We start from the raw sequence: 113329 nt of genomic DNA, 5'->3' as shown, positions 1-113329 counted from the left end.
TTCTTATCGTGTTGTGATGGTGGGATAGTTCCATTTAAGGTTTTTTAACAATGAGGAAGAAAAGGATGAGGTTTTACTATGAGAAATATTCAAATGAGAGCCCTTAGTTGGATCTAAAGGAGTGGTTAGTAAGAGTCCATGGAGTTGTTAGAATACTAAGCTTTAATGTGGTGTTAAAGAGTCATAGTCTTGGGATAAGATTCCCTATAGAGAGGTATAGAATCCGAACCTAAGGATTTGGGTTAAGCTTGAATATGGTAAGAGCAGACCATTAGACGCAGACCTTAGTAAGAGTAGACCTTTCCATACCAAGACTAGCCGTCATTCGAGGACGAATGATTCCAAGGGGGAGATATTGTAACACCCCAGAGAATTTTTTCGAACTAAGACTCGAGCCGTCCTTCATGTGGAGTGAGATTTTACCGAGGAATAAAATTTCTTGAGTGTTGAGTTAAGGTCCCTAGGTATAGCACATTGAGTTCCAAGAAGAGTTGAATTGGAAATAGTCATTTTGGAAAGAATCTGGAAAATTTGGCTATGGAAAAAAAGGAGTTTTTGGTCAACTTTGAGCAGTTGTAACTCCTAGCTCAAAATGATTTAGGTGAATTTCCAGTTATGTCTGGAAAGACCTTGGAATGATCTTTCCAACGCCACCGAGTTTTCTTGATTCCGAGTTCGTATGAGTGACTTATGCCCTTTGGAAGTTGGGCTGTTGGCACATCGCACAGTCGCACAGTGCAGTTTGTTTAGTCCGAAAATTTTAAGGGTATTTTGGTCTTTTCCCTAATCATTTCTTTGGGTTATATTAAGGTGTTAGACTGATGTTTGGATCATTTTTGTCCCTTTTTAAAAGAGTGAGAGTGAGGGTTTTAGAGAGAAAGAAGAGGAAAAGAAGAGGAGAAGAGAAGAAGAAGCTAAGGATCGTCGTGGATTTTCGTCGGGGGTGATCCCTAATCAGGTATGTGAGTTCTTTAGTGTGGGTTGATCCTTTCCCCCACACACCAAGCTCATTTTATGATTTGAGAAAAGATTGGATTTGTTGTTGAAGTTGTTGAAGTTGTTAGTTGTTGTTGATGTTGTTAGTTGTGTTGTGGAAGTTATTGTTGGTTGTGGGACATGATTTGGTTGTGTTCTTAAGCTGAAATCTATTGTATATTGAGGGATTTTATGATCCTTAGTGTTGGTTGGTTCATACCCCCACACACCAACTCGTTTTAATTCCAAGAAAAGATGTATTTTGGTTGTTGAAGTTGTTGGTTGTGTTGTTGAAGTTCTTGCTGATTTGGGATAGGATCTGGTTGCATTTTTTGAGTGGAATCCACTGTATGTTGAGGGGTTTATGACCCCAAGTTTTTGGGAAAAGAACCTTTGAGGTTGAGAGGGTTTAGAGTTGGCAACATGAAGGAGAAAAGTTGGGCAGCTTGCCTGAAGCAAGTCTGCGTTGCAGCTGTGTTTACCTCTGTGAACAGAATCTGTTCTGTTTTTAGAATTAAATTTCGAATTTTTTTCTTAAGTCTAGCTGTCCTAAATTATTCCTAATCATCATGGGGTCTTTCCAAACACAAATCATTACCCTTGAATTCATAATTCCAATTCAAGTGAAGTTAGTTTCCAAGTCAAGTGAAGTTAGTTTCAAAATCAAGTGAAGTTAGTTTCCAAGTCAAGTGAAGTCAAGCTTAGAAGTAGTAAGTCAAAACAAGTCTTTAAGGTTTTCCAAGAGTCTTCATTGATCGTTTTAACTTCATTTTAAGGCTCAAGTTAAGTAAAGAATGAAGAGTTCTGAGTCAAGAGTTTCAAGTCAAGTCAAAGTTAAGAATTTCATGTTAAGTTAAGAGTTTCACATCAAGCCAAGAGTTCAAGTAAAGTAAAGAGTTTCAAGTCAAGTAAAGAGTAAAGAGTCAAGAGTTTAAAGTTGAGTTCATTTCTCAAAGTTATTAGGGAACTATGTATTCCCAAAGGAGTTTTAAAGAAATGTCTTTACATCTAAACAAGGTTGGAAATTGAGATTTCCAAAGAGCCTTCGGGCTAGTTTTTGAGTAATTATCTCATATCAGCAGGAATAAATATGTTTTAAAAACATAAGAGCCAGTACATTTTTGGGAGTAGTATCGAGCACCGAATTGGGGGAGCGTTCAAAGAACCCACAGCCCCCATAGAACCATGTTAGCCACCATGGGTAGAAAAGGATCATACTTTTTAGATGAATCCTTTTCAGATTAGACACTAGTGGATCCATTAGGCAGTTCAGGTCTTATACCTTTGGCCGGGTATAAGATGCTCTGGCAGCGTGAGGTCGATCGTTGTATCATCACTATAGCTCTTATGTGATGGTTGTCGGTTAGAGAAACTCCCACAGCAGTTATTGTATTTTTATACACAGAAATTATTGTATTTTATATACATCAGTTCATTTGTATTTCTATATACATCTCAGGCTTATTGTATCCTTGTATACACACAGAGTTTATAAGCATGTTTTAAACAGTCTTTCTTTATATCGCACTTGTTTTAAATTACCTTATATTGAAAGAAGTCAGTCAGGTTGAGTTCAGTTATTCAAGAGTCGAGTATCCTTGAGTTAAGTATCTTTGAGTTAAGTATATATCTTGAGTTGAGTATATATCTTTGAGTTGAGTATATGTCTTTGAGTCCAGTATCTATCTTTTGAGTTGAGTAAGTTTGAGTAGTTTTGAGTATTCCTTGAGTTGAGAAAGTTTGAAAAAGAGGTAAGTTATTCAGTTTATTCCAGTGTTTCTTCTAGCCTATGTTGTTTAGATTTCCAGCTTACATACTCGTACATTCCACGTACTGAGCCATTTGGCCTGCATCTTTTTATGATGCAGACACAGGTATTCAAGATCATCAACAGGAGATTCGTTGATACATCCGGGAGTTCCAGTTAGCTATGACAAGCCTCTTTGCTTCCGGAGGATTTCATTTACCTTTCAGTTGTATCAGTTGTTAGGAGGTCGTGGGTCTTGTCCCGGCTTCCATCTTTATCAGTTAGAGGCTTCATAGATAGACAATAGAGTTTCAAAAGTCTCTTCATTTATTTTGTTAAATGTTTTGAAGACTAAAGTTTCCTTTTATGGCGAGTTGTATATATATTCTATTATCAGAGTTTTCTTTTGAGTTAAAGATTTGTAAAGTTGAGTTTATAAACTTTTTTTTCAGTTTTAAGCTCTTGTATGCTTAAGTTAGTATTCGCTTGGAGTCAGCCAGGATGAGGGTTCGCTTGGGGACCAGCAATGGTCTTCGAGTGCCGGCCACGTCTAGGGTGTAGTCTCGGGGCGTGACAAACTTGGTATCAGAGCACAGAGTTCAAGTGTCCTAGGGTGTCTATGAAGCCGTGTCAGTAAGATCTTGTTTATGGTTGTGAGGGACCCACTTCTATAAATGAGGGACTACATGACATTTATCAAAAAGTCTCCCATCTTTCACACTCTTAATCGTGCAATAGAGCTAAGTCATAGAGATCTATTCTAACTCGTGCGTTCCCAGAATCTTTCGACTACCCATCATACTAGAGGTGGTTGAAAAGCAGAGTCAGTTCTTTGTCGATGAGTTGTTCTTAGCAAGTGTCTTGAGAAAGTCATGAGAATTCTGAGGGGCTTAAGAGAAGCCCAAGAGTAAGTTAAGTGTTCAGTTTCGGAGTAATGCCTTCATGTGAATCGTGCATTTGAGATAAAAGTGAGTTGTACTTTCTTCTCTAAGTATTGTTTCAGCTGAGATCCTTACGAGGAGGTACGTTTAGAGCTTGGGTATGATTTTCACCTGAAAGAGTAGCATGAGTTACGAGATCATGAGCAGTAGTAGAGAAAGAGCCAGAGTTAGAGAGAAAAATATACAGAAGTTTAGTAATTTAAGTAAGGGAGATAGTGATGAGGCAAGTTATGTTATTGTAGTCATGCACCCAGTAAGTTATGAATGAGGAGTTGTCCCTTATGGGTAGACTAAGAAGTGATGAGTTGTGAAGATTACATCATAAGAGGAAGAGTGTGTTGTAGCTAGAAAGAGTTAGTGATGAAGTGTTATTGTGTAGAAAATGACCAAGTGAGAGTGTTGAAAAAGAAAGTAGAGTATTCATGAGGTGTTAGATCTAAGCTAGGCTTATGATTTTGAGAGAGGTCCCATAACATTCAAAGTGGTATAGAATTATTGGGCATTGATGTATAGTGAATGAGTGAATGGTACTCAAGTTGTGAAGGGAAATATGATAGTAAATTGTGAGTATGAATACTAAGAGGTGAGGTTTGACTATTGGCCATAAGGTCCTAGTGGACGAGAGTTTCTGAATTTGTACCTAGTATTTGTAAGTTAGTATAGTAAGCGAGCAATCATATTAATATTCGGGTTTAGTCATAAACCTTAAGCTTGAATTTGAGATGAGTGTCATGACAAAGAAATGACAACATGAGAGTGATGATGCTAGTCTTGAGATTTGATCCAGTAGACTTGACATAGAGTAGGTGAGGAATTAAGGTGATTAGTTGCAATAAATATGAGTGGTACAGTGAGAGACCCTAACCTTTAGATAAGGGCAATGAAGTGTGATTAAGTCACCAGAGTAACAAAAGCGTTAAGAGGTGTACCGAGAGTGTATGTAACCAGAAGAAGTTAAAGGAAACACCTTTGAAAGAGGTCTTAGCACCGCTTATAGAGAGTTTGGTAGGCATGAGATAAATTTCTCCCAAGTGTTAGATTAAAAGAAGAGGTAAACAAGTTAAAGATGTGGAATAGGTCCATAGCTTTCAAGTGTTAGCTTTAGACCTAAGGGGGAGATGTCAAGATGAGAAATGGAGTCAAGTGTTTAGATTAAGATGGTAATGAATTCAAAGAGTTTGCGAGATATCTTTTCAGAGGTCATTTTAGAAATGGAGTGGTGTTAAAAAGAGGAAGTTGATGTTCTTATCGTGTTGTGATGGTGGATAGTTCCATTTAAGGTTTTTTAACAATGAGGAAGAAAAGGATGAGGTTTTACTATGAGAAATATTCAAATGAGAGCCCTTAGTTGGATCTAAAGGAGTGGTTAGTAAGAGTCCATGGAGTTGTTAGAATACTAAGCTTTAATGTGGTGTTAAAGAGTCATAGTCTTGGGATAAGATTCCCTATAGAGAGTATAGAATCCGAACCTAAGGATTTGGGTTAAGCTTGAATATGGTAAGAGCAGACCATTAGACGCAGACCTTAGTAAGAGTAGACCTTTCCATACCAAGACTAGCCGTCATTCGAGGACGAATGATTCCAAGGGGGAGATATTGTAACACCCCAGAGAATTTTTTCGAACTAAGACTCGAGCCGTCCTTCATGTGGAGTGAGATTTTACCGAGGAATAAAATTTCTTGAGTGTTGAGTTAAGGTCCCTAGGTATAGCACATTGAGTTCCAAGAAGAGTTGAATTGGAAATAGTCATTTTGGAAAGAATCTGGAAAATTTGGCTATGGAAAAAAAGGAGTTTTTGGTCAACTTTGAGCAGTTGTAACTCCTAGCTCAAAATGATTTAGGTGAATTTCCAGTTATGTCTGGAAAGACCTTGGAATGATCTTTCCAACGCCACCGAGTTTTCTTGATTCCGAGTTCGTATGAGTGACTTATGCCCTTTGGAAGTTGGGCTGTTGGCACAATCGCACAGTCGCACAGTGCAGTTTGTTTAGTCCGAAAATTTAAGGGTATTTTGGTCTTTTCCCTAATCATTTCTTTGGGTTATATTAAGGTGTTAGACTGATGTTTGGATCATTTTTGTCCCTTTTTAAAAGAGTGAGAGTGAGGGTTTTAGAGAGAAAGAAGAGGAAAAGAAGAGGAGAAAGAGAAGAAGAAGCTAAGGATCGTCGTGGATTTTCGTCGGGGGTGATCCCTAATCAGGTATGTGAGTTCTTTAGTGTGGGTTGATCCTTTCCCCCCACACACCAAGCTCATTTTATGATTTGAGAAAAGATTGGATTTGTTGTTGAAGTTGTTGAAGTTGTTAGTTGTTGTTGATGTTGTTAGTTGTGTTGTGGAAGTTATTGTTGGTTGTGGGACATGATTTGGTTGTGTTCTTAAGCTGAAATCTATTGTATATTGAGGGATTTTATGATCCTTAGTGTTGGTTGGTTCATACCCCCACACACCAACTCGTTTTTAATTCCAAGAAAAGATGTATTTTGGTTGTTGAAGTTGTTGGTTGTGTTGTTGAAGTTCTTGCTGATTTGGGATAGGATCTGGTTGCATTTTTGAGTGGAATCCACTGTATGTTGAGGGGTTTATGACCCCAAGTTTTTGGGAAAAGAACCTTTGAGGTTGAGAGGGTTTAGAGTTGGCAACATGAAGGAGAAAAGTTGGGCAGCTTGCCTGAAGCAAGTCTGCGTTGCAGCTGTGTTTACCTCTGTGAACAGAATCTGTTCTGTTTTTAGAATTAAATTTCGAATTTTTTTCTTAAGTCTAGCTGTCCTAAATTATTCCTAATCATCATGGGGTCTTTCCAAACACAAATCATTACCCTTGAATTCATAATTCCAATTCAAGTGAAGTTAGTTTCCAAGTCAAGTGAAGTTAGTTTCAAAATCAAGTGAAGTTAGTTTCCAAGTCAAGTGAAGTCAAGCTTAGAAGTAGGTAAGTCAAAACAAGTCTTTAAGGTTTTCCAAGAGTCTTCATTGATCGTTTTAACTTCATTTTAAGGCTCAAGTTAAGTAAAGAATGAAGAGTTCTGAGTCAAGAGTTTCAAGTCAAGTCAAAGTTAAGAATTTCATGTTAAGTTAAGAGTTTCACATCAAGCCAAGAGTTCAAGTAAAGTAAAGAGTTTCAAGTCAAGTAAAGAGTAAAGAGTCAAGAGTTTAAAGTTGAGTTCATTTCTCAAAGTTATTAGGGAACTATGTATTCCCAAAGGAGTTTTAAAGAAATGTCTTTACATCTAAACAAGGTTGGAAATTGAGATTTCCAAAGAGCCTTCGGGCTAGTTTTTGAGTAATTATCTCATATCAGCAGGAATAAATATGTTTTAAAAACATAAGAGCCAGTACATTTTTGGGAGTAGTATCGAGCACCGAATTGGGGGAGCGTTCAAAGAACCCACAGCCCCCATAGAACCATGTTAGCCACCATGGGTAGAAAAGGATCATACTTTTTAGATGAATCCTTTTCAGATTAGACACTAGTGGATCCATTAGGCAGTTCAGGTCTTATACCTTTGGCCGGGTATAAGATGCTCTGGCAGCGTGAGGTCGATCGTTGTATCATCACTATAGCTCTTATGTGATGGTTGTCGGTTAGAGAAACTCCCACAGCAGTTATTGTATTTTTATACACAGAAATTATTGTATTTTATATACATCAGTTCATTTGTATTTCTATATACATCTCAGGCTTATTGTATCCTTGTATACACACAGAGTTTATAGCATGTTTTAAACAGTCTTTCTTTATATCGCACTTGTTTTAAATTACCTTATATTGAAAGAAGTCAGTCAGGTTGAGTTCAGTTATTCAAGAGTCGAGTATCCTTGAGTTAAGTATCTTTGAGTTAAGTATATATCTTGAGTTGAGTATATATCTTTGAGTTGAGTATATGTCTTTGAGTCCAGTATCTATCTTTTGAGTTGAGTAAGTTTGAGTAGTTTTGAGTATTCCTTGAGTTGAGAAAGTTTGAAAAAGAGGTAAGTTATTCAGTTTATTCCAGTGTTTCTTCTAGCCTATGTTGTTTAGATTTCCAGCTTACATACTCGTACATTCCACGTACTGAGCCATTTGGCCTGCATCTTTTTATGATGCAGACACAGGTATTCAAGATCATCAACAGGAGATTCGTTGATACATCCGGGAGTTCCAGTTAGCTATGACAAGCCTCTTTGCTTCCGGAGGATTTCATTTACCTTTCAGTTGTATCAGTTGTTAGGAGGTCGTGGGTCTTGTCCCGGCTTCCATCTTTATCAGTTAGAGGCTTCATAGATAGACAATAGAGTTTCAAAAGTCTCTTCATTTATTTTGTTAAATGTTTTGAAGACTAAAGTTTCCTTTTATGGCGAGTTGTATATATATTCTATTATCAGAGTTTTCTTTTGAGTTAAAGATTTGTAAAGTTGAGTTTATAAACTTTTTTTTCAGTTTTAAGCTCTTGTATGCTTAAGTTAGTATTCCGCTTGGAGTCAGCCAGGATGAGGGTTCGCTTGGGGACCAGCAATGGTCTTCGAGTGCCGGCCACGTCTAGGGTGTAGTCTCGGGGCGTGACAGTAATATTGAACACCAATATGGGGACGCGAGTTCATAATAACTCAAGTCTCCATAAACCATATAGCCATCATGGGTAGTAAATGATCATACTTTTTAGATGATCCCTTAAGTGCTTTTAAGCATAGACTAGTGGATCCACTTAGTTAAGGCGTCCTATATGACAGCAAAGTATAGGACAATTCTGGCAGCATTGGCAAGACGCCGTGTCACCACCTAGGCTTATAGTGGTGGTTGTCGGTTAGAAAAACTCCCACAGAAACTATATTACTTTATTAAATGAGTAAAGTTGAGTTTGTTATTGCATTTTCTTTAACGAACTAAGTTATTTTCTACTGTTTTAAAGGTTTTCTATATATTGCATGTGTTTTATTGCTTTATATTGAGTTAAGTTGTTCATGAGTTCAATAAAGCCAAGGTAAGTGTTTATTCAAATTCCTTTCAAGCTTATGTTATGTTTAGTATTCCCCTTGCATACTCGTACATTCAATGTACTGATGTCATTTGGCCTGCATCGTTTTATGATGCAGACACATGTAATTAGGATCAGCATCCAAGGCCCCGTTGATCCGGTTGAGCACTCATAGTCAATTGGTGAGCCTCCTTGCATTTCGGAGGACTTCTTTTACTTTGCTTTTTGTATTTCAGTTGTTTGAATGATCGGGGGTCTTGTCCCGACATCCCTCTTTGTTTTAGAGGCTTCATAGATGTAACATCTGGCAATTTGAAATAACTATGAAGAGGCTTAGTGTCACGCCTCGAGCCTACACCCTGGGCGGGACCGGCACTCGGAGACCATTGTTGGCCCCAAGCGAACCCTTGGCCTGGCTTTCTTAACTCAGCGGAAACCTAACTCAACAGAATAACTTCATGCAAAGCAAAGTCATAAGACAACTTAACTGATACAAATCTGGCCCACAAGGCACCTTGAGTCTCAAAATAGAATATTTACATATATACATAGAAGAGAGACTCAAAACTAACTGACTGACTGTCTATGAAGCCTCTACACATACTGAGATGGATGTTGGGATAGACCCCGCAACATCCTAACAAAACAAAACTAAGAACACAAAATAATTGAGTCCTCCGAAAAGTAAGGAGGCTCACCACTGACTCTGGAGTGCTCAGCTGGATCAACGACATGTAGGATGCTGATCTGGGGTACCTGTGTCTGCATCGTCATAAGATGCAGGCCAACTGGCATCAGTACATTGAATGTACGAGTATGCGAGCTGGAAAGCTAAACCACAACTTAAGCTTGAAACGAGTACAAAAGAACACTTACCTTGGCTCTGTTCACTCATGAATAACTAAACTCAATATATAAAGCAATAAGACACATGCAATATATAAAGCTTGTAAAACTCTTAAAACATGACATAAAAATCATATTATAATATCATGAAAATACCATGCTTCCTCTCAAGGTCTACTTGTTCAATGTAAGAATGAAGTCACATACCCCCATCCATACTAAGCAGAACCCTCGAGGAACCATGCTCTTTCTACTATGGGAGCTTCTCTAACTGACAAACCACCACTATGAATATGAGTGGTGATACAACGTTTTACCTCACGTTGCCCGAGGACCATCATATACCTTGCCATGATATAGGAAGCTAATGATACAACGTTTTACCTCACGTTGCCTGAGGACCATCCTATACCTGGTCTTGGTATAGGAAGCTAACTTTACTAAGTGGATCCACTAGCTTAATCTTACGGGTTCATCTAAAAAGTATGACCCGTTAACTCCCATGTTGGCTACATGGTTCTTATGGAGAGTTGAGTTTAATACAAACTCGCGTCCCCAAATCGGTGCTCGATACTACTCCCAAAATGCTTTTAGTTCATAAGTGTTTTAAACACATCTTTCTTTAAATGAGATAATTACTCAAAATCTAGCCCAAAGGCTCACTTGGAAACGATGTTCCTTTTCTTGAAAACTAGCCCTAAGGCTCTTTTGGAATCATAGTTCCTTTCTTACTCAAATGTAAAAACATTTAGAAACTTCTTTAGGAATACATAGTTCCCTAATAGCTTTTGAAAAATGAACTCAACTTACACTATTGACTTAACTTGAGTCTTGAGACTCCTTACTTAGCTTGAAACTCTAAGCTCTTTACTTGACTTGAAACTTGAGTCTAAAAATGAAGTTAAAACGTTCAATGAAGACTCTTGAAAAGCTTGGAGGACTTGCTTGAACTTACTTCTTAACATGGCTTGACTTGACTCTAACTTCTCTTTAACTTGATACTAACTTGCCTTGAATTGAACTATGGATTCAAGGTATATGATCACACGTATTTGGATGAGTTCGGGATGTTTAGAAACACTTTGGGGTGTTGGAAACAACTAGGGAACATAGGTATGACACCTACGAACATACATGAGAAAGCATGGAAAGAAAGAGGGAACATGGCGACCTTGGCGCTCTGCAAGGCGCGGAGCGCCAGCCCTCGAAGGTCAGAGGTCACCTGCTGGCGCTCTGAGAGGCGCGGCGCCCCAAGGGAAAAACCTCAGAGCCCCTTTTGGGGCGCGCTGGCAGGCGCGACACGCCGACCCCTTTGCTCAGAAACTCGACTTTTCTCCCCTTTTTCTTCAACTCTAAACCATCCTTACTTCAAAGGATCTAACCCCAAACACTAAGGATCATCATATCCCTCAACATACCATGGATTACAACTCAAAACACAACCCAATCATGTCTCACAACCAACAACAACTTCAACAACACAAGTAACAACATCAACATCAACAACAACTAACAACTTCAACAACAATTCCAATCCTTTTCTCAAATCATAAAATGAGCTTGGTGTGTGGGGGAAAGGATCAACCCACACTAAGGACTCACATACCTTGATAGGGATCACCCCCGACGAAAATCCACAATGATCTTGACGAATCTTGTTGATCTCCTCTTTCTTCTCTTCTTCTTCTCCTTCTTCTCTTCTTCTTCTCTTCTTCACTCTCAATGTCACGCCCCGAGCCTACACCCTGGGCGGAACCGACACCCAGAGACCATTTCTGGCCCCAAGCGAACCCTTGGCCTGGCTTTCTTAACTCAGCGGAAACCTCAACAGAATAACTCGATCCAATGCAATATTACAAAACAACTTAACTTATAAAATATGGCCATAAAGGCAACTCGAATCTCAAAATAGAATATTTACATATATATATAGATGAGAGACTCAAAACTAACTGACTGACTGTCTGTCTATGAAGCCTCTAAAATACTGAGATGGATGTTGGGACAGACCCCGCAACATCCTAATAAAACAAAAACTAACACAAAATAATTGAGTCCTCCGGAATGCAAGGAGGCTCACCACTGACTCTAGAGTGCTCAGCTGGATCAACGACGTGCATGATGCTGATCCGGGGTACCTGAATCTGCATCATCAAACGATGCAGGCCAACTGGCATTAGTACATGGAATGTACGAGTATGCAAGCTGGAAAACTAAACAACAAAGGCTAGAAGGAAATCTGGAAGAAACTGAATAGCTTACCTGGCTCAACTTAACTCAACCTGACTGACTTCTTTCAATATAAGGCAATTTAAAACAAGTGCTATATAAAGAAAGACTGTTTAAAACATGCTATAAACTCTGTGTGTATACAAATATACAATAAGCCTGAAATGTATATAGAAATACAATGAACTGATGTATATAAAAATACAATAATCTCTGTGTATGAAAATACAATAACTGCTGTGGGAGTTTCTCTAACCGACAACCATCACATAAGAGCTACAGTGATGATACATCGATCGACCTCACGCTGCCAGAGCATCTTATACCCGGCCAAAGGTATAAGACCTGAACTGCCTAATGGATCCACTAGTCTAATCTGAAAAGGATTCATCTAAAAAGTATGATCCTTTTCTACCCATGGTGGCTAACATGGTTCTATGGGGGCTGTGGGTTCTTTGAACGCTCCCCCAATTCGGTGCTCGATACTACTCCCAAAAATGTACTGGCTCTTATGTTTTTAAAACACATTTCTTCCTGCTGATATGAGATAATTACTCAAAAACTAGCCCGAAGGCTCTTTTGGAAATCTCAGTTTCCAACCTTGTTTAAATGTAAAAACATTTCCTTAAAACTTCTTTGGGAATACATAGTTCCCTAATAACTTTGAGAAAAGAACTCAACTTTAAACTCTTTACTTTACTTGAACTCTTGGCTTGATGTGAAACTCTTAACTTAACATGAAACTCTTAACTTAACATGAAACTCTTAACTTTTGACTTGACTTGAAACTCAATACTTAACTTGGAACTTGAGCCTTAGAATGAAGTTAAAACGTTCAATGAAGACTCTTGGAAAACCTTAAAGACTTGTTTTGACTTACTTACTTCTAAGCTTGACTTCACTTGACTTGGAAACTAACTTCACTTGAATTGGAAACTAACTTCACTTGACTTGGAAACTAACTTCACTTGAATTGGAAACTAACTTCACTTGACTTTTAGAAGTACCTTGGAGTGTTGGAAACAACTAGGAAACATAGGTATAATACCTAGGAACATGTATGGAAAAAAAATGGTGAATGAAAGGGAAGGATTGGTGTCCTTGGCACTAGGAGAGGTGCGACAGCCCAGCCCCTTTTTCCTGAAGAATCCGACTTTTTCCCCTTGTTTCTTTCCAATTCTAAACCCTCTCAACCTCAAGGTTTCAGCAGCAACACTTAGAATCATAAAGACCCTTATTATACAATAGATTCAACTCAAAAATCACAGCCGGAAATCTGTACTAAACCAGCAAGAACTTCAACACAACACCACTACAACTTCAACAACCAATAAATCTTCTCTTGGGATTAAAAACGAGTTGGTGTGTGGGGGTATGAACCAACCAACACTAAGGATCATCAATCTCTCAACATACAATAGATCACAACTCAAATACACAGCCCAATCCTGTCCCACAACCAACAATAACTTCAACAACACAACTAACAACATCAACAACAACTAACTTCAACAACTTCAACAACAAATCCAATCTTTTCTCAAATCATAAAATGATCTTGGTGAGTGGGGGAAAGGATCAACCCACACTAAAGAACTCACATACCTTGATAGGGATCACCCCCGACGAAAATCCACAATGATCTTGACGAATCTTGTTGATCTCCTCTTTCTTCTCTTCTTCTTCTCCTTCTTCTCTTCTTCTTCTCTTCTTCACTCTCAAGAACCCTAACTCTTTCTCTTTCAAAATGGGACAAAATGATCCAAAGATCAGCCTAATACAACAATATAACCTCAAAAGAAATTATTTGTGAAAAGACTAAAATGCCCTTAAATTTCCGGACGGACTCCTTGCCAACTGCCCCAACTTTCAAAGGGCATAACTCGCTCATACGAACTCGGAATTGAGCAAACTCAGTGGCGTTGGAAAGATCATTCCACAAGCTTCGAAACCATAACTGGAACTACTCCTAAATCATCCTGAGCTAGGAGTTACGACTGCTCAAAGTTGGCCAAAAATCACTGATTTCCACACTTGGCCAAATTTCCAGATTCTGGATTGCCAAATTTCCAGATTTTAAATTTTTCAAAAAAATGACTATTTCCAAATTCAAGCTTCTTCATATTCATTTTAAATTGTCGGATGTTACACTCAAGAACCCTAACTTCCTCTCTTTAAAATGGAATAAAAATGATCCAAAACCAGCCTAACACACCATATAATCCCAAAAGAAATGGCTAGGGAAAAAGACCAAAATGCCCTTAATTTCCCGGACAGATTTCCCTGCCAACTGCCCAACTTCTAAATGGCATAACTCGCTCATACGAACTCGGAATTGAGCGAACTCAGTGGCGTTGGAAAGGTCATTCCACAAGAGTCACAACCATAACTGGAACTACTCCTGACTCATCCTGAGCTGGAAGTTATGACTGCTCAAAGTTGGCCAAAAACTCACTGATTTCCACACTTAGCCAAATTCCAGATTTTCAAATCCTTTCCAAAAATGAAAATTTTCAAATTCCAAGCCTCTTCTTAGCTATTTCAAATTGTCGGATGTTACACTTAGAATTGGAAATAGTCATTTTTTGAAAGAATTTAAAAATCTGGAAACTTGGTTAAGCATGGGAAAAAGTGAGTTTTTGGCCAACTTTGAACAGTCATAACTCCTAGCTCAGGATGAGTTAAGTGTAGTTCTAGTTACTTTTGCGAAGCTCGTGGAATGATCTTTCCAATGCCACTGATTTTGCTCGATTTCGAGTTCGTATGAGTGAGTTATGCCCTTCGAAAGTTGGGTTGTTGGTGCAGGGAAGTCAGCCCGAATTTGTAAAGGTATTTTGGTCTTTTCCCTAACCAATTCTTTTGGTTATATTAGGGGTTTAGACAGATTTTTTTAGATCAGTTTTTCCCTTTTAAAAAAAAGTTATAGTAAGGGTTTGTGAGTGAAGAGGAGAAGAAGAGGAGAAAGAGAAGATCAAGCAAGGTTTCGTCAAAGATCATCGTGGATATCGTCGAGGGTGATCCCTACTAGGTATGTGAGTTCATAGTGTTGGGTTGGTTCTTTCCCCCACACGCTAAACTCGTTTTAATTCCGAGAAAAGATTGGTTGTGTTTGTTGAAGTTGTTGGTTGTGTTGTTGAAGTTCCTTGTTGTCGTGGTACATGTTTCCGGTTGTGATTTCGAGTTGAATCCACTGTATATTAAGGGGAGTTATGATTTTAAGTGTTTGGGGCTGGAAACTTGGAAGTTTAGAAGGTTTAGAGTTGGAGAAACTAAGGAGAAAAGTCGAACTTTTTGGGGAAAAAGGGCTGGGGCGTCGCTCCAGCCAGCGCGCCCCAAAAGGGACACTGAAGTCCAGCCCTTGGGGCGGCGCGCCTGGCAGAGCGCCCAGCAGGCCCCTCTGAGGTTTGAAGGCTGGCGCCCCGCGCCTCTCAGAGCACCAAGGACGCCAATCCTTCCCATTCATTTCCCACTTTTTCATGCATGTTCCTTGGTAATGTACCTATGTTTCATAGTTGTTTCCAACACTCCAAGGTACGTCTAAACGTCAAGAACTCATCCATAAACATGTGATCATATACCTTGAATCCATAATCCAATTCAAAGCGAGTTAGGATCAAGTCAAAGTGAAGTTAAGAGTCAAGTCTAGAGGTTAAGAAGCAAGTCAAAGCAAGTCTTTAAAGTTTTCCAAAGAGTCTTTATTGAACGTTTTAACTTCATTTTAAGGCTCAAGTTTCAAGTCAAGTAAAGAGTATAGAGTTTCAAGCTAAGTAAAGAGTCTCAAGTTTCAAGTTAAGTCAAGAGTATAAAGTTGAGTTCATTTCTCAAAAGCTATTAGGGAACTAAGTATTCCCAAAGAAGTTTATAAATGTTTTTACATTTAAGTAAGCAGGGAACCATGTTTTCCAAAAGAGCCTTTGGGCTAAGTTTTGAGTAGTTATCTCAACTAAAGAAAGATGTGTTTAAAGACACTTATGAGCCAAAGTATTTTTGGAGTAGTATTGAGCACCGAATTGGGGACACGAGTTCATATTAACTCAACTCTCCATAAGAATCATGAAGCCAACATGGGACTTGACGGGTCATTCTTTTTAGATGATCATGTAAGATTAAGCTAGTGGATCCACTAAGTAAAGTAAGGTCCTATATCACGGCAAGGTATAGGATGGTCCTTGGGCAACGTGAGGTAAAATGTTGTATCATCACTAGGGCTCATAGTGGTGGTTGTCGGTTAAAGAATCTCCCACAAAAGTTATATTACTTTTATATAAGTAAAGTTGAGTTTGTTATTGTTTTATCATTAACGAGCTAAGTTGTTTACACTGTTTTACAAGCTATTATATATTGCATGTGTCTTATTGCTTTATATTGAGTTCGGTTATTCATGAGTCGAATAGAGCCAAGGTAAGTGTTCTCATGTACTCCTTTCAAGCTTGAGTTGTGGTTTAGCTTTCCAGCTCGCATACTCGTACATTCCATGTACTGAAGCCAGTTGGCCTGCATCTTATTATGATGCAGACGTAGGTACCCAGGATCAGCATCCAGCACGCCGTTGATCCAGTTGAGCACTCCAGAGTCAGTGGTGAGCCTCCTTACTTTCCGGAGGACTTAATTATTTTGTTCTCTTAATTTTGTTTTATTAGGATGTTGCGGGGTCTGTCCCAACATCCATCTCAGTATTATAGAGGCTTCATAGACAGTCAATCAATTAGTGTTGAGTCTCTCATCTGTGTATATATATAAATATTCTATTTTGAGACTCGAGTTGCTTTTTGGCCAGATTTTATCAGTTGAGTTGTTTTATGACCTTTCCTTGCATTGAGTTATTCTGTTGAATTAGGTTCCGCTGAGTTAAGAAAGCTAGGCCAAGGGTTCGCTTGGGGACTATCAATGGTCTTCGAGTGCCGGCCAAGTCTAGGGTGTAGGCTCGGGGAGTGACAATAGATGGATAGTATATTTCTTTAGTCTTATTCATTTCAGTAGTATACGTTTAAGACTTGAGTTGTCATTTTGGCTAAGTTATTATCTCTTAAGTTATTGCATGAGATATGTTTCCTATGTTTAAGTCTTCCGCTGAGTAAGTAAGCTAGGTCAAGGGTTCACTTGGGGCCAGCAATAGTTCTCGAGTGCCAGTCCCTCCCAGGGTGTAGCTCGAGGCGTGACACTACTGTATAAAGATGAGTGTCGAAAAAAGACCCACGACTCCTCAAAAGAATTACTAGTAACAACTCATAAAAACTGGAGTCCTCGATCTAAATACAAGGAGGTCTCACTCATAAGCAGACGAGCGGATGAAATAATCTCAACAGATTTTTGTTAAGGATCCTAAGAACCTGTATCTACATCATTAAAAGATGCAGGTCAAATGGCATTAGTACATTAAATTTACGAGTATGTAATATAGCTGAATAATAAATAACTGAAAGAAGTGACTGCAATAGATAATAATGAACTCAAGCTGGATGTAAAGAAATAAAAGAGTAAATCATTTAATGTTTTACAAAATACTTTCTCATCTCCGAACTCAACATAATAAGTGATATATAAAACTACACTTTAACTTTATTGGGAGATTCTCTAACCGACAACTATCATTATGAGCTACATGATGATACATCGTCTCGCCCATGCTGCTAGAACTGTCCTATACCTTGCCGGGATATAGGACATCCTCAACTAAGTGGATCCACTAAGCTATGCTTAAAAAGTAATAGGGAATCATCTAAAAAGTATGACCCTTTACCCATATTGGCATATATGGTTTATAATGACTTTGAGTTGTCTGAACTCATCCCAATAGCGGTGCTCAATACTACTCTCAATAATATATACCCATGCTCATATGTTTAAAAACATACTCTTCCTCTGGTTTGAGATAATTGCTCAAACTACCCTCTTAAAAGAGGTAACTGCTCTTGAAATATCTTTTGAACTAATAACTCATTTAGAAATCTCAGTTTCACTTTTATCAATGTAAAAATTGATACCTCTGGGAATACATAGTTCCCTTACACTCTTACTCAATTCATACTTGAAAAGTCTTTCTCAGAAACATATCAAAATCATATTTTAATATGATCATTGATGACTCGAGAAGTCATACCGCATAAACATTGATGGTATATCTAGATACCATACTGCTCATACATTGATGACATGCTCGATTGTTATACTAATCATGTTTTAGAAACTCTTTTCTCAAAACTCAGTTTAAGAACTCAAGTGTTGGCTTTAAAAAACTTTTCAAAATTTATAACTCAAATCTTAGGGTTCATGTGGAATTATGGACATGAACGACTCAACTCAGGGATCTTAATAGCAATGTGGAAACTTAATACTTGGAACTCAAGAACACAAAACTCAGAACTCAATGATACTACTCATCAAAAAATTACTCAATTCATAGGGTTCATGTTAAATATAGACATAACGAATCAACTCAAGAATCTTAATGCATAACATATAGCAATTTAATAATTAGGAATAATTTGGAAGATATGAACTCCGGTAAGAGGATATAATTTGGAAGAATTGATCAATCTGTTATTATTGCGGAAATATTGTGGATTAACTAGGTTTGGCTAGGCTAATCATTCAAGCAAAAGCAAAGAGAATTTTCTCATATAAAAGAAAAGAAGAAAGTGTACAATACTTTCAAGCTCTTAAGACTATATTGTAAATCCAGCACAATACTTTAGTATCTCCAACTATATAGAACCCAAACAGTCCCAAACCTATAAGGAAAAAGTCTTCCCTATCCTAAAAGGATGATATATTCCTTTCCCAGATCTACTAGGACAAAAAATCTCAAGTCTGATGATAACAAGAAGTTCACTCAAATCATTGAAGACACAATACAAAGCTTGGGACAGGGAGGCAAACCAAGTAGCAGATGGTTTAGCCAAGATTGCGTACAATTAAAAGTATATAATCAGTTACAACAAGCTAGCAAAATGGGAAAACAGGCCCATCAACACTACAATTGAGACATATACTAATTACTTAACGGAACCTGTGAAAGCTAGAATAGTCTGTATAGTTGTGAGTATGAGGAGTATGATGGCTGCCACAGTTGAAGCTCCTACCCAAGGACTACTAAAATAATTGTGCTTCAAATTTGCCTTCATTCTGTTCCATGGTTTTTCACTATATTCAATTGCTTGTTCGAATTCCTCATTGTAATAGAAGTTGGGATACATTGTGACCCCATTTCCGATTTTGTTGAAGAGGTTAGCCACATTTTTGTCGTCTCCCGTCAAGTTCACTATGATTCCTTTTTGGCGAAGCAAATTAATATATTTTTCTAAGTCGATAAGATGATCCATGAAAGTAGCATAATCACTGAAATATTTAGGTCGTACATCAGATAATTGTTGCTCATAAGCAATGAGATTTCACAAGATGGTTTCTGTATCATCATCGACTTGAAAACAAGGGATTGTCATAAATCCATTGTTGAAATTTATATCAAATAAACTTATGTCATCCCCAAGGTTGTCTTCGCCCAATAATCTATTAAAATATCCAACTTCAACGAAGCTAACTCCAACTTCAGAAAGCTTTGTTGCTTTTGGCATGACCTTATGCGTCATTATGTCATTTTTTGACTTTTTCATGAGATTTTGGCCATGACATGAAAATATGTGTATTGCATGAAGTAAATGTTTGATATTTTCTTCATACATTTTGTCTTTCTAAAGGATTCAGGGGTCATTTTTGGATAGTCAAGAAAAAAGGTAAACAAATTATTCGTCAGTATTGCCAATGGTAATTCATCATCTTGCTTTGTCATGTCATGAAGTTGATTGAGAACAAAGAAAGGAAGTTGGTTTTCTAGTAACATCAAGTCTCGAAGTATTTGATTATATATGCAATCAACAAAATTGATGATGTTGTCTTCTTCTTCTGGATACTTTTTAGTACACTCCCGAATAAACTCAACCACAAAACAACCATCAAGCAACAACATTTGCAAAAATTGACTAGTGCCCCAACTATCATCACATTGATCTTCTATATCATCATAACACTTGATTGTTTCCTTCTTTAGTATCTCCAATTCATTGATGCAACTTTCCACACCAAGTCCCTCTTTTCGTTGAAGAAATCGTTGTAGGTACAATTGTTTGTACTTTTCCATTGGACGAAGTTGAGGATTTTTCTTATGGTAAGGACCGATAGAGATCATCTTTGGTGTATAAGCATCTGGATTTGATTCACGTAGCCCCACATTTACTTTGAATATCGTACACGATTTAATAGACAAATTGTTCAAATCCTCAAGCATTTCATCAAAGATTTGATTTACAGAATTCATTGTTTGTGACCCAATGGATCTTGACCATTTGTTTCCTTTATCTCGATTATATGATCCACTTTCCTCCTTTCTTCTATCTGTAATGGAAAAGAGTGATGGTTAAAATTTTGCATAACAAGTTACCTTTCAAAGTTTTTCTTCATATGCTTAAAATTCTTAACTTTCAAAGTCTTTTGTCCCCCTCTATATATTCCGTTTGGCTTATGATATATATTGCCCCAAAATTTGGACAAAAGGAAAAAAAAAGATAAAAAAACTCTTGAAATGCACCGATTTGTAGGTGTAAAACTATGGTTAGTGAACATGTTAGGACAATGAGGTAGACCTAAAATTACGAAGAAGGTGATTTAGTAATCTCTTGAATTCATGATAGCTAAAAATTAAGGTACAATTTTATTATTATTTTTTTGTATAGATGATATCAATTAACTGTTTATGTATTTTAATCAAATCGAAAACTAATTTGTAAAGTTGAGAGATACCTCATTTTTTTCAGTTTGAAGAAGTAGTGGAATTTGATTATCTATTGAGGTAATCTCAATGGAGTATGCCATCCCTCTTTCTTCAACTCTAATTCCTACAAAAGAATGTCAAATTCATATTATTATTAATTCAAAGCAATCTATTCATTGCACAAATTGATATGAAAATAAAAGACAGCAATTAAAAGGGAAATTATATAACATCAACTCTAATGTTACTATATGAAAATAACTTTACTATGTGTTGCCAAAACTTCTAGAAAAAAAAAATAATTTGATCTAAGTAAAAATAAAAGATTCGGATGTCTCTTTCATTTTCTGGTAACTTGCTAATTTTAACGTTTCACAAGACATGTTTACGATCAAAAGATTAAAGAACACTTTGGTACATATTATATATTTCAGTTTAAAATTATAAGATTCAAAACTCTTTTTACTTTTTGTATCAAATCAAAAACGGACAAACAAAACAGAAACACTACTAAAAAGTCACTATTTTCCCATTGGAATTTTTTACTGCAAAATATTCAGTGGTTATTCTCACAAATATTTTGATTGAATCAATGTGAAAAGAAAAAATAGTATTAGTTTTTTTAACGCATAAAATTTAGGAATTTTGTCAAGATTTTAGTGAGAATTTGTTTCCTACCATATGTGTTTTTACAGTAAGCTGGTTCATTGGAAAATAAGTGGAAAAAGTTTATGTTTTATAAAGCAAAATTCCCATTGATGTGCGGCAGAAAAAAGCTCTATTTTTAGCAAAATTAATAAAATGTTTTTCTTCCAAAAAAAAATATATTCTCATTCAATTTTCCCTTTACACTAGAAAATATTATGTAAATCATGTTATTTAACTTGAGGTAGCAAAATAATAAGAATAATCGTTTAGCATAGAACAAGAAAAATTAGAAAAAGAAATACCTCTTTGGTTTGGCTGTTTCTTTTTCTTTATTTTTCTTCTTTTATTGATCTGTTGTTTCTAATCTACGAGACAGGTCACATGTATATTTTTTTTTTTTATAAGAGAATATTAGATCAAATATTATTCATATATAATATAAAATAATATTTTATTATGTGGTCTTGTTTTGGTCTTTCATCATACAAAATATAGCTGGCCAATGATGGAAAGATAAGGAGAAGCCTGCTGACTCAACAAGTCAATCATTATTTAGTTTTCAAAAAAAAATAAAATCGAAGTCTATAGTGTGAGAAATTGACATGTTTGTTGTACACAGGGATAATAGAGAAGTAGCTAGACTATGACCAAAATCTCAGAGACACAACATAACTAAATTAAGGTCTATCACCTCTGAAGCCTTTTTGTTTTTGTAATTTTGTACACTTTTTTGGTTTACGTGATATTCAGACATTTCCCATACGCCTCAACTACATGGAGTCATAAAGTGTGTCACGTAAGTCAAAAGATATATATAAAATTATCAAAAAAATGAGTTCAGGAGGCAACACGACCTTAGTTTAATTGAGGTGTGTCTCTGAGATTTCGATTATAGATCTAGGGTACTTTAATTTATCCCTTGTACTATAATATAAACATACATTTTTTAAATTTCTAGCCTTTATAGTAGAGTTTTGGAAATCATTTCCTTGATATATTCCACATGCATTTTTTCTACATATATACAGTGGACATGTCTCTTTTTAGGAAAAAATATGTGACACGGAAAATTAGGTATTATATTTATTTGAAATACCAATAGTTTAAAAGAATTACATAATTTAATGAGAGTTTGGAGTTCTATAGGAGATGCATGTGAATATAGTTAGGCAAGATGTATATACGTGTTGATATATATTTTTTAAGCACATGAATACAATGAATTTCATTATTGTTACATACAATTATAAGATATAATGTATTTACTATAAAGATATTATATTTATCGTAATACACTTAAAGAACGCTTAATATAATATATTTTACTATTAATATGTACAAATACACTTATTATGTGCGCTAATAATCATTATATTTTGTAATTACATAAAATCTCACTATGATTGATATCCCAAATTTTCCCTTTTTTTTCATGGGTATGAATTTGGTATAAGAGGAAGACATATATTAGCAACTCATGTATTATGTGTATTAGTTTATGAATATTTGGAATATATGTGATCAAATTTGTTTGATCTCAAATTTTGTAGATTTATTGGTAAATACCTATTAAATGATACTCATATTTTATTAAATGAAACACATTATTATTTTTAAAAAGCGAATGACAGCTTTCTTTGAAAGTTATGTGTCATGGAACAATAATTTAGGTTTATCTCTATTTAATTTGTCGGGTGTATAAGTTCATAAATTTTTGAATTAAGTGTGATCGTTTATGTTTGAGTTCAAATTTTGTGGGTTCACTGATAACGATATCTATTAAATAATACTTATTATTATTGAAAGGAACCTATGGCTTTTTTTTGAATTTGTATGTCACGAAACAATAATTTAGGTTTCTCTCATATTTTCTTATGTATCAGTCCATTAATTTTTTAGAATGTGTAACATACTTTGATTGAGCTCAAATTTTGTAAGTCCATTGGTAACTACCTATTGAATGATATCATTGTTTTTGAAAAGGGGAAGCCTCTTTTTTGGAGTTTATTTGTATGAAGAAACATAATTTCAAAATTATTCAATTTTCGTTTGTATTAGTTTATGATTTTTTAATGAATATGTGTTCAACTTTGTTTGAGCTCAAAATTTATGGGTCCATTGGTGTCGATCTATATATTGTATGATACTCATTGATTTTGTAAGGTGCACGCCACCTTTTGATGAGAGTTTATATGTCACGAAATAAGAATTTAGCATCATCTATTTATTTTTTTGTATTAGTTCATTACTTTTCTGAAATATGCATGTGTGACCGACTTAGATTAATCTCAAGTTTTAAGGGTCGATCTATTGACTATTATTGACGACCTATTAAATGATATCCATTATTTTTTATAACTGTATGCCGCCTTTTAGATTTCATGTATGTGTTACTAAACAAGAATTAGGATCATTTTGGTGTTTTGTGTGTATTAGTTCATAAATTTCTAAAATATGTATGACTGACTCAAATTTTATGAGCCTATTGATGGCAACTTATTGAATGATACTTATTATTCCCTTTTTTAAAGTATGACACTTTTATGGAGTTTATTTGTGTCACTAGATATGAAGTCAAAAAATTTATATTTTTTTTATGTATAATTAGTTTATACATTTTTTGAATTATGTGTGACTAACATAGTTTGTACACAAATTTTGTGATTTAATTTGTGACGACCAATTAAAGGATAGTTATTGTTTTCGAAAGGCCAAAGTCCTTTTTCTGGAGTTGATGTGTCAATTTTACTATATGGTTCAAAAACTTGACAAAATGACATCAAAATGGTTAGCTTTTTCTCTTACTTTTTTCTCAACTTGTAAAAGTAGGTTTACTATTGATGAGACAGCAAATCTGCCAACTCAAAAGTTGAAAACACTACATGTGCACACAAATCTTGATGATAAAACAAGTCAGCATGAGATTAGCTTACTGTAATTGACCAAACAGCCAAAAGAAGAAATTTCAAAACCTTTACAGCAAATTAAGAAAGATCCAATCTTTTACTATTACAAGTAAATGGGCCCGCGATTCGCGCGGTTAAAACATTCTTCTTAAAAATTTATTAGAATAGAATTTTTCTTGTATTTTGATGTTATAGTATTTTTATATTAATTTATTTTAAGTGTACAGTGGTTATTCAATTGTAGTTTACCGTTTGTTTTATTAAAAAAAAAGTCAAAAGTACAAAACATAACATTATTTTCTCCTAGTTTACATAATTTCATTTTATAGATTCATTAATTTGTTTTTGAAATTTTATAATGGTTAGTTTATTTTTATCATCTATATGAATGGTTACATAGTGTCTTTTATTAGAGAGTCAAATAAATATTTTTCTCAATTTTCTTGTTTGCAAATTTCGCTAGTATATAACACTGTCAATTACTTTCAAAATATTAAATATTTTTTTAATATATATATAACTAATGTGTTTATCAAGAGCAAAGGTTCCATAATCATATGATATACCAATAAGTAATATGTAGTCATTATGTGTTTTAAAATTAAAATGCAATCTTCCAAAATCCAAATTTCATATGTAATATATTTATGATAGTTTTTTGGAATTGAAGTTGTGCACAAACAAAACATTAAGGATCCTTGAAAAGGATGAAAGAGAAGTAAGAGATAATGGGAAAAAAGTTCAAAGAAGTACTTTGGTGTGAGAGAATAGTCATCATTGTGTATCATATAATTGTAATTAATTGCTAGTTTTAATTCTATCATTTGACTTTCTAATTTTTTTACTCCTATTAATATTAACATTATTATGACAACAACAAAAAAACATATAAATTTTTAGGCTTGATTTCTTGGAGAAGAAAAGATTTCTTTGGAGAATGTTATAAACAAATGTATTCTGTAAAAAGTTATTTATGAATCTGCAGTAGTTAAATTTACATAGAGTCTGTACTAACAAATACTTACCACAATAACTTTACAGAAACATAAACAACAAAGTTTAAAACATGTACTCAAAAACAACAATTAATATCATAAGCATAAATTAATGACTGTAAAAAACATATCAGTATATGTAACAATAGAATGAAACAGAAAGGAAAAATCGAGCCTGCTAAATGCACAATATCTCCTTAAGAAAATCATTTCCTCTAGTACCCGAGGTTTAAAGAAATAAATCCTCTCAGGATGAAACGATTTTATTCACCAGTGTAATGATACAAAAACAATAGTGTCAGTGAGCCACTCAACAGGAGCAAAGTACACAAATATTTAATTGTGCAGAGAAAGAAGAAGAAGTTCAGAATCAAATATTTAATTGTGCAAAAGAAGAAGAAGAAAAAGTTCAGAATTTTCGTAGTTTTAAAATTTAAAATGAGAGGAAATCCCTCTATTTATAGACAACAAAGGGTAGTGTGAACAAATGTTTATTGTGCCTTACCGGAAATGTCACAACTCTTTGGAAATGTCACAATTCTTCGAAAAGGTCACAACCTTTCATAAATATTAAAACCTTTCATAAAAGTCGCAATTATTCATAAAAGTCACAACTTTTCAGAAAAATCACAACTTTTAATAAAAGTCACAACTTTTCAATAAAAATCATAATTTTTCATAAAAGTCATAACTTTTAATAAAAGTCACAACTTTTTAATAAAAGTCACAACTTTTCATGAAAGGAAAAGGTTAATTTTAGAAATAAATAAATTAAAAGGGAATCCTTGTTTGTGGTGGCGCCACGTAAGCGGGCATTGGATTCTCTTTTATATATATATACTAGGCAAATTATCCGTGCTTCGCACGGGATTGAACTATTTTACTAAGCTTACATATGGTCATTCGGCAATATTCGTATTTTCGATACATACACTACATTGTCAAGAACATTTTATCTTAAGGTAAAGCATTCTTCTGAAATCTTAAAGTGCAATATTTTATTTAATTTTTGTTTTTGTTATACAAAAATTATGAGTCATAGAGAGATTTTAAGTATAAGAAAAAAGTCTAAGAAAATCTCCATGGAAATAGTTGGTCAAAAATAATGAAATTTTATAAATTCTAAGAAGTTATAAAGAACAACATCAGACATTAAAGAAGAGACCAAAAAGCCTCGAACAACAATACTCTCAAGTATAGTGGAACATCACGTGCATACAAGAACATAATTAACTAAATTCAAATGGAGACCTTCGACTCCTTTCATATGAACCTCCATCAATCTCTTTTTTATTATAGTACGTTGTATTATGTATATGTTAAAAATGACCATAAAATTATGAGTATCATAAATGTTTTTCCTCATTGTCTCAGAATAGTCATTACTATTGCTAGGATTGAGAAGTGAAGAAATAGGAGAAAAACCTTTTACTTGGAGAGTCTTGGAAGGAACTGATAATAAACCAAGTTTTTTTTATGAGTTTTTTTTTTTGAGCTTTTGTTTTTTTTTTTTTTTTTTTTTCATTATCTGCTGGAAAAAATTCAGTAATTTTCTTCAATAGAGACGATAATATGTATACCTCAATCCATACAAAATGTTTGTACCTAAGAAAAAACAATCAAAATAATATACTAACTGTGACAAGCAAGAGATCAATCTGTTTGGTTCTTTTAACAAACATCATCATTGGTTCCATATTAGTAATCACATATTTATTGTTGTATGCTATCAAATATAACACAATCCACAAGCAATTTACCCGAAAAGTGTATGAAGAAACCTGTAAAAAGGGACAAAAGAGAAGATAAATCTTCAATCATTCTCATTGGAATTTTTAACAGAGTTCAAAAAAAAAGTTACAAAAATAGCAAAAAGAAATTGCAAGGGATACATGAATCACTATGACTTACGGTAAAAGATTAAGCTTCATAAAATAGGAGGAAGAAAGCTTTGAGAAATGGAACACACTTCATAAGAAACTTAATAAATGTATATGTATTTGACTGCCTTATTGAAAAAAAATCTACAAATAATAGTGGCAGAAATAAAAGATTTGTTTACTAAAGAACCAAATGCAATGAATTCAACCATTTCAAAAGCGTTATGAGTTGTGGGCGGAGAGGTCCAAGAGTAGTAATGTCGCATTACAATGAAAATCAATTTTCATTGTTTATATGAAGAAACTTGTAGAAAGGGACAAAAGAGAAGATCAATTTTCAATCATCCTTGCTGAAATTTTTTAACAGAGGTAAAAGAAAGTCACCAAGATAGAAAAAAGGAATTACCAATGTTACATGAATCACTATGACTTATAGTAAAGATTAAACTCCATGAAATTGGAGGAAGAAAACTTTGAAGAATGAAACAAACTTCATAAGAAGCTTAATTAATGAATTTGAATTTGACTACCCTATAACGGAAAAAAAACCCTACAAATAATAGTGACAGGATCCCTCTAATTATAGACAACAAATGGTAGTGTGAACAAATTCTTATTGTGCCTTGTCGAAAGGGTCACAACTCATTGGAAAAGTTACAACTCTTCAGAAAGGTCACAACGTTTCATAAAAGTCATATCTTTTTCATAAAAGTCACTACTCCAGAATTCATCGTAAGCCTAAAGAATACAGAGAAGTTAGTCATGAAGTCCCACAATTCATGCAAGAATCACAATTTACATGTATATATGATAGAAAGAATCAATTCTAAAGTCATTAATGTCTCAACTTCCATGGTGCAGTGAGCCTTAGCCCGAAGCTAACGGAAACTGTGAAGGGAAAATTGAGCCTCGGAGCGAAAATTCTTCAAGTTGGAGAAGATATTCAAGCAGAAGTTTAGTGTTAGAAATGATGAAAAGTTATTAAAGGTTTCTCAATCCTATTTTATCAACTACAGCTGGTCTAATAGCAGGCCTTCTCTTCATCCCTACCGATAAGATTGCTTTCTGCAGTGAGATCAATAAAGCTCATATCTCCAACAAGAAAGTTGCTTAGAATCTACTACAAGGTACCACTCTGTTCCATTTTTCCTTCAACTCTTAATTTTCTAGCCACGTAAAGCATAATCTAATAGGCCGGTTCACAATTGCAGGTATCGATCCCAATAAGTAAGATAATGAAAGCAAAAGAAAGTGAAAATAGGGAAAAGCCACCACAGAAGATGATTTTGAGTTCTGGTTTATGGGATTCCTTAAGTATATACCAGTACTTACAGAAGAAGATAATTTTTTCTTTTTTTATTTCATTTTGTTTCCTAATAAGCCCATTCATCAATGTAATATGTTGATTCAAAAATGAATGTACAGATCTTTTCGAACTTGTCATTAGCTCCATTAAAGGAGGCTTTAGGCTTTGAGCTGTAGCTGTCAACACAAATGTATAAACTTATTGTAAAACTAATGCAGTCAGAAGGCTAATTCACCTTCCGGGACTTGACATAGTCATCACTTCCTAAGTGAACATTTGAGTAGCAGATCGCAATGCTCCTCGAGAGACACATTTAAAATATTATGCTAAAGTTCAAACAAAGGGAGCTCCCCTTCATTTTCCTTTTCACCTGGAGAAACATTTAGGCAAAATTTGCATAATTAATACCAAGTCTAGCCCAAGTTCTGCTTGAGAATCTCTCTGTAAAATATAATACCTTTGTCAATTCAAAATATTTATTGGAAACAGTCACCCTACCTCACACAAGGTAGGAGTAAGGTCTACGTACACCCCAACCTCCCCAGACCCCACAGGTGGGATCACACCGGGTATGTTAACGTTGTTGTTGTAATTCATCAGAATATATAAGAGGGCGTTGATCAATTCAATTACGCCATTGGAAAAGCACTTAGCATCTAACCCTTAGCACCAATTGAAACTCAAGGAGATTTCCATCTTCAGCTAAAGTATTCGGCTGAACATTGGAACAGTAACGAGAAAAATACTCCACTACTCTACATGCATGAACTTAACATGCTTAAGCCTCTTTCATCCATCCCCTTCATATCATCTCCATAGCATATTCACACTGCTCATAAGTTATAAAGAGCGTCTTAACCGTTTGGTACTGTCAAATATCTCCAATTGCCTCAATAGTTCAAATCTCAAGTCGGGAATGAAGTTTTGGCTGAATAGGAAATCCAACCGAAAATCTAAGATTTGAGAGTTAGATCATGTGTTATTATATTAGGTGTAGCTTCAATCAAGTTAAAATGACTTACCTTGACGACGGGAAGAAATGAGGGAGATACATCTTCTTGCACAGAGAATCTAGAGAAGTGAAAAAAAATTATAGTTGTGTATCTGAGATACCTGTGTTGCGACCGCAGGCCTTGTGCAGCAATCGCAACACTAAAGATTTGATAGCCAAGGAAGAAAGTTGTGATTACGGTCCTTGTACCCGTGTAAAGAAGATCAAGTTGTCCCTTGTGAAAAGCTTGATGCACTATCTCCCTTCAACCCTTTGAGCGAATGCAGCAAAAGAAAAGGAAGGAATATCCATAGACCGACCCCATCATCTCCACAGTGTAGGAACTATGAGATCACCCCAAGGACGCCTTCGGCATCCAGGGATCATGGACCGACCATTGAACCCATTTAAATAAGTGGAACGCATTAGCTGTCAACTCTCAGGTTGGGCAGTCAGGGTTGGAGAAGGGTAATGACTCATTCATAAAACCAGTGTTCTTAAGACAAAAGAGTTGGGAGGAAAGGCAGAAGAAGATGGCATTCGTTATCGGAAACTCTCAATGTCAATGTCAACCCAGCAGCCCTCGCCGTTGGTTAGCACTATAAGCACAATGAGATGACAAAAAAGGTAAGATAAGGTAACTGCCTTATAAGAGAAGCTAATATAATCTAGAACTGTTGGCCCTATGTAACAGATTGAAATATTTGAATGGATCCTCTTTTTCCTTTGCCTGATTTAGTAAGCAACAAATCAAAGTTCATGGATGACTCATTCATGATCCACAACCACTACTTAACTTTAATGTCATATATAAATCCGTGTCATCATCTTGTTAACCTTTGTCATACAAGACTAATAATTTTACTATGCACCAAAAGCCTTGTCTTACTTTTACTCAACTTTGTAAAAGCAGCTTACATCATAAAGCAAATCTTCCAACTCAAAAGTTGACAACACCACATGTGCAACACAAATCTTGATAATAAAATAAGACAACATGAGATAGTTTACTGTAATTAAAAAGACAGGTAAAAGAAGACATTTTAAATATTCTATTTTGATGACCCATAGCTGACTCATGCAACAGTTAGTAGTTAAAAGATTCATCAACTTTGCCCAAACTGCTGTCTATATATATAGTGCTGCAAGGAATGTTATCAAACCATTAACCAAAACATAATAATATCTCAGTTACCTTCATAATATATCAATTCTCTTCAAAATCAGAAGTCACAATGAAGAACTTACTCGGTAGAAATGAGGTGGGTGTTCCCATGAGTTCAGCAGTATACTCATTTGAACGGCAGCAAAAAAGACTACTGTCTCTATCTGCTTGCCAAGACCATCTTCCATCTGCAACTTCAAAACACTTGCCTAAAATAAAGCAAAGTGAGTATTTTCCCTCGAAGAATAATCGACTTGTTCTTGTATTAGTTATAAAGAGTATTAATGACCCTCGAAGAAGAGATCATTAAAATCAAATATTCTTGAATATGCAGGAAAATCTGTAATTAGTAAGGTGAACAAACTTGGAGAAAGGATGGACTGTCTTGCACAAGGCATCCGCGAGCATGGTGAGCACTTATATTCATGATGAAAACTTAAAATGAACAATCGAAAATTTACAATATTTTATTTAAGTTAAAAACTAGTATTTCGAAGTTGAAATTGTGTGCGGACATGAGTTTACTTAGAAAAGACAAAGTTGAAGTATTGTGAATGAAAACCATCACCTCACAAGAAAAATTCCTAAAACAAGTTCTTAAATAGTTTAATGACTATTTCAAATACTGAAGTTCAATATTTATAAATATGGCGCCAAACATCAACTTGCAAATAATGACATCAGTTTTTGCAAGACAAATCATGGCAATACACTAGTGTAAATCTAATGAATAACAGATAAAGGGAGTCAAGATATACAAAATTTTGTGCAATAAGCACTAATACATGTATGAAAGAAAGTTCTGATGTGAAGCCCTTAATGTTTCAACTTTAATTGTGCAGTGAGCCTTAGTCCGAAGCTAACGGACACTGTGAAGGGAAAATTGAGCCTTGGAGCAAAAATTCTTCAAGTAGGAGGGTTGGAGAAAATATTCAAGCAGAAGTTTACAGTTAAAGATGATGAAGAGCTATTGAATGTTTCTCAATGCTATTTATCAACGACAGCTGGTCCAATAGCAGGCCTTCTCTTCATCTCTACCGATAAGATTGCTTTCTGCAGTGAGAGATCAATAAAGCTCTTATCTCCAACTGGAAAGTTGCTTAGAATCTACTATAAGGTACCACTCTGCTCCGTTTTTCTTCTAACTCTTAATTTTGTATCCACGTAAAGCATAATCTAATAAGCCGGTTCACAATTGCAGGTATCGATCCCAATAAGTAAGACAATGAAAGCAAAAGAGAGTGAAAATAGGGAAAAGCCATCACAGAAGTATATAGAAATAATTACAGAGGATGATTTTGAGTTCTGGTTTATGGGATTCCTTAATCATCAAAGGACTCTGAGATATCTGCACCAGGCAATTTCAAGTACTTCAAGCAGCTAAGAAGACAACATATTTTCCATTCTCTTTTCTTTTTTTTTTCTTTTTTTTTCTTCTTACTTGCATTCATCAATATAAAATGTTGATGCAAAACGAATGTACAGATCTGTTCAAACTTGTAGTTAGCTCCTTCGCTCAAAGGAGATTTTCGGTGTTTTAGGCTTTGAGCTGTTAACACAAATGTATAGACTTATTGTGAAAGTAATGCAGTCAGAAGGCTAATTCATCTTTTGGGACTTCGCATCATGATCACTTCCTAGCAAATCGCACTGTTTCTCGAAAGACATATTAAGATATTATGGAAAGTTTCCAACAAGGGGAGCCCCCTTGATATTTTTCACCTCAAGAATTTCTTAGGTCTAATTCGCATAATTAATACTGTGAGGATTGAGCTGTCAAAAGAGATTATCCAAATGCTCTTGGATGGGTAGTCGAATTGGGGGATAAATATGTTTTTCTCCTTTATATAGAATCTAATCAATCTCTTAAAGTCTAATCAATCTCTTAGAGATCATGAGAACCTTGTGATTTGATATAATTTATTTATTTATTTTTATCTGGTAAAAATTTTCATTATTAACAAGGCCAAAAAGGCCATATACAAGAGGTATACCTACCAGTGAAGGACCTACACAAAGATATGGTTCTATACAAAAGACACCCAATGCTCTATACAGCCCGTAACTACATGGGTGCAAAAAAAAAACAAATAAGGGATCGGAGACTACTCCTCAACAGCCAAAAACTCGATTAATGCCGTAGGAACAACATTCTATGCCCTGCACTTTCTCCTGCTTCTTCCAGATTTCCAGTAAAACAACAAATCTTTCACAATTCTTGGAATTGCCCATGACATTACAAACCAGCTGAACATGTCCCACCACAGTCTCGTGGCGTAGCTACAATGTAGCAGAAGATGATTTACGTCTTCGCCCGCCTCCTTGCATAAGTAATACCAGCTGATGCAAATAACTTTTGTTTTCCTAAGGCTCTTCGACGTCAAGATCACCCCTCTAGCAGCTAACAAAGTGAAAAAGCACACCTTCCTCGGAACCTTGGGAATCCGAATAGACTTAACAGGAAAACCCTCCTCAACTCTCAATAAAAGCTTCTAATAGAAGGCTTGACAGAAAAAACACCATCGTTTCCCAACTTTCATCTCGTCGGATGGGGCCTGTCAACTGCCTCGCAATGCTGATGCAGTAACAGTAACATCCTTTCAAACTCATTCACCTCCCAATACTGGAAAGCTCTCCTGAACCTCAAATCCTAAAACGCTACTTCCCCTTGTGTCCCCGGGGACATCTGTTGGACTACCACTCCCCGCTAAAAACTTTCCCGACAGTCACTCAAGCACTTTCACACAACAAGAAAGCAAAGTGTATCATATCTCGTACCATCCGAATAGGTTTCAAAGCAATCAGTACAGCGCAACAGAGGTGCCCTTTCAGTATTGTCTTTGTTTGTGAATATTAATGTGTCCTATCTTCATGTTATATTATTCCCATTGATTGTGATCAAACTGCGTTCCGAGTGTCTTTATAGAGAAGAGAAAAATCTTCCCTTCAGATAGTCAGGGATAAACCGCTCTACAGAACAGGGGAGAGGAAGGGAAGTAAAAAACCCCGATAAGATTAAGCAATCAGCCGCTGTCACTGACAGGGACACAGATCGGATGGTGGAGTACTATTCTACCACAATGAGACAGGCATCATCGAATCAAAGGCCGAATAGAAAGCATTCCCCCCAGTTGAGAGGCTCCATTTGACAAGATATCCCATAAAAGCTCGGAAACTCATCTTTAAGCCACATGTCTCCCACTTTTCTTACCCGAGTCAGGGCTCTATTATACATGTCCTCCATTGTCTTAATGTAAGCCCCCAAGACACCTTTAGCCTCCCGACATCTACATAGGACTTCCCTTGGGACGATATGTAAGTCCCTCTTCCATTCCTAAACTTCTCCTCCCTGTAGTTATCTCACAAGATGAATGGCTTCTGAGTAAGTTGGTAATATGTGAAGGGATTAAATTGAACACACATCTGTTTGTAACAGAGAAAGACTTCCCTGAAAAGTAAGCGTAAGATAGCTTGCAATATACTAGGCACTCTTTCTTTTTCAATGTTTTTCCCTATTTTCCTAACAGAAAATACAATCACTTTTTGTTCTTAAATTACCTTCTAAAAATACTTGGCATTTCTCTCATGATTTTTCAAAAGCAAAAGTTGGTCAAGAAGATTACTCAAAAACTATAATATCATTTGTCATGCATGTATGGTATGTTCCACATAAAGTCAGAAATGGCCTACAAATCCTGCCTTTACACATCAAGATGAGATGATAAAAAGGGCAAGATAAGGTAACTGCCTTTTAAGAGAAGCTAATATAATCTAGAACTGTTGGCCCTATGTAACAGATTGAAATATTTGAATGGATCCTCTTTTTCCTTTGCCTGATTTATTAAGCAACAAATCAACGTTCATGGATGACTCATTCATGACCCACAACCACCACTTAACTGTAATGTCATATATAAATCCGTGTCATTATCTTGTCAACCTTAGTCATACAAGACTAATAATTTTACTATGCACCAACAGCCTTCTCTTACTTTTACTCAACTTGTAAAAGCAGCTTACATCATAAAGAAAATCTTCCAACTCAAAAGTTGACAATACCACATGTGCACACAAATCTTGATAATAAACTAAGACAGCATGAGATAGTTTACTGTAATTAAAAAGACAGATAAAAGAAGACATTTTAAATTGAGAAATATTCTACTTTGATGACCCTAGCTGACTCATGCACCACTAGTAGTTAAAAGATTCATCAACTTGTCCCAAACTGCTGTGTATATATATAGTGCTGCAAGGAATGTTCTTAAACCATCAACAAAAACATAATAATATCTCAGTTACCTTCACAATATAGCAAATCTCTTCAAAATCAGAAGTCACAATGAAGAACTTTCTCAGTGGAAATGAGGTTGGTGTTCCCATGAGTTCAGCAGTATGCTCATTTGAACGGCAGCAAAAAAGATTACTGTCTCTCTCTGCCTGCCAAGACCATCTTTCATCTGCAACTTCAAAACACTTTCCTAAAATAAAGAAAAGTGAGTATTTTCCCTCGAAGAATAATCAACTTGTTCTTTTATAAGTTATAAAGAGTATTAATGAACCTCTAAGAATAGATCATTAAAATTAAATATTCTTGAATATGCAGGAAAATCTGTAATTAGTAAGATGAACAAACTTGGAGAAAGGATGGACTGTCTTGCACAAGGCATCCGCGAGTATGGTGAGCACTTATATTTATTTAAGTTAAAAACTAGTATTTCGAAGTTGAAATTGTGTGCAGACATGAGTTTACTTAGAAACGACAAAGTTGAAGTATTGTGATTGAAAACAATCATCTCACTAGAAAAATTCCTAAAATAAGTTTTAAAATAATTTTATGACTATTTCAAACACTGATATTCAATATTTATAAATATGGCGCCAAACATCAACTTGCAAATAATGACAACAGTTTTTGCAAGTCAATAATGGCAATACATAAGTGTAAGTCTCATGACAACAGATAAAGGGAGTCAAGATGTACAAAATTTTGTGCAATAAGCACTATTTACATGCATGACAGAAAGTACTGGTGTGAAGTCCTTAATATTTCAACTTTAAATGTGCAGTGAGCCTTAGCCCGAAGCTAACGGAAACTGTGAAGGGAAAATTGAGCCTTGGAGCAAAAATTCTTCAAGTAGGAGGGTTGGAGAAAATATTCAAGCAGAAGTTTAGAGTTAAAGATGATGAAGAGCTATTGAATGTTTCTCAATGCTATTTATCAACGACAGATGGTCCAATAGCAGGCCTCCTCTTCATCTCTACCGATAAGATTGCTTTCTGCAGTGAGAGATTAATAAAGTTCTTATCTCCAACTGGAAAGTTGCTTAGAATCTACTATAAGGTACCACTTTTCTCGTTTTTTCTTCCGACTCTTAAATTTGTATCCACGTAAAGCATAATCTAATAAGCCGGTTCACAATTGCAGGTATCGATCCCAATAAGTAAGACAATGAAAGCAAAAGAGAGTGAAAATAGGGAAAAACCATCACAGAAGTATATACAAGTAATTACAGAGGATGATTTTGAGTTCTGGTTTATGGGATTCCTTAATCATCAAAAGACTCTGAGATATCTGCACCAGGCAATTTCAAGTACTTCAAGCAGCTAAGAAGACAAAATATTTTCCTTTCTTTTTTCATTTTTTTTCTTATTACACCCATTCATCAATGTAAAATGTTGATGCAAAATGAATGTACAGATCTCTTCAAACTTGTAATTAGCTCCATTGTTCAATGGAGATTTTAGGTTTCTTAGTCTTTGAGCCGTAGCTGTTAACACGAATGTATAGACTTATTGTAAAAGTAATGCAGTCAGAAGGTTAATTTATCTTTTGGTACTTGGCATAGTCATCACTTCCTAGCAGATCATAATGCTCCTCGAAAGAAATATTTAAAATATTATGGCAAGTTCCCAACAATGGGAGAGCCCCTTGATAATAGAAACACAATAAATAACAGATGGTAATTGGTAACTGATAACAAAAGCAACAATCTACATGAATAAGACTAATACGACGGACATGGTGCTTCAGACTACCACCAGCCTAATCCTATCGAGAAGCAAGATAATGCTCTACAACCTACTAACATTCTACCCTAATTTGCGACCTTCATACCCTCCTATCTAAGGTCATGTCTTCAGTAAGTTGGAGTTGCACTATGTCCTATCTGATCAGCTCTCCCCAATACTTCTTTGGTCTACCTATACCTCTCCTCGAACCCACTATATCCAACTTCTCACACCTCTTCACTGGGGCATATACACATCTCCTTTTCACATGTCCAAACTATCTTAGTCTTGTTTCCCTCATCTTCTTCACCATTGAGGTCACTCCCACCTTGTCCCTGATATCCTCATTCCTAATTTATCGCTCATAGTATGCCCACACATCCATCTCAACATTCTCATTTTCGCAACTTGCATCTTCTTAGCATGAGAGTTCTTGACTAACCAAAACGCTACTCATACAACAAAGTCAGTCTAACCACCCCTCTATAGAACTTACCTTTAAGTTTTGATAGTACCTTTTCATCACACAAGACTCTGGAGGCAAGCCTCGATATCTTCCCCATCGCACCAATATGATGTGTGACATCATTGTTGATCTCCCCATTTCCTTAGATAAAAGACCCAAAATACTTAAAATTTCTCTCTTGGGGATAGTCTGTATATCAAGCCTTAGTTCCGTGCTTACCTCATGCACTGCATCACTGAATTTGCACCCCAAATATTCTATTTTGTTCCAATTTAACATGGACCCCTTAGACTCTAGAGTTTGTCTCTACACCTCCAACCAAATGTTTACTCGGCCATGAGTCTCATCAATCAGTACTATGTCATATACCAATAATATACATCATCACACCTCACCATGAATATGCTGCATCAATTCATCAATCACCAAGGAAAATAGAAACGAGTTAAGTGTTGATCCCTGGTGCAACACCATCTCGACTAGAAAGTGCTCTGAGTCTGCTCCCACTATTCTTACCCGAGTCTTGGCTCTATTATTTATGTCTTTCATCACCTAATATAAGCCACTTACACTTTTGGCCTCCCAACATCTACATAGGACTTCCCTCGAGACTATATCTTACGTCTTTTCTAAGTCAGCAGACACCATATGTAAGTCCCTTTACCATTCTTTGTACTTATCCACCAGTAAACTCACAAGAAGAATGGTTTCTGAGTAAGTTTGTAATATTTGGAGGGCTTAAATTGAACAAACATCTGTCTGAGAAGAATATTGACTTCTCCGAAAAGTTAGCATAAGATAGCTTGCAATATACTAGGCACTCTTTCTTTTTCCATGTTGTTTCCTATTTTTCTAACAGAAAATACAATCACTTTTTGTTCTTAAATTACCTTCTAAAAATACTTGACATTTCTCTCATGATTTTTCGAAGGAAAAAGTTGGTCAAGAAGAAAATAAGTTAAATCACTCAAAAAAATAATTATATCATTTTTTTTTGTCAAAAGGATCATATATATATATATAAAAGAGAACCCTAATCCCGCCTACGTGGCGCCATCACAAACCAAGATTCCTTTTTAATTTATTTTATTCCCAAAACTAGCCTTCCCCTTTCTTGAAAAGTTGTGACTTTTATGAAGAGTTGCCACTTTTATGAAAAGTTGTGCCTTTTATGAAAGGTTGTGACTTTTCCGAAGGGTTGTAACTTTTCCAAAGAATTGTAACCTTTCCGAAAAGATGTGACTTTTATGAAGATTTGTCACTTTTATGAAAGGTTGTGACCTTTCCGAAGGGTTGTAACTTTTTCAAAGAGTTGTAACCTTTCCGATAAGAGACAATAATCATTTGTTTACACTACTCTTTGTTGTCTATAAACAGAGGACTTACCTCTCATTTTAAAACAACGAAAATTTTGAACTTCTTCTTCTTCTGGACAATTAAATATTTGTGTAGTTTGCTCCTGTTGAATGGCTCACTGACACCATTGTTTTTGTATCAATACACTGTGAATAGAATCGTTCTATCTTGAGAGGTTCTATTCCTTTAAACATCGGGTACTAGAAGGGAATAATTTACTTAAAGGGACAATGTGCATTCAATGGGCTCGATTTTTACCATTTTGTTTCATTCTATTTTGGCATAATACATAAAGAGGACCTTTAACTTGGCATCAATTCACAACTATGACCTTAAAGTTTGCTAGTGCACAAGTAGGCACTTCAACTATCCAAAAATTTAACAATTAAACACTCTAATCCTACATGGCAAAGTGCATGAAACACACTTCAATTAGGCGCGTCAGTGATAAAAATAGAGGCCCCCAATAGTAAAAAGAAGGCTAAATGACTCTTCTACCCTTAATGAATCTCTTTCATATATATATATATATCTCACTTTACTCTCTTCTTTCTAATTTCTTCAACAGCTTTTTGCCATTTTCCTCCCTTTCTTCACAATTTCTTGAACAATTTTACCTTTGATTCGAAGGATGAAATGTAGGAACTTAGGTTAGGATTTTGTAGAGAAGAAAGAGGAAAACGTTGTTCTCCATTAAAGCATAGGGTCAGAGTTGTTAATTGATATTTATTTTGTTTTTATTTTCAGTTTTTTAATTGAAAAATTCACGTGTATTTATTTTAATTAGTTGGTAGCCATGTAGAAGCATTTGTATATCACGCACTTTGCCTGGGATATACGAGTGTTTAATTGTTTAAATTTGTGATAGTTAAAGTGCCTATTTGTGCATTGGCAAAGTTTAGGGTCATAGTTGTGAATTGATGCCAAGTTAAAGGTCCTTTTTATGTATTATGCCTATTTATTTTGTTTTTATTTTCAGTTTTTTAATTGAAAAATCCACGTGTATTTATTTTAATTAGTTGGCAGCCACGTAGAAGCATTTGTATATCACGCACTTTGCCTGGGATATACGAGTGTTTAATTGTTTAAATTTGTGATAGTTAAAGTGCCTACTTGTGCACTGGCAAAGTTTAGGGTCATAGTTGTGAATTGATGCCAAGTTAAAGGTCCTCTTTATGTATTATGCCTTCTATTTTTGAAGATCCTAGTATGTTTTTTACATTCATTAATTTATGCTTATATTATTAATTGTTGTTTTTGAGTACATGCTTTAAACTTTGTTGCTTATGTTTATGCAAAGTTATTCTTACAAGTATTTGTTACTATAGATTAAATAACAAACGTTATTTGGGTATTCAAGCAAGTTTTCTCTACTGAAATTGTAGAAGGTAAAATAAAAAGAGCCCTTACAAATCTATAATTTCTTCATCAACAACATCATTCCTTCACATACAAGGATGCAATTTTGTGTTCTTTAAAAAATCCTCTGAGAGTTAATAACTTTGCATGCCCATATCTTTTGGTTTTTATGTTGTTATTTATTTTTTTAAAATTTTATCAGTGGATATTATGAGTACTTTAAGGATTGAAAGTTGATTGAACTGTTAGTCAATTTTTTTGTGGTATGTTATTCCAAAACATAGGAACTTTTCTGGTTAGAATAATTTGTTATCATCATTGGATATCTCATAGTTTACTCCCTTTAATGTTTATTTTTTCTCGCTATTTTGTTGTTTCCTTAAACTTATATTGATTATTTTTTGTTTGGTATGTATATTATGTAACATCGTGTAAGTTGATATAACTATGAAGAAGCTGGAAATTGAAAGTCATTTTTGGAATGAATTCAAAATCTAGAAATTTGATTTAAGTATGGGCAAAAGTGAGTTTTTGGTCAACTTTGAACAGTCATAACTCCTAGCTCAGGATGATTTAGGTGTAGTTCCAGTTATGTTTGTGAAGCTAGTGGAATGATCTTTCCAACTCCGCTGAGTTTGCTCAATTCCGAGTTCGTATGAGTGAGTTATTCCCTTTCGAAGTTGGCCTGTTGGTAAGGAAAGTTCACCCGAAATTTTAAGGGTATTTTGGTCTTTTCCCTAACCAATTCTTTTGGTTATATTAATGTGTTAGACTGGTTTTTAGATCAGTTTTTCCCTTTTTAAAAGAGTGAGAGTGAGGGTTTGTGAGTGAAGAGGAGAAGAAGAGGAGAAAGAGAAGAACAAGCAAGGATTTCGTCGTGGTTTTCGTCGGGGGTGATCCCTATTCAGGTATGTGAGTTCATAGTGTTGGGTTGGTTCAATCCCCCTCACGCCAAACTCGTTTTAATTCCGAGAAAAGATTGATTGTGTTGTTGAAGTTTGTGGTTGTGTTTGTTGAAGCCTCTTGTTGGTTTGGTGTATGTTTCCGGTTGTGATTTCGAGTTGAATCTAGTGTATGTTGAGGGGTTTTATGATATTAAGTGTTTGGGGCAGGAAACTTAGAAGTTGGGAAGGTTTAGAGTTGGAAAAACAAAGGAGAAAAGTCGAGTTTTCAGGGGAAAGGGGTGGCGCGTCACGCCTGCCAGCGTACCCCACCAGGCCTTCTGAGCTTCGAGGGTTGGCGCCCCGCGCCTCTCAGAGTGCCAAGGACGCCAGTTCTCCCCATTCTCTCCCCTCTTTTTCGTATGTGTTCCGTAATAATGTACCTATGTTTTCTAGTTGTTTTCAACACTCCAAGGTACATCTAAACGTCAAGAACTCATCCATAAACATGAGATCATTACCCTTGAATCCATAATCCAATTCGAGGGAAGTTAGGATCAAAGTCAAGTGAAGTTAAGAGTCAAGTTTAGAAGTTAAGAAGCAAGTCAAAGCAAGTCTTTAAAGTGTTTCAAGAGTCTTTATTGAACGTTTTAACTTCATTTTAAAGCTCAAGTTTCAAGTTAAGTAAAGAGTCTCAAGTTTCAAGTTAAGTCAAAAGTATAAAGTTGAGTTCATTTCTCAAAAGTTATTAGGGAACTAAGTATTCCCAAAGAAGTTTATAAATGTTTTCACATTTGAGTAAGAAGGAACAATGGTTTCCAAAAGAGCCTTTGGGCTAGATTTTGAGTAATTATCTCAACTAAAGAAAGATGTGTTTAAAACACATATGAGCCAAAGTATTTTTGGGAGTAGTATTGAGCACCGAATTGGGGAAGCGAGTTCATATTAACTCAACTCTCCATAAGAACCATGTAGCCAACATGGGACTTGACGGGTCATTCTTTTTAGATGATCACGTAAGATTAAGCTAGTGGATCCACTAAGTAAAGTAAGGTCCTATATCACGGCAAGGTATAGGATGGTCCTTGGGCAACATGAGGTAAAACGTTGTATCATCACTAGGGCTCATAGTGGTAGTTGTCAGTTAAAGAATCTCCCACAAAAGTTATATTACTTTTATATAAACAAAGTTGAGTTGTTATTGTTTTATCATTAACGAGCTAAGTTGTTTACACTATTTTACAAGCTATTTATATATTGCATGTGTCTTATTGCTTTATATTGAGTTCGGTTATTCATGAGTCGAACAAAGCCAAGGTAAGTGTTCTCTTGTACTCCTTTCAAGTTTAACTTGTGGTTTAGCTTTTCAGCTCGCATACTCGTACATTCCATATACTGATGCCAGTTGGCCTGCATCTTATTATGATGCAGACGCAGGTACCCATAATCAACATCCAGCACGCCGTTGATCCAGTTGAGTACTCCAGAGTCAGTGGTGTGCCTCTTTGCTCTCCGGAGGACTCGGTTATTTTGTTCTCTTAGTTTTAGTTTTATTAGGATGTTGCGGGGTGTCACGACCCGAGCCTACACCCTGGACGTGGCCGGCACTCGAAGACCATTGCTGGTCCCCAAGCGAACCCTCATCCTGGCTGACTACAAGCGGAAAACTGATTCAAGCATACAAAGCTTAAAAACTGAAATAAAAGTTCATAAAACTTATATATAAACTTTAAGTCCAGAGAAAACTCTGTATAATAAAATATATACAACTCGCCATAAAAAGGCAACTTTAGTCTTTAAAACATTTAATAAAATAAATGATACAGACTTCTCAACTGTACTGACTATCTATGAAGCCTCTAACTGATAAAGATGGAAGTCGGGACAAGACCCACGACATCCTAACAACTGATATAACTGAAAGGTAAATGAAATCCTCCGAAAGCAAGGAGGCTAACCATAGCTAACTCGAACTCTTGGATGTATCAACGAAGCTCCTGTTGATGATCCTGAATACCTGTGTCTGCATCATGAAAAGATGCAGGCCAAATGGCTCAGTACGTGGAATGTACGAGCATGTAAGGGGAATTCTAAAACATAAACATAAGCTTGAAACTTGATAAAAAGGAAACATACTTGCCTGTTTTCAATCTTACTCAACTCAGAAGTACTCAAGGATAAGATACTCAACTCAGAGATTAGATACTCAACTCAAGGATATGATATTCGACTCAAATATATGATATTCGACTCTGGATACTCAACTCTGGATATTCAAATTTGAATAATCAACTAAATATGACTGAACTCATTTCAATATAAGCAATTTAAAACAAGTGCAATATAAAGAAACAAACTGTTTAAAAACATGTTGTCAAATCTGTGTGTATGCAAGGATACAACATAACTCTGAAATGTATATAAAAATACAATAAACTGATGTATATAAAAATACAATAACTTTTGTGGGAGTTTCTCTAACCGACAACCATCACATAAGAGCTATAGTGATGATACAGCGATCTACCTCACGCTGCCAGCGCATCCTATACCCGGCCAAAGGTATAGGACCTGAACTACTAATGGATCCACTAGTCTATGTGAAAAGGATTCATCTAAAAAGTATGACCCTTTTCTACCCATGATGGCTACATGGTTTATGGGGGCTGTGAGTTGTCTGAACTCTCCCCCATATCGGTGCTCAATACTACTCCCAAAATATACTAGCTCTTATGTTTTAAAAACATACTTTTTTCTGCTGATTTGAGATAATTGCTCAAAAACTTAGCTCAAAGGCTATCTTGGAAATCTCAGTTTCCCTGCTTGCTTCATTTAGAAAGCTATTACTCTTTTCTGAAAACTAGCCTGAAGGCCCTTTGGAAATCTCAGTTTCCGCTCTTATTTAAATGTGAAAACATTTATAAACTCTTTGGGAATACTTAGTCCCCATATACTTTTGAAGAAAAGGACTTCAAACTTTACTCTTCACTCTTTACTGAACTCAAAACTTAAGTCTTAAAACAAAGGTAAAACATTTGTAAAAGACTTCTTAAAATGTGGTTCATGTCGAATGATGGACATGAATGACTCAATGCAAGGTTTTCAATAACCACAGATAAAACTTAAATACTTGGAACTCAAGAACTTCAATAATACTACTCATTTCAAGAATGTTCAACTCAGAGGGTTCATGCGGAATTATGACCATGAACGACTCAACTCAAGGACTCGATACTTCTCTTCTCAAGACTGCTTGACTTATAGGATTCATGCGGAATTATGGGCATGAACAATTCAACTCAAAGACTTTATGGGTAACATGTAATAGTCCCATGCTTAGAAATATAATCTCAAAGGGGATTAGGAACTCAATACTCAAGACTTAGGACTTGAAGATACTACTCCTCTCAAAGACACTCAGCTTACGAAGTTCATGCGGAAATTATGGGCATGAAACAACTCCACTCGATGGTCTAAATAACATTATGAAACTCATGTATGTGACTCTTCTCATTCTATGACTTACTTCCTCAAAACTTAGTTCAAATCGATAGTTGATCTCAAAGGGTTCACAATTGAACTCAAAGGCTTTCTTGAACTCTACTCTTAACTCTCTCTTGAATTTGAATTATGAATTCAAGAGTTATGATTCATGATATGAAGGATCTCAGTAATAATATAGCTATTCGATAATTAGGAATAGAACTTTTAAAAGAAATATGAATTCAAGAACTCAAAATCAACTTATCTCAAGAATACTCAAATCTAGAGAAAGTATCCTATATTACTCTTTTTCTGATTTGAAAGTAGATGTAGGGCGTGAGGATGAACTAGTACAACACTATGATAGCCTTACATACCTAGAAGAACAAGATTCTTGAAGAATCTTGAAGAAGAACTTGATTAGAAGCCTTGAAACCCTAGCTTGAAGGTAAACAATCATGAAGACCTTTCTTGAGATTCTCGAGTTAGTTTCTTAAAATCTCTATAGCCAAAAATTATGATTTTCATGAGGGAAGATGAAAATCTGATTGTTTTGAGCTTTTTAATTAGTCAAGAAACTCGTTGATGGCTTTCTTGGAGGTAAAAAGACAAAAACCGATTATTTTCAATATTTTCCCGTCGGCTAATTCGTAACAGCACTGTATAGGTTACTAAAATAGTCATAACTTTTTACTCAGATATTGGATTGACGTGAAATTGGTGGGGTTGGAAAGTAGATTCAATTACCTTTAATTGGATAGGTTACGGCTCACGTAACTCTTAATATTCTAAGAGATATGGTCGTTTAAAGTTGACCTAAGCAGAATCTTACTTCAAAACTTAATAAACTTCAAGAACTCATCAAGAACTCTAATCTTTAAATTTCAAGAACGAAATTACGCTGAATAAATCATGATTGGCGTGTGGGTGAAAGAACCCAACACTATGGAAGCTTACATACCTCTTAGGGATCAAACTCATGGCGAAAATCTGCTACAACACGCAAGAATCTCGACGAACGCTTGATCCTCTCCTCTTTTCTCCTCTTCTCTCTTCTTTTCTCTTCTTGAACTCTCAACTAAAACCCTAGGCCAATTTTAGGATTATAAAACTGAACCTAATAGTATTAGACCCTTAAAATATTACTAAAAATGAATTAAATCTGGTTGGGTAAGGAAAAGACCAAAATACCCCTCTTTATTTTCGGCTAACTTTCCTTAACTGGACAGCCGATCTTCAAAAGGTCATATCTCCCTCATCTGACCTCGAAACTTAGCAAACTCGGCGGCGTTGGAAAGATAATTCAAATATATTTCCTACGGTATATGGTAGTACACCTAAATCATCCTGAGCTATGAGTTATGGTCGTTTGAAGTCGACCCAAAACTCATACTTAGCTTAACTTACAAAATTTCAGATTTTGTTATTTCCAATTTAATTCTTTTTGGAACTCAAGGTGCTACATCTAATGACCTTAACACTTAATAAATATTTAATTCCTTGCAAAAATCTCACCCACTACGAATAAAGGTTCGGGTCTTAGTTCGAAAATTTTCTGGGGTGTTACACGGGGTCTGTCCCAACATCCATCTCAGTATTTTTAGAGGCTTCATAGACAGTCAGTCAGTTAGTATTGAGTCTCTCATTTGTGTATATATGTATAAATATTCTATTTTGAGACTCAAGTTGCCTTTTTGGCCAAATTTTATCAGTTGGGTTGTTTTAAGACCTTTCATTGCATTGAGTTATTCTGTGGAGTTAGGTTTTCGCTGAGTTAAGAAAGCCAGGCCAAGGGTTCGCTTGGGGGCCAGCAATGGTCTTCGAGTGCCGGCCACGTCCAGGGTGTAGGCTCGGGGCGTGACATATTACCTCACTTGGACAAAAAATTTCATCCTTTTAATGTTTTTTTCTTTTTTTTCCTTCTCATTCAACTCTTCTAAATATTATTGGTGTGAGTTATGACTATTTTCGACAAACTTCATTGAAGAATATGTAACAAAATCTACTCTAAATAAAAGTACTATCTTAAACTACAAAAGATAAGTCTATAAACATAGATTTGTTGTCCTTCATGTCCCAAGTCATTGCTGAGCGTTTGAGTTATCTAGGTTAGACTCATTTTTAATTTTTTACTGTTCGAGAATATCTCTTTAAAATGAGTCTACAAACCAAAATTTTTATCTACTTGTACTTTCATAATGCAACAATTATACATACATATTTCTGAACAAGTCGTAAAGTTGCATTGATGAAGCATCTAGAAGGGCCTTCAGAGCATCAGTTTATTGAAGAATGAATTTCTAAAAGGGTCAACAATATTATTTTGTTGTTGTTTCAAATTTATTTTTCTCCTTCTATAAATTTTGTTAGAGTAACAAAGTAACAATAACGAAAAATGGTGAACATTTGACCTCAAACAAGTAGATTGTTTCTAAAAAAAATTATTTATGTTGTTGTGTACACTTTTTAACAGTCTTAACTTATTTATAACTAATATTGATTGTCGAAAACTTTCACATAAATTTTTTGTCACATGGAGTTATTCTATCCATAAAGTTATCAGATTCTATATTTTCCATGTTCCAAAAAAATAGAAAAAGTGATATTTAATCGCTACATTCGAACATCACTCAATTTTAACAAGACAATTATATCATCATACATATATTATGATAAAATATGTAAAAGATAAAAATGATTAGATATCAAGATATTTTTAATCATTAATTATATATTTATAATTCTTGAGATATGTGATAATGTCAAATCATTTATTTCTATTGAAATGTTCTAAAAACCTACTAAAATTTACTTCTTTTTTTCTTATATAAATCGATTATTGGAAAGGTTGTTCAAAAGCTTAGAAATATTATATATGTCCGTGCGAAGCGCGGGTAAATTACCTAGTAGTTAATATATATATATATATATATATATATATATATAATCAAGTTACAGAAGGCCCGTTGCAAGCAACGTGATTAGTAGCAGTTTGGGTTAGTAGTTGCCCAAAATTAACAAAATTACAAACACTAGTTCCCCCCTTACAAAAGTAGTTCCTAGGATGTCATTCCAAACAGCATTATTCGCATACATAGGAGGAACTATCAAAAACTTGGGTTTTCCAAAAGCAGTGCACTTCAGGCCTTCTTTGCTTAGCATATCAGCAACTTTGTTTTGCTCCCTGAATATGTGGGCTGGTGGAGCTGCTTCCAGTTTTCCCATCAGAGACCTGCATTCAAAAATTAGGTTGTTATAGAGGGAGCTTCCTGCATGGAGCATGTTTATCGCTTCGAGAGAGTCTAGATTAATGTCTAGGGGAACAAGATTGTTGGAGATGGCCATAATGAGGCCTTGTCTAAGGGCTATGAGTTCAGCTTGCAAGGGGGTAGTATGGGCTTCCTTAGCACAGAAGCCCACTACCCAATCCCCTTTGTGGTTCCTTATGACACCACCTAAGCCTCCCTCGCCAGTACTGTAAAAAAGAATTATATCATTTGTCAGGCATGTATGGTATGCTCCACATAAAGTCAGAAATTGCCTACAAATCCTGCCTTTACACCTCAAGATGAGATGACACAAAAGGTAAGATAAGGTAACAAGTTGAAATATTTGAATGGTTACTTTTTCCCTCTTGCCTGATTTATTGGGCAATAAATCAAAGTTCATGGATGACTCATTCATGAATCATGATCAACAACCACTACTTAACTTTAATGTCCTATATAAATCCGTGTCATTATCATGTCAACCTTGATCATACAAGACTAATAAAGCTAACTTGAGATAATTTTACTATGCACCAAAAGCTTCTCTTACTTTTACTCAACTTGTAAAAGCAGCTTACATCAGAAAGCAAATCTGCCAACTCAAAACTTGACAACACCACATGTGCACACAAATCTTGATAATAAAATAAGACAGCATGAGATAGCTTACTGTAATTAGAAAGACAGATAAAAGAAGACATTTTCAAAACCTTTGCAGCAAATTGAAAAATATTCTATTTTGATGACCCATGCTGACTCATGCAACAGTTAGTAGTTAAAAGATTCATCAACTTCTCCCAAACTGCTGCGTATATATATAGTACTGCAAGGAATGTTCTTAAACCATCAACCAAAACATAATAATATCTCAGTTACCTTCACAATATAGCCATTCTCTCCAAAATCAGAAGTCACAATGAAGAACTTACTCGGTAGAAATGAAGTGAGTGTTCCCATGAGTTCAGCAGTATACTCATTTGAACGGCAACCAAAAAGACTACTGTCTCTATCTGCTTGCCAAGACCATCTTCCATCTGCAACTTCAAAACACTTGCCTAAAATAAAGCAAAGTGAGTATTTTCCTCTAAGAATAATCGACCTGTTCTTGTATTAGTTATAAAGAATATTAATGACCCTCGAAGAAGAGATCATTAAAATCAAATATTCTTGAATATGCAGGAAAATCTGTAATTAGAAAGATGAACAAACTTGGAGAAAGGATGGACTGTCTTGCACAAGGTATCCGCGAGCATGGTGAGCACTTATATTCATGATGAAAACTTAAAAAGAAAAATCAAAAATTTACCAAGACAATATTTTATTTAAGTTTAAAACTAGTATTTCGAAGTTGAAATTGTGTGCGGACATGAATTTACTTCGAAAAGTAAAGGTTGAAGCATTCTGAATGAAAACCATCATCCCACTAGAAAAATTCCTACAACAAGTTTTTAAATAATTTTACCACTATTTCATATACTGAAGTTCAATATTTATAAATATGGCGCCAAACATCAACTTGCAAATAGTGACATCAGTATTTGCAAGTGAAATCATGGCCAAACACAGGTGGTAATCTAAACATCAACAGATAAAGAGAGCCAAGATGTACAAAATTTTGTGCAATAAGCACTATAAAGATGTATGACAGAAAGTACTGATTATAAAGTCCTTAATTTTCAACTTTAATTTTGCAGTGAGCCTTAGTCCGAAGCTAACGGAAACTTTGAAGGGAAAATTGAGCCTTGGAGCAAAAATTCTTCAAGTAGGAGGGTTGGAGAAAATATTCAAGCAGAAGTTTAGTGTTAAAGATGATGAAGAGCTATTGAATGTTTCTCAATGCTATTTATCAACTACAGCTGGTCCAATAGCAGGCCTTCTCTTCATCTCTACCGATAAGATTGCTTTCTGCAGTGATAGATCAATAAAGTTCTTATCTCCAACTGGAAAGTTGCTTAGAATCTACTATAAGGTACCAATTTTCTCTGTTTTTCTTCTAACTCTTAATTTGTATCCACGTAAAGCATAATCTAATAAGCCAGATCACAATTGCAGGTATCGATCCCAATAAGTAAGACAATGAAAGCAAAAGAGAGTGAAAATAGGGAAAAACCATCACAGAAGTATGTACAAGTAATTACAGAAGATGATTTTGAGTTCTGGTTTATGGGATTCCTTAATCATCAAAAGACTCTGAGATATCTGCACCACGCAATTTCAAGTACTTCAAGCAGCTAAGAAGATAAAACATTTTTTTCATTTTTTTTTCCTAATACGCCCATTCATCAATGAATGTACAGATTTCTTCAAACATGTAACTAGCTCCATTCCTCAATTGAGGCTTTAGAGTTTTTTAGGCTTTGAGCCGTAGCTGTCAACACAAATGTATAAATTTATTGTAAAATTAATGCAGTCAGATTCATCTTTTGGGACTTGGCATAGTCATCACTTCCTATTTGACCGTTTGAGTAGCAGATCGTTACGGGAACCCAAATTTGAGGTAGTGTACATTCTAACATAACAAGTTCAATGCGTAATAACAAGGTACTTTGAGTTGTTAAAGCACTTATCCCTCTTATAGAAAATGACTGTAATGGATATTACTCCCTGAGGAGCTAAGGTATTGTTAAATATCTGATATAACAGGAAACAGTGACAAACTCTATAATGCAAACTGTTACCAGAAAAAGTTGGATAAATTCTTAAAGGGATTAGTAAATGTCTAGAGTAGCAGCGGACATAGTAACTAATTCCACTTATATAAAGATTGAAGTAATGCCGCTTCAAATAAGATCTAAAAGGTTGGTCTTGTAAATATTAACGGGATCAAGATTGAGTAGATGGTCTTAAAAGTGCCAAGAGCAAATACTGGTTAGTTCGCTACTAAATATTATTACGTGTGTGGTACTCCCAGCTTGACATAATAAAACATTCAAATCTTAGGATACCATCTACTTTGTCAAACTTTAAAAGTTTTACACTAATGGAAAGTTCAAATCTATATAAGATACTTTCTGGTATGTATGATTTTATAAGATATATTACAAATTATTGGGGGATTGTGTTTTTTTTTCTTGAGAAAGGTAACATTTACTTCTATATATCCACAGGTATACTATATCAAAGTGTAGTCCCCCTCCAAAAAGTTTTACTTACATCGTTCCTAAGATCTTCTAGTTACAGCCAATCAATAACATTCAACACATCTTCAGTATCTCCTATCACTACTTGTTTACACCAATAGTGAAGCCCTAGGCAGTTTGTCTTTATCTTATGAATATTGTTCTGTTTCCTTCAAAACATCTTTGATTCCTTTCCTTCCAAATTGTCCACCAAATGCAAGCTGGGACAATCCTCCATCTCTTCTCCTTTTTTCCTGCATTTCCATCCTTGTTCAGCATTGTGGGACTTCTATAATTCTCCCAGGCTTTATCCATTTGATCTTCCTCTTATGAATGAACATCTATTGCAGTGTAAAAAGAGATGGAGTCGTCTCCACCCATTCTTCACATAGATAGCATCTAGAACATAGATTGAATTTCCTCTTGTTCAAGTTCTCACGTGTCAAGATTGCCTCCTTTGCCAAAAGCCATGTGATGTAATTCATCTTGTAGGAACTTCTGTTCCCCAAATCATCCTCCAGGGCTTTCCTGCTTGCTGTACCTCAGACGAACTGAGTTCTCTGTATGCAGATTTTACAGTGAATTCTCCCCTTCTCTCCCCCTTCCATTTTAGTCTATCTTCCTCTCCTATCAGAATGGTAGTCATATTCATTGTGTCAAGAAATTTTGCTATGGTTGTCATTTCCCAATCATTTAGTTTCCTTATCAGAGACAGGTTCCACCCTTGTCCTGTCCATAATTCTGCCATTGTTGCTTCTTGTGCTTGGCTCAGACTATGTAGTACAGGGAAAACATGTTTGAGTGTCTCTTGTCCACACAAAATGTCATTCGAGTTAGTTTCTAACATGTGGATGGCTTAAATTGAATAGACACATTTGTTCGTGAGAGAAAACGACAATTTTTAAAAGTAATCTCTCAAGTCCTATAAATATAAGGCCTCTCTTGAAGTAGTGTAAGTTAGCTTGCAATATCCTTGGATTCCCCTAAAGAATACATGGCAAGTATCTCTACAAGCACAGTAAATTTGACATGTCAAACTCTTCCTTCTTCAGTGTTGTTTCCTATTATTCTAATAGTAAATACAATTACTTTCTGTGCTTAAATTACCTTTTAAATATACTGGACATTTCTCTCAAGATTTTTCAAAGGCAAAAGATGGTCAACAAGAAAATATGTTAGTTTACTCAAAAAAAATTAAATCATTTGTCATCCATGTATGGTGTGTTCCACATAAAATCAGCATAGATGGCCTACAAATCCTGCCTTTACACCTCAAGATGAGATAACAAAAAAAGTAAGATAAGGTAACTACCTTAAAAGAGAAGTTAATATAATCTAGAACTGTTGGCCCTATGTAACAGATTGAAATATTTGAATGGCTACTTTTTTCCCTTTGCTTGTTTTATTGAGCAGCAAATCAAAGATCATGGATGACTCATTCATGTTCCAAAGGGGACAATCCAGTGGTGGTGGTTGATCACCACTTAACTTTAATGTCATAATTCTTATCGTTATCTTGTCAACCTTAACTCATACAAACCTAAGAAACCTAACTTAGGATAATTTTAATATGCATTAAAAGCCTGTGAAAAGAATTTAGGGGTAATTAGAACTACGAAAAGTTTAGGAGTGCACTGAATAAACCATGCCAAGTTTAGGGGGTAATGAGGTATCTATATCGATTATCAACTTGAAACCATAAAATTTATAGAAGCATATGATAATATACCAATTGAAACTTGAAGTTTAGAAGAAACCAAATAAGATTATGGAAAAAAAATAAACCATATGTGACTGTAGAGAAGCATGGCCAGGAATGGAATTTACGAGTCGATTTGCATAGAAAAGGAAAAAAGGTCATTGAGGGTGAATTAAACTACCTTACTAGTTATGACAAGATGACTTCAAAATGGAAAGCTTTCCCTTACTTTTACTCAACTAGTAAAAGTAGGTTACATCACAAAGCAGATCTGCCAACACAAAAGTTGAAAACACCACATATGCACACAAATCTTCATAATAAAATAAGGCAATATGAGATTTAGTTTACTGTAATTGAAAATAAAGCTAAAAGGATCATGTTTCAAGACCTTTGCAGCAAATTGAGGAATATACTATTTTTTATGAAGGTATTGTCCAGCTCAGCTTGTGCTAATCCACCAAGTATATATTCAAGATTAAATATATGTATAAAAATTATTTTTTTACCTATATATGAAGTAATGTTTTTTAACAAGATTTAAAAAACGGAAAGGGTCAAAAATACCCTTAAACTGTCCGAAATAGCTCATATTTACCTTAAACTATATTTCGGCTCAAATCTACCCTTCCCGTCAAACAATTGGGTCAAAAGTACCCTTCTTATTAACGAAAGTTATTAAATGTCATGCCACATAAGCGCCAATAGGGTTCCACTGCCACATAGACTACTAATTTTCTCCTAATATCTAATTTTCCCCTCAATACGATTTCACCCATTTCCCCTAATTTTCCCCTCATTTCTCCATTTCCCTTAGAAACGATTTCACCTCACCCCTTTCCCCTCATTTCGCGGCTAGGGTAAGAAACGATTTCACAGATTTCTTCATTTCACGGCTGGGTTTTGAAGTTGACAAAGATTTTGAAACAATGTCAGAATCTTCACTTGAAAAATCGTATGCAAGAAGATGTCATTGTGATAATGATAAGTCTAGTGATGATGAATCTTGTCGGAGTCTTCACTTACAAAAATCAAAACAATGTTGGAATCTTCACTTGAAAAATCTTGCATACGATTTTTCAAGTGAAGATTCCGACATTGTTTCGAAATCTATGTCAACTTCGAAACCCAGCCGCGAAATGAAGAAACCTGTGAAATCGTTTCTTACCCTAGCCGCGAAATGAGGGGAAAGGGGTGAGGTGAAATCGTTTCTAAGAGAAATGGATAAATGAGGGGAAAATATGGGGCAATGGGTGAAATCGTATTGAGGGGAAAATTAAATATTAGGGGAAAATTATTAGTCTACGTGGCAGTGGAACCTATTGGCGCTTATGTGGTATGCAATGTGGCATCCACACGGTATTTAACAACTTCCGTTAATAAGAAGGGTACTTTTGACCGAATAGTTTGACGGGAAGGGTAGATTTGAGCCGAAATATAGTTTAAGGGTAAATATGAGTTATTTCCGATAGTTTAAGGGTATTTTTGATCCGTTTAAAATATATGTATAATAAGTAACTTTTTGACTATACATGCAGTTATATTTTCTATATACACAAAAAAAAAAAAAAATCTATATACACAGTATAATTTTTTGACGAAGGGTGTTCAACTATCACTTTTCAGTCTTCGTGAATCTATCACTGCTACTACCTTCTACCAGCACAAGTATTGGGTAATTATGTCCATCATAGCTTATTCTTATATGATTTCATAGATAGAATCTATATACACAGTATATATGATTTCATAGATAGAATATATTCTTTAATTTTTATTTTTAGTTTTTCGGTAAAAAAAAAAAAAGGAAACCTTTCTCAATTAACTATAGACAGTATACAAAAATAGTTCTAAAAAAAATAAAATATAGTTGTTCTCCACATGTTAATATGACATCTAAACATATTAAGTGGAATACATATGCAAAGCACATCTGGTTAGATGACAAGAAAAATACTCAACAAATATTGTCTATAACGTAATATTAGAGAGATACGACTAATTATATGATTGAACATCATCAAATTGAAATAAATATTTACATTATTGCAATTAACTAAAAAAAAATTATTGGCCATCTTCATAGGTTCCTATGAATTAGAGATTTATATGACGATCCACATTGAATATTCACAAAAAAAATTGCAATATTATTTTGTGCAAAACTTATTATTCAAATATTCGTTTAAATTTTCTAAATTGATAATCACGTGCAACGCACGTGTCGAAAAACTAGTATTCAATTAAGATCACAAACGTCATGTGGTGATATATTTGCCTTTTCAATTAATAAATGTTAAACAACTCACATTTTAAATATTGTATTGATATGTATTGACATTTATTTATTAACAAACAACTCTCTCTAAATAATAAAATTTGTAAGCTAATTTATTAAAATAAATTTACTATTACAAATATAAAACATAAAATCAAGAAAATAAATAAAATGATTTGAGGGATATTTTTGTCTTTACATAGATAATCCCATGGTATTAAATCCAATGTATTACTAATACCCTCCACATGAAAGGTATTAGTAATACCTCCTATAGTACCATGTAGGGTGTATAACTAATCCATGGATTAGTTATACTTAGGCCCAAAAATTCTACCAAACATAGTACTAAATAATACCATACATAATACATGGATTATTTCTCTTAATACCTCCTACCAAACAACCCCTAAGAACTATATAGATCATGTGAAATATATTAAGGACCAAAATAAAGTTCTCCTTATATATTAAGGACTATTTTGGTCATTTTCTCTAATTTTGTCCATCATAGCTTAGGCAGATAGGAAGAAATCCCTAACTTTGTACTCTGCTTTCCCATGATTTATACCCACCAACATAAATTAATAAATTAATAGACTGAAAGCAAAAGGAAAAAACAAAGAAGAGAAAGCAGTGGTTGAACATGCACTGCACTTTGATAAAGAAAATTCTAAAAAAAAAAAGCAAGATCTTTTTTGCTTATTTCTGATGACCAATAGCTGACTCATGAAACAGTTATCATCAACTTATATATATAGTGCTACAAGCAATGTTCTTAAAACCATCAACCAAAACATAATAATATCTCAGTTATCTTAACAATATAGCAATCCTCTTCAAGATCAGAAGTCACAATGAAGGACTTAATCAGTGGAAACGTGGTGGGTGTTCCCATGAGTTCAGCAGTATGTTCATTTGAAAGGCAGCCTAAAAGACTACTATCCCTATCTTCTTGCCAAGACCATATTCCATCTCCAACATCAAAGATCTTATCTAAATTAAAGCAACGTGAGTATTTTTTTCCCGTCTTTTGATGAATAATCAACTTGATACTGTAGTAGTTCTAAAGAGTATTACTTAATGACCCTTCAAAAGAAAAGATCATTAAGATTGAAAATTAATTTTTGAATATGCATGAAAATATGTGATTGAACAAACTGGGAGAAAGGATAGACTGTCTTGCATAAGGCATCTGTGAGCATAGTAAGCACACACATTTGAAGTTAGAAATCGAAAAAGAGTTTTTTTTTTTTTCCTTTGGTAATAAACAGTTGAGATTTTGTGATTGAAAACCAAATAATCCTCAAACTTCAACTTGCAAATAATGAATTTAGTATTTGAAAGTGAAGTCACGGCCAAACACAATTGTAAACCTAAAGAACACATATAAGTGAGTCATGAAGTACTAAAACTCATGCAAAAAAGCACTAATTACATGTATATACAATACAAAGTATTGATTCTAATGTCATTAACGTCGCCACTTCTAATTATGCAGTGAGCCTAAGCCCGAAGCTAACAGAAACTGTGAAGGGGAAATTGAGCCTTGGAGAAAAAATTCTTCGAGTAGGAGGGTTGGAGAAGATATTCAAGCAGAAGTTTAGTGTTAGAGATGATGAAAAGCTATTGAAGGTTTCTCAATGCTATTTATCAACTACAGCTGGGCCAATAGCAGGCCTTCTCTTCATCTCTACTGATAAGATTGCTTTCTGCAGTAAGAGATCAATAAAGCTCTCATCTCCAACCGGGAAGTCACTTAGAATTCGATATAAGGTATCGATCCCAATAAGTAAGATTAATAAAGCAAAAGAGTGTGAAAATATGGAGAAGCCATCACAGAAGTATATACAGTTAGTTACAGAGGACGATTATGAGTTCTGGTTTATGGGGTTCTTTAATAATCAAAAAACTCTAAGATATCTGCAGCAGGCAATTTCAACTTTCAAGAACTTCAATCAGCTAAGAAGATAACTTTTTTTTTTTATTTTGTTTCCTAATACACCCATTCATCAATGTAAAATGTTGATGCAAAAAACAAATTTGCAGATCTGTTCAAACTTGTAACTAGCTCCATTGCTTAAAGGAGGTTTTAGATTTTTTAGGCTTTAAGCCTTAGTTGTTAATACGAATGTATAGACTTATTGTAAAACTAATGCAAACAGGAGGCTAATTCATCTTTTGGACTATCCAGCCATTTTCAGGACATTGACAGTGAGTCTTTATTCATATCCCCATAGCATAATCACACCACCCATACGCTATATAGACTCTACCTAAAAGTTGGGTAGTGTCAAATATCTCAAACTACCTCAATAGTTCAAGCCCTAGTTCTTGAGTAAAATTTGGTCAAATAGGTAAGAGAGGTAAATCATGCGTTATTATAACATGTTCCATAGTACCTCAGCAGCCCCACAGAGTGGCGATTGAAGCCACCGGACTCACAATAGCGATTTTTGAGCTTGGCCTACTGCCTCCCGGACTGTGCCTTGTTGAGGTGAGGCATGTATTGTGCTTACAACCTCCTTTGTTACCATGCAGAAATCACTAATGTTGTGATCACGGCCCCCTTATTGCTATCATAGCACCAGTTCATAATAACAGGTGTTTCCCCTTTTCTAAACCACAATCCATTTTGATCCTCGTAGAAAATAAGCAAATACCCACATCATACAACTAACTCAATTTAGTCCTAAGCATGCTTCCAACATGCCTCAAACATAGACAGACACAATTTTCAACAAGTATAATTAACACTTTGGAACATCATAGGCATTAGTTAAATGCATATACATGGATAAAAAAAGAAACAAGTTCATTATAATATCCTCGGTAAAATAATAACATCCTGATGAAGTAATAACAATTAGCTAACAATCTCAATCAAATCAAGTCATCAGATTGAATTCTCACTGATTCACGCACTTCTCATATAGTATCTAACATGTTCATAATATCCTATGTTGCTAGGATTCGAGCGGGGGTATCTGATATGGGTACAGATCAAGAGGTTGGATTCCTCATCATCTCCATTTTAGGATTCAGAGGCATGGATCCGAGTATGGATGCTCGTGCTGGGGTACGATCAATAACTGTATATTACGACATATAAACTATAAAGTAAATATTCAATTTTAATTGAAGTTACTAAACTAAAAGCAATAAAATTTAATTCTTTAAAAACACCTAATATTTTATTCACACGATATAGGAATGAAGTTATTCAAGACAAGGTGGGAGTGGCCCCTGTGGAGGACAAGATGCGGGAAGTGAGACTGAGATGGTTCGGGCATATAAAGAGGAGATGTAGAGATGTTCCGGTTAGGAGGTGTGAGAGGTTGGCCGTTGTGGGCCTGAGAAGGGTAGAGGTAGGCCTAACAAGTATTGGGGTGGGGTGATTAGGTAGGATATTGCACAACTTCAGCTCACCGAGGATATGACCCTTGATAGAAGGGTGTGGAGGTCGAAGATTAGGGTAGACGGTTAGTAGGAACGCGGGCATATTTTTTTTTTCCATTCAAAGTGTATTAGTATGCTTCTTCTTGTTTTTCCTTATCTTTAAATTTCTATTACTACCTGTTATCCTTTAGTCTCGATATTTTATTTTCTTGTTGTTTCCGCTTGTTAGTGCTGCCTCTTCTTCATCATTCGTTCAGCAGAAGGTCTATCGGAAACAACCTCTTTACCTTCAAGGTAGGGGTAAGGTTTGCGTACACTCTACCCTCCCCAAACCCTACTTGAGGGATTACACTTGGTTTGTTGTTGATATCTAGTGTAATAGCAAAGCATTCTCAAACTTCATATAACTACATATTTATGACATAAACCCAAAAAACAAACCAAATACAATCAATCTATACTCCTCGATCATAGATGTAGTCAAAGCACCCTAAGTAAGTGATCAAAATCCGGTGTGGATCTCACACCCACACTTATGTCGTGTTGACACGTGTGTGGTAGGAATTTCGAAGAGTCTGAGTACCATAGATAAACCATGATAGTAGGGTATCATACCCCTAAACTCTACAATCCAAAAGAAGGCACAAGACTTCTCATATCTTGATTTATAGTTATAACTAACTTTCTTGAGATATTTTCGGTAACACTAATTGCTCTTCTCGTTTTGCATATGATAGAGGCTTAATTCATTTTGATTTTTTTTATATAATTGTGGTGTCTGACCACTTTGCGCACCTCGCTTAATTCCACAAGAATACTTGTTACCTCCTACCAACACAAGTGCCAGGTAACTCAATCCAACATGGCTTAGACAAATGGAAAAATATCAGCTGGAATTTGAACCTCAGACCTCATGGTTCTCAAACCCACTTCATTGATCACAACTCCACACCCTTGGGTGCTCATTTTATTTAAGCTTTGCGTAACTGAACTCATTTTCCAACAAAAATTGACCAACTAGCTTGCTAGATAATATAATTGAAAAACGAATGCAAAGACATTACAACACTCTTAAAATATTATTCTCTCCGGGTCAATTTATGTGGTGGAATTCAACTCAACACGAAGTTTAAGAAAAGAACTTTTGGACTTATGGCCTTGAACTTACCATGAGATTCTTGTGACTAAAAAAGTATGACATTAGGGGTAAAATGAAAAAATTTAAATGAAATATTTCCAAATAAAAGGTATCATTCTTTTGGAATGGACTAATAAGAACAATGACATATAATATGTAATAGAGGGAGTATTAAAGAGTATTACAAATAATTTCTTAATAACTAGATAAGTAGTTTGAAAGATACACATGAAAAATGAATCAAAAAATATTATTATCTTCTTATGCTTCATTGTTAAATACTTTTATTTCTTTAGATTTTTCAAAGGATTGTTGTCCAAAGATAAAAGATGGTCAAACTAGGGAAAAGATAAGTTGTTTACCAGAAAGTTCTAAATCATGTCTGCGTGTTGCGTTCCACATAGGATCAGCATGAATGCCTACATAACCAGCCTATACACATCATGATGAGATGGAGAAAAATAAAGCAAGATAAGAATAACTGCCTTGTAAGAGAAGGCAATACATACAATCCAGACAAGCACATGTATTATAGATCTTACATGTCAGATTGAGATCTTTGAACTTGCCTAATTAAGTAACACTTCAAGGATGACCCACACATGTTCCTAAGGGGACAGGCAAGTGGTGGATATGAATCATCACTACTGTACACTCATATATCATATATCATATCATATCATATATCATCATATATTTATATAACAAAGAACCCTAGGCCCGTCTACGTAGCGCCATCATAAACCAGAATTCTCTTTTAATTTATTTATTTCCAAAACTAATCTTCCTCTTTCATGAAAAGTTGTGACTTTTATGAAAAGTTGTGACTTCTATGAAAAGTTGTGACTTTTATGAAGAATTGTGACTTTTATGAAAAATTATGACTTTTATGAAAGGTTGTGCCCTTTCCAAAAAATTGTAACTTTTTCAAAGAGTTGTGACCTTTCCAACAAGGCACAATAAGGATTTGTTCACACTACTCTTTGTTGTCTATAAATAGAGAAATTTTCTGCCACTATTATTTGTAGGTTTTTTTCCACTCTAGGGTAGTCGAATTCAAATACATTAATTAAGCTTTTTATGAAGCTTGTTTCACTCCTCAAAGTTTTCTTCCTCCTCTTTCATGGAGCTTAATCTTTACTATAAGTCATAGGTATTCATGTAACTATGACAATTTCTTTTTACTATTTTGGTGACTTTTTTTTAATTCCGTTAAAAATTTCAGCAAGGCTGATTGAAAATTGATCTTCTCTTTTGTCCCTTTCCACATGTTTCTTCATATAAACAAAGAAATTTGATTTCAATTACAAAGCGACATTACTACTCTTGCACCTCTCAGTCCACAACTCATAATGCTGCTGAAATGGTTGAATTCATTACATTTGGTTCTTTAGTAAACCAAATTTTTATTGCTGCCACTATTATTTGTAGGTTTTTTTTGCTATAGGGGAGTTGAATTCAAATACATTAATTAAGCTTCTTATGAAGTGCTTTTCATTCCTCAAAGCTTTCTTCCTCCTATTTCATGAAAATTAATCTTTTACTATAAGTCATACTGATTCATGTATCTATTGCAATAACTTTTTGTTATTTTTGTGACTTTTTTTGAACTCTGTTAAAAATTCAGTGAGGATGTTTGAAAATTTATCTTCTCTTTTGTCCCTTTTTACAGGGTTCTTCATATACTTTTTGGGAAAATTGCTTGTGGGTTGTGCTATATTTTATAGCACACAACAACAAATATGTGATAACTAATACGAAATCAATGATGAAGTTTGTTAAAAGAACCAAAAGGATTGCTCTCTTGCTTGCCACAATTAGTATATTATTTTGATTGTTTTTTCTAAGGTAGAAACATTTTATATGTCATTGCACTCTTCCTATAATATTAGTAGAGAGACAATTAGTACACTTCTTTTAACGCAAGTTAACTAATTAGTCATACTTCTTTGTCACTTCTTTTTGTGCATAATAAGAGATCAAGTTTTCTTGAACCTAACAAATGTCCAAAATACATTATAACAAAAATATTTTTTATTGGTAGTAAATATGTACATTAACGAAGAGTACTAGAGACTTTACCGACATTAATTAATTCTCATTAGATTCAATGTTGCTATAGACTTTAGAGACACTTATAGAGAGTACCAATTGCCTCTGAAAATACATATTTAGCGACAATTAAACTATTAATTTTCGTTAAAGATCATTTTTGCTTTAGTGATAACTCTTTCTTTTGATATAGTTTTTTGTTTTTTTTATAAAGAAGTAATAACTCTTTCTTTTGACTTCTTTCAATTAAATTTGTGAACTCTAAACTTGGATACAACTTTTGAAAAATATGTTAAGCAACATGCCTTTTTCTTCTTGATTATTAGGATATTTGTGAGTTCAAGTGCTCACAAAATCATGCTCTGAGATTTTAATATGTTATGTGTCAAAATTTTGGTTTAGAATATCCAGTTGTGAACAGTTCCATTGAGATATCACCATTACTTGGTTGATAATTGCATTAATTCTTTGTAATTGAATACTATAACCATAACAATAAATATGGTTCAATTCAAATAAGTTGGGGCCAGTGATATGAAACCTAAGCAATAGTAATGACTATTCTGAGACAATGAGGAAAAATATTTGTGATGCTAACAATTTTAGGGTCATTTTAAACATTTACATGATACGGCATACTATAATAAAAAAGAGATTGATGGAGGTTCATAAGAAAAGAGCCGAAGGTCCTTTCTTTGAATTTAGTTAATTATGGTTTTTTGTCTCTTCTTTAACTCTGATGTTGTTCTGTATAACTTTTTGGAATTTAGAAAATTTGATTACTTCTGACCAACTATTTCCATGGAGATTTTCTTAGACTTTTTCTTATACTTCAAAATCTCTCTACGACTCATATGTATAACAAAAAGACGAAAATTAAAAAAAATATAGCACTTTAAGATTTCGGAGGACTGCTTTACCTTAAGACAAACTGTTCTTGAAAATGTAGTGTATGTATCGAAAATACGAATATTACTGAATGATCATATGTAAGCTTAATAAAATAGTTCAATCCCGTGCGAAGCACGGGTAATTTACCTAGTATATATATATAAAAGAGAACCTTAGGCCCACCTATGTGGCGCCATCACAAACCAGAATTCCCTTTTAATTAATTTATTTACAAAATTAGCCTTCCCTTTCATGAAAAGTTGTGACTTCTATGAAAAGTTGTGATTTTAATGAAGAGTTGCTACTTTAATGAAGAGTTGCTACTTTAATGAAAAGTTGTGACTTTTATGAAGAGTTGCGCCTTTTTTATGAAAAGTTATAACTTTTATGAAAGGTTGTGACCTTTTCGAAGGGCTGCAACTTTTCTAAATAGTTATAACCTTTCTGATAAGGCACAATAAACATTTGTTCATACTACCCTTTGTTGTCCATAAATAGAGGGATTTCCTCTCATTTTAGCACAACGAAAATTCTGAACCGCCTCTTCCTCTTCTTCTTCTTCACAATTAAATATTTGTATACTTTGTTCATGTTGAGTGGCTCACTAACACTATTGCTTATGTTACAAATCCTGGTATATATTTTTACAATCATTAATTTATAATTTATGCTTATACTATTAAGGCTAAATGATAAGATGTAATGATTTTCATTTTCCTTTACATTATTAATGTTTGTTACTACGTAATCTTGTATGTAAGATAATATAGTGTTTTAGTTTTAATGCTTGATAGGTTTTAAGTATTATTTTATAAATTTCGTGATATTAAATTCCCGCGCGAAGCGCGGATATTTTTACTAGTAATGTTATAAATTCAAATTTTTCATCTTGTCAACTTTAACATACAAGACTGGTAAAACTAACTTGAGATAAATTCGAAAGTATATGACGGCTAGCCTAATAGTAACAATATGATTCTCAACAATCTCCCTCTTGAGATTAAAAACTATTGTTTTTAGTTAAACAAATGCTTAATCATAAAGAATTACCTACAAAATAACCAGTTAATTTCGTGGGAAAGAAGTTGAGTCAATTAAGCCTAATTAAACTACCTTACTAATTCTGAAGAGATAACTTCAGTATGTGAAACTCTCTTACTTTGGCTCAACTTACAAAAGAAGGCAGCATCATAGAGCAAATCTGTCAACTAATCTAAAGTTTAAAAAAAAAAAAATACACATGTGCACACAAATCTTAATGACAAAATGAGTCAGCCTCATATTAGCTTACTGTAATTGACCAGACAGCTAAAAGAAGACACTTTCAATACCTTACGCGCAAAGAGAAAAAGTTATAAAAGGAATTTAGAAAATAAAGGGAGTGGTTGAACATGCACTGCACTTTGATTGTTTTTAGAATATTTCAAATTTCAATCAACAAAAAGATTATTGAAGACAACCTTTTTCTTCTTGATACAAAAGAAAATTCTGAAAAAGCATATGCATGACCTTTTTTGGTTATTTCAGATGACCCATAGCTGACTCATGGAACAATCAGTTAAAAGATTCACCAACTCCTCTACAAGCACCTATATATAATGCTACATGGACTGCTTTTAAACCATCAACCAAACTTAAATATTTCTCACATACCTTCAAAATACAGTAATACTCCACCTCAAATCAGAATGACAATGAAGAACTTACTCCGTGGAAATTTGGTGGGTATTCCCATGAGTTCAGCAGTATGTTCACTTGGAAGGCAGCCGAAAATACTACTTGCCCTATCTGCTTGCGAAGACCATATTGTTCCATATGCAACTTCAAAGAACTTGTCTCAAATTAAGCAAAGTGAGTATTTCCCTGGTCCCTTAATGAAGAATCAACTTGATCAAACCCTTGAATGAAGAGATCACAAAAATAACAATATTCTTGAATATGCAGGAAAATATGTCATTGGTAAGATGAACAAATTGGGAGAAAGGATGGATTGTCTTGTACAAAGCATCCGTGAGCATGGTAAGCACTTAAGTTCGCTACAAAAAACCTGAATATATTTATTGAAAATATTACTAAGATAATATTATGTTCAAGTCGAAAAATAAGTATTTGAACTTGAAGTTGAAAGGAGTATTTGGGAATTGAAATTGTGTCCGGACATGAATTCTGTTTGAAGAAAAAGTTTGTAAGAGAAAACAATTATCTCACTCAAAAATGCTACTCAGACAAGTTAATTCAATACTACACCTGTCTTTCAAATGCTAAAATCACAAACTGTGAATGCTGATGGACAAACTTTACCTTAAGTATTTGCAAGTGATGTCATGATCAAACACTATTGTAAATCTAAAGAACTCAGAGAAGTGAATCATAAAGTACAAAATTCATGCAAGAACCACATGCATACATGATAGAAAACATTGATTTTAAATGTGCTCTAATTGTGCAGTGAGCCTAAGCCCGAAACTAACAGAAACTTTAAAGGGAAAATTGAGCCTTGGAGCAAAAATTCTTCAAGTAGGAGGGTTGGAGAAAATATTCAGGCAGAAGTTCAGTGCTAGAGATGATGAAAAGCTATTGAAAGTTTGTCAATGCTATTTATCAACTACAGCTGGTCCAATAGCAGGCCTTCTCTTCATCTCTACCAATAAGATTGCTTTCTGCAGTGAGAGATCAATAAAGCTCTTATCTCCAACTGAAAAGTTGCTTAGAATCTACTATAAGGTACCACTCTGCTCCATTTGTCTTTCAACTCTTAATTTTCTAACCACGTAAAGCATAATCTAACTGCTTCACAATGGCAGGTATCAATCCCAATTAGTAAGATAATGAAAGCAAAAGAGAGCAAAAATATGCAAAAGCCATCACAGAAGTATATACAAGTAATTACAGAGGATGATTTTGAGTTCTGGTTTATGGGATTCCTCAATCATCAAAAGACACTGAGATATCTGCAGCAGGCAATCTCCAGCTCAAGCAAGTTGTGAAGACACTTTTTTTTTCCAATGAGCTCGTTCTTCAATGTAAAACGTTCATGCAAAAACAAATTCAGGGATCTGTTAAAACTTTGTAACTAGATCCATTGCTCAAAGGAGGCTTTTTAGGTTTAAGCTTTGTGCCCTTATGAGTTAATGGAAATGTACAGACTTTTTTTTTTTGAAACTGGTAGCTTTTGTAGACTTATTTTCTTTTTTGAGATAGCAAGAGATACGAATGTATAAATTTATTATAAAACTTGTGCAGATAGATTGGTTTTTTTTGTAGATTCATTTAGCTTTCTACTTGTCCTTAGAGTAGACTTTATGACCCAAGTGGTAGATATGAAAACAAGAACAATATGCTAGTTATAGGATTAGCATTTTAGATTGTTTATATGCAAATTTAATACTGCATTCACAAGCTTTGCTGCCTTCAAGTTCTTTTAGTATGATATATAGTGTCTTCAAATTATTTATCTTTTGGATAAAATGAAATAAGATATAAAATCTGCAGTTCAAATTGTGAAGTCAGTTTGAGGGATATTTCCATGTTGTAATTCAATATGCTGAGGCCGGAAACCGCACTATATCAATTTAAGAATCTAAGTGATCATCATCATTTTTCTGGTCTGTAGTTTCCTCACACCTTGAGAAAAGAAAAGGTGTAGCCATTCTCACAATGGAATGCTACCCATTCATGAAAAGTTAACTGGTATCATCATCCAGAAAATGATGAACCAGCCAATTTGAAATACTAAAATTGGCAGTGTGTTTAACTTCTCTGCATTTTACACTATCAAGTTACATAAATGATAACCACAGGTAACTATTTAAAAAAGGTGGATTTAGTAACCTGAAAATCTGGGCAAGTTACCTGCTACAAGACGTTAATATACACTGTCAATGTAAAGGTAACTTACCTACTATAACATGCTAAAATACAGATTCAACGTGGGAAAAACAATGTTATACTGTCACTAAATATAAATTAAGCCATTTTACAATCAGAACACTGGTTCCTATCTTGCAGTCTGATAAACTTCTTTGGACAATTAGTTAAAATATGGCTCCTGTAAAATCCAAACTATAGGCAGTTACAGGTAACACAATCCAACCGTGGATAAGCACTGTCTCACACACACGAAACCTGAACTGGCAAATATAATTGGACAGGTCGTACAAGAAATGCAATCAATCAAACCATCATTGTTGGTATAAGTTCACATTCAAGCTAGCAGCAATGGACTCATTTCATTCACAATCTGAAAACACCTACAGCAAACAATGGTGCCTACTAGTAGTTTACAAGGATGATATACAGGAGTTTGATATCAAATAACTGAAAAGCAAGGGGAAAAAAACAAACTGAAAAGCAGGGAAATAATCTACAACAAAAAACTTGATGCTTAACAAAAGGCAAATTAATGGGAACAAGGGACTGACAGCAGGAGCTTCCAAAGTCATATTTTAGGTCTTAGGCAAAGAATGTGATGATTTCACTGCATGATCCCCTTCAGTCCTTCAAAGACATTGCTAAATCAAGTACTGCTCAAAGTAACATATCTGGCTCTGCTAAGCTTCCAGTGAAGTTTATTTTGCAGGATTCAGGAAACTGAATTCCAGCCTCCTCACACCCTGCTTTAGTGATTAGGGGACAAGACCGTACGTCTAGATATTCAAGATATTCACATGACTTCATAAGCTTCTTAATTCCTTCAACAGTTATCTTTGGACAGTTACTGACCTTCAAAATCTTCATCCCCAACATAAAGTTTTCACTTCCTAATTGTTGAAATGCAGCATCAGTCAACTCCTCACAGCAGCCAATGTCAAGAACCTCAAGCTCTCTGCATTTGGAAATGATGCAGTCCAATGACGAGTCAGTAATATTCAAACACCAATCCATCCTCAGTTTCCTCAGACTATTACTACAAGAAGCTGCCAGTGCCTTCATAGGCTCATCTGATATGTTACGGCAACCACCAATAACGAGTGTCTCAAGATTTTTGCAGTAGTTGGCCAAGGATAAGATGGAGTCATCACCAACTTTGTAGCAATCCAACAACTTCAATGTCCTAAGTGTTAATGAACAAGCTTCAGACACGCTAGATATCCCAATATCACCAATATTGCTGCATTTGTTAATGTCCAAATACTTTATCCTCCGGCAACCTTCAACCAAAACAGAGAGACCTGAGTTGGTAATGTTGGTGCATCCTTGCAAACCTAGGTCTTCTACATAATGGCAATTCTTGGAGAGAGCTTTCATTAATGAATCTGAGACAAATCTACAGCCAGCAAGATGCAACGTTCTCAAGTCATGACACCCCTCAGCAACAGCTGAAAGCCCCTTGTCTGTGATCTTTCTGCAGTAGGATACATCTAAGGACTGTAAAGAAGAGAGACTTGATCCAATCGCTGTCAATCCTTTGTCTGTTATGCCTGTAAATTTGGACCAGAAAACCACGCAAGTTAAGTCAAGGAAGCATCTGAGCCTTAGATTCGCAACAAAGTTACACTTTCTCTTGAAAATTGGAATACATATGATATAACTACACTATCCTCCCTTTTGCTACCACTTCAAAAACCACATAGCAAAAAAGACATAACCTTTACACAGAAACACAAAATCCTACAAATCTTTAAAAAAACCAACCATAAATTCACCTAAAATCCTCCATAAACCCCATTACGCCCTTTTTATCATAAAAACCATTATTACAAGATAGAAAAGAGGAAGAGCCAGTCTTCACCATATCGGGTCAAAACCTTTAACATTTCAAACAAAAGGTTTTAGTCAAAATCTCAAAATTTCCTTTATGTCCAAGTTGGAAACAATACACCCAACACCCCACAGACAGGGGGGCAGAGCTAGTAAGGGCCCAGGGGTTCATCCGAACTGGTTATACATGGTTAAAATTATGTTTTATGTATTTCAAACCCTCTTAGTGAAAATCCCAGCTCCACCACCCCACACAAAGACGAATTCAAGATTTTAAATCAGCACTTAATGTGAAATATCACTACACATACTACAACTCATTGGTGCATTTGGCCACTCCTGCAGTAGCTCAGGTTCACTTCAGCAATGAACATTCAAATTCAACAAATTTCAAACTACAAAAGTTTTAAAAAATACAAAAACGGACCTTTACAGTTCTGAAGATTGAGAATTCGTAAGCAAGAGAAAGCAGTAGCAATAACTGAAAGATCAGAATCAGTAACACCAGGATAGAAAGATCTAGAAACCGATTGAGATAGATCAAGCTCATGTAATCGAGTGAATCGGGCCGCGATTCTTCTGAGCATGTGAGGCCCGGCCCGAGCACAAAGTTTCTTCCTTTCAGTACTTTGAATACGAAGCCACCGCTTACATACCTGCCCGAAAACTTCCTTGTCTTTGTCGTCTCCCAGCCTCGACAGTACGGCCCGAAGCTCGTCGTCGCCGAGACGGTCGTTTATACAGTAGATTGAAACGACGTCATTTTGCAGATGAGAATCGTCGCCGGCCATCGGAGAAGTTTATGGTTCTGATCCTACTGGAAAGAAAGAGGAATTATCTTTTCATTTTGTGTTTGTTTTGTTATTTATAGGGTTTTGGACTATATGGTGTATTAATCAACTATACTGTGATTTAGCAAGATAAAATTATGTAGTATTAAATATTTATTGATTTAGTGTAAGCATTAAATAAGAAAATTGAACATGAAGAATTATGAGTTGGATTAAAGCTCTAAAGTTTTTGTATAGTAATAGTCCTTCGTTTCAAAATATTTGTCATGATTTATACTTAAAAGTAAATGATAGATGGTCTTTGATTAATATTATGAGATGTCTTTTTTATTATATTAATATAAAAAAATTACAATTTATAGTGTTTATCATATAATTTTTTAGTACCTTTAAAATATTAAATTAATATAATTTAACTTACCTTTGAAGATTAATTAAATTGACTCTCGAGAAACAAAATATTATAACTATTTTGAAATTGAGGGAGTAGTTGGAATGTGGTGGTTACCAACTTATGAAGCATAATATATACCAACATTAGGGTCGTTTGGTAAGAGCTATTAAAGAAAATTATATATATACAACAATTTTGATATTATTTAATTTTTATTTAGTAGTGTTTCCAAATTATGTTCAACTAATATATTATGTTCAATATTATTCTTACACATAATAATAATAATAATGGCATTAACAATATGGGATAGTATTTATATTCTAATAATAATACACTTTATTTGATATTATTTTTATCCTAATACATCTTATTGATTTTATACAGTAAATCAAATCATCGATAAAAATAATATCAACATAACTAATAACAACAATATTAATCTCAATATTACTAGTAATACACTATATTCAGCCTTTGTTACAATACATCTTACCAAACGACTCCTACAAGATTAAATGATTAAATTCCAACTAACATATAGTATATTCGCATTAAACACCCTTTATTCTATGTACTATCTTATTAATTATTATTCATTATTTGTCCTTTGGTATCCTAAGATTAATGACTCTCAATTACATTGTTGGCACTAATTGACACAAGGGTCCCATACTCAAATGTTTAGGTCAATTTAATAATAAGTACACATAATATGTATCATTTACATATCTTCTTGTCACTTAATGACAAAATTAATACATTTAATACTCATAATTTGATGTAAACACCATAATGTAAGTAAGCTTTCCCCCCAAAAAATTGTCTGCAAATATTCATAATCTTATTCCCTTTCATGTCTGCAAAGTATTCAGAGTGATTTTCATTTGCAGAAATGATTTTCTCCCAACCCAGGGTTCGAATCCGGATCACGCACTGCAAGGTCCATTCAGGGGTAGCGCTCCCCACATGATTTTCTCCATACCCAAGACTCGAACCCGAGACCTCTGGTTAATGGTGAATAAGAAATGATTCATCTTAGCAAAATGTAAGTTTTGAAGTAATGAGACTTGGAGGATTCCTCATGCTGCTCCCTAGGAACAATAAATTCCAGCTCTAAGGATATCACAACACCATGTAGATTAGCTAAAACTGGCCAGTAGAAGTTCCTCAATCCAACTTACAACATTACCTGGAATACCTGAAATCTTGATTCAAGTAGCAAAAAAAACACCAGATGTGAATAGATGACGGACGATCAAGCAAATTCAAGACTTTATAAGAAGATCCTTGAAAGATCACTGGAGTCCTTATACACCAAAAGGATCATAAGGAAGTAGAAAGAACAGCCCTTTCCTATTGATCTAATTTGTTAGGAACAACTTGAAGGCCAACATGAGAATCATAGCTTTGGTGGAGAAAACCTGAAGAACAGGGCAGGAGAACACAATCTCATTGCATAATTCACATATAGAATTAGCCACAGCACCATCTCTTAACCAGATATAGCCGAGTGTGTAGGATTTCTTCCGATCTTTCAAAGAAAGAACTTTACCTCAGGAAGTACATTTTAAATACCATTCTTCTCTGAAATACTTCATAAGCTTGTCACTGGATCATGAGGGACAGAGAGGTATAGAAGTAATGAGTTGAGCTAGCATCAGTATTCAACAATCTCTTTAAGAAAAAAACTGAGAAATCTCTAAGGGCCAGTGGCACACAGTTCGGAAGTGGATGGACAAGGGGCCGGGCCCCTTACCCTTCTCCACTTAAATACCGAATCTGTAACGTGTGCCTGACTTACCCATTACGTGTTGCAATCTTACCACTAGACCAAAGCCCAGGGAGTAGTCTTTCAATAAGATCTCAATGACATTCAAATTATGTAGAGTTCGATGCAGCACAATAGCCTCAGGCCCTCTGACCTTATAGCAAGTTGTATCCTTCCAACACAACGTTACATGAATAAACAGTTATAACTGATAGGGTTCCAGTACATTATTAGTGTAGTAGTATGTCAAATAGGATTCTTAGCTATGCCCGAATCTACTACCTTAGTCTCTAAGTCTAATATTCTATAATCTATACATACTGATTTAAACTTTTGGATCTGCCTTCAGTTATTGTTCATACCTGCTTGTAAGATCTTTAGATTGAAGCAATGAGATAACAGGACCCAGGCGACGAGTATGTAGATTCAGGGTTGCATCGTCCCAAGATTTGCAGCTGAGTTTCCTTTCATGACCTCTTTAGGCCCATCAAAAGTTCCTACATATGCTTCAAATCAAAGCATGAGCCAGAAATACATCTCCAACAATGGCAGCACAACACCTTTAATCTAAATTTATCAAGACAGACACTGAACCAAGCCACACAAAGAAAGATCCTTTTGCATTAAGTAGGTCAAGAATCATCCTTCAATGTGCAGCTTCTAATATATGGTCAATAAGACCACATATAAAACACAATTTGTTAAACAGAAAAGAAACATGAAACACGGCAGGAAACTGTTCGCACTTGAGGAAGGAGAACCCCACTTCTCCTTCTGGACCATACAATTTGATGCACCGACAAAATGGACGAAGATCATTGAAGAAACAGTTGTCCACTACCGAGCTTCTCCCTTATCTCTCCATGGTAACATTCTGCTAACAATTTACCAATTTCAATGGCAATAGCTTAGTAGACAATGCCTTGGGAGACCCACAAGAGGAACCCAAAAGTGTCACTGCAGGAACCCAAAAACCAAGGACCATTGTACAACAAGATCATCCCTGCTTTCAACGAAAAATTTGAAACTATACACTCCTGAATTTAATATATGATCTGTAGACTTCCAAGCAACACTCATCATGTTCTACAACCCCTTCAAATTTATCTCTCTCTCTCTCTCTCTAAGTTAACATGCCACAGCCTAAGACATTGGTTCCACCTTTATACATGTCTGAATCTATATAGTTTGATCTTCTACAGTTGTCAAAGAACACTCTTACATATCACAGCAAGATTTCCTTATCCGTGAAACAAACATTCCAGATAACCACCTACTTGATGATGATGAACAAGATTTTCATAAGCAGTAAGAGAATGATAATGAATATCAGGTAAAACCACTCTAACAGGAATGAGAGAGCAGAAGTCTACAAGAAGCACTCTTTATAAGGATTCAAACATGCTCAAAGTAAGTGGACACCAACAGTGGTTATAGACATATTGCATTCACTACTGTTAAAAAGAAAGTGTTCCCTTTTTATTTAAGATTTTAGATGAGACAAAACATCGTTTTTAAGGTAATATGTGCCCCCCTTTAACAGTCCAAAGTTATAGATGAGATGGTTCACACATTTCAACAGTTACAAATGAATTGAAGGAAATGGACTTCAAGCACTAAAGATATTGGCGGAAAGGATAATAGCCAATCAAGTACGACAGGATTATAATCAAGGGATTGTCACTAATTAGAACAAATACAAGAACACTCAAACAAGGAAAGAGTAACAGTAACCAAGTTGTTAACCAATCTACTTGTAGTGATAGAACAAAATCCATTATGTATGGTAATGGTCAAAAGTCATTACATAATGATATTTGCTATTTTGTTGCACATTTATCATCTAGATTCCATGCATACTATCAGATTCTTAGAAATTAGAATATCAGTAAATTCAGCTATATTCCCGTAAAAAGAATGTGAATTGAGCAGAAAGGTACCGCTTAAAGAATCATACTCATACTTGAAGACTGAAGGACATTCAGAAATGGTTGCACTAAAAAATTATAGGGAATGAATTACAAAATTTGAACCCCATCTAACTCTGGACTACCAAAGTCAATACCCAATATCTTTAAGTCTTGAGAAGTAACACAGGAAAACCTATCTACCTCATAGCATTCCAAATGAATATCTGTTGTATCAACTATTACTCTGCAGGGTATAACATTCTTGTCAATCAAAACTGAACAATTCTCATAAAGACCTTCCTTAGGTGCAAGATTCAACAAACAAGACTTTGGAGCTGACAGCCTATTTCTCTCACTAGTAAACCTTTCTTGGTCTTCCATCATTAAAATAAGACGATGGTTCCGACCTAATAGCTCTGACACATATTTCATGTCTCCCTTGTGAAGGGCATACCTCACACGAGTAGATGATACTTGCCCTCTCTCTTTTCCGTCATTAGAGTTTAAGGCTCCAGAAATTTGATTTGTGTCCATGACAGAATTGATTATATAGGCCTCTAATCCATACTCTTCACAAAGCTTCACAAGGTCTGATGCATCACCAGCAGCTCTATATCCAAAACGATAGTTCTCGCCTGAGGTCATCAACATATCAATATCTTTTTATCTTTGTTAGTTTATATTGGAATCTCAATACCGAGTTAGGATGTTACAACATACCAGCAACAACTCCTCGTACTCCCAGCTCTTTGGAAAGCTTCTCTACAAACTGACAAGGCGTAAGATATCGAACTTTTGAAAAATCTATCTGGAGTTCCCTTGGCATTACATTACCGCAATAAGGAGCCCAAGACGAAAGAATCCTTTTGCGATCACATTCAGCAACAATGGGAGCCCTGTTAGAAAATATACACATGATCAGAAATATTATTTCTCATTTCATGATGTGGCATTTCATAAAGACCACTAACCAAAAAAGGAACTTCTCAGTATGCTTGAGTAAGGTTAGGAGGATACATTCAACAGATTTTAAACACCTTTGACCTTCCAGCTTCAAACACCAAATTTTCTAAACCATGACTAATCCTATATACTACTTGAGTAGAATAAAGTTTGAAAATATTTTATTTCCAAGGAGCAAATCAAGATTGTGTAACATGTTGATAAGGACATCCTTTGAATTTTAGATGAAGGACAAGATACTGCAAAAAAACTATAAGGAATCATCAAAAACGTTCACTTGTCGCTAAAAACAGTGAAAAAAAGAAGAGAGAGCATTAACTTAAGTTTTCCTGTTGGAAAAAAAAATCTAATGCGGAGATTGATTGATTGGTTTCTCTATTTTATGCTTTTCGTTAAAACTTAAATGAACTAAAATGTATGGATATATTTTCTTCCTTCTTTGCACATATTCTGATTGATCATTCTATTAACAGAAATTCCTAAACTCAAGAATGCTACTTAACAAAGTCTAGTGCTTTGGAGAAAGAGCGTCAACGGGGTCCATAGAGTTATGCTAAATCAGAGGAGCTAGGGTGGAATATTGCTACAAGTTAAGACCCGCACACACTTAGAGAATGCAAGATAGAACTCCCTGAATGTGATAATCCTCTTTCCTTTTGTATTTTCAGAATTTAAAGTTGATCCTAGGTACTATTACAGGATTGGGTGAAGCAGTGAGAGTTGAGTCGTGTCGAAGTTCGTCCTTTTCTCCTTTTCTGGTATTTCGAGGAGATAATATTTCTCTGTTTAACATTCTATGACAGTAGAGTAAAAACCTAAGACAACAGAAGTTATACCTCGGTTCCCATCCAAGTACTTCCGCCATTCCAACAAATGAAAGAAGAAACGGAATTCCTCTCTTTGCTGCTTGAATTGCAAGCTCGCGGTGACCAATATGGAGTGCATCAAATTTCCCCAGAGCTACTATCCCGCCTATTGAAACGAAAAATAATAATTGAGAATTTACACATAAATGATATCCACAAATCCTCTATTTTCTTCTCATTTACAACGCAATTATAACAAGGGGAATTGAAACTCTCTTTATTTCTTTGATGATAAGCAACAATCAGAACTAAAACTTACTAATTGAAGAAAGTAATTGTAGGTCCTAAGTAAATTTAGAACAAACTTGCAGATTGGCCATTCAACTATTCACAGCTAGATTACCCCTGATCTTCTTATACAAAGTAAAGTTTTTTGGTAAGTAAGTCATATTGACTGGCATCAAGAAGATGCTGAATGAGTACAAAGGAGAAAAAGGGAAAGCTCCTGGATACAAAAAACTACCGATAGAGCATTGAGCTATTTCTCTAAATGACCAAAGGTTTGGCTGTTAAGCCAAAGACAGGGAGCTAATGAAATCTACAAGAGGAATAACATCATTTACAGGGGCTAAATTGCTCCAGCTGAAAAGAAGGATCAAACACTTGAACTTCAGAGAGGTGATAGGAGTTTTTATTTAAAAAAGAAGAAAGAAAGAGAAGAGATAGGAGTTGAAAACCCATCAAAACTTTATTTCTTATACAAAAATAAAGTAAAAAGTATGTCGAAAGAACAGGTCTGAAGTATTAACAAAACAAATTGATGAGACAATGGACAATATTTCTCTTTGTGATGACTCGTGTATTGGAACATATTTCAACGGGTTTCACAGGGTTTTTATGTTGTGATACTAAGGGCTGTTCTTTGACCTGGCAGTATAACAGAGGACTGACGTACACAGATTGCAACACATATAAATATGTACACTAAAAGAAATGGCCAAATCTTGATACCTATTTCCTACATTTTCTTTAGAAACCAGGAAGAGAAAAATAAAAGAAATTACAAAACGAAAGAATACGCATAAGAGCCAATATAGCAATGCAACAAAGATTATGACATAAAGAATGGCTGACAACAACTAACAAGACACCTATGTAGCATTTAATCATTGGAAAAACTTCATGAGTTAGAATAAATGAAAATGGGTATTAATATAAATTCAGCATACATGAAATATCGTTTGATAATTTTATTACTAGTAGTATATGGGTACGAGCAAACCTGTCAGAATGGGCAATCTTTCTGATGGAGGCTCCTCATCTGTTCCAGATTGGCTTTACATGAAATAGACCACACATTTAGCACTGGGATTCTAAGGAGAGTCATACTTAAATACAAAATGACATTACAATGTCAATGCAATGGAATGAAAAGCTCTCAGACCTTTGTATGCTTCATTTAAACATAAATACAAAATGACATTACAATTTAGCACTGGGATTCTAAGGAGAGTCATACTTAAATACAAAATGACATTACAATGTCAATGCAATGGAATGAAAAGCTCTCAGACCTTTGTAAGCTTCATTTAAACATAAAATGAAAACTACCCCAAATAGTCAAATACTATGCCCAAATGAAATGTGTAACCATCTCATCTAAAAACTTATATTATTAAAGGAAGACACTCTTATTTATTTGTTTTAGGTCACAACACGCTTCTTGTGCAGCACCTGATTCTTTCTATTGAGCCAAGCATGCGGAACTATTTTTGTAGATGACTGGAAACAAGACTCAAACATGGGGCCGTCAGCTCTCTACTCTGTTGCCCAGTTAAAGTGTGTGAATCCTCTCATCTAAAACTTTAAACAGTTAAGAAAGAAATAACATTATCTATTTATTTTAGATATACAATAAAAAGTCAACCACACCACAGTTTACTAAGCACAAAGGCATACCTGCCCATACTTATATGATATTCCAATAAACTTTACATATTGTTTATGTCAAAAATGTGATCCAAACTTATAGCTTTAACTAAATTTTCCCTTTCATCTTATTGCATTTATAAAGGTCTGCTTCCAACCTTCCATTCACCCATTCAATTTCTAGCAATCACAAGCTTATAAATCAAGGCTTAACAAAAGAGCTTCCTTTTCTACATTTGTCTTTTCAATGACAAAAGGTTTTAAGGGGAAAAAAATGATTTACCTCAAACTATTAAAATGCACGGAACTTTGGAATCTAAATATTCGGGTTGAACACAACTGATAAAAAAGCCCCCAGAATCACTCGATTTTTTGTTCTTTTGATAACCGAGAAATCCCTAAAGGCTAGTGGTGCACAGTTCGAAACTCGCCCTATGACGGGTCCGCCCCTCTACCCTTACCCACTTAAATACCAGGCTTTTGACTGTGGAACTGCTCTAACCCGTGTTGTGCACCTAACGCGATGTCATGTGTTGGGCTCTTATCACTTTGACTAAAGCCCTGGGGGGCCAAAATCACTCAATTTATTGCTCAAACAAGAGCTGACATGTTGAATTACCTCAAACTTTCAGAAAGTTAAGAGCTTTAGGCATCAAGATTTAGGTTGTACACAATTGACAGAAAGAATCCCAAAATAACTACATCTTACCGCTCAAGCAAGAACATTATGATAAATATCTCAAACTACCCCAAAAATCACTATAGTCACTGCTCAAAGAAGATAAGTTAATAAATTACCTCAAACTTACAAAAAGTAAAGAGCTTTGAATATCTAAGATTTAGGTTGTTGATTAAAAAAATCCTAAAATGACTAAATTTTACTGCTCATGCAAGAACTTCTATGATAAATAGATCAATTTACCCCAAAAATCACCACATTTACTGCTCAAAGAAGAACAGTTATGATAAATTACCTCAAACTTTCAGAAAATAAAGAGTTTGGATATCTAAGATTTAGGTTGTACACAATTGATGAAAACAATCCCAAAATTACTTAACTTTACCTCTAGCAATAACATGTATGATAAGTACCTCAAATTACTGCTTAAGAGTATGATAAATTACCTCAAACTTCCAGAAAGTAAAGAACTTTCGGTGTCTGAAGATTTGGGTCGAACACAATTGACCCCAAAAATCACAAACTTCATTGCTCAAACAAGAATCTATGATAAATACCTCAAAATTACCCCAAAAATCACTAATTTCATTAGTCAAACAAGAATCTATGATAAATACCTCAAAATTATCCCCAAAATCATTAAATTAGTTCGATAAATTACCTCAAAGTTTCAGAAGTAAAGAGCTTTGGGTATCTGAAGATTTGGGTCGAACACAATTGACCTCACAATCACTAACTACGATGAATACCTCAAAATTACCCCAAAAAAATCACTCACTTCATTGCTCATATAAGAATCTATGATAACTACCTCAAAATTACCCAAAATCACTAAATTTACTGCTCAAATTACAATAAATTACCTCAAAGTTTCAGAAAGCAAAGAGCTTTGAGTATCTGAAGATTTGGGTGGAACACAATTGACCCCGAAATCACAAACTTTATTGCTCAAACAAGAACTGCTACTATTCCTGTTCCTCAATCTGATTCTTAAATTCTTGAAGGAAGAATTTGAGGTTAGTGTAGAAGCAGCTAAAATGGTGGAAAATTGGTGAGCACTGCAATGAAAATTACAGTGCTGAGATATACACCGAGACCCACCCAGCATTCTTAATTTTCATCAGAAGAAGATTGAGATGGATTCGGCCTATTGTTGTACTACCATTTTGGTTTTTATTTCCAAATAGAAAGAAGAAGCCTATCTGCGATTGGCGTGGACGTATTTGGATCAATAGTTTTGGTTTCTTGTTTTAGGGGTTATTTCTCTAACTTTAGGTTTCCTTAATGGCGAAAAATCTTATTTTATATAAAGTACGTATTCAAAATTACAAGACATAGATGTTTGTTGAGATCAAGTTAAGAAATATAGCTTTTTCATATATTATACCTTGTGCATAAATGATTGTGCCTTGTGCAAATATTTTTATACATTGAACTGAACTTGATATAAAATTAAACAAATAGATACATAGGTGTTAGGTGACAGAATATACATAGGATGCAAATTGATCACGTAGGATGCCACAGAGGACGCATATGTCTACTTATTCAAATTCATTTTTTATCCTATCTTTTTATAGTAGCTCTACCGTGTATTCTATTTTTTTTGTAGGTTTATCATTTAAATTATAGATGTGTGACATTATGTATGACAGAGAACGATACAATCTATCTAAATAGTGTATTCATTAAAATAATACAATACGATGCTATGCTACACATTATAAAACAAGAAATAGCAACCATCCAACTAATAAAGTGTGAGAGAAAAACCGATCCAATAAAGATGTATATGTGATATTTGTTAAAATGAGATACATTATAATGATGTCTTTAAAATTACATTTCCTAATGTGTTTCTGCCTCTGTTCTCCTAAGCGATTGAGAGAGGATTCCTGAAAAAATAAACATAATATATAGATAGACATTTTAACGTAGTTTCAACTAACAACTAAACATTTCAATATTGGAAATCTACATCTAGACACCTTAATTTGATTTAAATTGGCACAGTAAACATCCAACTTTGAGAATGCACCCTCTTAAAGGTGTTTGTGAAATGCACTTGTGTCCAGTTGGAGTGTCTAGATGGTCACAATGAAAGTTGGAGTGTTCAACTGCCGGTGAAGACCAAGTTAAAGTGTTTGTCTATGTATTATGCCTAAAAGATAGTGAACTACTCTTTCTAGACAAGTACAGGAACTTGCAACTTCCACAAGCCACCTCTACCATTGTGCAATCTATGTTACTCGGGCTCTTCAAAAATGGCAATGGGTGCGTGTTGGATCCTCCAAAAATAGTGTATTTTGGGAGAATCCGACATGGTGCGACATCGAAAGTGACGAGTCCGCTCAACTTAGCATGCAATGGCAGCTATTACAGGTTCTTCAAACTCTTCAGATGAGGAAAAATCCAACATGGTTTGCTCCTCATCACCATCCAAATGACCAGCATTTGGGACATAGCCAGAAAGCTTCATCAATTTAGTTAGTGTATTCAATATCAAATATATCTCTTTTTTCTGCGCGTGTCTCCTATCTTTTACCATGAAAACATGAACCTGACTTTGTATTTCAATCCAACTACAACCAGGCTGTTTAACAACGCCTCGTTGTCTCATAAGTTTTCGGACCATTTTGACATCTTGCCATCTTCCTTGTTCAGCATACATGTTTGATAAAAGAACATAAGGGCCAGAATTTGTAGGATCAATCTCCAAAAGCTTCTCAGCTACATACTTTCCCAGCTCAATTTCCCTGTGAATTTTACATGCAGCGAGCAAAGACCCCCATACCACACTATCTGGTGGCATCGGCATGGATTCAATCAAATCCTTTGCCTCTTCTAAGCAACCAGCCTTGCCAAGTAAATCGACCATGCATGTATAGTGGTCCTTAAACGGTGTCAACCTGTACTCTGTGTCCATGGAATAGAAACATTGACGCCCCTCCTCAACCAATCCTGCATGACTACATGCACATAGAACTCCAATCATAGTTACGTGATCTGGCTTCTCTCCGGATACTAACATAACCTTGAAAGTTTCAAGAGCTTTCATAGCATGCCCATTTTGTGCATATCCAACTATTACGGCATTCCATGAAACCCAGTCTCTGTCCAGCATTTTTGTGAATACACAGCTACCATCTTCAACTGATCCACATTTCATATACATGTCTATGAGAGCATTTCCCACAAAAACATCAGGCTCGGGTCCATTCTGGAAACGAAATCCATGCTTCAAAATATGTGCATGAGCCTGCCTACCAAGTTTCAGATCAGCTAAATTTGCACATGCGTTAAGGAGATTCCCAAACGTATAATGAGTTGGCCAAACAGGTTCTCTTTTTAGCATAAGAAAGAGATTTAATGCCTCTTCATTGTTCCCATTCTGTGTATATCCAGCAATAAGAGCATTCCAAGACACAACATTCCTTTCAATCATCCCCAAAAACACAGCTCTTGCAGTCTTCACACTTGCAACTCTCGCATAACCACTTACCAAACAGGTGTCGGACACCACGCTTCTGACTGGCATCCTATCAAAAATCCATCTAGCTTCAGCAATTCTCCCAAACTTTGCGTACATATCAACCAATGCATTGCATATGATAAGGTCATCCCTAAGCTTATCCGATTTCAAAATTCGGGCATGAATTTCCTTACCTTCTCTTATCGCACACAAACTCGCACAAGCACTTACTACACTTGCCAAGGTCTTCTCATCTGGTTTAAACCCAAAGTCCATCATCCTAGAGAATACCACAAGAGCCTCCTTCACTGGCCCATTTTGCTCATAACAAGAAAGTAAACTATTCCACGACACCACATTACGCTCACACATCCCATTAAACACCTTTGCTGCACAATCCACATTACCCGTTTTTGAGTACATGTCAATTAGCGCAGAACCCATGTAAACACTTCTCGAATATCTCGATTTAGCAACCGAGGCATGAAGTTGAGTTCCCATTCTCAAGTCCCTCAACCCTGCACAAGCACTTAAACCACTTCCATAACCATACTCATTCAAAACAAAATCTTCTTTGTGCATTCTCACAAGAAACTCTATCGACGAATCAAACAATTCACATTGAGCAAAGCTCGAAACCATCAAATTCCACGAGCATTGATCAGGCTCAGGCATTAAATAAAACAGTTCCTCAGCCTCAAAAACCAATCTTGATGTTGTATATGCATTCATCATGGAATTCCAAGTAAAGGTATTTCTCTCAGGCATTTTATCAAACACCTTCTTGGCATACTTTAACAGCCCAGATTTCCCATAAGCGTCGATTAGCTTGTTGTTTATGAAAACCTCGGAGCTAAAATGGGTCTTGAGAATTCGACAATGGACAGTTTGTATGACATATTGGGACTTGGAATTGATGTAAGAATCTAGAATCTTGGCAAAGGGAGTTGAGTTTGAGAGGGAGAAGAGGTCCCAAGTGATGAGTTTTTTGAATAAAGAAGTGTCTTTTGTCATTTGACATAGGATTTAAGGAAGTTTGATTAATGGGCATGTTGTTAGAACATCAGATGGAACAGAAATAAGCACAGATTTATGTGCTATGCTTAAGAAGAAGTGCCAGCCAATTGGGTTGATCGGAAATCTTAGTTGCTCAATTGGTTTGATAAGTAGCTCAATTGAAAAATTCAATTTTAGTAACTCAGTTGATAGATTGATCGGATTTGAATTCTTAAAAGTTGCTGAGAGTGTTATCAGATCTTTCAAAAGTAGTGTCTTTATTAAAAAAAATAATTTTATGTATCCAACAATATTTTTAACGAGTCCAATCAATGCGAGTAGAAACATACAGAAATCTTGGTCCAAATGATTTCTTCAATTCATAATAGAAAATGAAATGGACATTGTGGCTTTATTACTGTTAAACAAAAAGTCCGTGTTAGGAAGTATTTTTCCAAAATAAGTCATACCAATGTAAATTCGAGTTAATCAAGTTTCAATACGAATATCAAACACCAAATTGAAAATCCAAAAAATAAAAAAAAGGAAGAGACATTATGGCTTTTTTTCTTCTCTTTTAGGACATCATGGTTAGAATTTTATCAATTTAGTTACTGTTTTCTCACTAAATGTACCTGGCTTATAGTTCTGGAAATCTATTAGGCTCACATTAAGTAAACCATTATCCAAAGCTCACTCTAAGATTGTCCAATTTATCAGGCCAAAAAAACTTGGCTACTATAATGAAATATTGTTATAAAGAACGATGATCGTTGTAGAAATATGACTGTATATAAATGTGGTGAATGCTTTAGAAGTTGTTTCATCACCATGTCTTAGCTAAAACTGTTAAAAAAACCATAATTGAGATGAAGTGAATTGACAAATTAAAGAAAATGTTACAAAGCCTTTCTTCTCCTTAAGAGTGTGATAAAAACACTGTCCCATCAGCCATAACTACAAATACAGTTATGACTTACAGCTCCCCATAAGACTAGTTACCTAAGTCTTAACAAAGACATGATACGGCAAAAACATGATGATACAAATAAGATAAACGCGCTCTACAAGGGTTAATAGAAGCATCACCTCAGAAGTTATATCTAGGAGGAACCTTTTTCTGGCGAACTTCACATTATGAAAACTGTAAGTGTCTAAGAAGATAAAATTCCTAAACAGTGTTATCTCAGCACCGATGAGCAGATGATGTTATGCATGTATATAGAGCCCTGAAGAGGATTTGTTGAATAATCACCTCACAAGTGGAATACCAGAAGGAACTTTTCTCATATAATCTTCGTAGTCAGAACCAAAGAACTGCTTGAGGAAAAACTCCTCGTAAGGTATCCTTCCCGAGAAGAATTTCCACACAACAACTGTAAATGCAACGGTTGATATTGGATTACAGAGCATTATTTGCGTACCAACAGACCAGATGAAGAAGCCACAATAACCGGGATGACGGACAAATCTATAGATCCCATTCGTAACCAACTGATGATTTTCCTCATGATAAACCTTTATTAGATGAGTGAAGGCTTGGCCTGCTGTCACAATTGCCAACTTCCTTATGATTTCTCCGAGAACAACCATTGCAAGGCCAAAATTACTTATCCACCAATATTCCTTTAAGCCGGGAAAGAAATAGATTTCAATAAGGTACTCTATCAAGGAGCAAATCATTGCTAGTACATAATGTTTGCTTATCAAAAGCGACTTAAAAGATACATTCGACTTCCCATGAAAGACAAGTGCCAGAATGTACTCGGAAACATGGAAGAATATAATTGAAATGAACATTTGCAATAATTGTCTGCATGCTGTATATCCAAAAAGCTCTGCCATTTCACGCGAATAAGTCAAACAAAACCTCTCGTTAAAATTACTAAAATGAGATCTCAATCTGATTCATCAAAGGCTTGAAATCATGATACGCTATGTTTCAAATTTCAACTCCAAACCTGAAAATGTTGATGAGCTCTGTACAATTAGCACCACAAAATGGGCTTCAGAATCAATGAAAATATCCTTTAAGAATGACATTTCCTGCAAATTTATGCGAGCACCATTCAGGAACAAAAACATCACATAACACAACTTAGATTCTATATGTGCATTTATGTTGTTCGGACTCTTCAAAAATGTCAATGGGTGCGTGTCGGATTCTCCAAAAGTAGTGTATTTTTGAAGAATCTGACACGGATGCGGCATCAAAAGTGAAGAGTCCACGCAACTTAGAGTTGTGCATTATACACAAGATCATTCTCAGTTTGTCTCCAATATCATTTTATACAATCTCTTATTCTATATGTAAGGTTAGATATCATAGTAATCCTTAACCTCTCACGGTTCCTCTTTAAACATCATCAATGGGATTTTGGTGTCAGTACAGAGCTTTAGATATTAGTCTCTCTAATAAAGCAACAATCAATCAATCAACATAACACGTATCCAAACTAGCCGGATTCAGGCACATTTTCACTACACTTGATAACTTGTCATTTAACACTCCATTACTAAATAATCATGAAAAATAACAAGTTATTAGAAAATTAACTACCACTTTCTCTAACGAACTAATATCAACTAAAGGGCTGTATTGGAGACTAACTTAGATAAGGCAACTTAATAAAAAAGTTATCCTAGAAATCAAATTCTACAGCACAGATCATCAGGATCATTTAGTAAATGACTCGGAAATTGAGTTCTATCATGAGTCCACAAGGGCAGATAAGGATATAGAATTTCTATAACATTGGTGCACCACTGAAAAAAACATTTTTTTTAGCATCAACTGAGAATTGATCATTGTTCCTTTAGGTAAATAATTAAGCATTCAATCAAGTGCACCATTTAATCTTTTAGGAGCATGAACGCCAACAGATAATATTAGATTAATTCTGTGAAATATGTACATAAAATATCTAATTTGGTAGAGAGACCATAGGTTCACGAACACCATAAATTTCCCTATAAATCCACCCCGCCCAAGGGAATGACCTAGTGAGTAAAAAAACTGAAAAATCCCAAGTTCGAATATCAGCAGCAACACTAGACAGAACCTGTACTTGTGAGCTAGACAACAAGCTACCCCATAAATTAATCGAGATGCACGCAAGCAAGAGCGGCTCAACCCTAAATCCACAAAAGCAGCAGCGGCTTTAGGCCTCCAAAGAAAACATACCGAAGATGCACAAAAAAGAAATGAATTCAACCAAAAGGCAAGACTAAACGAAGAACAGATGAAGGAGATTTACATACAGAAAAGAGCCAACCAGATCTGATGAAGGGGATGTAAAATATTAGTACTATTAATTATGAGAAGCACCGTATTAACCATTAGCACACTTGGCAAGAAACAAAATATCCATAAAATCATATATATATATATATATATATAAAAGAGAATCTTAGATCCGCCTACGTTGCGTCACAACAAATCAAAATTTCCTTTTAATTTATTTATTTACAAAACTAGCCTTCTCTTTCATGAAAAGTTGTGAAATTTATGAAAAATTGTGACTTTTATGAAAAGTTGCGACTTTAATGAAAAGTGTTGATTTTTATAAAAGTTGTGACTTCTAAGAAAGGTTGTGTCCTTTCCTAAGAGTTGTGACTTTTATGAAAAGTTATGACATTTCCGATAAGGCACAATAAACATTTGTTTACACTACCCATTGTTGTTTATAAATATAGGGATTTCCTCTCATTTTAAAACAATGAAAATTCTGAACCTCCTCTTCCTCTTCTTCTTCTTCACAATTAAATATTTGTGTATTTTGGTTCTGTTGAGTGGCTCACTGATAGGTTTTAAATATTATTTTATAAATTCTATGATATTAAATTCCGGCGTGAAGCACGGGTAATGTTACTAGTATATATATGTATTATTAACATTAATTTAAAATTTTCTTAATAGTTTGTTGCTAATCACTTACTAATTACTCCATCATTTCTATTTGCTTGTCAAATATTTTCTAATCAAGGAAGTACAAATTTCTTTTGTTTAATAAACTCTCAATTTATTAACATTGAGTAAATGTCTTTGAAAAGTATAAAGAGAAACTATATTTGAAAATCTATCAATTAATAGAGGTAAAATGATAAGCTTGTTATATCAATCATTATTTTCTTAATAAGTGTATCAAATCAAAATTTCACAAGTAAATAAGGACAATGGGAGTATTATGCACGTATTTTTGAAATTTTATTATTGATGTAATTATAATTAAAAATTGTAGACAATCAAATTGGCTTTGTAAGATTATCTTAAACTTAAACCAATTAGATTGTCAAATAATTGAATTTTAAAAAATATTATCTTGACTTTGAATGTCTTCTAAAGTAATAATCACAATAATATTGATTATTAAAAGTATTACAAAATATTATATAAAAAAAAAGATACTTTAATTGACATATTCAATGAAGTGAAGTCAATTTTGTTTTAAAACAATTTCAGAATAATTTTGATAGCTTATGTAACAATTTTTTATTTATTTATTTTTTTGGTAGAAATGTAACGTACAATAATATATATATATATTTATATATATATATATATATATATATATATATATATATATATATATATATATATATTTCTTATTTTAAAATTATAATCAATTACAATATTCTTTTAGAATTTATAAGAATAAAATATATTAAAAATATAAATAAACTTAACTCTCTTTTTTAAATTTTGTCTTTAGACCACTTAATCTATTGAGTCGCAAACAATATCCATACGAACAAAAGTCACGATGATTTTTTATTTTTTTATCAGTCTAGCTGAAAGTTGAATAACAAAAAACTAAAAATGTTTAATCTTTCTTTTAGAGAAATTATTTGTAGAAAATTGATTTACGACTTTGGAATCATTATCACATGTGAAAACAAATAAATTTGCAATTAACTCGAAAAAATAACAATTATAGGAAATCATAAATATTAATACCCATACGAAATGAAATTGTATTTTCACAAAACTGTAAAAGACTCGAGATCTCCGTTCAACTAGATCTGAGAAATGATGAAGAAGATGACTTTTGGTTTCTTTTTAGGGAGTGCAGACCTTAGAAGAAACCAATTTATTAGAAAGAATAAAAGAGACTTTGATTATTTCTCATCATATTTTATTTCTTATTGGGCAACTTTATTCATTTTGTATTTTCCTTTGGCACTTTGTAATTTTGTTTGTTTATTCATAAATAAAAGGGTTTAACTGTCCACAAAAATTGCAATAAAAAAAAAACTAGTGATATTTGATACGTCATGGTTAATGACATGAATGGAAAAAACTGAGGGTGAGTCGACTGTTTTGACAGCCTTGAATGGCTGATGTGTTGGTTTTGAGGAAGGATGTAAACGAGCTCCAGTCCACAAATAATACAATGCTTTTGGGGCAAGGTACCACTTCTCGATGTTCAGGCTTCTTCTTGCCTCCTTCGGTTCCAAGAGTTAAAGAGGGGTTATCGGGTTCACGTGAACCCATGCTCCCCTCGAGAGATCATATATAGTAGTGTTATATTTTTTAAAAATATTAAAATATAGATGTATGAATCCATATTCGGAGTATCATATAATGTTATGATGACTGGATGCACCTCTCCATGTGAAATTAAAAAATTGAATTTTATATTTATCTTGTTTTATTTTTCTTTCTAAAATTAGATAACACCTCTCTAAATGGTTATTGGTAACATTTTGGCATTTTAATTAATTTTGGACTTATAATATTAATTTGAATGGTTTTCAGTAATAAAAACCTAAATGTCGAATCGATCAAATTTATATCTTAGATCAACCTTTTTTGTAATAATGCACCCATTATTTCGAAATCCTGAATACGCCTCTGCCTTCAGTTACAAGAGTTGGTGAGATAGCATGGCTATGATTGAGAAGGTTGTTGGGGACTCCGGTTCCAGAGACGAATGAAAAAAAGCTGGAGATAGAGGGAGAGAGAACAAATCTGCAAATCAATGAAGGAGATCGAAATTCAGCTATTGGGGAGGAGGCCGTGCGTTTGGATGCTAGAAGGAAAGTAAGCGGGTATTTTGAAACGGGCCTTTAATTTGAACTGGTTAGATAGTTCCATCCAAACAAGTCCATATGGATTGGGCTTGTGAAGCTATATAAGATGGCATGTGATTTTCTCTAAGATAAAGAGGGACATTATTAAGATATCCAAATTCTTCAAAAATATGATTTTGAATTTGAAATCATAATTTTTTTTTTAAAATATAAAATTTGATCCAAATTTATATTTTGTTTAAAAAAATATATCATTTTAAATTTTGCAAAAAACAAAAGAACTCATGTTCAGCGTTTAGTTTAGAGATTGTTCGTACCAGGTAAAAAGATTATATTATAAAATAACTAGTTACTACTATTGTTGACTTGTAGATCTTTATAAATTATGTGTTTTTGAAAGTTTGTAATCACAAATATTTGTTTACAAAAGGAACAAGAAGATATGAGATTTATCAATGCGACAAATATTTATTTACAAAAAGAGAAGATATGAGATTTATCAATGCGGTGGCTGGTGCCTTAAAATATTTTGATATCTTATTTATAAATCATGATTTGCTCATTTTGGTAAAATTATACAAGTGGTAGAGAAATTTTAATAATTTTCATAACTGGTAAGATTTTCATATTTAAGAGAAATTCAAATTACATATCTAAAACAAATTTTAATTTCAAATAATATCCAAACGAGGCCTAACTTGTTTAGACTTGTCAAATATGTGTTCAATAGACACATAAAACTATGATATGTGTTCCATAGGTTACACCTCTAATCGAGGAGTCTAAATAATTTTCTTTGACAAATTTAGGGGTCACATACTCACATATGTATTGAGCCTAACTTTTGTAATGAACCATACACCATTGATGCATTTTTATCGAAAATTAAAAATTCCAAAAGACCCCCACAGACAACTAATATCTTTGGATTTGTTTAGTCAAGTTTTTAAAATTAGCTTATTTTAAAAAATCCAAAAAAACATCTTTAAACAGCAATTAATGTTTGATCAAATATTTTAAATATTTATATGTGTACTGTTTTTCAACCGGGGGGGGGGGGGGTGTCCCAATTTATGTGACACGTTTTTCTTTTTACTTAATCACAAAAACAATGACATATTTTTTTCTATTAAATAACAATTTAATTTTAAAATGCTCATTTTATTCTGAATGATATATTTATACCCACACAATATTTTAGCCACAAATTTCGAAAGTATTTTTTAAATTTGTGGTAAGTTAAACAGCATGAGACTAATTTTTTTTTTTTTTTAGCTTAAGAAAAATTAATGCATCATTACTTGCTAGTCTCTTAAATTTCTCAGTATCCATAAAAATTACTTTTGTGTGCAACACTTGGATTCTTGGTGTAGTGTGCCATTCATCTGTCAGAAATAACTCTTTGGTCTATTCTTTCATACCTCGCTTGTGGAATTATATTGTTTGTTGTTTGTGTCATTGATGCACTGAAGAATCATCTAGATAATTTTTGTAACTGGTATGTTGATTACGAGTTCAGCCGAATTCAGTAATTTTAGTTCAAACTCTAAATTTACAGCAAGAAATTCATTGTAAGTATATAAATTATTAATATAGAACTCAATAGCTTAAAATAATTAAAATTTTGAACCCGCAAGCCTCAAATTCTAACTCCACTCTTTGCTTACAACATAATTTTATGCATCAATAACTTACTTAATAAAAAAAATATTCATACACCTAAGACACTTATTATATAATATATAATATATAATATAATTAATTATAAGTAATTTTTTATAATAAATATTAACCAATAACTTAATTAAAATAATAACAAATCTATAATTTATGCTGATCAGATCTTTGAGAAATGAAGCCATACCAGTATACATCTTCCAAAAGTGCATGATTTATGGAATATCCGACACACCGGATGATATTTTTGAATCATACGGGCAATATAATAGTTTTTCTTAGGCTTATATAAATACGTTCTTTAATTTGATTTCAGTTGACATTTATGTCCTCCAACTTTGAGTGTACAAAAGTATGCTCTCAAAATTGTATAAAATTGAACAAACGTCCTATGTGTCATATTACACGTAGGACGATGTGAATTGCCACATATGACGCATGTGTCTACTTATTCAATTTTGTCCCAGTTTGAGTTGTCTACTTGTGCACATCCAAAATTGGAGAAACGTAATCTAAAGCCAAATTAAAGAACATATTTATGTATTAAGTCATTTTTTTTTTATATTATCCGTTGATATAACTTAAATTTGAAAATAACATTGTTGAAATAATCATTTTAAAATAAATAAAATAGAAAATGAAAAGAAAAAAGAAATGAGAAGGTACATACACGTAGGCAGAAACTACCACAGCCATTCAGTTAAAAGAGTGACCCAAATGTAATCTCCAAGTCATCAACAATCTCATCCATTTCTGCCCCTCTGCTCTTTTGCTGCAAAAAAACACTAAAAATAACTTCTTCTTCTTTCAATTTTTTTTTGTTTCTGCATATTCACCAACCCCATCTCAGGTGCAATTCAAGAAACTTATATTTGGTGGGGAACCAGTGGATCTATGGTTGTTGTTTTTTACATTCAATAGTAAGTCTCACATTTTACTTGCATTTTCTTTTTCCAAATATTGATACTTGATAGTCATAGGGCGGAGCTAGAAGCTCAGATACTTTAGTTTTTGCTCAAATTATGTATTTATGTTTACGAGATTTATTAAATACCTAAAAAGTATCAAATTTAGAACCCTGTTGTTATGCTATAAAAGTCATTATTCTATAATTCAGAACGGATAAAGTTGAAATTCTAGCTCTGCCTCTGTACTTGTTGGTACAATTTTTTAAAAGGTAAATTGGAAGTAATTTGCAATAACATAATTTTTGTTTTATATTTGAAGTTCAGTTGTATTCTAGTAGTTGAATTACAACATTTTGAAGGTTATCCAAGTAAGTTAGTTTAACTGGTATGAGATATTTAATGATATGTTCTTGGAAATTAGGCTTTTGAAGGCCGACCATCTCATTCAAAAGTTCAAGTTGTGGATCATGTTTCTTTTTTAAGCCCTTTTGCATATTTATTTTATTTTAGTTTGAGAAAGACAATATGTACTCTGTGTTGTTGAAGGTTGATCATCTCATCCAAAAGCTAAGTTGTTAGAGGTGAATACAGTTCTATTTATATTTTATTTGATTGACTTTCAATATGCCCCTAATATGTGGCCTAGTTCTTTGTTATGGGCCTAGCATGTAGAAATTCTTTTTGATAATGGGTGACAGTGAGACTCAAATCTAGGACCTCCGTCTGCCCTAAAATCATGTTGAAGTGAGTGATCATTTCATCTAAAAGTAAAAGTCTAAGCCGTTAGAGTGAGGAAAATTACTTTCTTCCGATCTCATTTTGTCTTGTTTCTGTTTCAGAGTAACAGGAAACAGATAAATACATGCCTGAGGGGATAATCTTTTCTCGAAATAAGCCTTGCTTCTCGGAATCCGTTGAACTATCGAAAAGTTTGAGCTATTCGACACCAACTTTCTGTTAATCTTTGAACTTTATAGGCTTTTTCTTTCATATCCTGTGAAGATAGAAACTGACATTCAATCACCATTGTCTTTCATATAGTATATAACAGTTTTGCCAAAGGAAGTATAGATACAAGAAAAGCAATGAGTCAGTTTTCGTTTACTTCTTCTTCGAGCTCTAATTTCACTCTCTTCTATCATTCTCAGAATCATAATCCTTCAAAGTTTCATGTTTCTGCCCCCTTTAGAACATCCCAACCTTCGCCTTCACATCCTATTTTACCTCCCTTATGTTCCCGTGAGCCGTCTTCATCATCACCACTTCTTGAAGAAAAGCCAGAAACATCACAATCTTCTTCTAAGTTTGATCCTCAAGATAGACTAAGTTACAATGATGAAGTTGCTGATGAGATCAGCACTACAAAGAAGTCCTTGGAAGAGTTACTTGTTGTTCGTAGGCCGGTGAAGGATCCTAACGTGGCAAATGATGATGAAAAAGGGGAAGCGGTGAGTAACTTTGAGGATTCTCAAGAGAGAAATGATCTTCTGGAAGAACAACCATCTTCCTCATCATTTCCACTTGATGCCGGCCTTAAGAAATTTGCAAAAAAAGTGCCAATTTTTGAGCCAAGTAGGCTGGAATCTGACTCCGGAGAGAAGCCACTTAAAGTCAATTTAGATTTAGCTCTGTATAAGGCAAAGATTTTGGCTCGAAAGTTTCAGTATGCAGATGCAGAGAAAATTTTGCAACAGGTAGTCATTCGTTGATCCAACAAATATAACTCCCTTGTTCTTTTCTCTTGATATTCAGAGGATTTCGTTATTCGCTTAATAATGTTACTGATTTCTGGATCTTTTACACATGAAGTGTATTGATGTCTGGCCAGAAGATGGGAGATCATATGTTGCTTTGGGAAAGATTTTGAGTAAGCAATCAAAACTAAATGAAGCCAGAACTGTTTACGAAAAAGGCTGCCAGGCAACACAAGGAGAAAATCCTTACATTTGGCAGGTTAGTGTTGTTACATTGTCTATGAATGTATTTAGTCTTCTCCTGTGCTTCCGGACTACACATTAATCTCGTGCTTGAATAGGAATCTGTTGTAAGTTAAAAGTGTCTCTACTAGCATAGTATAATGCATAAGTTGATTTTCAAGTTTATCGAATCTGTTGTTTAAGCACATAGTATTTAGTTCTAAGGATTTGGCAACCTAAATAGATGTCATATTCCCAAATGAAGTAACAATCATTATGAGTAGTACATTATGTGTAGTTTCCTAGTGATCTTTAACCCTGTATAATAATTGTTTTGGGGTTATGTGGAACAATTGATTCATATACTAAGCGTACAGATCTTTTGCTATTATTCACCTTGCTACAGCCTACAGGCAATAATCTGGTCTAAGGTCATGTGTAATACTTCTCTGAATGAAGTTCAAATTTTCAGATATCGAAGAAGAGAATTTGATCAGTAATCGTTGATTGTGTCTTAACATGTATCAGTGGATTGGTCCTCGAGTCTGTTAGATGTTTTAAGAGGAAAGAAAGAACTAACTATAAAGATATTGGGTTCAAGTTCAGAACATCCATTTGCAGATGATGTGCCTTTGTTGAAAACAATATGACATACTACATGTCTTCTTGCAATTTATCTTTTTTGTATCAGAAAGTTCACCAAACTTACTCCTTTGGACTAGTGTTGGGCTATTCTGGAAAATAGGATGGGTAATTTACGGAGAGCTAGAGAACTATTTGATGCTGCGACAGTTGCTGACAAGAAGCATATTGCAGCCTGGCACGGATGGGCAGTTTTAGAGCTAAAGCAAGGGAATATAAAGAAGGCAAGAAATCTTCTTGGCAAAGGCCTCAAGTTTTGTGGAGGTAATGAGTACGTATATCAAACTCTTGCGCTCCTCGAAGCTAAAGCAAAGCGATACGAAAGAGCCCGCTATTTGTTCAAGCAGGCGACAAGGTGTAACCGAAAAAGTTGTGCTAGTTGGCTGGTAAGAGTTATCCAAAAACTTTAATCTGTCTCAGATCTTTTCGAGTGGTTTATGCGCATGTTGTTTCTGGATTCCTTATAGTGGTTCTGTATTATCTTTTGTAGGCATGGGCTCAACTAGAGGCTCAGTTAGAGAATAACCGTGCTGCTAGGCAGCTATTTGAGGTTTGTGATTTCTGAAGTTGTTATTTGATATCTTCATTGAGCATTTCCTTTTGGCATAATACATAAACAAACACTTGAAGTTGGTGTGCTTAACTCGAATTCGGCTAAGCTAGCAAGTAAGCACTCCACCTTTGAGAGTGCACATCTGGTCTTAACTGACAACTAAACTCTCCAACTCGTCCTACATTGATGTGGCACATAAGTTTTGGAGGTGTCTAGATTATCATTTTGTAAGTTACAGTGTTCAACTTACATAGTGGAAACGAGTTGAGGTGTTTGGATGTGCACTCTCAAAATTTGAGTGCTTACTTGCCAGAGGCCAAGTTTGAGTGTCTGGTTATGTATTATTCCTTTACTTTTTATTTGATGCCTTTGTTACTTTATTTTCATTTTATTTATTTTTCTTGTACTTGATACTCCTGACAAAGCAGAAAGCAGTTCAAGCCAGTCCGAAAAATAGGTTCGCGTGGCATGTGTGGGGAGTTTTTGAAGCTAATCTGGGAAATATTGACCAAGGACGGAAACTTCTGACAATAGGGCACATGGTGAATCCTAGAGATCCTGTTCTTCTCCAGTCACTTGGTTTGATAGAATACAAGAACTCCAGTGCAAACCTTGCACGAGTTCTATTCCGAAGAGCATCTCAATTGGATCCAAGGCATCAACCAGTTTGGATTGTAAGACCTTTCTTTTTAATAGTAAATGCTAAGTTCTTAATTTTCAATAGAATATCGAATGGACTCGTTTACTAAAAGACTCACTCGAATCGATCAAGCTCTTGACATGGTTAATAGAAGATGAAAGACTAAAAGAGCTGAATACATTTGATGAACTCATGACTGCTTTTTCCATTTTTTCTCAACAGTCTTAATATAATAAAACTTGTAACTTTAACAACTATGAAAAAGGAACAATCAACAACTGATCATACCTAACTTGGTACTGATGTAGGCTTGGGGTTGGATGGAGTGGAAAGAAGGAAACATTTCCACTGCTCGGGAACTATACCAGAAAGCTCTATCGATCAACTCAACAACTGAAAGTGCTGCGCGCTGTCTTCAGGTAATGATCATCTCTAATAGATAGAGTAAGTTTCTAGTTTGCTTTTCGTAAAACATTTTGATGCAAATTGTGGAGGTTAGTCCAAATTCGTAATTCTGGCGTGCAGCTTAATCTGTCCTTTGTTCCAACAAGTAGTGAATTCTGGTTACATGTAATCTTTTCCACATAGGAAATGTACTAAAAGAGTTGTTTACTACTCTTTAAATTTGTTTTATAGGCCTGGGGTGTTTTGGAGCAAAGAGCTGGAAATCTATCAGCTGCTCGAAGATTATTTAGATCGTCTCTGAACATAAACTCTCAGAGCTATATAACATGGATGACATGGGCAAATTTGGAGGAAGATCAAGGCAACTCTATCCGTGCAGAGGAAATTCGTAACCTCTACTTTCAACAGGTATATAAGTCATTTCCTTCAATGACCACATTTCAAGCATCATTTTCGATATTTACTGTTACTGTTTAACTAAATCAGTGTTCCATAGAGCTGCACTTCCCCCTTACATTGTTAGACCTTTTTCTTTACACAGCGTACTGAAGTTGTTGATGATGAGTCGTGGATTATGGGCTTCTTAGACGTCATTGATCCAGCGATTGACAGCATAAAGAGGCTCTTGAATTTAGATCAAAACTCTTATTACAAGGTAAAAGAGTCTACTTCTAATACTACTGCTGGAGACGACGTTGAGGGGAGCACAGAAGAATCAGCTTCCCCCTCCTCGGCTAATGTCAAGGACAATAACATAGATACAGGAAGTGGCTTTGATTTAGATGATTTTATCCGCATAATGCTGTCTTTGGACCCTTCAAAACTGGAAGTTCAGCTTACAACATCTCTTAAGGATCCTCCGAAAATCGCCAGAACCACTAATGGGGTGTGGCGACCAGCGACAAAAACTAGTAGAACATCAACAACACTTTGATTTTACAACAACAACGACATACTCAGTGTAACCTCACTAGTGGGGTTTGGGGAGGCCGGAGGGTGATGTGTATGCAGCCTTACCTTTACCTTGCGAAGGTAGAGAGACTGATTCTGACTCGGCTCAAGTGATTTTATGAAGTTTATTGTTCTTTAGTGGGAATTGCAACATTCATTAGTATTGTCAAATGAAGAAATCTTGGACCACATTTTGTAAATTAGTTAGGAATATTGAGAAGAATTGTATAAATTTGATTGTGAAATCAAATTACCTAGAAATACACATCTACAAATATTATGAGTACCATTGTATAATATCTTTCTTTGACAACTTATATAATGCATTTCATGAAAACGCTAATCGCTTAAACCTAATTATCGAGTAATCGATCGAGTATTTATGTATAGTCGATATCAATTAGTTTGGAATTGAGGCGCAATTATTTTATCTAAAATTGTGGTAAAGTCGTGTGAACCAATCACCAGCCACTATGATATATTCTCCAACAAGTGGAGGAAAAGGAACATTCTATTTAATGCCATCATAAGGAGAAATGTGGATCATTTGTCACCACCACATTTGTCCTACAAATAAATGTCAGCTTCAATTTATGCTCACTAAGCTCAAACTTTATATTTATTTGGTCCAACAACAAAGTTATTCATAAAAGATCGTCCAACAGTGACATGAATTCGATCTCCTTATAAAGAAATTAGTTGATAAATAAAATTGAGTTAATCAAACTTCATGTTAATCATAACAACAATGGAACCTTGCAATATTTCTAGACTCTAAGTCAGCTTAGGAAGATGATAGTACAAAGAAAAAGGTATAATATTTACACTTAATCAAATAATAACAATTTAGGGTGTATTTGGTATGAAAGAAAAATGTTTTCCTGGAAAACAAATATATTTTTGACTTATTTTCTCATGTTTGGTTGATGAGTAGAAAATATTTTTCGAAAAAGAGATTTTAGTGTTTGATTTATGAATGAAAAATGTTTTTGAAAAATATCTTTTATTTTTACTAGAGAGTAGAAAATAATTTTTAAAATTGAAAAGACTTTTTTTTGGGGGGGGAGGGGGTAGTAGGGGGGCTATCCAGGGGGGGGGGGGGTCAAGGATAGGAGTGAGAAAATAAAAATTTGGAGTTGAAAATATTTTTTAAAAACAAAATTAAATTTTTTTTGGGAGGTGGGGGGAGGTCGAGGGTAGGGGTGAAAAAATAAAATTTTGAAGTTGAAAATATTTTTTAAAAACAAACTTAATTTTTTTTGGGGGGTTGGGGGAGGGGGTGGGTCGATGGTAGGGGTGAAAAAATAAAAATTTGAAGTAGAAAATATTTTTTTAAAACAAACTTAATTTTTTTTTTGGAGGGGAGCTGATGGGAGGTCAAGGGTAGGGGGTGGGGTGGGGTAAAAAAATAAAAAAATGAAATTGGAAATATCTTTTAAAAGCTACTTTCAATTATTTTTTTTGGGGGGAGGGGGGTGGTAGGGGCTGGGGGGTAGGGGTGAGGGTGGGATAAAAAAATAAAAAATTGAATTTTAAAATATTTTTTAAAAACAAGCTTTAAATTATTATTTTTGTGGGGGTGGGGGGGTGTGAGGGTACAGACAAAATAAATTGATTTTTTTCAACAAAATAAATTGTAATTTGAAGTTGGAAGAGAGTTTTGGAAAATGTTTTCCTTAATTTTTGAAGAGAAGTCATTTTTCTTAAATTTGAGAAAAATAAGTTGATTTGAAAAACATTTCCAAAACATTTAATCCAACCAAACATGAGAAAATTGAAAAACATTTTCCAAAAAATATTTTCCTTCCTCCCAAACACACCCTTAATGTGATCAAGCAAATAAGATATAATACTTATTTTTTATAGAAAAAAATATTTTACTTCCTACCAAATACACCACTATTTCAAATCTAAAGGATAAGGGTAGATATCATATAAAGGAAGAAATTTTTTTGAAGCCACAAATTTACAAAGGTGTTGATGTTTCTTTCAATGTAATTTGAAATCCTTATAAAGATAATTTGGACCAAATAAAAAAAATTACATTTTTATAATATATATATATATATATATATATAAAAGAGAACCTTAGGCCCACCTATGTGGCGCCACCACAAACCAGAATTCACTTTTAATTTGTTGCGACTTTTATGAAAAGTTGCGACTTTTATGAAAGTTGCGACTTTAATGAAGAGTTGCGACTTTTATGAAAAGTTATGACTTTTATTAAAGGTTGTGGCCTTTATGAAGGATTGCAACTTTTCCAAATAGTTGTAACCTTTCCGATAAGGCACAATAACATTTGTTCATACTACCATTTGTTGTCTATAAATAGAGGGATTTCCTCTCATTTCAAGACAACGAAAATTTTGAACCTTTTCTTCTTCTTCACAATTAAATATTTGTGTACTTTACTCATGTTGAGTGACTCAGTGACACCACTGCTTATGTTACAGATCCTAGTATGTATTTTTACAGTCATTAATTTAAGCTTATGTTATTAAAGATAAATGATAAGATGTAATAATTTTCATTTTTCTTTGCATTATTAATCTTTTATGTAAGATAATATAGTGTTTTACTTTTAGTGACTGATAAACTTTAAGTATTATTTTATATATTTTGTGATATTAAATTTCTGCGCGAAGCGCATGTAATTTTACTAGTGAGGTATATATAAAAAAGTTGGATATGGACAAAGGATTTCTAGTTATTGGCTGTCCAATGGCGGCAGGGAGTCTTAGTGACAAGGTGGCAATTTTCTTATGGATAGCAAATAACTGCCATGTCATTAATTTATACATAATATTTAATAGAAGAAAAGAATAATCAAATTGCACATAAGAATAAAACTCTTTGAAAAAATTTAATTAGAATTTTGCTTTCTTGATCATTAAAACTGTAATTTACCTTTTAATAATTAGAATGTTTTTTTTGTGTTTGCTAAGTAAACAGAAAATATTATTTAAATATAATTTATATATTAAGTAAATGCTATGAAGATAAAGGTAGAGGTGGAGGGGTGGGGCCGGAGGGGTAGGATGGGGGAAGACAACAAACATAAAAATTTATTATGAAACTTGTTTTTTCTACCTCTATTAAGATGTACTTAATAAGTTCTCGTTAGTTGTTTGCCTTGTTTTTCATATTATTAACTTTACTAGTAAAATTAATACTCATTCTTACTATGTCTCATGGACACCCGATGTTGATGTATTACATAAACATTTGAAGCATTTAGATGATCATTTTGTAAGTTGAAAGTGTTCACTGACACAATAAAAATGAGTTGAGGTGTCTAAATATGTATATTCAGAGTTAAATTGTGTACTTAGCAATTAAGGCCAAGTTGAGCGTTGGTTTATGTATTATGCCTAAAGAAAACAGGAACATATGATGCAAAAAAAAAAACAAAAAATCTAGGACATAAGTAAAAAAAAATTAAAATGGAACATACAAGTAGACAAATCTCAACCATACAATGAGTGGGAGGCTATCTACATCTATCTATCATCCATAATCTCATCCATTTTCTTCCCTCCATTCATTCATTCATAAACTTCCACATTTATATATATATATATATATATATATATATATATATATATATTATATACATTAAGTAAATACTATGAGGATAAAAGTAGGGTGGAGGGGTGGGGTACAAGGGTAGGATGGGGGAAAACAACAAACATAAAAATTTATTATGAAACTTGTTTTTTCTACCTCCATTAAGACGTACTTGATATGTTCTCGCTAGTTGTTTGCCTTATTTTTCATATTATTAACTTTACAAGTAAAATTATTATTCGTTTTTACTATGTCTCTTGGACACCCGATGCTAATGTATTACATAAACATTTGAAGTATTTAGATCATTTTGTAAGTTGAAAGTGTTCATTGACACAATGAAAACGAGTTAAGGTGTCTAAATATGTATATTCAGAGTCAAGTGTACTTACCAATTAAGACCAAATTGAGCATCTGTTTATGTATTATGCCTAAAGAAAACAGGAACATATGATGCAAAAATACAAAATATCTAGCACATAAGTAAGAGAAATTAAAATGGAACATACAAGTAGACAAATCTCAACCATACAATGAGTGAGAGGCCATCTATCTATCTATCATCCATAATCTCATCCATTTTCTTCCCTCCATTCATTCATTCATATACTTCCACATTTTTCTTCATCAACACATTACTGTACTGCTGTTGCTGTAATTCTCTAAAAGAACAATGGCTGCTCTCTCAGTAGCCAACACTTCTCTTAAGGTTCCTCATTCACTCGCCCTGCATTCTATCTATTATAAATTGATCCTGACTTGTTCGGGATTGAGACGTAGTTATGAATATGTTTGTTGATTTGTTGTTTTTTTTTAAACTGATGGACAGGTCAACAACAAAGGATTCTCTGAATTCTCTGGTCTAAGAACCTCATCAGGTGTTCCATTTGGAAGGAAAACAAATGATGATTTGTTCTCTGTTGCTGGCTTACAGACCTCTGCTGTGAGTATTATTATACAGCTACTACTATTATTGCATTATAAGATAGTTTAAGTTCTGTGCACTAACGATGTAAAACATTTATACGCAATCAGGTCATAACCTTAATTAGTATTGATAGTGTAAATAATTTAACATTGTCGGTGTATGTAACTTAAATCCTTAAAAAGTTTAAGGAAAAGAAGAATATGTATCCTTCATGTCTAGTTGTGATCAAGATGTGCTCTATGATCTTTTTTTTTCTTGTATGTGCTACCTTTTCTATGTTGAAAGCAACCTCCACACAAAGATCTTGATGCAAATTCATTAATTTGATAAGTTTGAAGGAAGATCAAACACTATAAAATGAATGATAACATTGTATAAATATCTAAGTTGTATTTCCTACCTACGTTATGTTGCTCGGACTCTCCAAAATTGTTGCTGCATCCATGTCGGATTCTCCAAAATCCACTACTTTTGGAGTATCCGACATGCACCTATCAACATTTTTGACGAGTCTAAGTAACATAGCTTCCAACAATGTTTCTTGTGGTAATTGGATTTAATGAAATGTAGATTGGAGGAAGGAAGAACAAGAGGATAGTAACTGAAGCAAAGTTGAAAGTGGCTATCAATGGATTTGGAAGAATTGGAAGGAACTTCTTGAGGTGTTGGCATGGTAGAAAAGACTCACCTCTTGATGTCATTGCCATCAATGACACTGGTGGTGTCAAGCAAGCTTCTCACCTTCTCAAATATGACTCCACCCTTGGCATCTTTGATGCTGACGTCAAGCCGGTTGGCACTGATGGAATCTCTGTCGATGGAAAAATCATCCAAGTCGTCTCCAACCGTGACCCTGTGAACCTCCCATGGGGGTAAGTTCTATCATACTGAAATGTAACAAAACGGATTTAAGTTGTATATGTTCACATATAGTGTAACAAAATTTACATTATACATTTGTAGAATAGACTAATTAAAACTCAGTATTATGATACAGGGAACTCATATTATCAGTTGTCTAAAGAGAAACAGTAGTTCTAAGTTTTAATAGCCATGAATTATAGACTTAATGGTAACAAACAAACCTAAGCTATCACATTTTCGTGAGTTTCATACGTCAGCTATCCATTGTTCTACTTAGCACTTACATACCTAAACTGTCACCTTTTTGCGAGTTTCATACCTCAACTATCACTTGCTTTGTATTAAAACATACCTTGATGTTGTGTTGGCCTACATGCCTATTATCGATTGAGAACAAATATTTGGCCAACTTGAGTGATAGTTTAGGTACAAAAAGAGAACAATGGATAGTTGGGGTATGAAACTTGCGAAAAAGTGATAGTTTAAGTGTGTTTTTTCGAACATTAACTCTGAATTAAAACATGATTAATTTAGCTCATGCTGGTGTCTAACATATAGTACTAGCTTAAGATACCTAGTAAACATCTAAACTATTGTTCAAAATGTTTTCTGTAATTTGTTCAGAGAACTTGGAATTGACTTGGTCATAGAAGGTACCGGAGTGTTTGTCGACAGAGAAGGTGCCGGTAAACACATCCAGGCCGGAGCCAAGAAGGTGCTCATCACCGCCCCCGGAAAAGGTGACATCCCTACTTATGTTGTTGGTGTCAATGCTGAACTTTACAACCATGATGAACCTATCATCAGCAATGCCTCTTGCACCACCAACTGCCTTGCTCCTTTTGTCAAGGTTCTTGACCAAAAATTTGGTAATACATCTTGATCTAGTAATACACGAGCGCATACTGTCAGTGTATATAACTTAAACTCATCAATAAATTATCTTTCCTTATCATAGGAATTATCAAGGGAACAATGACAACTACTCACTCTTACACCGGTGACCAAAGGCTTCTTGATGCAAGCCACAGGGATCTTAGACGTGCACGAGCTGCAGCACTGAACATAGTTCCAACCTCAACTGGTGCTGCTAAGGCTGTGGCTCTTGTCCTCCCAAGCCTCAAGGGGAAACTCAACGGGATTGCCCTCCGTGTTCCCACCCCTAACGTCTCAGTTGTGGACCTTGTCGTTCAAGTCACCAAGAAGACATTTGCTGAGGAAGTGAATGCTGCATTCAGAGAAGCTGCTGATAAGGAACTCAATGGCATTCTAGCTGTCTGCGATGAACCACTTGTGTCAGTTGACTTCCGGTGCAGTGACGTGTCATCAACCATTGATTCTTCACTCACCATGGTCATGGGAGATGACATGGTTAAGGTTATTGCTTGGTATGACAATGAATGGGGTTACTCACAGAGGGTTGTTGATCTTGCTGACATTGTTGCAAACCAGTGGAAATGAAACATGAAAATAAAATAAAGCAGTACTACTAAATAGTGGTTTAATTTATATATTTTTAATCTTGTTTGTAGATTCTTATTCCTTTTTGAAAATTGTAATGAGAATTATAACAATTTTCCACCTTGTGAAATCTCAATTCAATAAAAGTTCCATTTCTTGTCTTTATACAGTCTGCTTCTGTATCTGTTGCAAAGGAGCTCTTTGAAGACCTATTACTCCCTCCATTTCAATTTATTTGCCTGGTTTTGACTTGGACGGAGTCTAAGAAAGTAAAGAAAACTTTTGAATCTTGTGGTCTTAAACTAAAGATATGTAGAATGAACCAAAATATTCTTTAATCTTGTGATCTTCAACATGTCATGTGGAAAGTCGAAATTAAAGAGTTGTCAAAACAAGAAAGAGACTTTTATTTGCTGAAACGGACTAAAAAAAGAAAGTAAGACAAACAAATTGAAACGGAGGGAGTACAAGATATTCTGTAGTTCAACATCATGTAATAGGTGATGGGTTGCTCGAACTCTTCAAAAACATGCAAGGTGTGTGTCGGATCCTCCAAAAGTTATGTATGTTTGAAGGATCTGACACACGAGCAACAACATTTTTGGAGGATCTGAGTAACATAGGGACTAAGTCTTGAAAAAAAATATTATTATACTCATAGGTAACTACTACAAAGACGCGGTTAATTATATAACTAGAAGAGAAACGATATTTTCAACGTGCTCCTGAATTTTTTTCTGATTTCAGAAGAGCTTCCTTGATAGAGTACAATTGGGAAACAGTTTCAGTGATGTTCATTCTTTCAGCTCCAGAATATGCAGAACAAGCAACCCCGACTCGAAGAACAGAAACCAGATACTCCTTATTCTGGTAGATATTTGTGCTTTTACCTTTCTCATCTTCTTCACTTCCATAAATAAGGGATGGATCTATGACTTCCATAGCTCCATTAAGCAATGCATGTTTACTGAAACCTGGAAGGTCTAAACCATCCCTAAACATTCCATCAGTAGGCCTTTTTCCGGTGAACATTTCTAGTAAAAGGATCCCGAAGCTGTACACATCACCACAAGTCGATAGCTCGCTTCCCATCCCATATTCTAAAATTCACAAAAAGAAAAAACAAGGAACAATAGCTTTCTAAATAGGAACATAACTTAGTATGACTTGATTTTCTAAAAGTAATGGCAGTATGTGTGTAACAATTAAGAGATGGTTTATGATATTGATAAAGTAACTCTGTGGAAAAAAGTTATGGTTAAGCAGTGTGGTTTTGCTATGAATTTATCATTTTCAAGAAAAAATAGAAGAAATGAGAGAAAAAAAGGGCGTTCGAGTGTTTGTTTATGTATTAATTGTTACCTGGAGCAGTGTAACCAATTGTTCCTCTAACAAGACCAGAGCTTCCTTCTGAAGTAGAAGAATTTTGTGCAGTTGGTTGAAGGAACTTTGCCAAACCAAAATCACCAATGTGCCCGACCAATTGGTTGTCTAGAAGAATGTTGCTTGGCTTGAGATCACAGTGAACTATCGGAGTCTTGCAGTGGAGATGAAGATAATCGATTGCAGAAGCAACATCTATAGCAATGTTGAGCCTTTGAAGAATATTCAACTTTTTTGTTTCAGCTGCCTGACTTGTATCTTCACTTGGACTAGGATGCAACCAGTCTTCGAGACTTCCATTAACCATAAACTCATAAACCAAAGCCTTGAAATCGTTCCCTCAATAGTCAACTCCTGAACATGCTGTGAGAACCTTGACCAAATTCCGATGTCTAATGTTTCTCAAGACTTCACACTCAGCCATAAAGCTTTTGGAAGCTCCATGTCGCGTGAGGTTTAGCACTTTAACTGCGACAACCATTCCTCCATCGAGAGTTCCTTTATAAACAGATCCATAGCTACCAGCACCAATCAAGTTGTCTTCAGAGAATCCATTAGTAGCTTGAAGCAAACTTCGGTAAGACACATTTATGAGAGACTCACCCAATGAACTTGAAACAGGCAACCTTTTCGGTTTCTTTAGCAAGAAACAAAATAGAAAAGTGATAAGCATACCAAGGCCTAGTATACCAAAGACAACAGATATGACAATCTTGAGGATAAACCTCGAACCAAATTTTTTCGATCTTTTGATGTCACATTCCGGAAGATGTATGTCAGGCACACCCCCACAAAGTTTTGGATTTCCAATTACTGATATTGCACTTGCATTCTTAAAGACGCCTTCATTTGGTAATGCTCCTTCGAAATCATTGAACGATAAATTCAAGAGTTGAAACTTGAAATCTTCCAAGTATTTTGGTACTTGGCCAGTCAAATTATTTCTAGAAAGGTCTAAAACATGGAGACCTCGTAAAGAGCTGAAAGAAGGAGGGATAATCCCTTGAAAGAAGTTCCCTTTCATGTCTAAGGCTTCTAGTGTTACACAGCTACCAATAGTACTTGGGATTTTACCAGTCAACTTATTTACGGAAACATTAAGATATTCAAGATTTATCAAATTTCCAACTTCAAGAGGAATGAAACCATCTAAATGGTTCTCAGAAATGTCTACAGCAACTAAGGAAGAGAGAGCAAAAAGATCCTTAGGTATCTGTCCTAACAGGTTATTTTTAGCAACATATATTTCAATCATGTAATTGCAATTTCCTAAACTTGCTGGGATCTCACCGGTGAGATTATTATCGTGCAGAAGAAGGATGGATACTACACTAAGATTTCCTAGAGATGATGGAATATTCCCTGAAAATCTATTCTGAGACAAATCCAAAATTTGCAGTTTCTTAACTTTACCAAAATTGATTGGAATAGTACCAGTAAGTAAGTTTTCCCTCACCTGAAATTCTTCCACATTGACGAAATTTCCAATCTCAGCCGGTATGTTACCACGTATTCTGTTGTATGACAACTGCACAACCTGAAGCTCAGTTGAAAGATTTCTGAAGGATGCAGGCAGAACCCCTCCAAAACTATTGAACTGAATCTCCAAAATTCTGAAACGGGACACGTTAGTCAGAGAGGCGATGAAGCTTAGATCATCTGGTTCTCCAGTTCCAAGATAATTCCCAGGAATTGTCAACTGTTGAACCCCATTCAGGTTCTCAAGACTTGGTACACTTCCAGTAAGTTGATTTCTTCCAGCAAGAAAATACACTAGCTTTGATGAATTGGACAATGTAGATGGGATCGATCCAGAAACATTGTTCCCACCGATGATAAATAATTCAAGATTCGGGAGGGTGATTCCCAAACTTGAAGGAAGTGTACCTTGGATTTGGTTCATTCCAACATCAAATGTTGTGAGGGAAGATATGTTGAAGATTTCAGAAGGGATAGTACCTGACAAATGGTTTGCAGCTACTCCGATAATTTCTAAGTTTTTCAGCTGCCCAAAAGAGTCAGGGATTTTCCCCTGAAGATTATTCAATGGTGCATAGAATCCTATCAATGATGTTAAGTTTCCAAAAGAAGAAGGGATTTCACCTGTCAAGTTGTTTCGAGTGAGTAACAAGTACTCGAGTTTGGACAAGGCACCTAGCTCCGGAGGAAGGCTTCCTACGAACTTGTTACCTTCAAGGACAAGAGATACAAGATTCAAGCACCTTGATAAATTTGAGGGGATCTCTCCATGAAATGAGTTGTTACCAAGATACAATCGGTGTAGCCTTCTCAAACGACCAATCTCAGAAGGGATTTCACCACGGAAGCTATTGTTTGACAGGTATAGAGACCTGAGGAAACTCATGTTCCCAATGAAGGATGACAAGGGGCCATCTAGTTTTTGGTTCGCAACGTTTAGTTGAATGACTCTAACATGTTTACGTCCACAAGTTACTCCAGACCAATGGCAAAAGTGTGTGGATGCATTCCATGTTTTCATATATCCAAAAGGATCATTTATAGATCCCTTGAATGCAAGTAGTGCTTGTTGATCTGTGTCATTGCCATGACACAATGCCATAGAAAAACAAAGAAAACATGTAATGAAGAATAGAAGAGAACTACAACTGTTTACTAAAAGATTGAAGGAGAACAATGTTGAATCCATATGTGAATTCAGAAGCATAACAAACTTGGTAGTGTTTTTGCCTCTAAACACTTGAGAATATATAGAGGAGGCTAGCAACCTACACATATGGGCTAAGCTAGTATGCCGATCACGGATTTGACAGAACTCAGTAACTCACTTATGTTAAAAAAATTCACTCAATATGTATAAACATTTTATCAAGAATCCAATAAAAAAAATAATTTAAAATCGAGAATCCATAAACTCAAAATTCTAGCTCTGCCTCCGGCTAAACAACTTGTAGGAGTCCACAAGAAGGACAAGTTGGTATAGAAAATAAATGCTGTTATTTTGAGGCAACTACTGATCAGTTGACTATGATGTAATTCCCAAAGTCAACAAATGACTAATTGTCTTTCTTTTCTAGACAAGTTGACTATGACGTAATTCCCAAAGTCAACCTAATTAAAATCTGCTAAAACTTGTTCTCAACATGTTTTTAAATAGTTTAAGTTGATTATGATGCAATCCCCAAAGTCAAGACTTTAGAATCTGCTTAAAAAGGGTGTGTTTGGTAATGGTCAGAAAATGTTTTCCGATTTTTCCATGTTTGATTCGTCAAGATTCTTAGAAAACATTTTCTCTCCATTTCCTTTTCCTAAATTTTCCGTCTTAGAAATTCTTTAAAATTGATTTAAGTGGGGTTTATTTTTAAAAGGAAACTTAAATAATACACCAACAAAAGCTCACAAAAGTTGGAGTCCCCCTTGTTCATTCCTCTCTTATGGAGAAACAACTTATTGGGTCCATAATTTTTATAAAACCAAAAACCAATTTTATATTCGGAAACATTAATTTGACTGCTTTGTGAATCTAAATTTGATTTAAAAGTATTCAAAATGTGTCGAGTCAAACTACTTCAAGGAGAAAGTAACTTTTTTTCTATTCCCTTAGGGAAATACTTCTCCCTTGATGCATCAAATTAGTTCTTAATGCATTACAGCCTATTCTGTTTACAGCAGCTGACAAAACTTTGAGTCACTGGAGTTGCTCAAAGCATGTAAGCTATCCTCCCTCTACCTGCTCTGAAAGTCGGAAACAACGATCAGAAAACTGTGTTGAACCGCATCTGTCATGTTGTCACCACCCATTGACTCGATAAAGGACTGCCCTCGCGTCTTGCTGCCTTTAGCTTTCTCCTAATGGGAATGCCAGAGAGTTCACAATACTGAAACGGATAAATTTTGAACTCTCTGGCTAATTTTGGAAGGGTCGAAGTGAAGAGAAAGCACAAAAGAGCTCACATTTTCTACTGAAATGCTGATAATTAAGAACATCTTGCATGCTAAATAATGTAAGTTGAAATGAGGCCCAAATTAGATACTTTTTAGCAAAACATGCATGACTTTGTGATTTTGACTTTACATGTGAGCAGAGATATAGGCTGAGAGTCCATCGAAAACAGTCTCTCAACCTTCACAAGGCAAGGGCAAAGATTACACCAAGTAGCATAGTCTTGGAATGTAATTGCTAGGTGAAACTAAAACTGAATTGACAGAGGAAGATGTAACGTGCCAAGGGATAAAACATCAAAATCATGAAACACACGAGCGTGTTACAAACATGAAATAATTTCTCATTTGAGATTCTTGTTAATTCTCATACACAAACACACGAGTAATTGGAAGCTATTTGACATAGACCCTCATTCTCATACTTTGTGCTGATTCTTCGAATTACACTAAACAACAAAAACTATATAAGTATCCGTAGCAGATACTTACATACACATACATGTAGGCGAGTCCAAGCGACATAAATTGAAAGTAAACACAACCCATTTGTATCGAGGCCTCTTTAATATTTCATGCCTTTATCTGGTTTGGCTGCATTTTCTCCAGCAGAAATCAAGTTCTCATCAATCACTGGTGGGCTGAGTAAAGTCTCGAAAATCTGTTCATTGACAAGTTGCAGGGTATGTTTGAGATAGAGATTGTTGAACATGAAATTTGGAAGCATATGCAGAAACACCTACCATGGAAGGTGACTTCAAAACCAAAGAATCAGCTATCGCAGATGAGTTTGAAGGCCTGTGGAAGAGCAAATGAGCAATAGATCGATCTATAGAGTTTGTGTCTGTCTCCATGTCCAAATATCCTGTGCACCTGAAATACGATTGGATGTTAGGACCACAGAAAGGAAGCTAACAGAATCTATCACATTACCAGTATGATTACTGGTATCAAGAAAAGAAAAGTGCTGATTGAAGGTGTGACTGACTAGACCTACTTTCTTTCCAAACTCAAAGGTGAAAAGTGTGCTTCATAAGATCTATGCAAACTATGATATGCCCTATGTAGGAAGTATGCATGTAGACCAAAGCATCAAGAAATGATTCCAACCTGTACTCTCCATCGTCAACAAATGCTCCGCTTGTGCATCTTTCATCACCAGATCCATTATTGAGATTAGCATGTCTAAGCCTTTGTTCAGCACTCTGAGCCAACCGATACAAGCTATCCTTTATGCGTAGCTTTGTTCTTATATCCAACTAAACCAGAAAGCTCAACAGAGTGAGCTTACAAACATGTATGTACTGAAAAGAAAGTTTATATCCAACTAAATGTATAAACTTGAAGAACCACATACCATATCTGCTAACTGCCCCTTCCTAGCCCAAGTTAACAGGGATTAACACAAAGATAGTTTCAAGACACTGAATGATAAGTCAGACTTTGGAAGGCTTTTGCACATCAGCTGATAAATAATTTAAAATAAGCAAGCAGCGAGATGATGAGGAACAGCTTTTATATTAAGGCTGTGTGTTGTACTAAATAAGCAATCAGCTCTCTGCATAGCTATCTGCAACATAAACATGCACTAAGAAAGGCAACTACTCTTTTCTATATCTATATGCTATAGCTATAGGTTATTTACATGAACAAAGATTTTTCTAAATAAGCCTTAGTAAAACGCCATCACTAATATTAATTAATCTAACACAAAAACTAATTTAATATGTGATCTGTATAAATATAAATAATGAATAAGAGGACCAAATGAGTTCCTTTTTACTCAGCATCTTCACATGACTCAATTAAATAACAAAGATTTCTGATTTAGAATAATTTGAAAAAGTCAGATGTATGCACACTGCTACAGCATGCTGTGTGACAACTCTCTGACAAAATGGAATAATTCTCAATGCCTGTGTGAAGCTACAAGAGTGTGTAGCTGCAAATCTTTAACCTTTCCAGAATATAGGAATCTGTAAAATATGTTCGTCATTAATATTGTCCCTCGACTAAGAAACTATCTTAATTCAGATGAGAACCATCTAAAAGCATTGCACATGTCGTTTGAGCTATTGACCTACACAAATAAGGTGTGCCAAATTTGTTTAGTCAAATCACTTACTTAAAACAAACTTTGATGAAACTCATCACCAAACAATATCAAAAATGCATATTAGTTTTCATTGAGATTTTATACCCGTTCCATGACATGTTGAAGCTGATGAAAACTATCTGCCTCCTCAGAAATTTCATTCAACCCGGAGCTTGTGCAAGAGCTCTCCTTTACAATAGAGGAACCTACTTCTGCTGGAATTCCCGTGCTGACACTTCCAAGATCCCTGTTGTTTTCATGCTTAATTACAGAATGGTGAAGTAGCTTGTCCACCATATTTTCATTTGTTCCTATACCATCCACCTGAAAAGAAGGATCAGGTAAGCTTTCCATCAACTGCATCTGATTTGTCGCACAGGAGTCCTTAGCAGAAAGAGGCACGAGACTGGTTTTTTTAGATTTAATTGTGGATAGGGTTGGACAAACCGTAGTCTGATCTGAATGACTGTAATCTGAAGATAAGTAAGAAAAGCCATCCTGAAAATACCCAAAATCAGATCCATCAACTTGCTTGTGCTGCTGAATACCTGTGGATGTGAAAGCCTGAGATCCAGTGATTGCAGTAGGATGCCTTCTCTCTTCTGGAAGGCTATCAATATAGTTGAATGTCTCCCCATTTTCCAGGTAAACATGTTTTCTTTTTCCCTCAGATCGATTCTGGAGCTTAGAGTTAATTTGGTGAAGATTAATCTGTAACCCCATAAACAGATTAGAAAGAAGCCAATCATTGTGAACACTAATATCAGGATGAATGCATCAACTAGAATGTGCACATCCAGACAGTTAGGAACTCTAGAACACTCTTACTTTACTCAACGCCAGAATTGGACCTAGGATTTTAAGGTGACAGGTGCACCATTGCCTTTTAACATAAAATGGTGGTCACGCCTAGAAAGTTCAAAGAGGGACATATATTTGTTCTATTCTATTGCTTTTGGCATAATTAGATTCATGTTTAGATTGATTTTGGGTTAATTCTATTCAATTTATATTGTTTTCAAATCTGAAGATAATAAACCAGTTGGACGATCAGTTCGTTTTTTTATATCTGCAAGGTTCAAATTGTATTAATTAAGAGATATCCTATATTCACAGCCAATTCATCATTACACATCTTTATCAATAATACAAGCAAAATGAATGTTTTCAGTTCGAATCACACCTCATTAATCAATTATAGAAACAAATTTACATTATCGATGCAGGAACCATAGTCAGACCAACAACACAAGAAAAAAAATGCATTTCTTCAAAGATGGATTACAACTTTCCAAACTAGTCCACCTGTCCCAAATTATATGATGCATTTTTAGTTTTTAGTTGTCCCAAAGGAAATGATGTCTTGCTATATTTCACTTTAAAATTCTCGTCTTACCACAATCACACAAATATCTAAGACTTGTTTTAGACCACAAATTTCAAAAGTCTTACTTTCTCTTTCAAATTTTGTGCCCTGTCAAACAGCATCCCATAAAATGGAACAAAGAAGAGTAACATTTATATATGAAAAGAAAAGGAAGGAAAATTTGTGTATACAATGTTGCAAATAGCACCTTTCCCTGGTTCACCTACTCCTGATTTTGCTTCTAAAGATTCATTTCTAGAAGAAAAAGTGCCGCGGAGGGGGGTAGGGGAGGGGGGGGGGAGGAAAAGAGAGTAGGGGAAAAAACAGAGTACGATGTCGGAACAGAGGAGTCATCTTATACCCAGGCAGAAAGGAGATGGAAAAGGATACCACCTTGCATATGGCGGTCTGTCTGGAGGGAAAGGAATCAGAGAGTTTTTGAAAGCAACGGTAGTCCGATTCAGAAGATCAAGATAAATTCACTTTTGTTATTTCATTGTTTTGTGTAAAAAAAGATTCACACTGGCTACTGAATCTATCTTAGAGATTTTCGAATATCTGTAAGTGTATAGGATAGTATTTGATCAGGTTGTCATGTCTGAAATTATGGTTGTTGGCACAATTTTTGTGCACTGATATATTAAATTGTTAACATTTCCCAAAAAAATAAAAATAGAAAAGAGTGCTATACATTGCTCACCTACTCATCCTTTCCTAATTTTGCTGTAAAGATTTGTTTTTGAGGAGTAAAAACCAATGAAGAATCAGAAACAAAAAAGAAACTAAAGGAAAAGAGAACAGGAGAAACGGGAAGGTCCCACAACTGAGGTGAGGAAGAAATGAAGAATTTTGCTTCAACTGTGTTCATTATCAGAATACTTTAGCTGAAACAGTGCACCCAGTTGTCCCCTTAGAAGAGGAGAGACACTTCGTTCATATATTAGTTTCTTGAGAAGCTTTATGCATAAAAATAGAGTCAAAACCATTGTTGCCGGTGACAGTGAACCTCATCAATGAACATATGTCCATCTTTGCTTAAGACAAGATTTTGGAAAAGAAAGAGTGCTTATGTTAGATATAATTAAGTAATAATAGTGTTTATATCTAACATTTAGATGAGATGATGACATAATCAACACAGTATTAAAGCAGCCACATGTCCTGGGTTCGGAATTCATTGCCACCCATTAACAAAAAAGAATCTCCATATGTTTGGCCCATGAAAAAGAATCAAGCCCACATGTGAAGGGGCGTGTTGGAGACATAATTAAGTAAATAAAAGTGTGCTCTCTCTAACAACTTAACCTTTTAAATGAGATGAACACACACTTCTCCGTTAACTAAACACCAGTAACACTCTATCACTAGTTCATGTGTGAATGTTAGACATAATCTCAACCTAATTCCACCATTGAATTCAACATTCTTCAAATAGAACACCTTAAAGGTTAAGCTGAGGCGGAATAAAAGGCTAAACAAAAGGTCCGATGTACACCAAATTAATAATTTACCTTCTTTTTGGGCACTATCTTGAAATCTGAATCACTTGAGCCATTTGCAAAAGATAGATGACTCGGAACGGCTGATTCATCCTCTGATGGCATTGAACTGCCAGTCTGACTAAAGGGTTGATCTTTAGCGCCAGAATCATTAATTGAACTGTCTGTTTCCTTTGGCCTGGAAGCTTCCTGCATTCCAGAGATATTTTCAAGTGCACTGGATGTTGAGAAGGGAAACTCACAATCTGACCTCAATCCACCTCCAGATCCTTCAATAACATCAGATGACGAAAACCAACCAAGGTCATCTTCAATACTAGCTCCAAGTCCAAACGTTGAATCACAACTTCTGGAAGATATTATAAACAGTGAGCAATCATAAAGTATTAGGTTAGTCTCCTTTGAATAATAAAAGAAAATCATATGAAAAACTCTAGAGACAACAATTACCTGAACATCCTGTCAAGATCCTCAAAATTTTCCATCTCAGGCAAGTTATAATATAAGAGCTCGGTAGTGTTTTTATCCTCATGATTACTATCAAAAAAACCGAGATCATCATCTGCCTGAGAAATGGGACCAAGAGGATAGCTATGCAAGTTTTCCCTAACTGCAGCATTCTTGTCATCCAGAGTGAGGTCATTGGGATAAACTTCACTGCTAATGGAGTCGACATTGTTACTTCTGGAGCAATCATTTGATGTCCTAGTATTCTCAGATGATAAACTTGAAACTTCTTCAACAGAGTCCTTATCATGTTTAGAAGGGAACACGCAATCAAGCCTATCAGCCCCTGAGTCCTTCTCCAACATTGTCCTTATTCAAAGGAGGAACTTCTTTGCCCTTCTGCTGATTATTATATTTAAGAGTAGATTGACCTCCTATGGTTCTTAACAAACCAATTACTTCATACCAGGGTTTCTTACAGTTATCAATCCGGGAGAGAAACTCATTGGAATGTTCACAACTAGGACGTGGGACTATAAGATCATCGCTAAGGCAAACTTCATCCAAAGCTATATCTTGAAGCTGTAGCACCAGTTCCAGAATTTTAGCTGTAATAACTGCAGAGGATGCTTCCTTAAAATGAGTAAATCAAAAGTAGAACACAACATTTATTTCTTCAAATTGAAATCATCATAGTTTGGATTAAGGTAGATTATTTCCACTGTTAAGAGATACGAAAAGTCTGCTCTTTAAGGGTATGAGTAGTAATAGCAAAGGAAGAAGCTAAGATCAATGTATTTGACAAATATATTATAAAAAAACAAACGAAAGCACACACTCTCTCTCTCTCTCTCTCACACACACACATACATAAAGAGAGAGAGAGAGATGAAGCAAGTACAATGCACAT

The 113329-nt window shown here is 34.8% G+C and overlaps 10 protein-coding genes and 3 pseudogenes across 22 annotated transcripts; 6 read left to right on the top strand and 7 right to left on the bottom strand.

Annotated features, from left to right (window-relative positions):
- Positions 1-18684: 18684 nt before the first annotated feature.
- Positions 18685-20557, bottom strand: LOC125818748 (UPF0481 protein At3g47200-like; annotated as a pseudogene).
- Positions 20558-30333: 9776 nt separating this feature from the next.
- Positions 30334-31731, top strand: LOC125818761 (putative GEM-like protein 8; annotated as a pseudogene).
- Positions 31732-34623: 2892 nt separating this feature from the next.
- On the top strand, positions 34624-36184 carry LOC125818767 (putative GEM-like protein 8). The gene is made up of 4 exons (XM_049498288.1): positions 34624-34843; positions 34954-35028; positions 35417-35691; positions 35776-36184. Exons 1-4 carry the CDS (start codon positions 34690-34692, stop codon positions 35956-35958), a joined length of 687 nt encoding a protein of 228 aa, XP_049354245.1. The 5' UTR covers positions 34624-34689; the 3' UTR covers positions 35959-36184.
- Positions 36185-47987: 11803 nt separating this feature from the next.
- Positions 47988-56458, top strand: LOC125818763 (putative GEM-like protein 8). Of its 3 annotated transcripts, none has more exons than XM_049498281.1 (4): positions 47988-48243; positions 48353-48427; positions 48868-49142; positions 56046-56458. In XM_049498281.1, exons 1-4 carry the CDS (start codon positions 48090-48092, stop codon positions 56241-56243), a joined length of 702 nt encoding a protein of 233 aa, XP_049354238.1. In that variant the 5' UTR covers positions 47988-48089; the 3' UTR covers positions 56244-56458. The 3 variants fall into 3 exon arrangements, with proteins under 3 accessions (XP_049354238.1, XP_049354239.1, XP_049354241.1); XM_049498282.1 differs by lacking the exon at positions 56046-56458 and adding an exon at positions 49226-49573 and having other exon boundaries at positions 48006-48243; XM_049498284.1 differs by lacking the exons at positions 47988-48243; positions 48353-48427; positions 48868-49142 and adding an exon at positions 55042-55280 and having other exon boundaries at positions 55771-56458.
- Positions 56459-63209: 6751 nt separating this feature from the next.
- Positions 63210-64842, top strand: LOC125818760 (putative GEM-like protein 8). The gene is made up of 4 exons (XM_049498275.1): positions 63210-63600; positions 63694-63768; positions 64199-64473; positions 64554-64842. The coding sequence occupies exons 1-4, from the start codon at positions 63348-63350 to the stop codon at positions 64734-64736; spliced, it is 786 nt and encodes a 261-aa protein (XP_049354232.1). The 5' UTR covers positions 63210-63347; the 3' UTR covers positions 64737-64842.
- Positions 64843-65959: 1117 nt separating this feature from the next.
- On the bottom strand, positions 65960-68261 carry LOC125818752 (uncharacterized). The gene is made up of 2 exons (XM_049498267.1): positions 67877-68261; positions 65960-67169 (listed from the first exon to the last, which is right to left on the bottom strand). Exons 1-2 carry the CDS (start codon positions 68238-68240, stop codon positions 66277-66279), a joined length of 1257 nt encoding a protein of 418 aa, XP_049354224.1. The 5' UTR covers positions 68241-68261; the 3' UTR covers positions 65960-66276.
- Positions 68262-72385: 4124 nt separating this feature from the next.
- Positions 72386-77939, bottom strand: LOC125818756 (FAD synthetase 1, chloroplastic-like). The gene is made up of 5 exons (XM_049498271.1): positions 77556-77939; positions 75367-75419; positions 74115-74250; positions 73036-73211; positions 72386-72950 (listed from the first exon to the last, which is right to left on the bottom strand). Exons 1-5 carry the CDS (start codon positions 77798-77800, stop codon positions 72424-72426), a joined length of 1137 nt encoding a protein of 378 aa, XP_049354228.1. The 5' UTR covers positions 77801-77939; the 3' UTR covers positions 72386-72423.
- A 1091-nt stretch (positions 77940-79030) lies between these two features.
- Positions 79031-81271, bottom strand: LOC125818743 (pentatricopeptide repeat-containing protein At2g13600). The gene has a single exon (XM_049498255.1). It carries the CDS (start codon positions 81176-81178, stop codon positions 79049-79051), a length of 2130 nt encoding a protein of 709 aa, XP_049354212.1. The 5' UTR covers positions 81179-81271; the 3' UTR covers positions 79031-79048.
- Positions 81272-82045: 774 nt separating this feature from the next.
- On the bottom strand, positions 82046-84428 carry LOC125818762 (protein-S-isoprenylcysteine O-methyltransferase A-like). 5 transcript variants are annotated; one of them, XM_049498277.1, is made up of 3 exons: positions 84223-84428; positions 83122-83206; positions 82046-82998 (listed from the first exon to the last, which is right to left on the bottom strand). In XM_049498277.1, exons 2-3 carry the CDS (start codon positions 83201-83203, stop codon positions 82412-82414), a joined length of 669 nt encoding a protein of 222 aa, XP_049354234.1. In that variant the 5' UTR covers positions 83204-83206; positions 84223-84428; the 3' UTR covers positions 82046-82411. The 5 variants fall into 5 exon arrangements, with proteins under 5 accessions (XP_049354234.1, XP_049354236.1, XP_049354235.1 ...); XM_049498279.1 differs by having other exon boundaries at positions 84229-84245; XM_049498278.1 differs by having other exon boundaries at positions 84218-84234.
- A 6406-nt stretch (positions 84429-90834) lies between these two features.
- LOC125818745 (protein high chlorophyll fluorescent 107) lies at positions 90835-95130 on the top strand. Its single transcript, XM_049498257.1, has 8 exons — positions 90835-91472; positions 91588-91731; positions 92417-92722; positions 92827-92886; positions 93318-93563; positions 93838-93948; positions 94166-94342; positions 94476-95130. Exons 1-8 carry the CDS (start codon positions 90864-90866, stop codon positions 94866-94868), a joined length of 2046 nt encoding a protein of 681 aa, XP_049354214.1. The 5' UTR covers positions 90835-90863; the 3' UTR covers positions 94869-95130.
- A 3268-nt stretch (positions 95131-98398) lies between these two features.
- Positions 98399-101873, top strand: LOC125818754 (glyceraldehyde-3-phosphate dehydrogenase A, chloroplastic). Its single transcript, XM_049498268.1, has 6 exons — positions 98399-98452; positions 99072-99164; positions 99285-99398; positions 99954-100255; positions 100872-101116; positions 101206-101873. Exons 2-6 carry the CDS (start codon positions 99129-99131, stop codon positions 101706-101708), a joined length of 1200 nt encoding a protein of 399 aa, XP_049354225.1. The 5' UTR covers positions 98399-98452; positions 99072-99128; the 3' UTR covers positions 101709-101873.
- A 549-nt stretch (positions 101874-102422) lies between these two features.
- LOC125819137 (probable LRR receptor-like serine/threonine-protein kinase At3g47570) lies at positions 102423-105823 on the bottom strand (annotated as a pseudogene).
- A 1479-nt stretch (positions 105824-107302) lies between these two features.
- On the bottom strand, positions 107303-112897 carry LOC125818746 (protein LNK1-like). 7 transcript variants are annotated; one of them, XM_049498262.1, is made up of 7 exons: positions 112423-112897; positions 111985-112321; positions 109656-109818; positions 109555-109580; positions 109213-109431; positions 108123-108271; positions 107303-107885 (listed from the first exon to the last, which is right to left on the bottom strand). In XM_049498262.1, the coding sequence occupies exons 1-7, from the start codon at positions 112782-112784 to the stop codon at positions 107678-107680; spliced, it is 1464 nt and encodes a 487-aa protein (XP_049354219.1). In that variant the 5' UTR covers positions 112785-112897; the 3' UTR covers positions 107303-107677. The 7 variants fall into 7 exon arrangements, 6 of the variants coding, with proteins under 6 accessions (XP_049354219.1, XP_049354217.1, XP_049354218.1 ...); XM_049498260.1 differs by having other exon boundaries at positions 109213-109580; positions 112423-112896; XM_049498261.1 differs by having other exon boundaries at positions 109555-109818; positions 112423-112895.
- Positions 112898-113329: the final 432 nt, after the last annotated feature.

This window comes from Solanum verrucosum, unplaced genomic scaffold, assembly GCF_900185275.1.
Source record: "Solanum verrucosum unplaced genomic scaffold, falcon-dt-bn FXZP01000252.1, whole genome shotgun sequence".
Lineage (NCBI taxonomy): Eukaryota > Viridiplantae > Streptophyta > Magnoliopsida > Solanales > Solanaceae > Solanum > Solanum verrucosum.
This window is presented reverse-complemented; position numbering and strand designations above follow the sequence as displayed.

Excerpts from the sequence above, each read along its gene's own strand:
- LOC125818743 (XM_049498255.1), bottom strand. The coding sequence starts at position 81,178 with ATGACAAAAGACACTTCTTTATTCAAAAAACTCATCACTTGGGACCTC.
- LOC125818760 (XM_049498275.1), top strand. The coding sequence starts at position 63,348 with ATGCTACATGGACTGCTTTTAAACCATCAACCAAACTTAAATATTTCT. Across the intron at positions 63,601-63,693 it reads CTTGTCTCAAATTAAGCAAA|GAAAATATGTCATTGGTAAG; the intron begins GTGAGTATTTCC and ends TTGAATATGCAG. Across the intron at positions 64,474-64,553 it reads TGCTTAGAATCTACTATAAG|GTATCAATCCCAATTAGTAA; the intron begins GTACCACTCTGC and ends TCACAATGGCAG.
- LOC125818752 (XM_049498267.1), bottom strand. The coding sequence starts at position 68,240 with ATGGCCGGCGACGATTCTCATCTGCAAAATGACGTCGTTTCAATCTAC. Across the intron at positions 67,170-67,876 it reads CAATCTTCAGAACTGTAAAG|GCATAACAGACAAAGGATTG; the intron begins GTCCGTTTTTGT and ends CCAAATTTACAG.
- LOC125818746 (XM_049498258.1), bottom strand. The coding sequence starts at position 112,784 with ATGTTGGAGAAGGACTCAGGGGCTGATAGGCTTGATTGCGTGTTCCCT. Across the intron at positions 112,322-112,422 it reads GATCTTGACAGGATGTTCAG|AAGTTGTGATTCAACGTTTG; the intron begins GTAATTGTTGTC and ends AATATCTTCCAG. Across the intron at positions 108,272-109,212 it reads TTCAACATGTCATGGAACGG|TTGGATATAAGAACAAAGCT; the intron begins GTATAAAATCTC and ends TTTCTGGTTTAG.
- LOC125818767 (XM_049498288.1), top strand. The coding sequence starts at position 34,690 with ATGAAGAACTTTCTCAGTGGAAATGAGGTTGGTGTTCCCATGAGTTCA. Across the intron at positions 34,844-34,953 it reads CTTTCCTAAAATAAAGAAAA|GAAAATCTGTAATTAGTAAG; the intron begins GTGAGTATTTTC and ends TTGAATATGCAG. Across the intron at positions 35,692-35,775 it reads TGCTTAGAATCTACTATAAG|GTATCGATCCCAATAAGTAA; the intron begins GTACCACTTTTC and ends TCACAATTGCAG.
- LOC125818762 (XM_049498276.1), bottom strand. The coding sequence starts at position 83,245 with ATGTTTTTGTTCCTGAATGGTGCTCGCATAAATTTGCAGGAAATGTCA. Across the intron at positions 82,999-83,121 it reads GAGCTCATCAACATTTTCAG|AGCTTTTTGGATATACAGCA; the intron begins GTTTGGAGTTGA and ends GTGAAATGGCAG.
- LOC125818756 (XM_049498271.1), bottom strand. The coding sequence starts at position 77,800 with ATGCTGGGTGGGTCTCGGTGTATATCTCAGCACTGTAATTTTCATTGC. Across the intron at positions 73,212-74,114 it reads GTACTTGGATGGGAACCGAG|GGCTCCCATTGTTGCTGAAT; the intron begins GTATAACTTCTG and ends ATTTTCTAACAG. Across the intron at positions 72,951-73,035 it reads AGTACGAGGAGTTGTTGCTG|GCGAGAACTATCGTTTTGGA; the intron begins GTATGTTGTAAC and ends TGATGACCTCAG.
- LOC125818745 (XM_049498257.1), top strand. The coding sequence starts at position 90,864 with ATGAGTCAGTTTTCGTTTACTTCTTCTTCGAGCTCTAATTTCACTCTC. Across the intron at positions 92,887-93,317 it reads CTGCTAGGCAGCTATTTGAG|AAAGCAGTTCAAGCCAGTCC; the intron begins GTTTGTGATTTC and ends CTGACAAAGCAG. Across the intron at positions 93,564-93,837 it reads GGCATCAACCAGTTTGGATT|GCTTGGGGTTGGATGGAGTG; the intron begins GTAAGACCTTTC and ends GTACTGATGTAG.
- LOC125818754 (XM_049498268.1), top strand. The coding sequence starts at position 99,129 with ATGGCTGCTCTCTCAGTAGCCAACACTTCTCTTAAG. Across the intron at positions 99,165-99,284 it reads TAGCCAACACTTCTCTTAAG|GTCAACAACAAAGGATTCTC; the intron begins GTTCCTCATTCA and ends ACTGATGGACAG. Across the intron at positions 101,117-101,205 it reads GGTTCTTGACCAAAAATTTG|GAATTATCAAGGGAACAATG; the intron begins GTAATACATCTT and ends TCCTTATCATAG.
- LOC125818763 (XM_049498281.1), top strand. The coding sequence starts at position 48,090 with ATGAAGAACTTACTCGGTAGAAATGAAGTGAGTGTTCCCATGAGTTCA. Across the intron at positions 48,428-48,867 it reads ACAAGGTATCCGCGAGCATG|TGAGCCTTAGTCCGAAGCTA; the intron begins GTGAGCACTTAT and ends TTAATTTTGCAG. Across the intron at positions 49,143-56,045 it reads TGCTTAGAATCTACTATAAG|GTATCGATCCCAATAAGTAA; the intron begins GTACCAATTTTC and ends ATTCGATATAAG.